The sequence below is a fragment of the Osmerus mordax genome, chromosome 3, assembly GCF_038355195.1.
Source record: "Osmerus mordax isolate fOsmMor3 chromosome 3, fOsmMor3.pri, whole genome shotgun sequence".
NCBI classification, from domain to species: domain Eukaryota; kingdom Metazoa; phylum Chordata; class Actinopteri; order Osmeriformes; family Osmeridae; genus Osmerus; species Osmerus mordax.
The window spans coordinates 19,637,842-19,780,069 of NC_090052.1; the positions used below are offsets into that span (position 1 = coordinate 19,637,842).

A 142,228-nucleotide genomic window follows, 5' to 3' on the forward strand; every position below is an offset into this window, starting at 1 on the left:
TAACAAGTTAAATCAGTCCCTGACTGTGTAACACTAAGGGGACCCACAAAAGATCAGGATTCACGCTATTGGAAAATATTTCACCCGGCAACTTTAATGCATTAAATGTGTATTTAACACTCCGAGGGATGAATGCCAACACCATTTTGGGAGATAGCTCAGGTGATGTTAGACTGGCTCACACTCTTTGCCAAGTGGTATTTACTGCAAAGGTCAGACACTGGGGAGAAATAACTGGGAAATATTTTCTATTAAGAGATCCGTTGCCTCGCCAGATTTTCTTCGTAGCTGTACTTTTCATATTCATTTCATGGAACATTTGATTTTGAAACCTCTTTCCTCCAAGGGGCTTAAAAAGTGATTATATTCAAATACCCTTCGTTAAATGCTTTTTTTGTTTGTTATGGAGGTGGTTTTATACTGCTTGTCTTTGGCCTTTCCTTTCCCACAGCAAATGGAGGTCCAGACTATGCTCTAAACCTAACCAAACTAAATCAAACTAAATTAAACCAAACTAAACTAACCCAATTTTTTCATAAAAACACAATGATAATGATAATGTGGCTTTGATCTGGGCCACATAAATATCTTAGCCTGTGTCCCGAAACAGCCCTCCCAAGACCAGAGCAGAATGCAAGGGACAGACATCGAAAGAGAACTCTATAAAGTGTGACCGTGTCATGGAGCTGTAGAATACAGGCATGTGATGAGAAACCGGCCAAAGCTATGGAAGCCTGTCACACTCAAAAGCCTTATCAAAGCATCCTACTGGCCTTAGTACAGTACAGCAGATGGATGATTTAAAGACACCCCCAAGCTTATTGGAAACAAGGGTATTTTTTGTAATGCCCCTAGTAAGGGGCACACGCCTCAAAAAAACAGTGAATTAGGACTATGTGTGGGGAATGATCACCGTGGGAATGATGAGAAAGCAGAATTTGGATGGACACAGACCAGTTTGATATAGTGTGTTTTCTCATTTAGTATTTAAATGTTTCCAACCCTCGCATAACAGAGGCACAAGTAGACAAAGCTGAGCTTTAGATTTGTGTGTAATCTCTCCCTCAGGGTCCATTCAAATACAAGCAAAACAAACAGAGCCTCAGAAGGTTACACCAACAGTTCTCCAATGTGTGCAATATACAAAACAGCATGTGCAAAAATAATAAGAATAAAAAGAATAACTGTCTGCCGTAAGACAGTAGGTATATTAAATTATTTGTAAATATTAATTTTGTATTACTTAATTACTTGAATGATGGTATACTGTAAGTCTGATACAGAAAAAAGTATGATGTTATATGATTATCATTTTGTAACTGTTTGATTGCAGGGTACATAACAATATTTTCCACATGGAAAAGGAGCCATGTTGTCCTTTGGTTGTACACATGGACAGATCTATTTCCCCTGTAGGATTTCCGGAACAATTATTACACTCTCCTTCTTGTTTGTGATAAATGCACAATCCCAACTAAATATTTATGTAATTGCAGCGTGTTGAGCTAGTCCTGCGAAAGGTCAACTGACTGCAAAAATAACCTAAGGTCCATGGGGGCCCGGAAGGTTTTAACTTGAAGTATATTCCCTCTGCCATAACCTGTCACAATTGTCCTGTTCCAACAGCATGACTGTCCCCTCTTTGTAAAATTCCTGTCCTCTACCACACAGGGCCACCTCCATGCCCCCTGTGCCCTCCATGAGGCACCACATCCTGCCGTGTGACAGCTAGGTGAGGGGGACTGTGAAAACCATATATTATCAGGAGCAGCAGGCAGGGGGTCTACACATCACATACCTGTGGCTTTAAGTATTCAACAGCTGTCCTCTATGATTAACCTGTCCATCCATCCCCTGCCAATTTGCCCTGGCTCTTACGCAATGTTCAGAATGAATTAGCTGACAGAATAACAGAATCATGTGATGGTGAAATACTTCAATATTTGATGTAGCCTGAGGGTGTGTTCTAAATGTCATTGCTCAAACAATAACTTTCTTCATAAAGCACTAGACGGATGAGATGGACTGTCTGACAAAAACTCAAATAAAAACTCAAATAAAAATAGGATAAGCCATCTATCAACCAATCACTCATTCAGGTTTTCAAAGCATTTAGTTTCTTGAAAAATGGTGTTTCACAACCTGCATTGGTTGTTGGTGTCGCTGTAGCATATAATTCCTCTTCTGTATCTCTGAAATGCGTAGGGTTAGAGTTACATACAAAGAGCAAAAAGGGCAAGAATGGCAAGGATCCAAGACTGTGATGTACTTTACATATGAATGTACCTACCATATCCTTTCTGGGATGCCAAGACTGGACTGCGGAAAAGAGAATTATGCAAGCACCAACCTTGACTTGGTGAAAGGAATTGTTACTCCCTCTGCTTTCATAAGGAATTGAATAATGGATAAGTAATTCATTTCCAGAGTCCACTCTGATTTGAAAACTAGTTAAGTAGGTCATTGGTGCATATGAAAACAATATGTAGTATGACTTATTATGAGGCACAGACCCAGGGTCAGCGTAATATATTGACTGCACACTCGTAAATGTGTAGATTTCTACAGAGGCATCCAGCCCCTAGTATTCCTTTTCATTCAAGGTTAAGGCTCCTGAATGTGTGGGATGTTGATTTCAAGCCTCAGAAACCAAGTCTGTTATCCTAGTCAATACTCAGCCGTACTTATGAACTAATTATCTTAATGTGACATGGAACCAAAATTAGGCAAAAGAGCATTTAGTATTAGGACCTATTCAGAAGAGTCCATGAATCACAGTATGTATCATTTCATCTTCTATTGATTTGGGAATTCTGAGGAAACATCTCAGCCTGCCTGCTTGAGGTCACCTGCACGTCATTCCAAATAATTCATAACGATCTCCATTAAACTAGGCTTTATAGATGTCTAGACTATTGTTTTTCTTTATCCTTGACATCAATTCAGAATGCCTGACCATCTTTTTCTGATTTTTTCTGATGTTAGTGATTTGGTGAAAGATGTTTACATAACCCAGAGGACAACTGCTGTTTTGTGCTATTTATGGTGTCATATCGTTGATAAATGAATGTCTAAGAGGTATTTTCATACCAAGGTTGGACAGCGATTTACTTCTGAGAGAGAAAGAGAGAGAGAGAGAGAGAGATAGAGACTGCATTACAAAGGCAGAGCTTATGGCTGTGGTTCTCACAATCTCTGCCTCTGGTACTGTAAGTCAGAGGAGGTTGTATGTACCATTTACCAGTGGATGCAGTGCCATTGACTTAATGCAGTTTCTAAACATTGTCTTTTCTTAGTTGTGTTTGACAGTTCCCGGGTTAATGGTGTGAAAACAGGGACCCTGCTTTCCCCAACCTGTCAGACAGTAATTGGCCAGTGGTTTCTGTTAATAGCAATATGCCACTGGGACTACACAGCACCTCTTAAATTGTGTACGATGTAATTGGAAAGGTCTGGAGAGGCAGTTTACACATTAATAACGGATCCATGCTATTATTTATTATTATACACAATGCATACATTTCTATTGATTGACTATATGCAAACACACAGTCCAGAGAGACAAAAACATGAAATCAAATGGATCTATACTCTAATCTATGTGGTGAAACACCCAGGTATCAGACTTGTTTGCCAAAGTATCATTCTCTGCATAGGTGTCCTCTTTGTGTAATGAGACATATGTGAGCTTAGTTCCATCCACAACTGTATTTCCCGTTACTATATTATAAAACGTGGTGTATTTAAGGACAGAGCTTTAATAAAGCTTTTACATTTGTAATATGGTTTAAATGGTTAAGCTCCTGTCTAAGTCGTAAAAGTGTGTCACTAATATGACATTTCCTCTTTTTTTTCCAGGATGTTCCTCTGAGCTCATGAATGACATACTAAGACAAAGACAGAGGAGGAAACAATAAAATGAGACCAATCAACGATGTTAGCCCCTGGGGAAATAAGCACAAGCCAGTCTGAAGTGATGGAGTACTGATTTGGAGAACTGTCTCCATAAGTTCACAGCAGGAAAAATTCATTGAATGAAACCTTGTGTTGATGCACATGCCCAATATCTTTTTTGGAAAGGGCTGGTACATTAGAACAGAGCCATCCTTCGTTGGACAGGAGTCCAATATATTGATTGTTGCCTGCATCGAGGAGAACATTTAAACTTCTATCTCAGTTGCAAAAACACTCAGTTCCACTTTATTGAAACCACACTGGTATTCACATTTTACAGCTTTCAGCCCTGCTCATGTCATTAAGAGACGCACCAATGACCTGCAGAGGAGGCATGGTGATGAGTGCCTTTTTTTGGTCTGTGGCCATTATGTGTTTGACCCACACAGGCAGAGTAAATGGAGACTGCTGGTTGATCGAGGGTGAGAAGGGCTTTGTGTGGCTCGCTATTTGCAGCCAAAACCAGCCACCTTACGAGGCCATCCCTCAGCATATAAACAGCACCATCGTGGACCTTCGTTTGAATGAAAACAAGATCAAAAGTATTCATTATTCTGCCCTCAGCCGCTTTGCCAATTTGACCTACCTTAACCTGACCAAGAACGAAATAAACTATATCGAGGATGGGGCCTTTGCTGCCCAGTACAACTTACAGGTTCTTCAGTTAGGCTTCAACAAGCTCCGTAACCTGACAGAGGGGATCCTCAGGGGCTTGGGGAAGCTGCAGTACCTATACCTCCAGGCCAACCTGATTGAGACTGTGACACCCAATGCCTTCTGGGAATGCCCCAACATTGAAAATATAGACCTTTCTATGAACCGCATTCAGCAGCTAGATGGGTCCACTTTTACCACCTTAACTAAACTGACCACCTGTGAGCTCTACACGAACCCATTCAACTGCTCCTGTGAATTACTCGGATTTGTGAAGTGGCTCTCAGTTTTCCCCAACAGGACCAATGAAAGGATGGTCTGTGACTCTCCGCCAGGCGTCTCGGGCTATAGCCTGTTGAGCCAGAATCCAAACAACCCAACCTACCGAAATGCCCTTCACATGCTCTCCACTGTGTGTACAGAAGACTATGTGATGACGTCATTCCCTGTGCCCCCGGAACCCATCACCCGCTTTCCAGACTCTACCTCCTGTGGAATGGAGGGCTGCTATTCAGGGACAGAGCCAGATGAGGTCCGAACCAGTCCTACATCAATCGAGGTGGAGGTGCAGCCCGAAATGAAAGTGAAGCAAGTATCACACACCGGTGCAACTGTCACTGTTAAGATTCCTCATCCCTTCAAGAAGATGTACATCCTAGTTCTATACAATAACAGCTTTTTTAGTGACATCCAAAACCTGAAAAGTCACGAGGAGGACATTGAACTAAAGAACCTAAAACCCCACACTGAATACACATACTGTGTCGCTTCCAGCCGTAATGCTCTGCGATTTAATCATACTTGTCTGAAAATAACAACGGGGCCTTGGACTGGGAAGGATAGAGGGACAAACAACGCAACAGCGACCCACTACATCATGACCATCTTGGGGTGTCTCTTTAGCATGGTCATTGTTCTAGGAGTGGTCTATTATTGCTTGCGGAAAAAGCGTCAACAAGATGAAAAGCACAAAAAAGCAGGAAGCCTCAAGAAAAATATTATTGAACTGAAATATGGACAAGAGCTAGAAGGAGGGACAATCTCTAGAATGTCACAGAAGCAGATGATGGCTGGGGAGAGCATGTCTCGCATGCCATACTTGCCGTCTGTTAGTGAGATGGAGCAGTACAAATTTCAAGAGATCAGTGACACACCTAAAATGGCCAAGGGTAACTACATGGATGTTCGAACCGGAGAACACCTTGAACGCAGGGAATGCGATATGTCCATGCCAGGGAACAGCCAAGGGTCCGTAGCAGAGATTTCCACCATTGCAAAAGAGGTTGATAAAGTAAATCAGATCATAAACAATTGTATAGATGCTCTCAAGTCAGAATCCACATCTTTTCAGGGCGTGAAATCTGGATCTGTGTCAACTGCAGAGCCCCAACTCGTTCTGATATCAGAGCAGCCTCAGAGCAAGTCTAGCTTCCTATCCCCAGTGTATAAGGACAGCTATCACCACTCTCTGCAGAGGCACCACACCTCCGACATCTCGCCAAAGCGACCCAGCACTGCCACCGGAGGTCCCATGCACAGCCCCAGGCCTTACCGCCATGAGTCCAAGTACATAGAGAAGACCACACCGACGGGTGAGACGATCCTCACTGTTACGCCAGCTGCTGCCATTCTGAGGGCTGAGGCAGAGAAGATCCGCCAGTACAGTGAGCACCGGCACTCGTATCCTGACGCCCAGATCGAGGAGTTGGAGGGGCCTGACAGCCGCAAGACCTCTATTCTGGAGCCCCTCACTCGGCCCCGCCCCAGAGACTTAGCATACTCTCAGCTTTCACCCCAATACCACAACCTGAGCTACTCCTCCAGTCCTGAATACTACTGCAAACCGTCTCACAGCATCTGGGAGCGCTTCAAACTTCACCGCAAGCGGCACAAAGATGAGGAATACATGGCAGCCGGGCACGCGTTGCGTAAAAAAGTGCAGTTTGCCAAGGACGAGGACCTGCATGATATCCTAGATTACTGGAAAGGTGTATCGGCTCAGCATAAATCTTAATTCCTTCAAGTGTTTTCTACAGGACCACAAGTTGTGTAAATGACACAGAAACCTTATGTATGAAAAGACAATTTAATGGATGGATACTTTAATTTTGCGATTAACAACTTATACTTATGTATCGCAGCATATTTTGACTGTGGGGAAGTGGGGAAAAGAAACTGGAAAAGTATCTTAGATTTGTGACATTATAAGAAATTTGTGGGAAATAAACTTTATTCTACTGTTACATGAATACAAATATTGCAAATTAAGAATATATATATATATGTTGCAATGGATTATAGGTATTTGGGTATCGCATGGCCAAGTCCTGTGACAGTGGATTTGCTGTTGTGTACTTTGAGAAAAATACTGTATCAAACATCGAAAAACATGTCTACTGAAACCTCAATATTTTTCTTGAAGAACTAATGAACAATCATACAAAAGACAACCCATTTCTTCCCTACATATATTTAATTCTACACAGGAACTATGTACAGATACAGTTTCTATATTTGCAATGATTGCTGTGAAAAAAGATTGAAGTCTTGGAAGTGATTGAATCAGGTTTAGCCCATGGATATAAGAGACAGCCAATGTGTTTGCTCTTTATTGAACGCTAAGTTTAGATAAATAATGACTTTGGTCATAGAGCTGGTAAAACCTTGCAATCGTTTTCGTCCTATATCTAGAGTGCAATTTTACTATTTATTTTGTTTTAAGAGGCCACAAAACCAACTGCACAATATTCAAGAGCTGGAATTTTCTAAATTTAGTATACATTGTGAGACAATTCACTGTAGTAATCTGCTGCTGATGCTCTGCATTAGGCAAAGACTTCAAGAGCCATCAGTTGTATTGTTAGAACCAAAGTAGAAAAAGATGGAATGTTTACATATACTTTCTGCATGGTCTAAGATCTCTGAACATAGTAAATCAGGTTCCATATGCATTTTATTTGAATTGGATTATTATCAAAGAGCTGAAAAATTGTCAGTGTTGGTATTGTTGATATTGTAATTAAACTTAACCACAGACTGCAACTTTATATTTTTCCACCTGTTGTTTAGGCAGAGTGCTGAAAGAGCAGTTCAAGCCCTCATAAGTATTTATCTTACACCCCGATGGATGAATGTAAAACATACATAGTGAAACCTGTATATGGCAGCTTTTTACTTTGAATTTCAAGGAAAGTTTTGTTTTTGCTCTTTACAACATTTCCTCCCTTATGTTCCTTTGCCTCTACTTGCTTTATCAAGGAGTATTTCCCATATTGTATGATACTGTTTTGTCTACAAGTCTAAGCCAATAAAGTAAAAAAAACAGTAGTAGTTTGTTTTCAAGGTGGGTCTCGCTAAATAATTAATTTACTTTAATGTTTGGCTGTTTGACACTTTTGTAAATTATCAAAACCACCTCCAGATGCCAGAGTCGAATATTTACAAATGTTCAATTCCATTCTTGATCTTAAATATTGGTACTGGGTTTGTATATTATCAATACAATATTTGAGTGAATATAAGAGGTAACTTGGTTGTCTGACTTAATATTTCAACCGCCTTAAACTTCTGGGATATGTGTACAACTGTAATTTTTGTTTTTCTTTGTTTTCAGTGTTGATATTGTTGACCTCATTTGTTGTCATTTTTTATAAATGCATTTCAATAGATTTCAAGAGCCGTCAGATTTATAGGTAATTTAGCAACTAAGCTATATGTTTTTATACTGCATATTGTAGCACTTCTGTGTCTCATTAAAGTTAGAAATGTTGGGAAACCTGTGAAAGACAGTGAAGAGCTGTTAAAGTACATCAGAATCAAACAAGAGCACAATAGTGTTTTTTTTATTTCTTAATACTATGTTATCTGCTTTCTGACAAAGTACTGTGAAATAAAGTTAAGGGTGCACCCATACCCTCAATATCTCCCATATGGTATTTATATGACTCAGCTGTATGGTATTGTTTTACACTTAATATACATGCAGTTACACAATGTGGGCATCCAACATACCAGTAAATCATCAAACTACAACAATTCAAAGAAGAACCTAGGTTATGATAAACTGAATCCTTGTGATGGTGTAATGTTAATGTAATGTAAAGTAAATCTTTTAATTCAAAGTACACAAATCAAGCTACAGTATGGACTGCTACTATACAATTCACTGCTGAGCAGAGCATTGTTTCAAAACCCCTTTGCTTGAAGAAGCCAAACTAAATCAGATACTTAATTTTCACCTTTTTAATTCTTCTTTCTCATTGTTTGAACAAGAAGGCAATTATTGAGAAACATTATTCCGGATCTTCGACCTGCTTAATGGTTATGATTAACCCATCCTATTAATGGCACTTCGTATCGGAAATTTGACTTGATATTCACTGATTGCTCAATCAAGGAGTAATTATACTGACTTGATAAGCATATTATGGTTGTCAAATTTCCAGTTCTGTCAAATATAAATGGCTATCTTAAATAATAATTGGTAAAAATCCCCCACCTACCATGCTCTAGTACCTAACACCTTCACAAATCCCCTGTCGATATGAATCTCTAGTCAATAATTCATAAACTCAAGATTTCTATTTGCAGGAAGGTATGGTGGTCTATGACAGCAGAAATAATAGGCTGGCTTGTGCCATTACAGATTACTCTGGTGAAGACTGATAAGTATAAAACCATTGCTGTGGGGTATTATGAAAACTAAGATAAACCAAGGCCTCTTTGAAATCATCCAAGCATCAACTTCATACTGACTTGAGTCGAGCTTGGCTCTAGGTTTCTTAAGGAATATCAAACCTGAAAGTACACAGCGAGATCACATAGGTAAACACTGGAAGTTTGACATGTAGTACAGTTTGATAGACAGCTGGAAAAAAAAAATCATAAAACTAGATTTTCAAGAAACAGGACAAGGTTCTGATTACATGTCGTACTATTAGATTATTTTCTACTGATATTGGTCCTGGTGTTTGACCATGCCTTGGTATGAGCCTGTATGTCACAAAATGTGTCTTGTTACTCTCCTCCCAGTATGAAAGTGAGACAATTTGAACTGAGAGAATGCAGTAATCTGAATAATTTACGACAAAAAAACGATATATACACTTTAGGGAGGGAGGATCTTATGCCACAGACCAAATCCATGTAGACCATAAACAATACATTTGGGGTAAAAGAAGAAGAAAGAAATAAGAAGTATTTTTGTCTTTTAAATCTTTCCCCACAAGCCAGTATCTCTGTCATCCCCTCCACAAAGTTTTGAGATGGAAGCAAACGAGTTTCCCCTGGACATGGTGTCGAGAGCATTAATCAGCTGTCGACAGAGCGTGACTTCCGCTCAGAGAGCAAAAAGTGGAAAAAGAGGAAACTCAGTTTCTCAAGTTTCTCAACTCCTAAGAAATGCAACGTCTAATTGGATATGGGTGATCAAGTACAGAGGATACTGAAACTGCTGTGAAGATAAATAAGATCTCCACAGGCTGAGATCAAAGCTCAAATGGTTGATATAATTACCAGGTCTTGCCCATATAAACCTTTTTGAAAAGGTAGAAAAGCACTGACAGCTACGGGACATGAGATTATCCTGAAGAAAAAGCACGAAAGCCAAAAAGGTTCTCATTTTAGACCTTTGCATAGGGAGAAAATATATCCTCTATTATCGTATATATATATGAATTTAACAGAATAGTCTTACAGTGCAGTGGCATAGGACAATCTGTCATTCTATTGTTCAAAAATGGAATTTCAGCTTTCAAAGACTAAAACATTTTGAAGCATAGGTGTGAAGAATAATCAGTGAGGTTGGGGGATGGATGTGGATAGCTTTAATATGCAGGCCTTCTGCATCTGGAGCTGGGTTGCTTAAGCCGCCCATCTGTGAGCTGATCCATTATGTTATTACCAAGGGGGAGTCAAGACCTGTGATGTTTGAGTTGCTCAATCTTGTTCAGCTGAAACCCTCCATTTGAGTTACAAGGAGACGGATGCTGACAGATGGGTCCGATAAGCCAAAGTATCCGGGACCTGCTCATTACAGTTTTTCTCGATTGGTTACACACATTTTCTGAATGCATACCTCATACTCTCAGAACTCTACACACAAATCAAAAAAACACACACACAATGGGCAAAACCCCTCATTTCTCCCGCAAAATTAAACTTAACATTCAAAACAATGTTATTTAATCTCAAAATGGTATTTTGTTTTCAAATGACAAACACAAACCATCATATGAATAGACATTTATAAGAACCATTTGAACACTGATGTGCTCAATGTAAAACACTATGATGAGTGGAAAACACTTCATTCATCATAGTGAGTTAGGCCTTTTTTGTTCAGTGTTACATTTACTACAGACAGTACATACATAAGTGTGTTGTAAAATATTGAGAATATTGTTTTTATACTCAGAACACAGAAATACACAGTAACAAATATATTGTAGGTATTTTTCCCAGAAAAACAATGTACACAGTGTACATCCCAACCAACACAAAGTTGCACATACGGTGGTCTACATACAAAACAACAGAATAATTTACTGTATAGTGTATACAGTTACATTACAGGTTTTCTCAATTGTTTACACACAAATACTGGTACTTGAGACACAATGACCACAACATGTAACTCACAGATCAACCCCATGAACCAACTCATGCACCAACCCCATGAACCAATTCTGCTAAACTACAAGCACAATTCCTGCTTTACACTCAAATTGCAGTTCTAAAACACACTTTTTTCAAAACACTACACACAATTCTCTGCATTTGGCACAATTCTCATGAAGAAAATCTTTTGTTTTCACAAGGAACACACTGCCATTCAAATACGCACTCTGACTCATCGCATGGACAAACACCTGTCACACAGTTTTACAATTAGCAATCAGAGCTTTAGCATAAAAGGGCAACAAGTGACATCTTCTGTTTTTGAGCAATGGATGCCAACATTGGAAACAGAGGCAGAGGAGTGAGAGTAAGAGGACGGGGAGGACAAGGATGAGAAAGGCCAAGGACCATAATCTCTGATGAGATCCGAGACACTTTGGTTGACCATGTAGTCAACCATGGTCTAACAATGAGGGAGGCTGGGCAAAGAGTACAGACAAATTTGAGTAGGTACACTGTAGCATCCATCATCCGGACTTTCCGAAATGAGAAGAAAATAACGCCATAACATTACGGCAAATACAAAGAAAAATAATAGAATAATTTAGAGTTCTGAGAGTATGAGGTATGCATTCAGAAAATGTGTGTAACCAATCGAGAAAAACTGTATTATTATTTTTCTTTGTATTTGCCGTAATGTTATGGCGTTATTTTCTAGGACCATGTTCATGATTTCAGTTTCCCGTTCAGGAGACAGAAGATGTTCCTGACCACCTTGTGTTGGTAATCTTTCAGTTCTGCCAAACAAATAGTAAAATACTGTAAATACTGTGTAGGAATACAAAGTAGGAATACATTTCCCAAATACTTGAAACATACTTTATTTTTACAGTCTTACAGAACAGTCCACAGGCAATACTGTACTACTGTACTCATTGAGTACTGTATTGATATGCAGTAGGCCTACTGCAATTTTGTAGTGAGAGTAGATTTCTTACCTATTCTCATTTCGGAAAGTCCGGATGATGGATGCTACAGTGTACCTACTCAAATTTGTCTGTACTCTTTGCCCAGCCTCCCTCATTGTTAGACCATGGTTGACTACATGGTCAACCAAAGTGTCTCGGATCTCATCAGAGATTATGGTCCTTGGCCTTCCTCATCCTCATCCTCCCCGTCCTCCTCCTCTTACTCTCACTCCTCTGCCTCTGTTTCCAATGTTGGCATCCATTGCTCAAAAACAGAAGAGGTCACCCGTTGCCATTTTATGCTAAAGCTCTGATTGCTAATTGTAAAACTGTGTGACAGGTGTTTGTCCATGTGATGAGTCAGTGTGCGTATTTGAATGGCAGTGTGTTCCTTGTGAAAACAAAAGATTTTCTTCATGAAAATTGTGCCAAATGCAGAGAATTGTGTGTAGTGTTTTGAAAAAGTGTGTTTTAGAACTGCAATTTGAGTGTAAAGCAGGAATTGTGCTTGTAGTTTAGCAGAATTGGTTCATGGGGTTGGTGCATGAGTTACATGTTGTGGTCATTGTGTCTCAAGTACCAGTATTTGTGTGTAAACAATTGAGAAAAACTGTAATACAAGACCCTGCAAGCAAAGTGAAGCCCCGGTGACAAACACAGAGAGTGAGTGAACGATCTCTCAAATGAGCACCGAGCAAAGTCAGGTCACAGGGACCGCCAGTCAACACAAGTGTGCAAAAAAAAAAAAAAGATGAAGGAAGGGGAATGGCTGAGCATACCACATGTTGAAGCAGGATTAAACCGTATTGCTCATTAGGATATAAAAGAGTGAGCAAATCAAAGAGGCTTCACGCATGAGACAGGAGAAAATGAGAAGCGTGCCCACACAGGTCAGGTGACTTTTTGTTACAGGAACTTTTGCTTCTGGCGATAATGAGCACGCCTGTCTCCTCTGCGTCTTGGCTTTCTTTTATATTCACCCCAAAACAAAGACTCTTCTGATCATACAGGAGTACAAACGAGAGGAAACGGAGTGCGGAAATCAATTGATCCATTCTTCTGGAAGATAAAAAGCTTTTAAGCTTTAATTATTTCTCCCTCATAGGCCTCTGAATTTGCTTACCACTCAATTCAGAGGTGAGAGCTCCCCTGCAAACGCTTACAATAGATGAAAAGCATTTACTTTCAACCCACTCAAAATGAAAGTATTAAATATAAGGAGATGATAAAGAGTACAGTTCGTCATTGATAAATCATCACAACTCTCCTATTCTTCTATTGATCTACATGCAGTTCAGGTTAGGTTCCCACCTGCCACCAAAAAGTGGGGATTTTTGGACAGCAATAACAGAATACAAAAATCACTTGATGCTCTGTTGAAATTGTTGTTTATATATCATACATATTGCACAGTACTGCACATGAAAAATCACATTTTATTGGCAATATCTCAAGCCAACTATTAGGTAGTTTTGAGTCCAATGGAGTGGTATTCTCAGATGTATTATTGTGATGTGCGAGTACACATCGGAAAATAACTGCAATCAGTAATCTTGTGGGTCCCTGGACAAGCATGGTCATGATTGCTGAGGAACTAGTTTGTTCTTCTATTGTAGCCTTTTGCCAGTGTCCTTTAATCTTAGAAGCAATCACTCCAAGTCTCCAGATGCTGTGGCTGATTGCAACTTTGACAGAGCAGCGATTGGAAGCAATTGTCCCTTTTTACATGTTTGAGAGGATTATTAATTTGCAGTGATTGAAAAGAGCATTTCCAATACTCAGCTTCATCAATTTATTGTGTATGTCTGTAATCATTGTGCATGTCTGTTGCTTGTACGTTCAACAAGCATATGAAAGTCAAACCTGTTTGTGTGAAAGTGAACATCTCTGAGTGCTTCAGAGGGTGTCAATGCAACTGACTCATTACTTCTTGATGATTACCGTAAGAAGTTGTATTCACAAACCCCAAATGGCCAAGCCTTCCATCTCCTCACCTACTATTGGGCTCTAGGGCACAGAGAGAGAGAGAGAGAGAGAGAGAGATAGAGAGAGAGAGAGAGAGAGAGAGAGAGAGAGAGAGAGAGAGAGAGAGAGAGAGAGAGAGAGAGAGAGAGAGAGAGAGAGAGAATCCAACCCATGTAGATATTAATGCAGTGTCACACTCCTTCACAGTGGCTGCGTTAAGGACACAGGATCATCAGTCTTAAACCCTAGTTTGCAAATTCTACAATGACCCTGAGGCACTTTTAAGAGTTTTCCCCAATAGCTAATATAATTTATTCAGTCAAAATGGTTAGTATAATTAACAAAATCTCCCATCACAGCAATGTCTGTATGTTTAAAAGAAACATGTTATGATAATAATTATGATCATGGGTTGCAGAATACTTGGGACTTTTTATGGATATTTTTCACATCAAGGTGAACGCCACAACATATCAGGACTGCAAAGGGTTCCTATGAGAAGGTGCACAATCCAGCTCTCCATCTGGCTTGCTTCATTTATAGAACACGCCAACAACGTTCACTTGTTCAATATTGAAACGATTAAAAGCTTGGCCTTTACAGTACATGGTGGGATTTTAGGAAAGTTTTTCACATCAATATTAATTTCGAAAATGGCTTTTTCTAGGCTTCTTACCCACAGGCCCTATGGGACAGCTGACATATGCTCTACAGGAAGTCAAATGTAGAGCAGTGGATAAATTGTCAAGAGGTATTAGGCTCAAAGGCACTCTCTTTTCCCCCGACAGTCCTCGTTGACAGATGTAACAACATCTTGTAAGATACAGATAGATGCGTTGCCACTAGAATACGTACTACACTGAATGTGTTAAGACATCCTATCATTGCCTCCCAACACCAATCATTGACCTTGATTATGTCAGACAATTTCCCCCAGAACGAAACACATACAACAGATTTTGAAAATATTTCCATTACCCATGGAAAACACATCAATACTGCTTATAAAAAAGTGTTAAACATATGAATGTAAGTCAAAGAAAGAGCCCACAATTTAGTTCAATTTACTTGAACTAATGGTTTGATCTGTATCACAGTGAAAGGGACGCAAGAAACCTTTTGTGCTTTCTAAACTGCCTCCTCACAGCAGAAGAAGAAAGGAAACTCCTGAAGGCAAACATGGTGACATGAAAAATGTTGGACTTTTCACTCAATGCCTTGAGAAAGAAGAGACAGGAGCAAGATTGGCTCACTTTCTGACCAGGGCCACGGTCATGTAGGATCTGGAGTGGAGAGAAATAACTTGATGAGAAAAGCCTTCTTTCTCTGTTGGGTAGTCACCTGTGGAGTGTACTGACAATCCTTTGCTTCGACAGTAATTGCCTTGAAACAAGCCAACCGCTATCAGTGGAATGCGTCCACGTGCTACGGAGGGGATACAGCTACAACAAGCCCAGAAGTCTCTATCTGGCATCTATTGCTTAGACTGCCAGATAACAGTCTGGAGAGTGTGGAGCCTGTTTTACAAGAGTTCTGGGGATAAGCCCATCGAGTGTTTCACTAGGATATCCATGTGCAATGTGCGTTCAGTGAATATCTGAGCGAAATCAATCCCAGGTGGAAATTCTTGACTGTCTCTGTTAGTTTACATGACACTTGAAGACAACACCATGAATGCTGAATGAGGGCCTAGGCTCACAACAGAATACCAAACAAACAAAATAAAGTAAAGGCCATGATGAAAACATAATTTTATTACATCTATAGTTTTAAATAAACATACTGTAAATAAAGAGGAAATATATAAGATTGATTATTTTACGGTAATAATGCAATTTTAGATAGAGCAAAGTTAAAACTGAGGGAAGAGAATCTAAAGAATATTCCAACACAGACTAATTATAGGGGCAATGTGAAATTATACACTTTCAACCTGATAATTGGATCTCAAAGGTTGAATATAAAGAATATGTAAATGAGCTGTTGGGGGTTGAAATCATGTAGGAGCTTAAACTAGATCTGGGCATTCGGTTTCCTCAAGCTTGAAAAAAGCTATTATGCATAAAGAGTCACCCATTAATCCTCTGTACAGTGTAGTTTCATACACAATTTGAACATGTTTAACAAGGTGTGCTCTCATCAAGCAAAATGCTGAAAGGGTGTTGAAATGTTTTTTTGACTGACTGTTCATTTTCTGTCAAGAGAGAGAAAGAGAGAATGGGGGAGAGAGTGAGAAAGGGACTGAGAAAGTGAAGAAAAGAGTTGTGAATGATACTATAGACAAATGACTGGCCATCCATGCTTTCGCCTGCATCCATATAATCATACTGTGTGAAGTTACATCAACATTTGACATTACTCTATTATGAATGTCCACAGGTACATATGGTTTAGAGATTATTCGTTAATGAGAAACACACTTATAGCTAGTCTGACTGTATTACAGGACCCAACACAACCACCACATTATGGCTGTAAAACATAGACTTTCATTATGTATTTGAGCTGCATCTCCATCTCTTACTCAATAAACATATTTACTGTTAATTACAACTTTGCACATAGTAGATGACCAATTGGTCCATGGTGGAGAAAGGTGCTCAGGGCTTATGGCAGTATAAATTATTAAAATGTCTAAGCATAATTTGGAGGTCTGACACAACATGAATAATAGAACAAACACACAAAAGAAGTTCAAAAATTGATTCATTGAAGGATGACATGAAAACCAACAGAGCAGAAAATTAACGAAGATGAATAACTTCTTTCATTTGCAAATCAGGGGTATTTTTTACCTCTTTAGTTCTGAAGTCAAAAGTAACACAAATGCATTGTGTTTACTGGAACTGATACTTCTGCATGAGGGACAAGTTAGGGAACAGATTCCTTTGTAAGTTGAAGGATATTATATAGGTGTTACTATGACGTTAAAAGTAATTCATATATATATACTTTATTTGAGGTGTTACTACTTTTCTGTGTGCCTTGACAGGATAACATTATAACAATTGACAATGTAGCAAATTCCCTGTCCTGTAGTTATTAACATTTTCTTTTTGTATTTTGTCAAAAGCCCTAACAATCTGTTACCTGCATTGGGGGTTTTTTGCATTGAAAAGAAAATCTTTTAACAGAAACAATCAGTATAATGAGTTCACAGCTGGTTGAAACTATTGTTTCCAATGAGTTTAAATAAAGACAAGAATAGGACTACACTGCAGAGTCTACCTGAGAGGGAGTGATTACTAGAGCTAACAGTCACATCATTTATATGGTTTAAGAAATTAATGAGGAACCTGCTGGAGTGCCTGTATTCTGTCTTTCTTCTCTCATATTACATGTTCCCCATCTTTAACCTGTCCGTGTAAGGTGTGAAGGTGTAGCTGTATGTGATGTTAAGCAATGTTTTGTTTTACTAACTCTAACCTGATTCCTAAGTACTCATTGCCTTCATGAATGTCTTTTTTGGGTGAAAACTGGAGAACGGCAATTCCTTGGTGAAGCCTTTCTAATGAAACAAACGACTGTGGTTCTAATAATATAGCCACAATGGAAGATTCAAATGAATATTTAAATATATCAAAAACAACATCTACTAACCTGCTTCTCTTGAAATAATGCAAGTTATTTCAACATTGACCTGTAGGGTCCATTAATGACTATGTGAGTTAGGGTTCGGACATCTACTGTGGCAGGGAAATATTGCTTGCTCTTGTTTATGTTTTGCGCAGCAGTAATAAAGATTTCCAGTAAACCACTGGGTAACACGACCTTGTGAAAAAAAAATTGAGTCCTGGGAGTAATGGATTTCTATTTTCCTGTCTATAACTGTCAACCCTCCCTTGACGGGCAATTAAAAAGATAAAACAAAAAGATCAAACGTCAGCAAGGCAATGCAGCATATTCATTTGGCCAGTTAATAAGTCCGATGCAAAATCAATATCACATTGTGGAACACTGTCTACCTCATGTTTTAGAAGACAAGTGATTGTGTTCCTTAATTAAATATCTAAAATGACTAATGCAATGCTAGGGTTACTTCTCAAGCTGTTTGTCTATGCATAGACAAACAAGGTGTTCGCTCATTCTACTGTTCTACTCTAGTTACACTCTACTCTACTCTCGTTATTCTGGTAGAAAAGCCTGCTGACAAAGGTATACATGTGTGTATGTGTAGGTGTACAGCTGGAGAATGTATTAATAGACATTTGACACCCTCGCCTTTGTTAGGATTGCATGTTTTTGCCTTGGGTTTTGATGATAACTGCATTCCTTGATCAGTAAAGCTTTTCTCATTAATGACTATTGTGTTAGTTATGTGCACTGATTGGTCGTGGTTGGTAACGACAATCAAGTAAAGTCCTATTTGCTTTGTAAGGGACATTTTCTGTATCAAAGAATGTCCAGCTTGCATTGGGATATGGTGCCATTGGTTAGACCGTGTTTGTGTCCTGACCTTTGAAACTGTCATGAAAACCATTTTTGTGGCAGAGACCCTCCAGCACAGAGACCTTAATTTATGCCTGATTTAAACATCTAAATGTAACAGCACAACCCTACTCTCACAGGCCACAAAATAGTCAGGCTACCCAACAAAATGAATCCTGAGTCTTCAGTTGTTTATTTTGTTGCCAATGCAAACTGATTAATGTGCGTGTGCAACTCCTATGAAACACCTCCATCATTACTAGAATTGGTCACATGCCTTAATATGAATCATCAACTTTATCAACGCCAAATCAGTTGTTATACTTTCAGAATATCAAGACTTGATTGAGATTACAAATGAGTTCCATGTGATTGTTTTCAGCATTAAACAGGAAGTGTTGAGTTCAAGGGTCAAGTCAAAGGGCTTTTCTTTGGCACATGCATAGTGTCATCATGACAGTGAAATTCTTGTGACCTGGCCCGCAACATCTACTCAGTAGAATGAAATAATATATGTATGAAGATATAATAAGAATAGAAGCTAAATACATAACAATAAAAAAAAGAATCACAGCAATTTACAGAGTGTAAGAATGGGGAATATTGGCAATATGAATTGGCTGTAAGGGGAGCAAGACAGCAATCATTATCACCCTCAGGAAGATTAATGGGTCAGCCATGTGGATGCTCTATGACTTGCAGGCAGGAAACAAAACAAAGCAATAGCACTACACAAACACACCCACACACAACTATCTTGATTGCACTAACTATACTATGAGAATAGATTATGTCTACTGTATAAAAGATCACGTTTTCTACAGGTGATGGTCTTCCAGTGCACGTACTGTGAACTGCCTTAGATGTTGGAGTATTCAGAACTCAGTACCAACATGAATAGGAAGAGATAGGAACTTGATCAAAGCTGGACCCTGACAACAGTTAACAAGGATGTAAGAAGGATCCCCATCTTACATAATGAGGACCCAAAAAACCCCACCTAATTGCTTCAGTCCATGCTGCACTACATTACCATTATATGGGACTTTAATTCAGCTCGGTAACAGTCGACTGAGGTGTAATATCCTCCACTTGTCAGCCTGTCTACGTCAATATCATAATGATGACTATTCACCACATCCCACCTGTTTCCTGGTTGAACACATCAGCAGCACCAGTCCATTTGAATGGGCAGTTTCTGAGATGTCTGATGTACTGCGTGTCTGCACTGTACATTTGTATACTTTTTGACGATCGTGACTGTTGAAAAAAAGATGACCATGATGAAGCCTTATGAGGTTGGTTGAATAGATAAACACGGGACAGAGCTGCCTTACACTGTAATCCTTCTTCGTATCAAACAATGCATTTGGAGCTGTTACTCACAGCACATTTGTACACGGGAGACAATGGATTGAATTTTCAGCTGCTGTTTAATCCGAGGGTGTTAACTAGAGTCAGTATGTTGAGACTGACAATAGACTGGATAAGTACTGCAGAGCATTAAAACAATGTACACAAATATTTGTGGCAGTGGAAAATCAACCCTGTTTAGATTGCCGGTGCCCCATAACAGTGCAACACTGCAACATGGCAGTTTGGCATTGTTAATTGTACCCAATTAATAACCTAACGCAACCAGTTTTGCTGGCAGTGCTTATTGATTCTATGTTATTAAAAATCCCAGTGCTACCATCCAGCTCTCACCGCTGAAGCCTCCAGACTGTTAAACAGAGAGCCCCTACAGTCTGCTCCTTTAATTTGGACCATTTGCTATCGATATTGATTAGTTCTCCTTGATATTCCCTTCAGCGGCATGTCTGTGAAACTCCCTGTTAGGCATTGCTCACCCATATGTCAATTAGACCGGGAGAGCTGCATTCTGTTTCAATGAAAGGAGACGGTTTAGGAAGTTGAACAGTTTGACACCACTGCACAAGCTGCTGCAGGAGCTGTTCAGAAGAACGAATTATGTAAAGGATGTGACAATAATATTAACATCTAGACTGAGAGCAAGACAACCTAATGGGGAGTGAAGATATAAATATATGAATTATAATTGCAAATTGAACTGAAGAAGACACCACGTTCAAAAGAAAATTGTGTGGCAGTACCTCTCAGTAGTTTATCACTGAATGCAAAGTCAATTTAGGATTATTCTTAAAACACAGAGTATAAAGGTTTTAAAGAACATTAATTGCCATGTTTTACTTGTATCTTTGGTTAGAAGCAGTTCAATTAATTTCTACCAAAGACACTAAATCATGCCTATTCCTATTGAAAGGGTTTTCTCATCATGTTGAGGTAGGTTTAGGCATTTACGATCATACAGTTCCTTTCACCTTCATCTTTTCTTAGGTATGGTAGTCAAGTCATAACTTGGATCTCAATTCCATATATTTTTACACTATGGAAAAAGTGTCCTCATGGTCATCCACTCAACAGTCCATTGGAAGGGCCCTAGAACATGGCACAAGTGCATCCATCCCCTTGAGTGTGGCACAGAGAGCCAGCATGAACTGGGTCCACATTACAAGCATATGGCTGCACTCTAGTGCCAAATCCAGAAGGCTGTTCTGTGCGATCATCAATAACATTCAACCACACATGTAAATAGCCACCTCCTGGGATTAAAAGAATCCCTGCACTTCTGCCAGAGCCACCACCAGCAGAACACAGCGCAAATACAAGTACCGTCAACATTTACAGTTTACACACAAGAAATGCAAATCTACATTTGAGCATCATGCTATAATGAGCTTCACACCCTCTGTCATGCCTGATGTTATTTCACATGTAAAGTCTAATCACTGGTAATGGTACAGACATCCGGTTTCATCGTGAGAATCCGTTCTGCTGAAGACTAGAGTCCCCATCAAACCTCTAGACCTTACACTGAGCGCAATCATGATTCCACACGACGATTATTAGCACAGTTTATCCCGATGAGTGATTATGACATGTCAGCGGAGATGATTGCTGCTGATGTTGAGATATTTCTCAACCACCTGCTGTCCCTGATTAGGTTCCACAGGAAGTAACATTTCAAACCAAATCACGGACCTTAACTCTCCCCAGGAATAACTGAGCTGATATAACTCTGACTAAATGATGCTGATGCTGTACTCTCAGGAACATGATCTCCTTGGTACATCTTCTCATAAGTGATCTGCTTTAGTCCTTAAAAAGGTTTAGATGTACGGAGTTTGCCAAAAGTATTGATTGAGCCTAAGTGTTAGGTCCCCAGTAATGTTTCTGCAGCATACAGGTCATACTGTTCTCATTGTTCTTTATGACTGTTATTTACCACATGAATACAGCAGCCTACCATTTTTTATTGGTGAATAACGGAACCCGACCTAAGGTGTAGAAAGGATTGTGGTGAATTATGATCTTTTTAACATCCCCTTTCATTGTCTCTGTGGATGGAAGGGCCTTCAAGCATGAACATGGCTGATGAATAACATCAAAATGTATGCATAGTGACTAATACATACAGACATGGCTATTTGTTCAGTCATGAGCTTCATGTATCAGAAATAGTTATAGTAAAAAAAGACTGTTCAAATGACAGGAAGAGGGCTAACTGAGGTCACAACTGACACAGCTAGGATAAAATGCAGACCACTGATTACTCATGCTTAAAGGCACACATATCTATTCTCTGATGTACAAAAGGAAAATTCATGGGACAGATGTTTTGAAGTCAGGGGACACCAGGGTAACAAATGTTATGGTTGAAGTGCTTCCTACCTAGGGATTTTTCTGTTCTGTTTTAATGGCTCCAAAATCAAGATGGATATGGGTGTCTGCTTCATTTTTTTTCACTGAATGTAAAGTAAATGTACTTTACGTGATACATGATAATTGGTTATCATGAAAACAGATGTTAAAAGCATTGACGTCCTGAGGAAGATGTTTTCTGAGGTGGAGATGTGACCATATAAGTCTGGGTATGTTCAATTGTATAATGCACAAGTTGGATAATGTAACACCTCACTAGTCAGTGGAGATAGTAATGATGGTGGGCATGATTGTCTGAAAGCTGACTGCTAGGCCATCGATCCAACTCAAAACATTACTCCTGGTCCGTTTAGCGAGCTACCAATCACATCCCGCCTGATTGATGTGAAGATAATTGAGCTGCCACCAGAGTTTCCATGTTCTCTTTCGCTCCGTTTCAAACTCTGGGAATTTCATTGTATTTTACTTTCACACCATTTGCAGCAAAGGACTCCTGACGTTTATTTATGTCAATATTCTGCCAGACTACTGACAGGGAGACAGGCAGACAGCAGTCTGGACATGATAGACCACTGCCATAGCCAGGCTAATTAATCTCTGGGGATGCCTAGTGCTGCTCTACACGGTCAGCGAGCAGTTCTGTGCCCCTCCTCTGACGTCAGTGACTTAACGACTCTCTGCCAGTGCAGATCGGTACAAAATGTATGATGGTAGTTACAGTTGAGTAAAAAAAACACCTCAGATGAACTCATATGTTGTATTTTGACAGAATATTTTAAAAGCTGAAAAAGGGGCAAAGCAAATATGGCCCTTATATCACAGGGCATTCTCTTCAGACCATGAAGGTTTGAAATAGAGTAATTATGCAGAATCTTAATGAGAGATTCTGAATCCAATTGTTTGTTTTGTTTCTATCATAGAAGGGTTGGACCAACATCAGGTCATTGAAATGCAACTGGCAAAAATAAGTCAATTTTTGTTCTAAGCTTTGTTGTTTTCCGAAGGCACTTAATCGCAATCTGCCTTCTTCACACAACAAGCATACACCAAGGAGCAAAGGGGGACAATTAATCATAACGCAAACACAATGGCAACATGGAGGACAGGTGCAGGATTCTGGAAGATTCAATCAAGGAAATCATATTTCTTATTTTTCCACCCATCACCTTAACCAACAATGTCAAAATATGTGTCACAAAAGTCAAAAGGAAAATAAGACCCCTGCATTTATTTACATAAATATAAAACCTCGCAGCAAAGAAAGACAGAAAATGACTCTTCACAAATTGACAGGAACATCTCTCCCCAGCTTGAATTAACATTAGAGAGGTCCTGCTAAAATGATCATGAAAATGGTTTTTTTCCTTGGTCCTGGTGTTGCCGCTCTAAAGACCACATTAGGGCATGGCAGCCGCCCCATTGAGTCTCTCCATCTGTGAATGGCCCAGCAGCAGGTTAGTGCAGCCCACACTGAGGAGAATGAAGCCAGGGTGTTAATAATTAAGGAAGCTCTGCTTCCCCATCTCTGCATTGTCCTCTCTCATGATAGCCATAAGCCGGTTGATTATCCTTTTCACTGTCGACTCTGCAAGATAATCATCTGCTGCCCGCTGATACAGTGCCCATCACATAAATGCTTGCATTCAAACTAACTGCATCATTGCTCTTGGGAAATGGAAGCTCCGTCAGAAAGCTTGGCCATGCACTGTGATAGTCACAGATTATGTTAACACACCAAAGTCTACTTTTTGAAAGTAGAAGGATATGGTTTTCGAGAGTTAGGTAGTAGTCTTTGAGCATGACATGCTCCTCCAATGTGATCATTTGTATGATGGCCTAGCTCTTTTTGGCAATCACACATTTCAAATAAGGCTTCCAAGCTACACTCTTAAAAGGCATGGCAGGACTGTTTGAGACATGTGTAGAATGGCTATTGTGTCAGAAAGGTTAATGACAAAGACGACGTAACTCATTCAGTCACTGGTGACAAGTGAAATACCTTTTATCCACGATACATTTACAAGATAGTACAGAATAAGCTAGAGAACCTGATTGCAGATCACTTTGCAGAGTGAAGTGAGCCAATTTGATTGACGTACCTTCAGCTTGTGAAATGAACTCAGATTCTGATCTAAGTGTAGCTTTGTAGACTGTCTCCTACTTCAATGCCATTTTCACTCTAGTGGAAGAGATTTAATGTAAAGTCAATTGAACTTAATAAGCAATGGACCAGAAGGATGGACTGATACACCGAAGTTTAATCTAAATTATCCTATAGTTACAGTCATTTAGCCATTAACTTTAGATTACGTTTAGTCGGAGAGTAGAAAAATTGGAAATTGTGAATACACGTGCGCAATGAATATATATATGGTTTGCTTCCAGTGCATTGGAAATTTCTTTACAATGTTGGGAAGCAATTACCTAATAGCATTAATTTCTCATGTTTTTTTCAGTCCTGGAGGGCAGATAATTGGCATGGGAAGGCAGCTAGTCTTCGTAAAGTAAATTCCCAGGCTAGTTTTACCTGAGCATGATGAAGCCTTGAGGGGGACCCTGTTATTCTTTATACACTCCTTTAAACAGAATATCTGAGGTCTCCTACCAGATGAAACAGGCCCCAGTAAAAGACTTGTGCTTAGTGGAGGCAGGGAAGATTTTGACATTTGTCTCCTGTGTTTTCACATTTCAACACGGATCAATGTCCAACGAGCATCAATTCCACATGAGTTAGAGCCAAAAGCAAACACAACCATGGGGATATTACTGTCTTCTGCCTGGATTGGTGGTCATTGGACAACACAGACCTGAACACAAGCTAACAATATGGTTTTAATATTGAACTCGTATTCCCAACAAGTGGAAGTGTAGCTCTGTATACATACTGGCAATGTATTTTATTGTGGTACTTTCCCCCTTTTTTAACAGCTATAGTGAGAGTAGGATAGATATTATTGTGTGTTCTAACCCACAATCCCATATTTATACTTTCTCAATTCACACTCAAACAAACTTTGAGAGCTCCTTTGGGACCCAGGACATCTGAGAGTTGCCTTTTATGTCTCCACATATAATGTGAAGTTATGTGAGTTCGCTCAATGCAATTAACTAAATAAATCAAATGCGAACATCTCTTTATATATTTATAAGCATTTAATAACACCATTACTCTTTCTGACATAACATTTATTGGTTGTGTATATCCTTTCTGCAGCACGTAACAAAGTTAGATTAAAATATCAGACGAAATCACTGTGGTTTGCAATTTGAAGTTAGAAGAAAACAATTATTGCAGCTCCCAAGGCCACACCATAACACATCGGGACTTTAAAATCTGTTTAATGCATTACACATAATGTACGAGAGGGTATACTAGCAACAGAGCACAGTGGGAACCTCTGTATATGATCATGTGCTCTGAGAGTGATTTTTTAGAAACCGCTTTTCATGAAAAGCAAATGGACCATAGTTGACACCAGATCGTATAAAAGCAGTTTGGACCTTGCTCTCAAACCAAATATATCCCAACTACTTGTATTCAAACTCCCCCACTGTAGAAGTCAATATCGCTTCCGGCCACAGTTTCAAGTGCTGTTGCAGGGGGAAAATGTGTCAAATGGCAGTTAAGGACAAATACAGGGTATTGACACCCAGGTTTTTCGTATCTTCCATGCTTGCTCACGACTTTGAACTGTATGGCACACAAGTGTAATTTATCACCCCCTGCCAATCTGAGTACTGTGTAAAGCTAATTCAACATAGGTTCACAGCAAATTTTGAAGATACATTTTTTGAAGGTTTTTCAGGATTCAAAGCAAATTCAGTTACGTAGTGTACTATAAAGCTTGTACTTTGTGGTTAAGACAGCAAATTCATTAGTGATGCTTGCAGCAGTTCATCAGCTCTTAGAGACAGAAAGTTCCATAAATACACAGAATAGGCAGAGTTCAAGGAGCATAAATTGGGCAATATGCCTGTTCAGCAGCTAAATATACAAATTAAATGGTGTGTACAGGCCCACTTTCCAGAAGAGCGCAAGTGGTGCAGAGTGTAGAGTCCTGCTGATTCAAAGCCCAAGCTCGATGAACACTGACACAGAATCATGTCTCCAACCTGGTCGCAGGTGTACACTCCAGGCCACCTTTAACTCAGTGGTTCTGACAAATAGTGATCAAAGGCACTTTGGCTCAGAGAGATGTATCACAGACTTCATGCAAGATTGCCTCTTAAGGATGGAATCCACACAGCAGGAATTCCCATCCTAAAAGCTCACCTAGTGTGAAAATTGTTTAAAACTGTTGTTGAAAAATAGAGATGCAAATGGTGAAGGCTCATTCATGGCCATGAATTCAGTACTCAGGTTATTATCACAGCAAAAGCTGAGACATCCAAATTGCCTTTCAAATATCTACCACAGGCTACATTCACAATATGTATGTACACTGTTCACCTCTTACCTTTCCAGTATGGTTGATTCTGAGTCAGAAAGTATGGAGCCTGAAATAAAATAGCTAGGCGATAAACATTTGTCGTGAGTAGCCTGATGTAATTAGTAGCAACTGACATCAGCAATCTGACTCTAATATGGTTATAAAATGGTTATAAAAATAACCACAGGAAGAAAACAGTTGAGGGATGTTTCCATCATAGAATTTTACTCTTGAATAAACAGTATTGACTGACTCCAGAAGCAGGAAGGGGGAATAATTTCAATCAAATACGAGAAAATTCACTGTTGGGGTTGAGTGGTCTGTGTAATTTGCCTCTTTAGATGCTTTGGTTGGGTTCTGAGCTTGATCCATAGTCTTGGCCTTTTACCCCCCAAAGACATTTATCTAATCTGGAGTTTTGCCAGAAATCAATTTTATTTTAAAGCACAGTTTACTGCAGTTCATGTACAGTGTATTGACACAAACAAGGAGCTCTACTTCAGATGTAAAGTTCCGACTTTTTTCATTGCAAAGCTTGCTGATAAAATTTGACTTGTCAATGATTGCATCCTCTGATTGACAAAATCAGACAAGTAGATAGTAAATGACTATAACTGTACTAGTGTGTTTCCTAAAAACATTTAAAATTGTTAATCATTATATCAGCAACATTTTACATTTTTTAAATGCTTTGGATAAGAGCGTCTGCTAAATGTAAATGTAAATGTACCCAACATTTCGAGTTTTCTAAATGGCATAATTTCTTTGGTTTCACAGGACAGTGCTACAGAGATATGTGGAAGTCTCTTTACAAGTATAGTCTGGGGAAGTCTGGTCTTCCAAACCTACATAATTGTGTAAAGGTGAAAATTGAGGTGTCTGTTCTCTAAGCAGGTAATTTCTCAATCGTAACACAATTAATGGAAATCATTAGGGCTAATGGAATAGCAAAGCTCTTGTCTGCTTCAGGAAAGTTTCCTCCCATTAGGGACACTTCACTTGCTTAGATACATGACTGTGCTGGGTTCCTGTTAATGCAGATTCATATGTCCACATGCAAGCAGACTTATGCTTTACTCCCCATTCCAGCATGAGCAATGGATTATTGTATTCAATCAAAAAGTTGACAAACCGGTTGCTTCGTCAAGAATAAAGACAGTTGATTTTCCAACCACCTTTCTCAGCAAGGAAAATCCAGAAATTGACCAATACCCTTTCAACATTCTTTATTCCACCCACAATGCGTTGAGATTTACGATAAACATAATTGTATGGATCTTGCTTAGTGAAGGTTGAGTCCAGTCCACTAATTAGAAATGTTGGAACGGGTAAATTCCAATATTGGGTTGCCCTGGGCGGCCATTAATGTCAAGCCCTGGATAAGCATTTGTGAAGGTCGTACTCCTCAATCAGCTCTTGCTGGTTATCATGTCAGTCCAGAAATCAGGCCTCAAGAGGCTGTCAGGAGCAATGGACTTCTTAACCCATTTTTTCATTTCTATTCATTCGAATTTGTGAACACAGATTCAATAATTCAGTCAATATGAGCAACATGGAAGGGGAAAACATATAGAATATAGCTCAGTGGTGCAACATTTAGACTGCAGGTCTATTGATTGCAATTCAAATCTTCCTCTGTGTGTTGCTTTAGATAAAAGTCTCTGCTAAGTGAACAATTATACACTACAGCCATAAATGTATAACATGAAAACACTGGCAACTGGATCCCGATTCCATTCTGAATGACGTGTACCTCAATATTCATGTTATTAAGTATGTTATTATAGTGTTATTAAGTATGTTATTATAGTGTTATTAAGTATGTTATTATAGTGTTACTAAGTTGATACTGAGACACATCCACTTTTCTAATATCCTTCAGTATATGAAACATTGTCCTGGTGAACAAAATGTAATCCATTGATGCAGAAACACAACCTTTTTTCATTTTGTTCAGTCACAGCAACATGGCTTTCCCTGTTCCCTGTGAAGATATAAAAGAAAGGGAATTCATAGGCACTTGCCATAGTTGCTATTCCAAATAGTCAATGCCTGCTCATTACTAATTCTGTTTAACATGTTTACACATAACATTGTTTTGCAGCTGCAGTGTTACATGTACTGTAACTGCCTTGAAATTGAACTACATTTGAAAGTGAGATGAGCGAGACGCGTGTATTATAGTGTACTATAAAATATGTGGCTTGTAGAAACAACAGTTTTAAATATAAGTTCTAAACATTTAAGTTTCTAAACCTGTTAAGAGGATTATTGTGGATTCACTTTGTGTATTAATTTGAGGGTGAGGGAGCAATCCAGCAATTAGGTAAAGCTTATGACTGATAAGCTCAGATCAGTGGCTAGAGCAAAGGCATGGACCTCTCCAATCAGGAATTAACCAACTTTCAACAGACCTCAACTTTCTCCTTTCAGAGTCTTTACTGTAATCTTCAGACATCATTAATGTGTATGAAGAATATAGACCATAATGTGATATCAATGAACAAATCCCCACATTTTCACTTCTCCCTTTTCTCCAATGATGAATGAAATGTACACCATTGAACACATAATTTCACGCCAACACAGTTGGTGTGAAGAAATCAGTGAATGAGTAAGTCTGCTTTTTCACAAATGCAGCATACAAACTATTTTAAGCACACATCATCTGACACATCATATTATTGTGTGAACACCAGTTGGCCATGTTCTATGCTCCTGTCTAAGAACAATGGCTTTGGTAGTTAAAAATATTTTTTTCAACACAGTTTGTTCTCAGTCGAGTAGAAGTAATAGCCAAAAGCTTTGTGCCCAGACACCATGGTATCACCACCTACAGACGTAAAATCTGGCATATCCTCTTTCCTTCCACAAGGGTAACGCATTCATGGCGCCATCCCCGAGGCCCGCTCTCAATCTAAACTTGAATCATGCGTGAATTCAGCTACAACCTAATCTTAAAGCCCAATGTGTTTTAAACAATGGGTCCCAGTGGCACAAAAAGTGCTTATCAGTGCCATTTTCCTCGTGCAGCTTTGTTGTTGTGTTTAAAAGTGTGTAAGGACACCTTCATTTCCTCCCTCTCATTATACGCAGAATAATAGCTTGTTTGCTGATAGGTATAAAGCAAGGCCGTATGGGAGCAGGATATTACACATAATCTTCAGGAGTTTTTGTAATGATCTTCACGGGGGCTATAAAACATAATGTTGTAATTTGCAGCAAAGTTCTGATTTGCTGTGGTTGTGGGAGGGCATTTATCAAGCATCTGTAATGGGTTCTAGGACTCACAGATGCAAGGCAGCCATTAAAGTGAATACATTCCTCACGATCACACTTGTGTGAGAACAAACTTGACGGACAAGCAATCCACTAAGCGTATATAATCCACTTTTACAATAATTAAAATATTAACACACTTTAGGAAGATTAAGAAGTAAATTCTGAGCTCACAGGGCAAATTCTCCAGAGTTTTACAATCGGTTTGCCCATTACTATGCATTGTGTACTATGAGCTCAGTTGTTCTGTGTTACACCGGGAGCATGAACAGTAAATGGGTATGCCAATTGATAAAACAGCATGGTGTAACCTGCATCACTCAATAAGATACAGTAGCAAACCAGTTGTCAGATGATGATAAGGTTGTTCTTGAAAAAGTTTAGCAAAAGGAGCCTGCTACTGTATGCCAGCACACTGTATAGTGTGTTAATGTAATGCCCTCTTCAATTGGGATGTTTTGATAAGGCTATCAGATAATTGCTTCTGCAGTTCCAGACACTTTCCACCAGAGAAATGTGAACGGTTTCATTTTCTTGTGTAAGAGAAAACTAATAAAAGGGGTCCTGTGTCATTGCATTGTCTTTCTGTAGTATGTCTCCATTTACAGTGTACATAGATAATAGCAGTAGTATTAAGTCACCTAATACGGGTAATATATATTATATGAATTTTTATTTTATTTTTTGCAAAGTGACATAGGGTATTTCAAATGTGTCCCTAAGGCAATACATTTTCGGACATTTCTTTTTTAGTTTGCTGTGTCAATTCATGGTTAATACCAGAGTCAGAGGTCACGGTCATGCATTTAGCGGACCTAAAATACTTTACTTTGGTGATGTTCACCCTTGGACCCCTGGTCTTGAACACAGGTTGGAATTCATACACATCACAATTAAACCCATTGTCATGCAGAGTCTGAAGCAGAACCATGCTGTCAAAGATATTTTGTTGGTATAATCAATTCTTAAACCAATCCCTTAATCTGACAGAGTGAATATTCCTAAATGCCGGCCTGGACTCTAGGCCATCATTGCACTCTGTTGGTACTCAGTACTTAGTTCATCACATTAAGACCTTCTGTCCTTGTCTCTTACATGTAGGAGCAATTGCAAATAGCAACTGTAGAATTGTTTTGATGTCCAGGCTCACTTTGGCTTGGTAGTCTTGTTATGTGCCACACAAAGCAGTGATACTGCTGTGGTAAAGAAACATGCTGTGAAGTATAACAACACCAACTAATCAATGTGGCATCAGGGAGGAAGCTGGAAGATAAAATAAGCAAACCTGCACACATAAACAGAGAACCAGTTTGGCCTATTTGTCCCTCAGAGGGTGGTTTTTCCGGTCTATCTTATCTCAGAAGACTATCTCAAATCAATGGACCACCAGAGAGATCCCAAACAACCCCGGTAACATCCAGAGCAGGCCTCGTTTCAGGTTGGATGGAAAACTTTGCGATGGGATGCAAAGTTTTAGCTGTCAGATCAGCACTTTTCAGTACTAATCAGTACAGAGACGCTTTGTTAACAGCTGTCTGGGGAGGAGCAATGCTCAGCTCTTATTTCATTGGACCTCTGATTGCAAGGTTTAATTAACTCTACAGTCCTGACAAGCGTCTCAAAAGAGAGCTTTCAATTTATGTGGGAATTTTTAATGGACAGATTTACTGGAGTTTTATTGGTTTTGGCATGATTGCCTGTTAGTGACCTTTTGATTGACATCAGGTAACATAGATGATAGATCAGAATCATTCAAAAAACAAATCCTGCCATGTATATTTCAAGACAAGCCTAATAAAAAGGTTGTATACCTTAGCACATTTAGTACATTAAGTGCATGACTCCTCTGACTGAATATTGTATGTAAAGTAAATCTGATGTGGGGTCAGGCAGTGGCCTTACATTTACCATACAGTTGCATCTCCAGATAGTTTACTTTGTACTCAATATTTAACCACCTGGCAGTTTAAACTATTCATGACTTTTTGCATTGTGGTGTAATGGAAAACTGCTTTCCATCTGGAAAGAAAAGCCCACGTTACATTTAGGCAAGCAATCTCGAAGCTGTACATGAACTTTCAATTCAACCAAGGGAACTAACCATTGCAGAAGTTTAAAAGTTTGAATGTTCTTTGTAAAGACATATCTGACAGTGTGTGTGTGTGTGTGTGTGTGTGTGTGTGTGTGTGTGTGTGTGTGTGTGTGTGTGTGTGTGTGTGTGTGTGTCTGTGTGTGTGTGAGAGAGATGCCCAGCAAGCAGACAGGACAGAGCACAGCAGAAGGCTTCCCTGGGGGCTGCCAGTCTATTCTGTCCAGGTCTGCTGCTGAGAGGATTAGGCACACTGGTGATGCCTCTGTGCACACGTCCCCTGGGACTGGGGCCTGTGAACAACCTGTCAAAAGAACTGAGCACCCAGACCCTCACTAACACATCTCTCTTTTGCATTCCAATAACCAGAACCGTTAATGAATGCACGCGTTTCTTCCATATCTTACAGTATGCTGGCTGTTGTTATATTTGTCTTCTTGTATGTGTTCTTACGTTCCCCCATCTGTTGCCCTCATTCAAATGTTACACAAGAAAAAGATAATTGTACAACGTCACTATGGCAAGACAACTTTAGCACCTTCACAAAAGCATAAACTGCTGTTCTCAACAGAAAAAAATATACAGCAACTTCAACAAAACATTGGTTGCTGTGATTCACATTTTTGACTTGCAAGTTATGAAAACACAATGCTTTGCGTGAAGAACAAAATCAAATCTTGTCTCAGACAGTCAGCATGACTTGTGAATTGCTTTCCAGTATCTGAAAGCTATCAGACAGCAGTCCCCAAACCCCTTTCAAATCTGGAGCCAGCTCCCCAATTAGGGGAGCTTTAGTGACAGGTCTTGCATTACTGGGTTCCACTGAGGCCAAAGACATCTCCTGGACTCGGTTTATCTCTTATGTCAAATGCAGCTTCCCTGACATCATTAAAAATCGTCTTTGATGTTTGATTAATAAGTGACAAAACAACGTAAGCTGCCTGGCAAAAAAAAACAAGCTCAATTAGGATTATCCAGAGGAAACAATTCATTGAGTTTGAATATTGGTGAAGCTTGTCGAACTGCGGAAACTTTCATAAGGTTTTAAAGGTTCAAAATTGCAATTAACTTAAGCGACAGCCAGGAGAACAATGCACCTACCCAGGTCAGCCTTCCCCCTAAAGCCTTTCCATTATTTTAACAAGCACAACAGCCTAGTGTATGTTAATAGATTTCTTCCCAGTCCTCTAGAGCTTGCTCTGCCTGTTTTCAATCTTGTTGATTAACAAGAGAACAATTTGAATTAGAGGCCATGTTCACTATTAGTATTCACAATATGCACTGTCGTATACTATGTCTATTCTCTCTATGCTCTCCCTCCTTCCTAAATGCTCATGAAGCACATTCTATCCCAAGCTGTTCACTCTTTTTGTGGTATGTGAGTTTCAAAACAGATTTGTCCCTCAATTGTGACTTACTTTCATACATTTTTTAAGAGATACCGTGAACACCTTTGTTGTCATTAATGTGTAATGTGCTGTGATTGTTTGCGTGGATGTATTTGAAATACACAAAATAATCTATATTTTGCCTCTGACCCTCATCCAGGAACTCATCCAGACAACAGTGTCAGACATGCATGAGAACAATCTCTTAGGGACAAATCCTTCTGTAACTGCAACAAGCACATTCAACATACTGTACACAACAACCAATCAGAAATGCAAAAACGATTTCTTCATTGAACGTGTTCTACAGTGCAGTTATATCTTTTTTTTTTACTTCAACTGTTGTTGCACCAGCTTATGAATTGGATTTGGAGCCAATCAATCAAACAGCCATCTCCTGCCTCCCAGGGCTGGTACTGAATCATGAATCTTCACAAACCAAACATTGTGTGGAGGTGTGGGGACATCCCTGAGCCTTCAGGGAGCCTGCACAACATTTCACCTGCACCTCTTTCACCTCATCTTTCAGAAAACAACCTTCAAGAAATAAGGTCTGTGTGATGAATCTTTGCAGTACACAAGCAAGCAAGTGAAAGGGATGATTAAGCTCCCCGTCGTGAGGCCGGAGATGTGAGGTGGTCTGGATCTACTCTTACTTCTACGTTTGCTTTCAGCTGCTACCTACCAGTCAAAGCTCAGGACCCCTCTGCTGGCGTGTTGCCCCTAACAGTGAAGCATTTCTAGCTGCAGGCCCGACAGACACTGCCTCTCCTTTATTGTCTCTCAGAATCCCGATAACAACAGCAGAACCGCAGAGCTCGTACATGATCTGCAGTCTCAAAAAGCAATTTGTTCTCAAAACCACGTTCAAAAATACAACCAGCAATATAAATTGTTCACTACTCCACAGTGCAGAAATGTAAAACCAGGAGCTGAATGCTAATTTGGCGTATACCGATGTGAGCTCCTCTCCAATTTGTAGTAAAGTGTAAGACATCCCAGATGAATATGTATGTCTTTATGTGTTTACAAGAGACTTAAAAGACTAGGCGGGTAGATGCGATATGCCTTTTTAGCTCGTCCTCTAAGTCAAGTATTTAAAACCTATCTGGAAAATAATCCTTTAAAATGCAAGCAAAGGTCAAGGCTCATCTCTCTCAAGAGAGAGAACAACTTAAATGAGGACATCCCAGTATCCTTGCATAAACCTCAATTTAACTGATGCTTTCATTTAGAACAAGAAATAGATTTACTTAATTGAACCTCCAGGCTCCAGTCTGTACCAATCGATACATTGTCTAAATGGGTAAACAGATCACTGATTCTTGTCGTAATTGTTGTTGGTGTTTCTGCAATAAAACGGAAACATGAAAAACAGAGGTACAGGTCAAAACCAAACAAATATTTTTCATTAAGTTAATTTTTGTCAGATCCAACCATGCCATCTAAGATCCCACACCACTACAATTGGCATAACTATTCTCTGCTTCTCTGGAAATCTATATTTATTTCTCAGCCCTGCATATTGTACTCACCACCCACAGATAATGCTTCTAGGTCAAACAGAGGCTGATTGTGTATATTTTCCTAAGAACTTGAGTGGCTCAATTCACTGTCCTGTAGACCTGCCATATCTGACATGTTATTACCTCACTATGCATGACCATGCCATGTTCTTGCACTGTGTGTTACCAAGATAATGCAGATATTCATTGTCAACATATGTAATCGTCTGTGTTGTACACTTGGAACATGATTGTATAGTGTACATTTCACTGCATTTGATACAAAAAAAGGTTTTGAGGGACTAAGGGGAAACTGAACCTGTGATAAGGTAAATAGTATATCAATAAATATTCATGACTTGGTTGAGGGTGTTACATTTCATATTATTAAGCTTGAAAAATATAAGCGATCGCTGTCTTTGCACCTGCATGGAGCCAAGGCATGCTTTTGTCTTCAGCAGCTCAGGGTGTCAAAGTATAGCAATCAAGAGCAGTCAATTACATCCCAGGGTTCTGTCTCAATCAAGACTCCTGTCATCTGATTACTATTGTGTTGATGCATTGCATTCCAAGGTAGTCTGTTCCTACAGCCAGGAAGAGTAATTTGGCAAAACATTTCCAAACAGGTCTGAGTGTATCTAAAGTAGCTACATGTAGTTTATTTCCACTTAATTTCAATTGAAAAATACAATGGGCGTCTTTACACACCTCACACGAGTTGAAGTGATAAAATGTGTTTCCGTCTCTTGACAATATGGTACCAGTGTGCCAACGGAATCACCTTTAATAAGTTTGACATTTCCAGGCCCTCAAAGAAGGAAGACTCTTTTTCACACGGTTGCTATTTAATTCAATATCTTTGATTAGAGAAGAGTGCATGTTTACAATGTACTATGCATCTTGATACTTCAGAGCAAAGTCTCATTCTGTGAGGTTAAAATTGGACAGCCAGGCCTGAAATGGAGGGGATATGGATTGAAGATTTTTTTCTTCCATCTTTCTAGACATCATATATTGTTATGGTGAAGATGAAAGGCAGAAATATGGAGTGGTGAAAACTGCTGTTGGTTATATGTTACACTCTGGACCATGAAAGCTCTCTGTTCTTCTTAAGACACCTAAAATAGGCAGACGTCAAAGCAAATGTCTCTAATGCTCTCAGGACTGTGACTGTGTCCATTCAGAGACAAAAGCTAATGCTGTATCTATTTACAGATGTTTCATTAGTCTGTTAAGGTAAGAGTGATTGTGTTGAAAGGAATCTTCATTTAGCCTGCCTTTGGTTCATCTTTCTTTGAGGCCAGATTTATTTTCCATTTGGAAGCACTCTCGCAGGAACTGCACTACATACTTGTTATCCTGCCAACAACAATGACATGCAAGGTGTGAACACTACACCAAGCCAAAGCCTATATTCTAGTGCTGACACACTGTCTTTTAACACCTAGAATGTACTAGGTTTATTTTAACACCTATACCAACTACATTTTGGAAGTGTGGAGATTCATTGTACAGTATGTTACGAAAGGCAAATTGTCTCTTTATATCTTGAACAAAGAGCAATCATTTATTCTGAACAGTACAAACCTCCATAATATTTGACAACAATGATGAAACAATGTTTTTGAATTTCATTCAGTGGCTTACGGCAATCCCTGTTTAGTCCTCTGGATATGTGCACAGACAAGGAATGACCATGGCAACATAAACAAACAGATATGAGTGTCTGGTTGTTTTGCAGTTGCATTACCATAAGCCCTTCTCATTAAAATGAAAACCACGTAGGAAGAAGCATGGGAAATATGTGGGCTGGAGTGGCAGTGGGTGGTTGTCAGGAGATATATAGATGGTGTTGCAAGTAACAACCCTTAAGCCCCATGCATACCGGTGGCAGTGGAGCACAAATATCAAAAACGCAACACAGTGGACACACCTCTACTGACAGAGGGATTACCTCACACAAGCACACCAGATAGCCTACAAAGTCATAGGCAGTGGTGTATTGACCAATGGCTCTTGCTGTCTGTCTTGTCTATCAACTGTCAGCTTCATCAGCCATTGTGACATTTAGTCATTTAGTAGACACTCTTATCCAGAGCGACCTACAGTAAGTACCGGGGCACTTCTCCCCGAGGCAAGTAGGGTGAAGTGCCTTACCCAAGGACACAACGTCATTAAGCACGGCCAGGAATCGGACCGGCAACCTTCTGACTAATAGCCCGACTCCCTAACCGCTCAGCCATCTGACCCCATCTGACATGGTATACTAAGTTTGACTGAGCAGATCCGGAAGGAACGTTCTCCACCTGGGGTTTCAACAGTCTAACACGGTCTTATAGGCATTACAGTGGTATGTAATTTTTTTGTAAAAACACAAAATGTAATTTAGATTAGGCAAAATGTGAAGGCAAAAAGCACCAGGATAAGTTGAGGCGTGAACATTTAAGTTAGGGTTAGGGTTAGGGCTAATCGATCAATTAGGAACAGTCTTTGCATTCTTGTGAATAAGTGAATTCCACAACCAAACTTCATAAGTTAACAGTATTAAAGAATAATGTTCTGTAACTTTCCGAATTTAATGCTTTACATTTAGAAACTGCAATAGATTCCCTAAGAAATGTATCATGTTTAAAGAGAAATATGTCCTTATTATGAATGCTCTTGTTCATTAGCTAAAGTCTGAGTGGAAGAGGCACCTCCTATCTACAGAACATACCACTGAGACTTACCTTCAAATCCTGACAAATTATTACGATATGTCTTGTGCTATCATGCAGTGCTGTTAATTGTGTCAATACTTTTTGAGTATGTAATCCCTTGGGTTATAAGTAGAAACATTCATAAATTTGCTGCAAAGTTTCAAGATGAATTACCTAGATCACGGCTTCTGTACTTTATGTGATGGCATCAAATAATTAGGATTAATTGGTTTGTGACTTCAGCAACTGAAGTGGTGTCTGTTCCTACTATACATTTCATGGTCTCACAGGTTATAGTTCGTTGACCTTTCAAAATGTTTCAACCATTACAACAGGACTAAAACAACAACTATGTGTCAGATTATTACTTGCAGATTATTATTATTATTATTACAGTACCATGAAACCTTGCAAGGTTTTTATTTTTATCTTGCAGCAAGACAAATGCATAGTATGTTCAAAAAGGAAGTATTGTGACATATGGTTACACAAAACTTAATATTGGCAAAGTGAGAGTTCTGGCAAATAAATATATCAATGTAGGCGCTGAAACACTATCCTTTTTAGAAAGATAGAAAAGCAGGTTTCTTTTCTAATTGACATTGACTATATCTATATTTACTTTTATAGAAATGTATGAAATGCCTTACTCCTAAACATTCACGTAAATATTTAAGGTTGTATTTGTCTAAAAGTATGCCTGATTTGCAACATGAATATGGAGTTATGTATGTGTACAATGTGTCCCCATATTTATGAATATGACCTTCTTTGGACTTGTTTTCATTGCATTTAAGAACAGGCCAGAACATTTAAAGGGTAAATCTGATATGCAGAATGAGTGCATGGTTCAGCATTAATCCTTAATTTCAGATCTGTTCTATTTTGTTTTGTTTATTTGAAGGAAGAGATGGGGGAGGGGATTTGAATGTCAAACTTAGTTTTATAGTAGTTGGCAGGCCCGAGGCCAAATCTTTCAACAAGCAGATGTTCTCCCACCACCTTTACAGAAGTTGACATTTTTGTGTTACTGTGAACACACCTACGCATGAGACAAGTCTGAAATAGTAAGGCAGCGTGGACCAGTAGCCGGTTCTACTCGTCTGATTGGACATTGGCTTGGTAAAAACCATAAAGAAGAAAAATAGCCTTTTGTTTCGGTTCCCATTCAATTTACTCACTGCACATCTGTTATTATTCTTTATAAGATGTGATGTTTCATCACCAAGGGAAATCCTTACCAGACAGAAAGCTACAGAGTGAGCATGAGGTGGATAAGCCATTATTAAAACAGCTCTCAAATAAAACTTGTCCAGTTGTATTTCAGGTAGACTGAACTTTTTTTTTCTCTCACTGTGTGACACTGTGGAAACCTGAAGGGGGTAGCCACTGATCATGAAACTAATGACTATATACTGGGGATCAAGATTGCCATCCTATCTAACCTGCTAGTCTTTGAGAGGAAGACAATATCTCACAACATTCCAGAAGAAAGACTTGAACAACCATAATAATGTGGAGGCTGAGACTGTTTTGTCACATTGTTTCAGCTATATTGCATCAGCTGCATTTCAAGCAATAACAGTGGCCAAGTAACTGAAAGCAACAAGTCTCCAACCTGGTTCTTTACAGCATTAGCACAAAAATGTGAATCATAGTAGTATAAATGTATCCCTCTTCAACCTCGTCTGGATTTTCATCAGCATTCATTTTTCTTGAATCCAAACCACATGGACCCCATAATATATAGTCTAGATTACAATGTATCAGTGCACCTGGGACAGATTCACTGCCTCACCTGAAAGTTAAGACAACCGATTTGTCTTTCAAATAAATTCACCAATGTCATTACAGGACTTTTTAATGCTAACGTCTGGTTTTGTCTTGCCTGGATGTGTTGCAAATACAATATCCTCTGTATAACAAAATATCATTTATTATGGGTTGCATCTCACAATCCAAAATGGCAACAATGTGCCCTTGGCTATGAAAATGTTTATCTTCTAAAGGACATGATACATTTGAGTTAAGGCACTATTTAATGTGGGCCTACTTTAAGACCAAAGCAGCGGAAAAGTGCTGTAGGACACTTTGTTTCGGTCATCTCATTAATTGGGTGGCAATTAAGGAAACAAACCCTTCAGGCCGTTTTTTTCACAGCAACTGTACTGCATGTATCATACTGCGCCTTAGATCTATTAGTTACCAGATTGTACGTGTCAAATTAATAAAAACGGGTTTAGTTTTATAGGCTAAATGATGAAAATCCATTCATGTCCATTCAAATAAATACAAATCTCTTTAATAGTTAGGCCTACTCAGACAAATCCTAGTTGCTGCTAAATTCCTATGTATAGCCATGCCAATAGGAATGGTGGTATCCAATTAACACCAAGACCACAAGCACAGGGAAAGAGATGGCATTGGCAGGAGTCTGTTGAGTGTCCAATTGATCACATTATTTTTCTTTTATGGCTTTCATTTGAAGCCAGTTGGACTTAAAGTGATGAATGAAGTCCAAAGCATCAGAGGAGACGAGCCTGAAACATTATGAAACTAAATGTGTGAAATTGGTTGACAATTAGAGTAAACAGTTAGCCAAATCTACCTCAGACAGTTGCATGAATAGGGCAGGTTGCTATGATACATTATGGACACACAGTAACTGAAAATCCGTCTGAAATATTGATTTTATTCAATGCAGAAGTCAATCTTACACTGCTAAATAGTATACGTTTGTACATGAAGTACGTGACAAATACATGCTTATGCTACAAATAGAGCACATTTACACCCTCCTCCACTTTCCCTCATTGTGTAGTGAACACCTAGCAAAGTGTTCGAAATTAAAATCACGTATCACAAGAAACTGTGTTCGCTCCATTTATGCTTCCATACATTGGACATACCTTTCTATGGACATATAATAATGAGAACAGAATAAAAGTCCTGTTTTTCTAATGCTCTACGAGAGTACATTGGTGTCATTACATCGCATCTCCTTCCCTGCGTATGCCTTAGTATGTAAACAGTGAGAGGAACCAAGACTTTGACAAGCAGGAACAGCCCTTTAATTACCTCTAATCCGCTTAAGACCTGCTATGCTCAGCCTGCAAAAAGTCTGGTACAGCCTGCTCATAGGCAAGCCCTACAAATATGAATTACGATGATTCAGGCTCTACAGCAAAAACATATTACTTGCAGGCCATATGTGTTTGAAACCATTTGTATTGATATGGTTTGCGTGTACTCTATGTAACTTCTAAATTCCCTGTATAAAGACTTTGGGCCCGATCACGTTGCTGTCACATGGGTAATACCCCAGGCATTTTATGTTTTTCATGCCACATCAGGTGGGTTTTGTTTGTATTCCACAGAGTAGGAGGAGCAGGTGATGGCTGTGTCAGGAGGAGGTGTCAGGAGGAAGAGCGGCACCTGAGAGCGGAGCATGAGAGCGGAGCTGTCCCTCCGGAGGAGTCTGCTCTTCTTCATGGATTTCTTACGCGACGCAATTTATGTACAAAACCACAAATTGAAAAAAGACCACCAATGAATCAATGAATATGTTTATTTCTAAAGGACTATGCCATCTATGTAAATTGCAAGGGTTTCCACTCTGTAACTGATCAGGTTGTTTACGATGCAAGGTTATGTCACTTGTGTCTAGTGTATTCCCCTGACTCAGCATATTTTATATTACAGAATTCTTAACTTTCAGTCTTCAGAGCGAAACTCTGGACATGTGGCTAATAGGAGACAAAATTACCCATTAAAGGCCTAGCTCATCACGTTTTAAGAGTACACAGTCCCCACAACTCTGAGACAATACAATCACTGCAATCAAAGCTGCCGATGCCCGATTTGTAATAGAAATGCATTTTGTTGCATTAAAATGCCTTTCAGATGTTGGAATGGATTGTGTAGGGGGCATTATAATACGGTCATCGATCATCCAGTGTTTCCTTTGTGGAATGTCGTGTTCTGCACACTATTTCCATGTGGAATGAATGCCACTTGGATGTTACGAAGGAGATATTTCAAGGATGTAGGCAGCATGATGGAGAGCTAGATGAGCCGGTGGCGAACACCAGGGCATTGCAATTAGCGACCATCTGTTTCCTACTTGGTAAGTGAATATCTATATAAGTCTCTACCAGAAAAGCACGTCAGCAAGTTATGTCAAAACATTTATGAACATGAAAAGATTGAAATTAACATTTTCTTCTTCCCCATGGATAATTCAGAAGAGATAACGGTGCCACAGGATGGAGGCTCACCAGTGGACCCGTGTTGAACCCAGTCGGCTGGATTCAGAGGAAGGCTGCATTCTCCTCCTGGTCCCGCTGGAGGAGAAAATATTGTGCATACAGTACACACCTCTATACCTCCAAACTCTGTCTGAGGTCATTGAACCTGGTTTTGCATTGCTCAGGTGTTCTTGAGACTCCAGAAAAAGATGCAGTGACAGCCACTGTTAAATTGTTCCGTTCATGGAGGATGTTGAGGCAACTCCATAAACCTTTTCTATGTTTTATGTCGGTGAACTTTCATCTTAGCCTCGTGAATTTAGCTTTTCTCAGTCATTGCATTATTCATGTATTTTCACACAAACCCTGTTGGTAATGTTGAGGACTGATTGGTAATAGGGACCAGGTAAATTACTCAATCATTCAATTATTCCACCCACATGGCGGAGCCGGTCTCATCGACTTCCGGATAAATTGTGTGAGCAAATAAAAGACCAATAAGTCTTTCAGTTATACATTGAGAGTTACACAGTACCTGGAGAGTTACAAAGTACCTCAAAGCAATATTAGATGCCACTCTGGTGCCTTCTGTGGATCCTAAATCTTGGCCCTAATGTATATGCAGTAAAATCATATAACAAAAATGTTCAGTTACTATGCTTTGGAATCGCTCTATATTACACTTACATTGATGTATAGATTAAGACTGCACACTTTTGGCCACGTGCAGCTTTTCTCAAATCATAATGAAAAAATCATTAGTCCCAGACACGATTTGTGCAGAATTGAGGAGGACTAAATAGCTGTTGTTGATGCAGTCACTGCAGTTTATCTACCATGTTATCATCCAGTCTAGCATTCAAAATATTGTTACGTGACAAAGCCATCACAAAGATGTGTTCAAAGCCACTGTATACTGATGTTTAACCATAAGGTTAAGCTTAAGGCAAAAAATGTGTATGTTGGAACATTATTTTCCTTATTACTTATCTTAATAAGTTTCTTAGTTTCTTAGGATCTCCAAGACAATTACATTAAAATAAATATATTATTGCATTCCCTTTGCATGCATATGGTGTATTTGATTTGATTCATGGATTTAAACCCCAAAATAAGGTATATTAACGGCATAATTCATGCAACTATCAACCAATTTCATGCTAGGAGCTCCTGTTAGTGGGTGACATGGAAGGAATTTGATTTCATCTACAAGCTTGATGAGTTAAAGCCTGGACCAAATCATTTGGCATCATCAAGCATCATTTGTGTTGTCTTTGATAAGGGAGATTCTAGATACAGCCCAAACTTTACTTATTAATATGTGTGTGATAATGTTGTGCACAGTATGACACTTTGTACAATGATATAGTCGATTTACTGAATGGAACAGACATTCTGTGACAAAAACCACATGCTTTGCTTTTTGAAACACTTGGTTCGCAATTCTCAGACAGTTCATGTATTTGTGTAGAATACAATGCATGTTTCCTAACAGGACACTGATTGTTGTTTTCATAGTGCACAGCTATGCTCCTCCTAAACATTATATTGACACTCATTTTCTTCACCTAAACCAAAGCTGATATTTATAGCTGGTAAAGTATGTACAGTTGACAGTCTTCAATCTTTGGCAAAATACATTTTTTTTCAGATACATTTACATTACATTTACATTTATTCATTTAGCAGACGCTTTTATCCAAAGCGACTTCCAAGAGAAAGCTTTACAAAGTGCATAGGTCACTGATCATAACAACAAGATAGCCACAAAAACATTGCGAGTAGCCAAAACATGAAGCACACATTGTGAACAACCAAAGTAAGTGCCAAAGGGAAGAACCATAAGAGCATGTAGTTAAACAAGTTACAATTAAACAACATGAACCGCTGTAAGTGCAAGTGTACCTGTGGAAAAAGCAAGCAACAATAATAAAAACAATATATCACAGCGAGTACAAAAATTTAATTCAGTTACCACTAACCACAAGAGCAACAAGTCTCTAAGCAAGAGTCATTGTGATCCTTGAGGAAACTAACATCGGGTCAAGCGAACCATTCCTAAGTACCGTTGTACTCCCGGAACAAGTGCGTCTTGAGCCTTTTCTTGAAGGTGGAGAGACAGTCAGTGTCTCTGATGGAGGTGGGGAGTTGATTGCACCACTGGGGGGCCAGACAGGAGAAGAGCTTGTGTTGGGACCGGGTGGTCTTGAGCGGTGGGACCACCAGGCGGTTGTCTGAAGAAGACCGTAGGTGACGGGTGGGGGTGTAAGGCTGCAGGAGAGACTTGATGTAGACGGGTGCAGTCCTGTTCACTGCTCGGAAGGTCAGTACCAGGGTCTTGAATCTGATACGGGCCATGATAGGTAGCCAGTGGAGAGAGATGAGGAGCGTGGTAACATGGGAGCGTCTGGGTAGATTGTAGACCAGACGGGCCGCTGCGTTCTGAATCCTCTGAAGAGGGCGGCTTGCACATGCAGGGAGACCAGCGAGCAGCGAGTTGCAATAGTCCAACTTGGAGAGGACAAGTGCTTGGACTACCAGCTGGGTGGAGTGCTCAGACAGGTATCTCCTGATCTTTCGGATGTTGTAGAGGGTGAATCTACACGACCGGGAGACTGCAGCAAAAAAGATACATATACATACTGGGTGAAGAAAATACGTCCAGATTGAGCGAAGGAAGTGAAAATGAAACACCACGTCACATGATACATTTGACAAGATTCGATGTGAGTGTCGACATAGATCCTTCACATTTACACTGTATTCTCTCAGGTCTGCAGACCACGGGTCAGTCACCATGGGTTAAATTCAGCTTACCAGAAGACTGTGATCTGAGTGTATTTTATGTCTGTAACATTTTGTAGCACTCTGGCCTCCTAATATTGCTGTGAACATATTATGTGTGAGCAAGAGTAGGTCTAAACCATTTTTCAGCAAAAGGGTAAGCCTTGCCCTGCAGTATGTGCACAACTCATCTAACCGGAAGGGAATTGTTTGTGTCTTCCTGCCTATTTTAAACCATCATCTTGATGATTCGTTATTCATCCATTTCCACTGTTATTGCTTATCCTGGGCCATAATGGAGACTGAGCTAATTTCAATTTTGTCATGGATAGTGCCACTTCATTTTCTGCAGCTGAATCACAACAAAACATCCATCAAGCTATCCTCATAATATCATCCCTGACAGGGCATTTAAAAACAAATAGATATTGAAGCACAATACTCTGTGCTTGTGCAAATATAATGCTTTGGTGGTGCACCTGACTCTTAGTACCACTCAGTATCTGGTCTTCTGCAAGTCATTTCTATCATTGCCCAAACGTATGCTTATTGGTAGTGACATTTAATTACAAGAAAGTATTTTTTTGTAATTGCTTCAGTCCAAAATAATTTAACATAATTTAACACAGTAAGATACACCAACAAAATGGTAATTGCATTATTTATACATGGCTGTGTGTGTCTGTGTGTGTGTTTTAATCACATTTACATGTGGCATGTGACAAAACTATAAACTTGACTTGAGGTGCCTTGGAAACGTTTTTTTCAATACAAAAAGGCAATACCAAAAATCCTGGTTGAGAGAAACCTTCTGCTGTATGAATGATTTTAGGGTGAATACAGAATCATAGTTTCAATGATGCACCCAATGCTTGCAGGCAAATTTCCTTTGCTTAATGTCTCAAAAAGCTAGGCCTTAGAGCAAGCACAAATCAATACGTCTGCTCAAACATCTTCGACTTGAATAAACCTGAATGACTTGGAATGATGCCAACATCCTGTTGGTGAGGAAGCGGTTCACTGCCTCAGAAACACAAATAAAGAGGGCTGCTTCAGTATGTACGCAACATAAAGAAATCGGTTTATTGACATATTCATTTTTCTAATAGTTCTTAGGAATCTCAAGATATTTTGTCAGGCATCACATCCAGTTACAATAAAACAATAACAATACAAAAAATCCACTTTTCTAATCCAAATCTCTATCAAAATAAATTCAGATACAGCCTTCATTAAAGTGTGAAAATGCATGTGACTTTGCCCTGAAGCCAGGGCTGTGGACTGCTGTGGATTTGCTATCACTGCTCCAACAGACGCTTAGCTCTTATCTTCTAGTACCTCATTTTCTCCCTCCACCAAGTAATAATAGCAATACAATTTCTTTCCCTCTCTCTTGATCCTGTAAATATCAATAATGGACATCCTAAAAGCTAAATGTATATAATTAGCTTCCCATCGTGGAATAATTACCTCCATGCTATCACTTAAATTGACCCTTGAGTCAACCTATGATCCTGCTCAAACAAACAACACCATCCACTTCTACCCAGCTTTCTCTGTTGTCTGATGGTAATCAACAAAAACAAGGTGACAACTTAAGGAACCACTGTGTGAACATCACCATAAAGAAAATTCTTCTTCATTCCAGTGTTGATTTTGAATAAGAATTAATATATAGAGATAAATGAAAAATATAAACAAAGCTACATGGAATAATAGTGGAAACTTGTCCACAACATCTGAAGTAGCCCTGTCAAAATATTAAATATATGTCTCTTATTTACGGATCATCAATAATATGGATGTTCTGTCCGCAACTTGGCCCTGTGATTAACTCACTTCATTTGGTTCTCTCTTGGGTTTGCCCTCTACTCCTGCTTCAATCTTCAGGGTCGCAGCTTGTAATATAGTTACATAATTTTTTTTTTTTCTTCTAGTTCTTTCCTAACCTAGTCACTGACCTTTTTAACCCAGCAGCACTGGAATTTATGGCTCTGCCAGTAGTATTCTGGATTGTGTCATAAAAAGCCTAATGCACTGTACAACCTTTTACAACACAATTGGTCAGAGGAGCACCGTTAAAGTATCATACCCCTGCCTGTTTCAAAGTGTATGTTCAGCTGTGGCCACTTACACATTAACAATAAAAGACAACACAGATCTCATGTGACTCCGGTTTAGGTGTCACACAATGTCTTATAACACTGCATTAACAAATCAGCTCTTAATTCACAATGATTTGCCTGAAGGAAAGAGTACAGAAATCAGTCACCAATGTTCCAATCTGTTCTTGTTTGCAATCTGGTTTATGTCCACATGAGCAAGAATCTTCTGAAAGAAAATACAATAATTACTCTGAGGTAGTTCCAATATTGAAATAGTCACCTTTAGAAAAGAACCACACACTTTATTGATACACTGTAGACTACTGTCAATTTCAAAGTAGACTGAAGATTGTAGATTTCACAAATACCAGCCCTGTCTCCTTATTCAACTGTATCCTCTTTATGCCAGACACTGGCACTAATTATCTTTTTCTTTCATGCATCAACAGGTAGAGAACCTTTGAATTACAAGCTTACTCTTGTCAAGCTTGGTCTATCAAGAAGCAACAAGATGCATAATTCATCTCCACAGAACTCCCTGTGCTTCCTCTAAAACACATCAACAACCATGACTAGTGCTCTGATATATAAATCAATCTACATAACTGAGCTGTATTCATTCATCACTGATCTTCAAACATAACACCAAATTGAGCATTTCTACGGGTATCAAAATAGGCTTCCTACTTAGTCCATACAAATGTTTCATAGCCCTGGACACATTTTAAGCCTTCTTGTGTAGGCACACAACATGTTTTTCTGTGATCAGCCTCAACCTACCATTAACAGCCATATGATTTTGAAGAACTTAAGACTGCATTGTGCTGACTTCCACTAAAGGCTGGGTTACCATGGCACCCCTGTCTAGGGACAGAAAAAATAAGCATAAGCTGCAGACAGCAAGGGGAAGAATAAAATAAAACTCTTCTCTGAACAATTTTGGTAGAGAATCTGTGTAGCCATTTTTTTTTTTTACTTCACTACTATTTCAAATGAAAGCTGCAATTCAAAGACAAAAGTTTTTTAGGGAACTCAAAATGTCGAGAACAATGCTGAAAAAAGAGGTTCTCCAAGTCCAGTTTATCCTTCGAGATGTTGAGGAAGCTGAGCACTATCTGGAAATAGTATAATATAGTATCAATGTATAATATCAAATAGCCTTCCCATTGGTACACCTAACTTTATCAAGCAGTTAGGTATAAGAGGGTCATTTTTGAAACTTTTCAACAGTCTTACCAGCATGTTCACAGTACTGTGCTGAATTCTAGTTTGCCGGGTCTCTAATTGAAATTCAACAATGGATCCACTTTGATCATTCATCCAAATAGAAGCAAGTGTAAAAAGGTCTCTGAACGTATCACACACTGGAACCCGAACCTTTGTCTCATCAGAACATCTCCCTGATGACACCTTTCACAACTTGGAAAACAAACCAACGGTTGTCTGACATCAATAGGCTACACAATAATTGTGTCCTTTGAAGTAAAACTAATGTTTTCCTAATAAAGATGTAACTCTGACACAACACAAGTTCTTGGTTCACGCTAAGCAGGGTGAACCAAGCCCAGGAAGAAGCCTGTGTGGAAGCCTACGGTTTGATTTGATTCAGCAGCTTTGTGTCTTGTATATCTGAGAGCGTTAATCTTTTTATGGCTGTCTTTTTCAACTCATCATCACAAGTATTTTTTTCTCATGTCAGGAAATTGCATGCTTTGAAGTTCATTTCATGCATTTATGCAATGTTGAAAATAGAATAACCCTTTACATTTCAGATTAACATAATAGTTCATCATAATGCTAATTGAAAAAAGAGCCATCTTCTTAAATCTGCCTAGACTGGTGAATGTTATACATGTGTCATTCTCTCTAATCGAAGATCAAAGGAAAGAATAATTTGTCATTTTAACTTTGTCTTGTTATAATAACACAAAATGTCTTCCTTTTTATGTCTGAAATCATTGAATACAATCAAGATAGTCCAATTGCTGGGCTGATTTGCTTTGAGGGGTATTAGAAACTGGATGAACCTACATTGGGCTTTCACTGTCTTCTTATTTTTGTTATCTCATTGTGCAATGACAATTTTGGTGTCAACTGCCTTCAAAGGTATTACACCTATCGTAAACTGTCCTGGTTAAATTACTTAATTGATTTCATGATTTTGTTTATCACATTCCTTAAGAAAAACGTTTCTCCTTTTCAATCACCGGCAAGCATGAACTTATTTTGAGAGATAGTGCTACATTATGCCAACCACATATTGTATATTTTTGATGGGGAAAAGTTTTTGTGTTTCTCCAGAAAACATTAAGATTATGTCAGAGATTTTTTAGCAAGCTGACTTCAAAGGCAATGTGATCGCCTTTTTGTATTGTCTTTTGGCAATTAGACAAAACAAGAAACATCCCTGAGCAAATCATGTTTATGCCACTTCCCTGTAAACACTCTCAGAATATCTTATTAAACACCAGTTGATTACTTACCCAGAGGATCAAAACTATGTTTTATTTATTTTATAGAAAATGTGTTGCGAAGAGTAATTTATGTCAGATCTTACTCTCTGCCCTCTTAAAAGCAGAATAATATACTCTTGCCTCTTTTAAATGATAACACAAAAAGGGCTTATGCAGTCACGTTTGATAGATTAAGTGCTGTGAAACTTACCAACCCACATGGGTTTTGTATGAGCTATCAAGACAAAGACTTTGTTTTCAATACACAGATTAGTAGATACTGAATAGACAATTAATCTCTTGTTTCGGTTTGTCCTTTTGATAAAACCGTAAAGATTATTTGGCAGAAGTATTATGTTCCTGCTGGTTGCATGTGAACTCTTGGAATTGGTGAGTCTTTGCACCTTGAAGGAATGAAAGCAGTCAACCGAATGATCGGCAGAGCACTGTGGGTGCCCTCCAGGTTCTTCAAACAGCCATTCAGACCTGTCTATCAACATCTTACCGAAAGACAGCCACTGCAGTTGTGATACAGGACCCCTCTCTAACCAGTACATGGGGCCTTGGGGTTTTTACTGTAAGGGTAGCAGTGTGTCAAATTCTGCCATCAGCATCTTTAGAGAGATTAATGACGATATTAACTCTAGAAGACTCTCTGGCCTCCACTTTCTGTTTCTAAGTAATCCAAAGAGGCATCCAGCCATACCTAAAAATGCTAAGTGGATGAATTGGACTTCAAAAGGTATTTGATATTCAAGGCTCATGTATAGCAATTAAGACCTGCCATGGAGGTATGTAGGTGGCTAAACGTGTGTATTCTAAAGTGAGGTGTCAATAACATGTCTTGAAAAAGAACTTGTTCCTCACCCAGCAGTTAGGTTCAAACCAGGTGAAAATAAGAACACATTTAATCGAGAAATCTGAATAGTCTAATGAAGGCTCTGCAAAGTCCCTATTAAAATATGACAGTAAGTGAAACACACATCTTCTCAATGAATCACTGATGTAAAGAAACAGTCAGCCCATGTCCATGTTTTTCTGTTGTGAGATACAAATCATTTCCCCTGTCTGACAAGTAACTGGTTGAATGAAGTAAGATGTCCCAGACATCTTAGGTCCTGTACCATCTGTCTCACACTTACAGTTCGATCCCTGCTGTAACTTCTAATTTATCTGTCTACCAGCCAGCTGCAGAGCCCCCAGACCCCAGGAACCAGTTCCACACCTGTGTCTTGACAAGATAATTAAATGAAAGGAATAATTGGTCCATATTGGAGGGTTCTAAAAAGCTTTTGTTAAAGGGCTATTCTGTCAAATTGTCATGCAATTAAAAAAGGGTCATGGAAAGAGTTCATGAAACGTGTTGCACGGATGACAACATGGGTTATAGTAATGTGAAATGCATTGATGAACTTTAAAATGCTGATAATGTTGATATTACTCAAATGAAGAAGGAAGTATAGATCGATAGGTGTGACCTCAACTTCCACGTGACTCAGCCATAGATGAGAATCACACTAAAATATTCTTGGACCTGACTGATTTTGCACATTAATACAAAAAAAAAAACATGAAATTACAGAAGAATTTGATCACCACTGAAATATTTCTTTATCATTATTTCATGATAGAAGCATGACTTGAACACTTGAAACCATAATGTCTGACCAGGCATAAAGATGCAGTGGCATGCTTCACTCTACCCTTCCACAAGACAAAGGTCTCAGTGTCACCGAGTAATTTGCCTTGCTAAACCAACCATATTCTCAACTGAATGTGGTATTGATGACAAAAAGACTAAACTCACCCAGAGATTTCACTTCATTTAACAACGAGTGTGAGGTATTATCCGTGGCTTTTGTGAATGCATCAATGTTCCATGAAACCAAAACATTTGAAACATATCAGTGAAGAAGATCATTCTGGCAGCAAAGACCATATTCAGCATGCACGCAAGGGAAAGAATGGTGAGATGGTTGGGAGAGATTTCTCCATTATTTTCATTTCGTCTTTGACAGTCCCAAAATTTAGAAAACTGCAGTTGAGGTTGATCTCATATACACCAATACATGCATTGGCCCTACGAAATATGACCACATGAGGACATTTGGACAAAACCATTATAGTAAAATTAAAAAATTATACAGTAATTTGTTTGTGGTGCACGTAAAACATGCACGTAGAGCATGTCAGGGTTCATTCATCATTCAACTCGGCATTAACAAGAAACAGCATCACATCTGGCCTCAACCAAGTCTTCCTGATTTCAACCTCTGAAAAGGTTTGTAATCTCCAAGCTGCAGGCTTGTTGCACAAGAGAAAATGATTGCAACCAGTTAATGCTGGTCAAAGGAGGTACATTTATTAAGAAGCCATGAGAGAGTACATTTCAGTTGATAATACATGGGAAAAGTTTGTTTGCAAAGCCCTAGTGCCTCCCATATATATATTTTTGAAAGTTACCTAAGATTGGTCCAGGTGACAGGTTTGTTTCAGATTAAAGAGGTAAACACAACATTTCAATGATTACATCTGACTAAACCTTTTTTACCCCTTCAACTCATGACCTTTTTATTGGGGCTTAATAGACTAATATTTACATACAAACCGCCAGCTGTCCAGACAAGAGAGGTAACCTGCAATTCATTGTCTTTTTCCAAGCCCTAGAGTACCTTTGAAGGAAATGTATGATTCATTATTGAATTTCGGTGAGTGTCATCTGGACACAGTATTTGAATAACATCAAAATGTGATTTAAATATCAAAGAGAGCGATGATCAGCAAGAAATAAGCAGGAAAAATGGGTCATCTGTTCTCATCTTTACCAAAATGGTTGCTGCTATCTAATCAAAGGATTTGCTATTCTTCTCTTATTAGGTTAATTTCAACAAAGTACAGAATGATTTAATTGAAGTGATATTACTCATCACTTTCTTAGCGACAGGTTTCCCCCAAGCAAAGCAAATAAGCAGATTCCATTAGTACACTAACATGAACTATCTCTTTCATTGGTGCCAAAAATGCATGCAAATTTAGTCTTAATTAGGTTTAAAAGATTCCATTTCATGGGATAATTGGACTTCAAAAAACTCAATTTCAGGTTTAATCTGATTTCAACAAGGAAATTAACTCATTTGTAATTTGAAGGGCATTTATTCATGTAGAGTATTTTCAGGGTAAGCCTCAACAGTTGATTAATTGAATAAAATTAAACCGTTAAAAGCATATATTCAGTAGTGATGTTAATACATTTTTGAGCATTGTAGAAAGGAAATGTTTTGTAACACCAATTATCTAAGGACAACCCAAATTGTAAGATTGTTATATTTGATTTTTTTTATATAATCACTTTTAAGATATTATCACAAGCACCATAGAAATGCAAAGGTGTCTTTTAAGTATACATGAACACCTCATCTACTGAATATGGATTAGACTCAGTGGATTGCAATTAACCGTTAATCTACCATATAGAGGACTTTACAGAATCTTGTGCAGATCACAGTATATTATGGCCTTGTCTGTGACAACCAAGAATGTTCCATAGTTCAGTAAACTGTTCTTTTCTAGTGTTTTATTAAGGCCCAGTTTAGATCCATCCATCACATCCCAACGTCTCATTGTGCAATCTCTTTTAATAAATTTGTTCCATTCATAAACGACAGGATGATTTCAAACACTGAGAGCAGTATCATCACAGAAGTATCCAAGCTAACGGAGAAAAACTGCATCGTGAAAATGCAACCAGAACACATTGCATCCCAAATTATTGAGCTCACTCATATTGTGAATAGCTGCAATCGGAATAGCAGTTTACTGGGCAAACATAATTTCAAGGAATATAGACTCTTCAGTCTCAAAAGAGAGCCTGAGACGCACAGCTTTAGTAGAATGAGGCTTTTCATTAGTCACGTTGTCCATGATTCTTTTATCCACATCATTTTACTTTTATAAGCCTATAATGAGGGAATTACATACTTTTACATGGCTGGTAGAGCAGATTATGTGCATTACAAATACCAAACTAGAGGAATGTGTTCAAAGAAATAATGTGTGCACTTCATAACATAACGTTTTGACAAGGGAGAAACTGAAAAAATGGACGACGCTTCCACAGTTTATGGACACCTTAAGAGTGCCATCTCCTGGTGGAGAATCTTGCTTTTCAAGAATTCAGAATCAAGTCGCCATAACCCTAGATTTACAACACTAGTTTAAAATAATAATAAAATCAAGCCATCAAAGTCAACTTCTCCAAATATTGTGAAGACGCGTTTTATTTACAGAAAATTCAGGAATCTATTCCTCTATACATTTTAGCAAGGAAAAACTTTTCAGCAGATTCTTTTCTGCAGGCTTTTGGTTTAATAGTCCGGATTTCACGGAAGACAGCTGACAGTTTATCATGAAGCTTCTGTGTGAGAGCCCCATCCCAGTATTTACAAATCAGAGAGCCTCCAGGATGCAAAACCTTCTTGGCCAAATCAATCAATGATGCACACATGGAGACAAGTTGCTCGTGGTCCATCTCTTTAAAACCACTGGCATTGGGTGCCATGTCACTCAGGATGACATGAGCCTGACCACCTGGGAGGAGCTCAAGTAGCTTAGCATGTGTGCTGGGGTCAGTAATGTCATGGTTGGACAGAAAGTGGGCTCCGTCCAGAGGTGACACACGGAGTAGGTCAACACCAAACACAGTGCCACGGGGTAATTCTTGATCTGAAATAAAGTGAATGAAAATCGATCAGTGGCAAACATATTTTTGAAAACATGATCTTGCCGACCAGTGCGAAAATATTTCTCACCAGCGGCATCTCCTTGTAAAATACAATAGGCTATTTCCCAATTAACGATGCCACTGTTAGCTGTCATGAAAGGGCATGTAACACAATCAATGGACAATAATTTCACTCACTAGCCCCAGCAGAATTGACCCTTTGAACTGCTATCTGGCTCCAGGCGCCTGGTGCAGCACCACAATCTATGACATTTAGTCCAGGTTTTAATATTTTAAATTTGTCATCGATCTCCAAGAGCTTGAAAGCGCTCCTACACCGGTAGTTGTGCACATGGGCTGCTTTGACAAAAGGATCCTTGAGCTGCCGAACTATCCAACGTTGTTCAGAGGTACTCTTGCCTTTCAGATTATGTGGTGTGTTTTTTAAGATATTTACAGTGGTATGTAAATACGACTTTTGAAGATGAGAGTACCACATCACGATGTTGTGATAACTTCTACCACAATAATTCGCTTCCGCTCCCTCGGAGTCCACGTCCTCCAAAAAAACAACGTTCCGCCTGTAACTGAGGTGCAAATCCCATTGTACTTAAACACTTTAAATTGTATGTATATATTTCCATCAACTTTATTGCTAAAGCTCAACCTTTGAAACAGTGGCTATTATACTGAAACGTAACTGTAGAGAATTTTATCATCCAGTTTTGTATGAGTTCAGAGTCGAGCATATTAGAAAGTAACACATTGGTGGTAGGTTTCTGCAAACTGTAAAGAATGCGGACAGGGCAAATCACATCTAATCTTAAGTACGTCTCCAATCGTTTTGTTTGTTAAGTCTACTGTTAGCTTTACGTCTTCGCATGGAAACATCACATGCTCGACCGGGAACGCGGGAGACGGGAGTAATTATGTAGTTTCATTCCAAATGAGTGTTTGGAACACTATGAAACACAAATCAATTTTCAAATGCAAGCTATGCAATTCATAATTTGCTGTGTAGTCTAGTGTACATAATCTCGTATGTTACATGGTAATGCTTACCACTTTTTAGGTGGTGAAATGTTTACCTCCAAGCTGCTGACTCTGGTGATGGTGGTACAACCTGGAAGGGTGCTGCTTGGTATGAAGAAAAGAGGTTTTGGAGAAGGGAAATGGAACGGTTTTGGAGGCAAAGTTCAGTCTGGAGAAACCATTGAAGAGGCTGCCAGGAGGTGAGTGGAGTAGATGTCACTTGGATAATAGATTATCTGAATACTGTATTTTAACTGTTCTGCTTTACTCTTGTTGACAGAGAACTGCTGGAGGAAAGTGGCCTCACTGTGGATGTGCTGGAAAAGATTGGCAATATCAAATTTGAATTCATTGGAGAAACGGAGTTGCTTGATGTCCATGTTTTCAGGACTGACACTTACAATGGAGAACCGACCGAGTCAGATGGTAAGGATTGATATAGCATTTCTTTCTTTTAGAAGTTGTGCTTGATGTATTGTTAGCTAGACCATGTTAACTATGTATTGTTTTTTCTTTGTAGAGATGAGGCCTCAATGGTTTGACTTTGACAAAATACCTTTCTCTAAAATGTGGGCTGATGATATTATGTGGTTTCCGCTGATGCTGCAAAAGAAGAAATTCTTGGGGTATTTCAAATTCCAGGGTCATGACATTATCATCGACCACAAGCTAGAGGAAGTGGAGAACATATAGAGACAGTCATTTATGTTAGGTCAAACAGATGTTCTTTCTGAAGTACACCCTATATTCTTTTGCAGTGTAGCCACTGTAGTTTGGTCATGTTATGAAGTTCGGTGCCATTTGAGCAATCTTTTTATAATAATCTAAAAATGAATCCTGTACAATGTGTAACAGTAAAACTGTAAAACAACTGTACAACAATAACTCATGTGTCAATTAAAATATGTTCAGCAGTTGTCAACAGTCTGCAATACTTTTATGAAACACTCAATTGAACAGCCTCTTAGTTCTGTCATTATTTTACTGTAACTAATGAAAGTATCAGATTGTGATGTTTACATTTACATTTATTTATTTAGCAGACGCTTTTATCTAAAGCCACTGACAAGAAAGCTTTACAAAAAGTGCATAGGTCAATGATGTTTATTGTTGAAGAAATAGTCATCTTTTCTTGATTTCATTTTGTTTTAATATAGAATCCAAAATAACTGTATATATTATGAATATTATACACATCTTAAAAAAAACCTCTTTGCTAGTTTTCTTTATATTACATACCTACAGGTAAACACTGGAGATTTAAGAGATAATCATTGCAAAACACCATAACATTGTCTACCTGATAAATAACTACACTTAATTTGATCCAAACTTAAGACTTCTTACACTAATGACGGTTTCAGATTACTACATTGTGCGTCTTTGGTGTGTTAATCAATGCTTGATAGTGTAAATACAGCCATAAATCATTAAAAAAAACAAGCTCATTAGTTACATTCCTGTAGTTAGTCTTGTGTTCGAGGTGCAAGCATGGAGTTGAGATCACAACATATGAAATAATTCAGTTCAGTTTCAACCAGGAATTTGAAGATTATTCTAATTGTTTAGGTTATACATGACAGACAACGCCATTTACAAAAGCAGGCAATCCCTAATGTGAAGACACAATTAACAGACGGTCAGCATTATGTAGTGCAGAACACTTATACTCAAGAAAGAAAATGATCTATAGACAAGAGCAAGATCTTATTGTTGCATGTGTATCAAAAATATAAAGGTTTAGATATATTTGAGAAATTCTTGTAAATTTCAGAAACCGCATGCCCTGTTATGATTCAATAGGATTTATCTTATAACAAAATTATATCATACAGCTTTATCTATAAGAAAAATAAAACACTGTCAATATGAATATCTTCAATTAGCTCAATTACTTGAATTTACAAGTAGCCTACATTTACCTTTATCTTCTTGTTTTAACACTTTAGTTTACAAAATTATGTTAAAAAAAAACTGTTCATTACAAATTACCTCATTTAACAGTGAGCTATTACAAAGTAATAAGATACAGTAACAAAATACAGGTATCATTTAAACAGACAAAACCAGCTTTCTTGTGGATTTATCAACCACAATATTGAATACTTTTACAAAAGTCAAAAGATCAAAGCACGTTCATGTGCTGTCAAGTGCCCCTAGAAGCCATCTTCTTTACATTTAGTGTGGTGACAGGCCATTTAATGGAACGCCAGTGATGATGCAAGAACAGTTTCATAAGGCACAATATGCTACAAAAACTGTTAAATAGCAGTTACTTGAGAGCTTTAACAACTGTATGTGTAGATAGCCAAAGCAAAAAGGATATCTTCATTATCAACTACTTCAAGAAATGTTTTGGAGTACTAGTATTATAACTCTACTGGGGTGTTAGAGAAAGACATTGAATTCCATTATTTGCTCCAAAAAGACATCCAAGCTTTGGCTGGAGATCATTCCACACCTCACCCATCTACACACAAAAAAAACATATAAAGAAAAAGTTATTTATACACAGACATAATGTTTAAACACATACTCAAAGGACATTATGGGCAGTACGATGTTAAGATATTGAGCGAGGGCACAGTCTCACCTCTTTGTGTCCTTGGACCTGGGAGTTCACAAAAGCCCCCAGGATATGCGACGTGATGGGCAGGTATGTGAAGATAAGCTGGGTCTCTTGATGAAGGCAGAATAGGGAGAAGTAGTTGCGAAGCTCCATGGTCTGAATGGCATTCTCTTGCTGTTCATGGTAGATCCAGATTACTTATATAAATCAACCACTCTCAAAGACATCCTATCATATTTTGGTTTATTCCAAGATATTGGTCATGGGGAATGCTCTCTCTTCACAACGTCACAGAGGATACAGTCTGACAAGTTACATGCAGTATATGACCTGGTATAGATTTATTGAGGGAGGAAAATGCCATTTGAAAGAAAATAAACTAAGAGCAAAGCTCCCTAATTGTGAGGATAATGTGTACCTGTACAATACGTGACTCAAGCTGCTCCACAGACACTTGCTCCTTGGGCTGCACTGTGGCACTCATCATCTGCCTCTTCATCACACTGTACTTCTGCAGGGCTCTCTGGTGCTCATGCAGCACTCCCTTCTCATGGCGCTCGCACAGGTCCTAAGGGAAGCAACACCGAGGCTTTCAAATCCACTGTACATAGCTGTGTATCACATAGCCTTCTGTGGTAAACAAGATTGACCACTTTTCACTTGATTTACAAACTCACTCTGTATGATTGCAGTAGATCCAAAAACAGATTGAGTTTTTCCACCACATCATCCTCTTCTCTTCTCCCCTAAAGGAAATAAAAAGGACCGTTTTACAAAACCAATCATAGATCAAGCGTGGCCCAGTTCAGGGATGTGGTCCTCACCTGTTGAGCAGCTTTGTCAGCGAGCAGAGCAAACTCCACAGACAGGCCTTTCAGAGACTGACGCAGAGTACCCCAGGTGCTTTGGGAGGAAGCCATGGAAGGGATGGGTGAACCGTCTGAGCCCAATGTGCTGCAACAAAAGCCCATGATTGAAAAAGCTAAATGAACTGAAAATGGCAATCTCAAAAGGGTGCATAAATGCACAGACTACCAAAACTGGTTATACAACAGGAGTGGTGGGTGTTTAAGAGGAGCGGATCTGTTTTCGTGCAACACAGTTTACGGTGAACCAAACAAAGCTGTGGTACAGTACCTGAGCTCTCTGCCAAACATGAGCAGGTCTGTTGCGTTCTCTTTGGAGCGCTCAGCCATTCTCTCTGCCCTGTCACGGAGCTTGACGAAGCTGTTGTGAATGTTTCTGATCAACTCTCTGCTTGCTGAAAACTGGGCCTGAATATCCGCGGGGAGATACTCCTGCAGCACAGATGTCATCGAACCACTCAGCCAGGAGATCCATTACTGGCACTAGCTACACATTGTATTCATTGTTGTTGCAGAACACTCTGTAAGCATATGTTATGTCATATTGTGTCAAACCTTTGCCTGGGTTGAAATTCTATTTGTCATGAATTCATCGCCCATTTTCTTGGAAGCGTCACGTAGTTTCGATTGAACCTCCTGTGGGAAGAGGGAGAAGTTTGACGCAACTAAGTACCATCACACTACCTAGCAGAGACTTCCATGGCCCAAGTCCTACTGTAGAACCAGGCAAAGGGAAGAAAAGCGGGCACATACCGAGCCATTGAAGGTGAGGAAGGTCTTCACCAGCTCGTCCTCAGAGAAGAAGGGGTGTCGGGCCACCAGGTTAATAAAGCGGCATAGAGCACGCCGCCTTCCCTCAATGAACTCGCGCTCAGACATGGAGTTCAGGACTGTGGACGAAAGGTCAAAAGGTAAAGCTTTAAACACACCATTAAATGGCATTATTTGGACGGCTTCACAGGAAAAGAGATGTTAGCATTTTAGACTGCTGCATTGCCAACTACAACTGGGCTATGCCAAAGAACGTAGAGTGTCATTGCAAGTAACAAACCAAGCAGATGCCCCATCTTCAATAGGAAGTGGATAATCAGTAAGTCAAAAGGTCCTACCTCCTTTGAGCATTCTTTTAGGTGGAAGTGCAGGCACCATTCTGTAGGCAAACCTCTGAAGCAGAAGCTCATGGAAGACATCGAAATCACTGTATCGTCGGTAAACTGATATCTTGAAACGCTACGTATAAGAAACAACAGACGTAAAATATATATAACTCAAATGTATACACTTTTGGTTGGAAAGCCAACTGAAATATACACAATGGGTATGTGTTGCTTTGCTTCAAGTTGATTGTGAACGCTCACTGCACAGAAACAACACAGCTTCTGTTCCCGTGAGGGTTCCTGTGTAATCAATGTAATGGTTGTATACTTTCACTCTGGGACTTTCTATGATAAGTATTGCAACCCATTACAACCCTCGGAAATGGGATTGATAAAATATGTCTATCTCATGGATTTGAGCTTACCATAAAAATAAAAAAACAAATCAACACACTTACATAATCTAATACACACATGATGGTCTCACGCATATCAGTGGGAGTTTCTTCTTACCTGGCTGGTGATCTGGTACTCCACATGTTTAAGAAATAGACCCTTCTTCTCAGGGATGAGCTCCACCTGTACACTGTCTGTGGCCAGCAGCTTGCTCAGGGTCTGGGACACCGTGAGAGGGTTCTCCTGAACTGGCTGCATCCTCAACGTCTGCAAGTCTTTCGGCTCTCCAAGCTGGGGCTTTGGCAGCTCTGTGAAGTACAACGTGATATTAAGGTAGATAACAGGGAGTCAGGTGGCTGAGCGGTTAGGGAATCGGGCTAGTAATCAGAAGGTTGCCGGTTCGATACTTGGCTGTACAAAATGACGGTGTGTTCTTGGGCAAGGCACTTCACCCTACTTGCCTCAGGGGAAATGTCCCTGTACTTACTGTAAGTTGCTCTGGATAAGAGCGTCTACTAAATGTAAATGTATAACACATAAGATGAATATAATTTTTATTTAAAGCAGTGATTGTTACGGCAATCAACAGTTATCTTACAATCAATGCTTTTCGCCTGATACTGTTTTTATTTTTATTGTTGGCAATAAATGCAAGTGCCCATATAAAATGATAACTGATTGCTGTACATGGGATCCTTTTCAGTCCAAACCTGACAAAAGGGGAAACCATCTTGAAATGTGACATCAGTTCAAATCTGTACAGTTAGCTGCCATATTGGCATCACCTGAAATAACACAAGGGCCTTAAATAATCATAGAGGTTTGGAACAGAGTCACGAGTCAGAGCTATATTCAGGGTAATGGCTACCTCCGTATCCTCAAGACTCCTCCTTTACTATTCTCTAACACAATAACAGAGGACCTTTGGGCCTAAACAGTGAAACATACCATGGGCTACCAACACACCGTAGGCTACCATTCTTCTCCCCACAAAACCATGCCAAAGAATGTGAAAAGTGTTTACGTATAATCTAGACACGCAAATGAACTTTCATCCAGAGAGAAGTGTGCTGCAGAAGTGCTGAGCCATGTCTTTTACAATAACATGTAGGCGGAGGTGGAATATTCCCGGAAGCAGCGCTCTGGGAATCGGGCCCAAAACATACAACACTCTTAGGTCTTGGGGTAAAATGTTTTAATAAAAGGCAGCAAAACTTTGTTTATGTCATTCCTCATTCAAGGCCAAATGTATTGAGTCATATTCATTGACATATTAGGCTACACTTTCTTAGTAGAATAGCATCTGAAATAAGAAACAAATCAAATCACAAGAAAGACCGTCTACTAAAAAGATGGCAGACTTGCAGTTTATAGAGGTCACAAGGTTTGCACTTCTCTCATCCTTATAGATGGTTAAACTACTCATTAAGCAACATGTTTATGACAGTGTGCAATTTTAAAACATTTTGGGTCTTACCTTGAATGCAATTCTCCAGGAGTTTCAGGCTAGGTTGCTTTCCTTGCTGAGCAAGAGCAATCAGTGCCAGAGCTTTATACAGGGACAACTTGTTTATGAATCCTTCAGTGTATTCAATACGTTCAGCAATCTAGAACCAACACAGAACATACATAACTTGATTTGTCAAAACAAGGTCTGAATTCAACCGTTTTCTACATTCAGTAAAAGGAATTCATGACAAATTCAGAACACAACCATGTGCACAGTCGTAATCCAGAGTTAGAGCAGAGTGAGTGGATGAAATTGAACCACAAATTCACAACTGAAATACATCTAAGAGTTTCAATTAATAATGTGCACCATACATGGTTTCCATAACAAGCATAGCTCTAACACCTGCTCTGTCTATCTAATCTAAGATGATAATTATGCCATAGAATTACTCTGAGGCTAAATGTGATCTGTAGTGCCAATTTCTAACACCTAACTCAATTCGTTACTAACATCCAGATAACTCCTAAAAAGGAACTTGATATTAAATGTCACTTGTTATTTCTTGTCAAATTATGCTTCTCCGTATTACAACAATTTCATGCAAGAACCTTGGCACAATGCAAGTTTGACAAGGTTCAGCTTCCTCCTTGGTTAGCTCTCTACCCACCTGGGCAAGCACAGCTTTGGGTAACTCTGTCCTGTTCAGCAACCGTTGGAACACCTCAGACTGCACTCGCTCGTCTGTTTTACAGCAAATAGCCTCATACACCTCCCTGTAGTATGGAGGGACTGATCCTGGGAGAGGATCAACACAGTCTGTTATGACAGTTACAAACCCATACAAGTGGTCTCCCTCAAAACGGCAAAAGTTTTACAAATAAAACCTTCTGTTCCTATGTAAATTAAGTGATATATCATGTGCACAGTATCAAAGCGTTACAATACTACTGAACTAAGTGAAGATGTGTTGGACGATTGTACATTAATTAGCCTACTCAAGGAACGCTATGCGAAGGGATCTTGTCCAATTATAACTTCACCTTAATATGATTGTCATGCATCACGGCAAGGGAAAAGGAGTATATTCTGAGAATATTTTGCCATGGCTGGCCCGTGAACATTTACAGATGATATACTAAGTGCATATTGGTCTCCACTGTCTTCATTTTCACTGGTGCCATGGTCAACTGGTAGGCTAAACGTTTGACAGGTGTGCATAATAGACTACAACATTAGTTAAATACACCAATTATGGTTATGTCAGGTTGAAACCACTGTTTTGCATCATTCAGCTCTAACAAAGTTATATTTGAACCAAGTTGAAGGGTTCCGTTCTCAAGACATTTGGATGAGAACGCGCTGTGCGTTTTCGATGCCCTGTCTCTAGTCTTAAGAAACCAAGATTATCTTGACAGCTTGACTATGTCAGAATACATGATGACCAAAATACATAACGCAAAAATATGTACAGGCATGTTATAAGCGTATATTTGGCATGCAAGTTACCTTCATTGATCTCGCCTGCCATAGTTCAGATTGTCATGTGAGCACGACAGCACCTCCATGTGATTTCCTGAAGAAAATGTAAAAAAAAAAAAAAAACGTGGAATTTCTTACCTCTTAAAGTAGCAGTGAGCATTTTACTTATTTGACAAACGTTATGTTTTGTGAAACAGTAGGCTACATACAAAACATTTGAGCAACTAATTATTTTTTTTGTTATTGAGGCCGAATAGTAGCTAGCCTACCATTCAACACTTAGTAACAAATTACAAAAATGTGCGCGCGTGTCTGTGTGTGTGCTTGACGAAGTAATAATGTGGTTATTACTTCTAAACATATATATGCTTTAAATGGGTTTGTTTTCACTTACTCTTCCTATATTTTGTATTCACCATAGTCTACTAACTTGGACAGGATTTATTCATTTTGTGTCTGAAATTGTGACTTCCAAAACTATACACCAGGGGGCAGTATTACACAACCGTGGCAGCAGAAGTGCTCAGGGCAGCCTCGGAGTGAGGAGGAGCCGAGTTTCTTGTGTTGTGGAGGATGTAAGAGACCGCTAGCTAGTTCATGGTGAGGTTCAGCGTCCTTGTCTCTCTACGGTCAGCTGGATTCTGATCTCTTATTCGGGTACTTTCATCAGAAATCAACACATTAACTCTAAAACTACACTGGCGAAGAAGCAGCCGTTTGCTAATTATGTGGATAAAATAAAAGAAGCTCCAGTGTGGAACAAGAAAAAGACTCGCGGATGGCTAGCTAGCCTGCTGGCTAACAGCCCAGGAGGAACTGCACAAGAACAGTACAAGGACATCATCAGTAGAACTCAGGAGAACGACACGCACAAGGCTTAAGGGCAATTTAGACATTCAAATAAAGTTACGGAAACGCAAAGGAATGGAAGATATTCGAGTAGATCTGTGAGTAGAGAAACAATACAGCGAGCAATAGCGAGTTGGTTGATGGGTTGGGAAGTCAGTTGTCATACGTCATCCGCCGAGCAATCGGAAGGCAGAAATGGATAGATATTGCTGCAAGGCACTTTGATATGTTGCCACCTACAATATGTATAATCTATAAACATCACATAAAATCAATTTCCAAAGGCAAGTGAAAATGGAAGTGGAACTTGGACTGTGCAAATAGCATAATCTTACCTGAGTTGAACATAGCAGTGCACATCTAATAGATAGTAGAGTAGATAGGTAGCTAGGTTGCTACTACTTTTGGTTCTTGTCCACTCTGTTTACAAGAACTTAAAGAATTGGACTCCCGACTATTCTACACTGGTTATTACTGTCAACGGCTTTCCAGACGCTTTCACAGACTGTTAAACATGGCAGCGGTGGTCAACTATTCCCCACCATGGTGGGTGAACCTGCTGCACAGACTGCCCCACTTTAACCTGCAATTCGAACAGACAAGCAGTGACTTTCGCCCCGAGGACTCAGCATATCAACAGGTATGTCGGACATTTGCACTGTTTCTTATAGTAGTTGAACAACTTTATATCGTGCACACTCATTTGTGAGACGGACCTACCACAGGTGAGTTTATAACTTGATGGGCTTTAGAGCAGAGTCCACCATTGTTTTGAACTTGGGTTACATCTATTTAAGTCTTGAGGATGCAAAACAGTTGGTATCGTGATAAACCTAAATCCTGCAGCATTTCTCAAACCAATGCCTGTGGGCTGCACAAAATGCATGCTGGTTCCTGCCAGTCTTTTATCATAGATGTTTTGTCCTAACAAAATGAAATGGCTGTTAGTGTACTAATAGGGCCCGAAGGAACAAGTCAACAGACTAGCTGAGAACAAAAGCAGAACCCAGAAATTAGCCATGGCCAACTTGAAGAAAAATACAGTATGTCTCTCGAGGAAATAGGTAGGCCTAATTCCTTGCTGGATTCTCTCACCAGAGGATAGCTGTGTGAATGGACACGATTTGGAACAGGTGGCCTGTAGCCACCAATATGGCTCTGACGGCTTGTGTTGACTATAAAATTGCCTGATTTGGATTAGGTTAACGTGGGAAGAAAAAAGGAAATCAACAGAATTACTCATTCATTGGCACAGGATAATCAGTCAGCATCAGACAGAAAAGAGAAAGAATATGCTGTGCTTTTTTCGGACAGACATTCTGTCTATCTTCCTCAGGCCTTCACATGACAAAGCCTGTTTTCATGGTCACAAGACCTTGGGGTCAATACCTTAACCTTTAAGTTGTGACCCCTACAGCAGTAACAAAGTATTTTCTATTGTCTTCAGCGTCAGGGAGACCTCATAAATTCCCCCTCAGCCTCACTTATTTTCACCTGTTATGTTTCATCAACTAGACTGTCTTAAGGTTCAGGCCATAGCAGCGGTAAGTTGCCACTGGAGAGACACTTGCATGAAAGCTCAGACTATTGGCTATCATCGGGCACTGCCATAGCCTGAAAGGGGTTAAGCCTGTTAGTGCGTAGTAGATGAGAGCAGGGCGCTCTGCACAGCTGAGGATGGGGGAGGGGTCCCCCCTGCCTTCTGTAGCTCGGCACAGGGTCAGAACGAAGAGGAGTTGTCAGCACATTTGGTGAAGGGTTTAGCTCAACCTTATGCTAAATCCAATGTGTCTTTGATGCTCTTATCCGTCTGAACTCTGCCCCATTTCTCTTTTTAACAGCCATCGCCCAAGTCTATTGGGATCGTTTGGGGTGTTTTGCAGGGTTTGAAGTTAAATTACTTTGACGGTGGGCAATTGAAAGGGGATGAATTTACCAGTTTGGCTCTTGCTATTTAGGTGTCAGGACGTTTCCTTCCGTTCAGACTTTTATCACCACATCAAACTACAATTTGATCAAGCTAGGCCAGGGCCCAGAATGTGTATATAATTATTCTGAATATGCTTTGGAAGAACTTGGAATCATCCAAATACCATACAACCTAATGAGATGGCTGATAACACTTCTGGTCCCCCATTAAGATACAAGGTTCAAGGACTAACGTCAGGCATCTTGAATAATTGACAAGCCCCTGGCTCCCATGTGATTCACATGAGGAGAGCTGCATTTTTGGGGGGTGTCAGCTTGGCTGCTCTGGGTGATGAGAGAAGACAAGTACCCCTCATCTCTTGTGTGGTGGTCAGAGTGAAGCAGGAGAGATTCCTGTTGCAGAGCACCATTTTCAACTGACGCCTTAATTAGGGCTACTTTAGTGTCAAGTAAAGACATGCTTTGGCGTTTAGTGGAAAGAGGAAGAGGAACTAGGTTAAGCTTATTTGTTCTGTTAAGTTTAAGAGCTGTAGCCTCACAGTGACACCAGAGGGATTGTTATTCCAGGAGAGATGAAACTGACTGATCCTTTCAGCAATGCTACTTTTTAACCCTTGTGTTATCTTCGGGTCATTCTGACCCATCAGTCATTGTGACCCACCATCGTATTGCGACAAATTTACCTCCTCCAAAAACAAAGTGAAGCATTTTCTTTTAACTGTCGGGCTGTCTCAGACCCCCCACATTGCAATGGTTAAAAGAAAATTATTTTGATTTGTTTTTGTATTGGGTAAAATTGGGTAAACACAACGGTGATTCGTTATGAACCTTTGGGTCATGTGACCCGAAGGCAGCACAAGAAACCATTTCCATTTAGGCCTCTTTTGTCTAAAAGTAGCATATGACATGCCGAGCCCTCTGTATTCAGTTGACTGGACGGAGCATATTCAAGGCATGTTCAATGGCACATGTCACAGATTATAACTGGATGGTTTGCCTTGGATGAAGCTTTAGTCAGATTCGGTAATTCAGGTCAGGTGTTCCTCCAGGGCAGAGAACTATAGAATGTTCAATGGAGAACCCTCCATTCACCAAAGGCCTACCGCTTAGTTGATCTTTTACTGAGATGCTGCTGTGTTTAGAGAACCAGAGCTCTGGCATTTTCCTGTTTAATATACCAGTCTGGAAAACAAAAGAACCTGGATCAAAATCTGTAATTACAGTCAACTCCCCGCCCCACTTCCCCCAAAGGAGCACAAACGTGAGAGGGCTCTGTTTGACCTACATATTACCCTCTGTCCTGCTGGCTGGGCCAACTATGCAATATACTTGTGCTATATTTTGTTTGTGTGGATTTTTTAGGCCTACATGGAGCAGGTTAGTTTTCTCTTACAGTTGTCATGTTGGCGTTTCATTGCCCCCTGCTAGTTTATGTACCCTTAGTATAGTTAGTCCACATATTTAAATTTTAGGTATATGTTTATTGTATGCACCTTCCTGCCAAAGCAAATTCCTTGTCTGTGCAAACTTTCATGGCGAATAAATCCCTTTCTGATTCTGATTCTGATTCTGATTCTCACGGTTTACTGGGAAGATGCCTACATTGCATCTGGGCCCATGACATCTGCCTTTCAGCCAGGGCAGATTTATTTTCCATTATTCTGGCTAAATAGAGAAGACAAAAAATGCAGTCAGTTAAAAGTGTCTGAGGTTTGGGTAAATAGATCCTTCATTTCCCTTTATCTACAGCGCTTCTTAAACTGAGGCCTTTGTTCTCCTTCAGCAGTCCACAAGCGGAACGGAAGACTGCCACCCGGCATCTAATATTAGATCCTTATTTAACATTTGCCTGAAGGGAACTGGGCTGTCTTGCATTTTGGATAACAGTTTCCTTTTTTTCGTATTGCATAGGAGTAGAGGGGCTGTTGTTCAGGAACATTCTTCCCTTGCACTGGATGCATTCTCGTTGAGCCATCAGAGATCCCAAAGTTTTTGAATCATGCATCATGTCTGCCATGTTAATGCAAATCATGGGCAGTTTTATTACTTGAGATGATAATGTGTGATGCAAATGATCGTCTACATGGCGGATGGTGACTCATGTATTAAGTGGTGCCAACTCGCTTCAAATGGCCCACCCACACGCACTACAGAAGGTGCCCTGGTCTCAGAGCGCCATAGAGAGACTCTCCACTTCAGTTGGAAAAAATGTGTTCCTCGCACAAACCCTTGCATTCTAACCTTCTACGTAAAGAACCGCCGAGCCCTCTGCTCTGGCTTATTAGGCGAACACAATGCTCTCTCCACACCCCCTATGCCCACATTAAGCAGGTAAGACAGGCTTGGCACTCATTGAAAGGAAATGTCCCCTTCGAGTTTCGGGATTGCATTTGTTTTGAAAATGCTCGCAGGGAAACAGGAGTTCACTGGGTACGCACAAATGAGAATATTTGGCATCATGCTAAGCTTACGTCCACTTCAAGAAAGCATTAACTCGCTTGGGAGGAAGTGATTTTAACTTCATCCAAGGTTGCGGCCAGTCAATGACTATGGGACTTCAGAGATAGCCTTGTAGAGATTTGCCTGGGGATGTAAGGGAGATTAATGTGGTGACCGTCTTTGAACCTGGAGATTAAGTCACCACTTATCAGTCCCAGTGGTTCCACGCTGATACTTTGACCTGAGAGAAAGCTCAGTGGTTGAAGCTCATGGTTGACAGGAGGACACTCACAAAGTGGTTCTCTCAGCTATCAAAGGCTTGTCCTTGGTGAATTTAAACAGTCATGACACAGTATGGTTAGCACTAGCATAGATGCGCACCTTTGTCTGAAGAAACAGAGGTTATTAAACAGCGTGTTGAAACGATATGTTGTTTGGTCCTGCACACCGCACAAGAGGTCAAGACATACCTATTCAATACTGCCTATAACCTCTAGCCTTTCCTGTCTTTCCCGGTTTATGTGTTTGATCCCACTCTTTATTTCTCATAGAGCATCCATCTGTTTAGGAAGTTTGAGGTCTCTTGCTGAAAGCTTCATGTCACTGTAACCTACAGTATCCTCCTTCTTCCCCCCCCCCAGTCCATCCTGCTCCTGGGAGGAGTGGCCCTTGCCTGCCTGGCCTTGGACCTGCTCTTCCTCCTCTTCTACTCCTTCTGGCTCTGCTGCAGGCGGAGGAAAAGCGAGGAGCAGCCCAACGCCGACTGCTGCTGCACGGCCTGGTGTGTCATCATCGCCACGCTGGTCTGCAGGTGAGTCCCCATGCACCCGGTCCCACCGGCAAACCAGTACCCCAGAAACACAGCTGGCAATGAGTGGACCGTCCCTTCATGGATTCTCTACGTAATGGCTATAAGCGACCCCACCACCACCCCCTCCCCATCCCACCACTCTAACCTCCCTGATTAGCTTTGCTTAATAGGCCTTCCTGGTGTGTGCCAGGGGGATCTTCACCCAGTGGGGTGCCGGGTTGGTCAGCAGGGCTCCTCAGAAATAGACGAGCACCACCCACAGTGTCACAGGTGACTGGCCGGCCGACAGACCTTGTTGTGCTCATCTGCCTGGGGGGGGGCGGGGAGGTTTATGAGCTGTTGACTCTGCTGCCGGCTGAGTTCTGAGGGGAGCGCTGTTAGAAACACAAACAGACTGACGCAGCCTGGTTCACTTCCTCTCCTTGGGGTGGCATATATTATGTGGTGATTCACAATATTACTGTTGGGTTTGAGGGGGTGGGGGAGGGGATGGGGGATACATAAAGAATCGCAGTGCCTCATTTTATTTTAACAATCTACAGTCATATTTGAGATGTTTGAAGGTCTAATATTTTGTAACTCTTTTTAATGTCTTCTTATTAGATTCTACGATAAAAAGGCTATACTTTGTTGTCGTTACGAAGCAGGGAGAGGCGAAGTGTAGCCTGTGGTGTGACAGTAACCAGTGGGCTGCACTGGAAACAGTCCGCAGCCTGAACGTAAGACGTACTGGAGTGAGATGGTAGTATTTTTAGAACTAATCTTCTCTAAACTTCATTGGAGCTGTCAGTTGGTGTTGCTGAAAGCAGCATCTTTTAATAACTCTTCCTGGTGTGGTATCTCTCAACTTCGAAATCTACTGCAAGAGGGACTAGACTGCTGTTCTACATCCTAAATGTATAGCCAAACATGAGGATACATGATGACCCTTCAGACTTATCAGTGACTTATTGAATAATGGATGATTAAATTCAGGTTAGTTAATTGCGCTGGGAGTGGGATTGATTTGTTTATGAAAGCCATAAAAGTGGAAGAGCTCTGTTATGACTGAGAGCTCATAGTACAAACGGGACATCCATTCTGTTTAGACAGTGAATTGATACCCAACGAAGTTGAACAGAAGATTGTTGCAAAGATGGTTGTGAAAATGTGAAATCATTTGTATGGTGAACATCTGTTTGTCAAATTAAGGAACATAACATGCCCATTTCAAAACATTTCCTCTCACTAAATTCAGGCATCGACACTTACTCAGTAATGATAAAAACACACCAAAAAAATGTGCTCCACGGTTGCAAAGAACACTTAAGAGAAACTGACGAACTACACATGCCCACACGACACACCACAACTGTGTGTGGCACAGACACACATTTCTCACCCAGTCTCCATGGAAACATGCCATCTCAAAGGCCAACCTGGGACACAGGAGCCTGGCACAGTCTCCTTCATCCATCCATCTCATCCCCCACCTGAGGGATGTCTTGCACTACCTGCAGCTCGTTCAAGTAACCCCGACATAGATATGACTTATTTGGTCCCCCTGAACTGTATTGATGGGCCTGAAGGAGCCTGATGGAGCTCTGGCTGTCTCCGCTGTCCCCGGTGAGTCATGATAAGAGCCTAGCACCGGCTGCCATCCAGATAACCCCCTGGAGTTCCTCTCCACCCCAGCCCTCCTGGAGGAATCCATCAACCCACGTTTACAAAGGAGAGACTGCCTCCCTCAAGGATCTCTCCTCCTCCCATGTGTGTTCGTAGGGAGTGTTGATGCTCACTGCTCTCCTCTCATCGACGATGAGAGAATCTCTCCCTAGGGAAGGCGGGCTGACCATTTCAACAAGAGGGATATCATGAATTTACAATGACGTCTTTGTGCTAGGCTCTCTGGGTTCTGTGAAATGTCCTGGGTGGGTTCTGGTGAGTGTCGGGAAGGCAGGGGTGAACTCAGTCTGCCATTTAATGACCGCTCCATAGGCTGTCATGGTAGCGGAGAGGGGTTCGTAACGGGGACCTGCGTTCTTATGAGACCTCGTCCGTCTAGTCTGCTGTCTTTAGTCATTCATCTAATCTGCCCCTGAACCAGTCATGCCATGCAGACCTGCTGTCACAAACGATAGCAGCTCATTCTCCGGCGAGGCGAGATCGTTCTCTCTGCCCCCCTTCGGCCCCGCTGTATTCTCTCTGCTGGAGTTCAGTAAACCTGAGCTTTGTTCCACATTCAGCTCCTGCCCAGCCCACCCAAACAAGTAAACACTTTTTAATCTTCTCAAGCTGTTTCCTCAGAGTGCTTCTACTTTTGAGATTACGCTTTCTTCGTCTGCGCAGCCCCTGGCAAGTATAGACAGACGGATACACTATATCTATACTATGTACTGTGTCTGCCAGCTATAGGATCTCTGCTTATTCTTGCTCTGCGACAGAGGAAGGACAAAGAGTAAATTGAAGATTCCCCCACCCCCATATTTTCATGTGTAATCCGGTCCGTCTGTGGACCATATGGTATAGAAATTAGGAGTCTGTATTTATTTGATTCTTACAGTGTCTTGAGTGCGATGTTAGGATGTTGGTATCAGTATCAGTACCATAATGTATGGCATGTGTTACATACAGCAGGAAAAGCCCAACAGCCTACGCACATTTCAACATCGTTTGTGTGCAACTTAAGGTGGTCTCTGAAATAAGAACCCCACAAAAAAAGCCTATCTGCACTGAACTGCAGTGTGTCTGTAATCCGTAGGGACTGAACTCTCATGTTAGAAGCCTTGCGTGCAGCTTCTCAAGAGGCGTGTGAGATGCAAGGACCACAAAGAACTCCCACACGACTACCAAGGGAGGAACATCTCTTACGAATGCAGGGACGACCAAGATTCTCTAAAAAGTCCCGCATTCCCATTATTCATTTATCTGAAAGTCCTTTGTGTAACCAAACAGGACATTCAGACTCATTCGATTGTGGAATCTGCCTTCCTGCTTTTGTACAATTCACTTTAACACTGGGGTTCTTTCCATTTCCTGTTTCCACTTGGCTGTGGTGGAGTCAGTCAAGAGCTATCTGGGATGATTCAGCTGGGGCCAGTTTAGAGCGAGTGGAACACAAGAACATGGAGGCTTGATGAGCACGTGGGCTGCATGGCAATCCCAATGTGTTGGTCTGTATGTGTGAGAGAGAATGGGAAGGAAGAGAAGGCGAGAAGAGATTAAAGCAGACAGTAAAGAAAGCAATTAGTAGTTTGTTTGGGACGAACCACACCAATGACTGAATTGAGCTCCTGTTTGTGGGAATTTGAGAGATGATTTAGAGAGCAGAGGGATTTTAATTAATCTTCAAACAATTGTGGTCAAAGACCTACATGCCTAACCCCCAGCAATACAGTACATTCCCCTACCAGTCATTGTTATGTCAATGGCACACTTAACCTGTATTATAGCACTGTAAAATATGATTTAAGATAAACCACACATTAAAAAAAAAGGTATCATCTAGGCTGGTTACTTTGTCTATTGTCTGCCATTTTCATTGGTATCCAAGTGAAAGCTTGTTGTTATATAATGTGTCCGTGTCTAACACGTTTCCACTGGCTACCCGTCCCAAAGGTGGAGGCTGGCTTTGTTTCCCCTGAGCACAGACACCACTCCTCTTCACCTTTGTCGCCCTTCAGAGTGTGAGCCCAAGAGATTTGAGCCACTCAAGGAAATGAGAAGTGCCATCCACTCACTGGCTGCAGGATGCACACAAGACAGGGAGCCCATCGAACTGGAAGCTTTCCCTTTTCCAGCAGGCCAGGACTTGATCCAACTCTCCGTGACGCGAGGTGATCTTCCAGTGTAAAGAGGGCTTAGGAAGTCCTCCTAAGGGTCTGAAGTCTGCCAAGAAGGAAGGCGACCGTAACAATGGCTGAGACAGTAGTTATTATGTCACTGTTCTGTATTATTGTGGCAGGGGAGGAATTTCTCTCACCCTTGCCCGTTTTCATTGTTCAGAGTTTTAGGAAGGTCAAAAGGATCATGCTACTTTGTTGTGAGTGTTTGAACCCAATACACTGGTTCATGTGTGATTAAAAGATGTTGTAAAGGGGTCATTAATAACTTATTTACCAGAAGACTCCACCTTCAGCATGAGACAAAAAAACATGTTCCCACCACCTCCTAACAACCCAGGGGGGCTTTATTGCATAGCTGCTGTTGTAATATGACAAATAAGTGAAATCCTAATGTGATTTTCACACCGTTATTCCTGGGAAGATGAACCTTAGGTTTTGCGTGTGTAGAATGTCTCCATGAGCCTAACAGTCTCAGACCTTGTTAAAGTAGGCTAGTGTCCATTAGTCCCTCTGTCCAGATTGCTGCAACCCACAAATCCAGCCGGTGTCCACGAGGACGAGGCTGTCTCAGGAACCATCAGAGCTGTGTGGGTGAACTACTGGAACACACTTTACAGCCTTCAGTTTCCGGCCTGTACTTGTAGTCACTTGCCTGCCTTGATATGATGGATTTTTTGGGCTGGGACTGATTTCATGTTTCACAGTCTTTAAAGCACTTTATCCAGTGTGACGTCTGTGATGGTTGTGACTAAGTGTGTTTGTCGCCCGGGGGGGTCACGGTTTTCTCTCACTTAGCTTTCAAAGGGTTGCCATGGTTGCCAAGTCCATAGGAGATTAATCAAAAGGTAAAATTGTTTTAGCTGTGACTATGGATATCAGTTACAATCACAGTCAGGCGTAAGCCGTTTCAGCCCTGGAATATTGTCGGCATAGAGGGAGGTTGCGTGAGCGTTATGCGTTCGTATCTTCATCTGCTGTAAGTGGAAGCCATAAACATGTCTGTGGAATGTGGACGTTCTGGAAAAACCCCTTCAGGAAGGTTGGGGTTGCTTTTTGTTGTACTCTTATGTAGATGTGAGGGAGTCAGATGGCTGAGCGGTTAGGGAATCGGGCTAGTAATCAGAAGGTTGCCGGTTCGATTCCCCACCAGGCCAAATGATGTTGTGTCCTTGGGCAAGGCACTTCACCCTACTTGCCTCAGGGGGAATGTCCCTGTACTTACTGTAAGTCGCTCTGGATAAGAGCGTCTGCTAAATGACTAAATGTAAATGTAATGTGGTTGGCAGCATGGCGGAGGAATGAGAGATGAGTCTGTTACGTGTGCAATTGAACTGCAGAGAAACTCTTTGTTGCCTCACGTACAGGAATGATGGGAACTGGCCAGGAGAAAGACATGTGACCCTGTTTTAGGGTGCCTGGAAGACGACTGGGTGATCTTTTTCTCTCACCCCATCGACTTTGTGGACGCACAGTGCTTTAGCTGTAGCCTTCATGGTCATGTGACCCGACCCGACCATCATCATGCATTACTCTGTTTTTGGTCTCCACATACTGCCTTAAATAATTTACAAGCCATAGGAGTAAAAAGCAAGACTGGTCCCAGGCAGGAATCTCTCTCTACATGGTGCCTATTCTTCATGTGATGTCAGATGTTGATAATGGACTGTCCAACAAGCAGGTCTGCACATGGAATGCCCCTTCAGTTTTGATGCTTCCAGCTGAGAGTGGCCACATGGTCAATAGGCCATTGTTTGGCCTGGCTGGCTCTGCAGTCTCTCAGTAAGCAGGGAGGCTCTGATTGTGGCGGCTATTGAAGCGTTCACAATGGACTTTGGTGGCACTACAGACAGACTGAAAAAAAGGGAGGAGGGGGGGGAGTGGCGGAGGTTCAGAGGCATGTGTGACAGTGACCCCTGGTGGTGTGGTACCTATCTTCAGGCAAACAGTTCCCTGCGGTCTCCTTTGACTTGATTTGGTGTCTCCAAAAGCCGTGTTTGTCTTCAGAGATGGCAAGGTTCTCTGTGCGAGTGTACAACTGAGGAGCAAGATGTCCGGCTGAATCCTGGAGACGGATCTGCTCCCCTGAGGGACTGTGTGGTGGAAATTGTTGGTTCAATTGATCTGGTTGTCTTCCCCCCCCCCGCGTTTCATACTGAGCATCAAAGTGAACAACCGCCGTGCCCATTCATATCAGACCCTGATAGAGGTTTGTCATCAAAGGCTAAAGCCTTCAAAGTTATAAAGGTTTGAACACAGTCCTAGTTGTCTCAGATGATAGCGCAAGTAGTTTTGCCTAACTGGTTCCCATGGTCATGCAGCGCGAGCATGTTATGTGTGGATCTCCAGGCTTGCGTGGATGAATGGATGAAGGCTGAGCTCCTGTCTCAGAGCAGGTTTTGTCATCTGTGGTGTAAGGGGGCCGTGCTCTGGGCATAGTCGGCCCATTCCTCGGGAGTTGCTAGGGCTCTCTAAAGAGTCTTTCTGCAGGGGCCTCAATGGTGCCCGTTCACAGGGATCTGCCCCGGCAGAGCAGACCCTGGGTTTACACGCCTGGCCCTCTGTGCCTCCTTTTCTCCCCTCCGCCCGACTCCCTCCTCCTCACCGCTTCCCCTCTCCTCCCTTTGTGTCCCCTCAGCGCCGGCATTGCTGTGGGTTTCTATGGGAACGGCGAGACCTGCGATGGAGTGAACCGGCTGACGTATTCTCTCCGCCACGCCAACCGCACCGTGGCAGGCATACAGAAACTGGTAAGACTCCCCCCCCCCCCCAGCCTTATAGGGCCAGAAATAACCCCAGACGGGACACAGAAGACCTCCAGCGGGATCCGTAGGAAATGGAAAATCCCCGGTAAACCCATTAGAAGTGAGTCACACGGCCCCCGGTTTTTCCTCTTGTTCTCCAGGTAACGGACAGCACGACCTCCCTGAACCAGACGGTGGACGACAGCCTGCTGCAGCTGGAGGGCCAGTACGCCTCCCACACGGACTACCTGTCCATCATCCAGAAGCTGCAGGGCCAGCTGGACGAGCTGGTCCGACAGATGGTGGAGGTCCCCTTCTGGGGCAACGCTAAGGTCTCCCTCGAGGCGCTGGCTGTGCAGATAGAGCTGTATGACTGGTACAGGTGAGAGGCCTGAGGGGCTGGGATGTGCACCCAAGCTCGAAACCAAACTCACAAACATTTTCTGTCATTTTTTTTTAAAGACTTTTGGAGATGATATGAGTTCTGATTTCTTTTCCTCCTGTGGTAGTTCTGTTTGATCCATTGATCTTCTTCGCTCGGGCTTGATCAAGCCTATTGCACAAGCTATTTTGGGGCGCCTTATTTGCATACTAATGCAGCTCAAAGGAGCCTCCCAGTCACTTGAAATGACAATCGTCTCCAACCTCATCATCCTCCGACAATAACAAAGAAATTGAAGACCCATGATTATAGTGCAGATGACAATAGCAGAATGCCTCCCATATTCACTGTACGGGGCTGTGGTATTGCAATGGGGCTGTTTTTCACCCAGTGGTCGTTGTTGCCCTCAGGTGGCAGGGCTACTTGGGTCTGCTGCTCTTCGATGTCCTCATCTGCCTGCTGGTGCTGTTTGGCCTCATTCGCAACTCCAAGGCACTGCTGATTGGGTGAGTCTGGTCACATGACCAATGCGCACGGCAACAAGGAAGATTCGAGAGGAAACGATTCTGCTCAGTGCACATTAATACACCACAGTGTTTTGTATGTTGTCCATAAAGTACCTCCCGGTTCGTCAACATTGCTTCGTCAACTGTAATGTGTATAGTCGCGTTGTGTGGGTATGCGTGGCTTTCCTGCACAGGGTACATGCAGAGACTAGTTTGAGCGGTTTCATTTGCACTGGCGTCAGTTCCGGAGCGTTCCGCTTCACAGGCCCCTCAGGCCTGGTCCTTGTGCTCTCCCAGCAGTATGGCCCTCTTATCTCACCCGTCCTCCCTCTGTCTCAGCTGTGCCTGGGGAGCCCTGGCCAGTCTGCCTGACACCATTAACCCAAACTCTCCTTGAGAGAGGAGGGGAAGGAACTTGAGCCAAAAATCACAGTTAGGCATTGAGGTTTCATTTTTTTCTTCATCCAACGTTTACCTCCCTGGTATTAAGCTATAGCTGGTGTAATGTCTACCAGTTTCAAGCAGCTACAGATTCCCTTTCAACCCTTCCTGTCTTCTGTCCCCCAGGGTGTGTTTGCTGGGCGTGCTGGCTCTTGTCATCAGCTGGGGAACCCTAGGCCTGGAGCTAGCTGTTTCTGCGGTGAGTGTCTCCATGGGAACGTGACATGAAGAGATGACTCTGTTTTCTGCACCGAGTGCAGTCCATAGAGTCAATCTCGTTTGCACGCACATCGTATATTTTATGTGATCCCCTCTGCTCCAATGCTATCTCCTCCCCTGAAGATAGGCAGAAATGACTTCCATTCGTTTTCCCTGTTCTACCGATGTTTTTGTTATTCCATGAACGTAAACAGCCGCATGATGGTTTTGTGAGCTGTTGTGCAACTTGTGTTGTTTCCTCTTCTTCCAGACGGCCAGTGACTTCTGTGTGGCTCCTGACATGTTTGTCACTGAAGTGACAGAGAAATATGGACTGATCAATAAAGGTACTGGCGACTTGTAACAGGCTATCACTGTCTACAGTATGGGATGGAATTCAGAATGTGTGCCTGTCCGTTTATTCTGAGATCGATGATACAAAGAGCTCTGGATGTTCCCCTGAACGGGTGATCTATACTCTGCCGTGTTTTGCATCAAGGCAGGTTACCTGGATGATCTATCCAATCAATGATTTTCCATTTACAATCATTAGAGAGTTGTTAAGCCATGCTGTTAGTACTCTGGTCTCTCTGCAGACTTTGGAGTGGATTTTCTCAACCATAGTCCTGGAAGCTTTCGTTTCCTGTTTGCTTTGGGTCAGAGCATCTGCAACCACTCTATCGCTCTCTTCAGCGTGACAGAAAAATACGACAGCTGCAAAAAACGTGACGCCGAAAGGACGATGGCGAAATGATGCAAGGACGAAAAGTGTTTACTAACTGCAGCCAAGCCCAGTCTTCATGCCACCCTGGGGAGAGATGGGAAACTCCTGCTCCTGTTGCGGGGCGGTCCTGGGATGACAGGGCTTTATGGACCCGCGCTGGTCCTCATCTCAATAATAGAACTCAATAAATGACCTCCGACCACATCTGTTGTCTGGCTGACAAGTGGCAACATGCTGCATTTGAAGTGTCGCAGGAGCTGGTCCGGTGTGGTACGTTGAGTAACTCCCCAATCTGGTCCACGTGATGAGAAGCGCGTGTGTGTGGATAGGACAGATCGAGCCTGGGGAGTGTGTGTGAAGCTGAATGTGTGAAGGAGATAAGGCCAGCGCAGCAGGAGGGCGAAGTCACACAACATTGTTTGCTCACACTGCACTGAGAAACCAGTCGTCGGTGAATACTTCCCCAGCTCCGCGTTGTCCCCGTGGAAACAAATGGACCTTTTGTCTCTAGATGAGGATCACGTTGGAACCGTGAAGTATAGTAAAGCCTAATCCGGGGTAGAGCAGGGTGGAGGGATGGAGCGGTGGTAGACCTTTGAACATCGTCTCTGTGCTGCGCCGTACTGTACCGCACATTCCCCTCCCCCTCTGCCCCGAGGCTGGCAGCATGCAGTCAGGGTCGTCCTGTCTGTTCCACTTTCTCCTCAGTCCTCAACGTGCCTGTGTGGATTATGGTCTGGAAGGAACACCGCTCCATAAGAATCTTGGCCGGTTTCGACGGAGACGAGTTTGCCAGTTTAGGCTGCGACAGGGTATGCTAGAAAGATTAGGATGCCACTGTCAACTTAGCACATTCTTGTGACCCCAAAGAATGACCCTGGCTTCCAGCCCTAGGGTTGTATCTTATCTTCAAATGACAGCTTCGGAAAGGGCACTGCCTTCATTTCTGTTATCTCTCTTTCATCCAATTTTATACCTGCCGCTCAAAGCTGGAGCAGAACTGCAGTGGAACAAGTCTTTTATTTTGGTATGAAATTTATGACTGGTTTTATTACTGCTCTGAATGTAGTTTATTTTTCATGATGGGCCAATATTTTACTGTACATACCACTCTGAGGCAGTGTGGTCACCTCAATCCCCTCAAAAGGCAGTTTTTTATGTTTCAGTCTCTCGCTTTAACTGCCCAGAAGCCTGCATCTTTACTACCCTGTTATACGGAAGGGCAGTATTTTTCCCAGCAATGCTTTATGGTCCAGCTATGGTTGCTCGATTACATTCAGACATTTTCAAGGTAAAAAAAACCTGAACCCACTTATCGCTGTGGCAAGATAAGTTATGAGCTTGTTATGTCAGACAGTGGTACTGTAAGCACGGTTACAAGTCATTAATGAGGGGTCTTCAGCTATTGTATACAGCAGTCTGAGAATATAATTGAATGAGCAGTTAATGGCCCTTGTCAGGGCCATAATTACGCTGTTTATGAATCTCACTGGGACCCTCCGGTGCTACAGCAATGATCTGGCCCATCCGTAACCAGGTCACACTGGAAATGGTGTGTGTGGGCGCACGCACGTTTGTGTGTGTGTGTGTGTGTGCTTGAACAGGATGAATCGGAGATGTCAGAGGGGATATAACTTAATTGTGGGCATCCTTCCCAGGCCGCTGAATCCTTTGCACCCCTCATCTCGCACGCGGACATCGCTGCAGTTCCCCTCGTCGCGTGGGCATCGCTGCACGTCAGCGCAGAGGCGCGTCACCGGGCCATGTGTTTGTGTTGGTGCTGGAACTCTCCCAGCCTGAGTTTAGGGACCAGAAGGACCGGCGCCGTGCCATTCTGATTCAAGACTGGGCCAGGACTGTTGCGTAGTCTGTTTGAGTCACGCGCTCAAAATACCCTTATTTATGACCCTGCGTGTGTACGTGGGAGGGGATTCTCATTCCTGCTTCTCCCACTGGCCTAGGTCCCGTTGGGATAGGACTGCACGGATAACTGCACACTATCGGACGGTGGACTGCCCTGACCCATTAGCACCGGTCTCTGATCCGAACCCAGCCATCCAATCCCACCTTTCGTCACGCACACCGGCCATGACATCGGCAGGTGCTCGTTAACAAGATAATCAGCCAGCATTGATGACACGGCAGTCCCCCTCAAACATTCGTTCTTCCTACACTTGGGAGGAGCCAGCCCATAGTTGACCCTAGGTCTCCGGGGCGACGTCTCAGCACGTCTGACCTGCACCGCTGTAGTCAGTATGACGTGGGGGGCTCAAGACCTGCCAATCCGCTCGTAGGCTGGGCTCAGCCTCAGGCTGTAGTGCTGTCAGCACCACACCACACGCTAAAGTCAGGGGTTTCAATATCATCCAGCGCTGTGGGTCGTCCCAATGACAAGTGCTCGTGTAAAGCACAGGGCCCCACAGGCTTTGTTTGTTTTCGTAGCCGGAATGGTAGGGAGAGAGAGGGGGGGGGAGGGATGTCACCAGATAACCGTGAGACCGCTCCCATAACCTGGTCCTCTGGTTTTCTTGTCCCTCCAGATATTCTGCAGTACTACCTGAGATGCAGTGTGGGCCAGATCAACCCCTTCCAGCAGGTACCTCATGCACACATTCAGGGGTTCACATTGGGGGGAAAATGGCACATACTTTCTTCACTTTGGGCTGCGAGATTAGCCCTAATTAGGCTTGTTTTGTACATGTTCGGTTCTTTCTGACAATATTTGATGCATCTCCCCTTGAGATTAATTGGTTAATCCCACATGACTAGATTATACCAAAAATCATAATAATTCAGTATGTGTAATGAGTTAGAGAGGAATGCAATGTTGCCAATGTGTAATATCTTTTTAGTATCTATCTTTTTTTATGCAAATATTCTCATTCATAACCTCATAATTGGTCACAGGAGTGCCTGCCAGACTAAACATGCAAATTAAATGCACCCTTTGGTCTCGAGTCATGTTGGTGATTAGCAGTCCATGTACATCTGCAGGCTGCTCTCTCAGACTACCAATAAAAACCAACACAAGACTCTGCAAAGCCCCATGTCTGACTTGTTGTTCATTGGTAATAGTTCAACCGGCCTACAAACATCTGCGTGTCTTAATGGGTTGGATACTGACTTTATGACAATACTCTTTTTAGACATTTTAAAGAGTCACAGATAATGCTGATTCCTATAGTTTAGGGGTCACGGAATAAGAATGGCCCCCTTTATCCAGCACGAGAGAGAAGAGATTCCGTGATGGGGAAAGCGAGAGACCGGCATGAACAAGTTGTACATTTCCAGTCAGATGGATCATGTGGGCCGAACGTCAGCTTTCCTCGCTTTTTAGGGAGATTTAAAAATAGGACTGCGCAACTGTTACCTAGTCCATTTTAACTCTCAATATTCTCAAATATTCATGTCATCTGAAGACCCAAAGACTCAGCACACGGCCTGCCTTTTAATGGCCTGTATATTTATTCTCTCGGCTTATGAATTTCTCAAATGGTTGGAGTGCTGCCCCAGCGCAGACCAGCTATTGTTGCTACATCGGTGAGGAGAAGAGAGTGACAGATCCATAATGCAAGCCAGCTATTGTACGTCACAGCCACAGGATACACGTGTCCTTCCAGTAGATGACGTGTTCAGAGGAGGGCTATGACCCTCTCTGGGAGGTATGACAAGTGTTCGTCATCTCTGATAGCTTGTTTTGACTGACCCCCCGTCTTTCGCCTTCCTGTGTTTGCAGAAGCTGTCGGGGAGCCACAAGGCCTTGGTGGAGATGCAAGATGATGTGTCTGAACTCCTCCGCTCTGCCACCAGAGAATACCCCCAAACCAAGGTGTGTCCTACATTTACATGTAGTCATTTAGCAGACGCTCTTATCCAGAGCGACTTACTGTACAGGGACGTTCCCCCGAGGCAAGTAGGGTGAAGTGCCTAGCCCAAGGCCACAACATCATTACGCGCAGCCGGGAATTGAACCGGCAACCTTCTGATTAATAGACCGATTCCCTAACCGCTCAGCCATCGGACTCCCTGAGACCGGCCGCTGAATAAGCGTGGCAGCGTGGGGCTCCCTTCAGGCTTAGTGACACCACAAAAACCCTCCCCATTTCCACAAGCCACAGTACCTCCTACCAACACACTCCACCTGGTCCCTACATGACACCGTACTGTTCTTTCTTTGGGCTTTCTCTATAGAGCCCTGTGTTATTGTCCAGAGCTGGCTATTCCACTGTGTGCACACAGGCACAAACGAGGGCTGACGTTGGGATTGGCTGGAAAAGAGAGAGGCACACTTCAGTAGCCCAGGCCTCTGTGAGAGGAAGAGAAAATGTGCTGAGTTCATGGAAACATTCACATTGTAGGACGACCAGACACGTCTGACCTCTGCCAGCACACACAACTCAGCCTTCACACAGTATTCATCTGAGGCACGCCACGGCCATCTTTGTTTGCTGCCATAGCAGTCCGTGGGATAAGAGTGCTTGAAAATAGTGCTACTGGAGGTGTCTCCAAGCTTCACCTGCGATTATTTGTACTTTTAGCCAAAGCACAAGCTCGGTTTATACTTTTAAGTAGGACACAAAGTACTTATTCCCATAACTCTCCCTATCGTGCATTCTCTCGCACTGAGACACAGTCATGGCCTAATTTGGGGTGTTAAATGAAGGCCTGACCCTGTTTTGAGCCCGTGTGTGCATCTGTGTTGCAGGGGAATCTGGAGCAGATCCAGGGGGTGCTGAACACCACGGAGATCGGCCTGCACCAGCTCACCGCCCTGGTGGACTGTCGCAGCCTGCACATGGTGAGCCTGGACATGCCAAGCGATGGGGGATGCGTGTGTGTGTGTGTGTGTGTGTGTGTGTGTGTGTGTGAACACGCGTGTGGCTTGTGTGGTACTGTGTGTTTGTCTGTGAGTGCCTCCTGTCTCTGGTGTGGACTGTCGGTGTTTACTCCAGAGTGCGCGACTCCTCTGCGTGTGAGAGGTGGTGACGCTGGCCTGGGGAGCCGTTTGCGTGCTCCTCGATGGAGCCTCTCGCTCACTCTGCCTGTGTGGAGAGGACCATCACGTTCCTGCACACGTGCATCTGGAGCCCGCTCAGCTGGGCAAGGCTGCTCAGCCCTCAGCACTGTCCCTGAGCCCTCCACTCTGGGCTGAGCCCTCCACTCTGGGCTGAACCCTCCACTCTGGGCTGAACCCTCCACTCTGGGCTGAGCCCTCCACTCTGGGCTGAGCCCTCCACTCTGGGCTGAGTCCTCCACTCTGGGCTGAGCCCTCCACTCTGGGCTGAGCCCTCCACTCTGGGCTGAGCCCTCCACTCTGGGCTGAGCCCTCCACTCTGGGCTGAGCCCTCCACTCTGGGCTGAGCCCTCCACTCTGGGCTGAGCCCTCCACTCTGGGCTGAACCCTCCACTCTGGGCTGAGCCCTCCACTCTGGGCTGAGCCCTCCACTCTGGGCTGAACCCTCCACCCTGTGCTGAACCCTCCAGCTCTCTTATCCACTACGGCAGTCTGAGTCATCAGCCTTTCAGCCACCCAGCAGCCCCAGCTCTCGTCCTGGACTCCTGGCCACGTCTGCCATCTGCCTCAGTGGGACCAGAGCCACCGTCATAGCCGTCAGTCTGACTCCCCCCCTCCCCCCCCCCGTGCTCAGTGACACACAGAAACTGATCTTCCGGTGACCCGATGACAGGAGGTTTTTCTAGTCTGGATCGAGATGATAATACAGAGATGCTGTGTTCTCCCGTCATCCAATGCTACAGTACAGCAGACAGCCTGCCTCGGAGCTCTGCTGCCAGGGCTGTATTCCTCTCTCAGGCTTTTGTTATGCAGAGTACCCCACTGGGTTCATGCACGTGTGCCGCCGTTCTGCTCTGAATAATTACTGTAATTTGCTTGGCTCTGATGTCACAGGAAGAATCGGCCTGCTTTCTCTCTCTCTTCCCCCCCCCCCAAGACAAGACAGGAATTGGGACAGCTGTATCATTAAATAGTCATTTCTATGCCTGCTTGTGGGGCATATGTATTGCTGCACACATACATAACATTCGAGCCTTAGGAAGCAGCTGTTTGCTTTCCCACGTTCGTACACAACCTCCTCTGGCCGTGGTTGGCTTCGGATCAATAACGATGTTCGTGTCCGCTGACATATTTAGGATTTGTCAGACATACCGGCTTTCGCGGTTTCCCATGATTGCATAAAGATGCTCTGTACAACAGGACCTTAAACCCATTTAACAGATGCATTCATCCAAAGCGACGTACGAATGGCGCGGTACGGCAGAAAATCAAGGATCAGATAGTTTGCATAGTTAGGGATTGTAAAGTCCCACCAGTATTTTGGTAGTTCGAGTCAAGGAAGCCTCTAGTGGAACTACATGGTGTGGACCTTGGCAGGTTCGTTGTGCTGGGGGCTGATGGCGTACTGATGTGTACTCTCTCTGTGTGTGTGTGTGTGTGTGTGTGTGTGTGTGTGTGTGTGTGTGTGTGTGTGTGTGTGTGTGTGTGTGTGTGTGTGTGTGTGTGTGTGTGTGTGTGTGTGTGTGTGTGTGTGTGTGTGTGTGTGTGTGTGTGTGTGTGTGTGTGTGTGTGTGTGTGTGTGTGTGTGTGTGTGTGTGTGTGTGTGTGTGTGTGTGTGTGTGTGTGTGTGTGTGTGTGTGTGTGTGTGTGTGTGTGTGTGTGTGTGTGGGGGGGTGTGGGGGGGTGTGGGGGGGTGTGTGTGTGTGTGGGGGGGTGTGTGTGTGTGGGGGTGTGTGTGTGTGTGTTGCAGGACCTGGTCCAGGCCATGACGGGCCTGTGTTACGACGGGCTGGAGGGCCTCATCTACCTGGTGCTGTTCTCCTTCGTCACCGCCCTGATGTTCAGCTCCATCATCTGCAGCGTGCCTCACACGTGGCACGGCAAGAGGTGAGCCTCGGCCTCCGTGTGTGTCCGCCCGTCCCCCGCCCAGACAGCACCGAGCCCGGAGGGGCTCCACGCCAGCCGCGCGAAAGACGTCAGCAGGAAAGCAGGAGCCGTTATCTTAAACCTCGGAGGTGACAGCGGGGTAGAAATCGTGCCGATTTCACCGGAGCTTCCCGCTCTTCGCACGGTGGAGGATGACTCAGAGGCGCCTGTGTAATAGCCTGTAGGCGCTCAGCCCCGGCGGTATTTATAAGAAGCTGTTGTTAATCCGCGGATGAGTGTGTTGAGCAGAGCCAGTTTGGGTCATATTGTAGCTGTCAGAAGGCTGGTGGGGGGGGGGGGGGGGGGGGGGATTCTCTGGGCCACAGCCAGGGGGCTCCAGCTGGCCCCCCCCCCCCCCCAAATACATCATTTCCTGTTATCCCTCTCCTTAGTCGTGACACGCTCGGTCGAGTGAGGACACTGTGGCCTGAGCTGGAGGGCTTCTGGAGGGGCGGTGTTTGGGTTCGCTCTTATCTCTCTCACCCCTGTGCTGTCAGAAAGGGTTAGGATGCCGTGGGAGAGAGCAGGACAGAGACCTCCCCGTGCAGGGGCACAGGCTCGTCTGTGTGCGTGACCAGCACTGCTCTGAGGCGGACCGGGCTCGCACTCAGCTACAGTCCCAGCTAACACAGCCGCCACCTGCTCTGTAACGCACCGAGCCAGAGGAGGTTGAAATTCCAGCGTCAGATGAATATTTTAGTGTTGGTGCGAAGATACCGCTGAGAAGTTAAGACGCGCAGGAGAGTCCCGTTTCACTTCTGTCGTGTGTCCGTCTCGTTTGTGTCGTCGGTTTTGGCGCGCTTCGCTCTGTCATCTGATGTATGCTCCGCTGCACAGGATGCAAATCGATGATGTCATCGTTTTGCACAGGGAAGTCCTCTGGATGACCACTAGGGGGAGACGGACTCCACTATTTCTGTGCATCCTCCATGTGCCACTTTTGTGTGTGACTGTCTTTGTTTTATATATATATAATTTTTCAAGCCTAGTGGTTTTGGGTGCTATAACTCACTGAGCCTAGAATGTAAAGTATTTCATTTAGACCTTATTAAGCACTAAACACTGCTGTTGCAAGAAAGTCAGTGAGCCGATGCCCCTGGTGCCAAAATCAATTATTTTCATTCTCTTGTGGAAACAGAATCAATTACCATTTGATCAGAACCCCGTTTTATTCCTTCTACCTTAGCAGACACAGAAGCTTACCCATCAAAAAGGAGATCATTCCATCCGTTTTTTCACCCACAGGGCACAGAAGACATAGAATAGAAACGTGACCGTGAATGAATAGAAAACGTGACCGTGATTTGGCTTGCCTTTTCCTCAGCAGCGGAAAGGGCTCCCCCTGGTGGAGAAGTCTCACGGTGCGTCCCACTTGTGTTTCTCCCCCCCCCCCCCCCCCCCCCCCCCCCCCGCGCAGGACCGAGGAGGACAGCGAGGAGGAGTCCATGGCCCACGGAGGCCGTCAGAACCACGACAACCTGTACCGGGTGCACATGCCCAGCCTGTACAGCTGTGGCAGCAGCTACGGCAGCGAGACCAGCATCCCCGCCGCCACACACACCGTCAGCAACGCCCCCGTCACCGAGTACATGTACGTCGACGTGCCGCCCTCGCACGCAAACATCTCACCTCCCCCGGGGGGAAGAGGTGACAGGCGGAGGCACTCTGTTAGCGCCCCCCCCCCCCCAGTCCCTGAGATGGTGTTGACAGAGCGAGGCCAGGGCTGCGGAGAGAGGAATGCGAGAGACCATGTGACCACGGAGCCGCCGGGCTCCGAGGGGGGGAGGCGGGGGGGGGGGGGGGGTTTCGGGAGGGACCCCTGAGACGAGCCGCGCTCGCCAAGAGAGGGTCGGGTTCTGCCGGTCAACTGCAGCTGTTCCCGTCCAGCTGTGGGTCTTTTGAAACCCAAGGACCTCAGCCTCATGAATGGACCTCTCGGGATTAGGGGGGGGGGGGAGGTGGTGGCAGAAACTCAGATTTGGGGGGGGGCAGCCATGAATGGTGGGATCAGTGTTGTTGCATGAGCCCTCAAGGGTTTTAGACACTCAGAAGAGAAGTGGATGTCAGGGGTTTGATGCGCTAATGCGGTGAACAGTTCTGATTGTCTCTCGGTGTGGGGTGTGTTTGGAACGAGGACCACCTCCGTCACCTCACCTCACTTTCCCTGTTTGTTTTGACAGGACCCAGAATGCCAACTTCCAGAACCCCCGCTGTGAGAACACTCCCCTGATTGGCCGGGAGTCCCCCCCTCCCTCGGTAGGTTTCAACTCAACAGAGCACAGACTCAGTACACACTCTGATCCAGCCAACTCCTCCGCTGAGGAGTCGTTTGTCAGCCTCACGTGAGGGAAAAAGGGGTCACGACTGACGCCGTGAGTCGAGCTCGGCTGTGCTAAACGCTACTACTCTGTCGTTTGGAATCCGCTCCTGTATGTTTCATGCGGTGTTATCTGTCAACAAGGCCAGGCGTAAACTTTGACTGTCTGCCATGCGTCTTTCACTGACTCTTCTTTGCCTTTTTATCGTTGAGGAAGAGCACTGTCATTGTTTTACCTCAGAGTACAGACACTGTCCATTTTCTTTTCTTTCTTTTTGTTTTGTTGAGTTTCACTTCACTATGGGTTGATAAGGAGCCGTCCTTCCTCTTGAAGACCTGCCTTCTATAACTGCTTGTTGTTCTCAAGTAAACAGTCGGCCATCTTAAACCAGACTTGTGTCTTTATTGTAGTGTTAGGTATTTTAGCCGGTTCTTAGTATTCCTCGACGCAAAGAGATTGATGTGGGGAAAAGGATGTTTGACGAAATTCTATGTCAGCGTGGCATAGAATTGGAATGGTGTTTACTTTGTTAGCGGACCGTTTGCAAGTCAAGTGTGGTTGCGTAGAAGCGCTAGGTAGCTGCAGTAGTAAGCAGGCAGGCTGTGTGTTGTGAGTGGACCTCAGTTCCTCCATGACCCAGTTCCACTGTGCGTGGATCCTGTTCCCTCCTCAGGCCCGACTTAGAGCCCCCTACCTCCCGTCGGGTCCCCTGCCCTCCCCCTCCCCCCCTGCCCTTCCCCCCCCCTGGTGTCCGTGTGTCTGCCTGGACCTAGACGCTGCTCTGTGTATCTTCTCTATACTCTCTCTTGTCGTTGTGTTCTTTCTCTGCCAAACCCACACAGTTGTATTTGACTGCCACGGACAGTCACGGCCACCACAGCTGGCAGTTAAAGCCCTCGGCGAGTTCAAGATCGTTTTGGTAACCTCGTCCGCTATGCCAACAGGTACAGAACATGCCCCACACCTCCACCTACTGGCTTGTGTAAACCCCCAAACCGACTCTGCTCCCCCCTCCCTCCCTCCCTCCCTGCCGCCCACCCACAGCAAACCAACGCTTCCTCCCAATCCCCCTTCTCTCTCCCGTGTGACACCTCCTTCCTCTCGTTTGTCCCTGAAGCCCAGGCCAGCATGCTCTCCCCACCCCCCACCCCCCCGAAGCACTGCAGATGTTTCAGCTGGAAGATGTAGTCCTGCCTTCTGCTCCATGATTACTGACTCTGTAAAGCCTTCAACCTCACCACGGTTTTGGTGGTATCCATTTGAAATGAACATGCTCTCTAAAGGAGTGTAATGTGCAAAAATAATACTCCAAAAGTTCTGGTGTAGATGGACATGGTAACAGGTGACCTCTTTAAGTGGTCAGACATTAGATGTTGGGCCAGTTTGTACAGACCATTGTTTAGTTTGTGTGTTTACCAGGGCTAGATTCCTGTCATGGGCCGATCGTTTTCCTCATCTCTTGGCTTTGAGAGTGTACTGTAGTCAGTCAGACGGTACTGTACACTAGTTGGAGCGTGTCCACAACCCCTTAGTACGAGGCCTGTCATCAGTAATATGGAATCGACAGCTTAAACATTTACCGATCTGGATTATGGTCTCTGGCAAGGAGTTAGCACATATCTGTGTCCGTGTGGACTACACATAGTCGCATAGTCTTGTTTTAGTGCTTTAGTATTAGCGTCGTAGTCGTTTTGCTCACATTTCCTCTCACAGAACATGGACTGTAAATGCATGTGGGTTTGTGTGTGTGTGCTCCTCCCTTTGCAACAACTATATGGTGCTGTACACCGATGTGACCGGACAGCCAGGCCCAGTAGGTCTATGTCTGAAGACCAGTTCAGTCTTAGACTACTGGCACTGGATTGTCCTAGCAAAATCCCAAACCAGGCCTGCATAGCACAACACTAGGCTTAACCATCATCAGTAATCATTTAATCATTACTGGTAAGTATGACATATTTTGTTTAATTGAACATTTTTAAGCCACCTTTATATACATCGAAGATTTTATTATTTTATACAATCCGACATTCGCCATCATTTGATTTTCTTCCATTGTTCATCCAAAATTATTATTATTCGTCAAGTTGCATTTAAAAGCCAACCTGAGGTGAGTCATGTTTTCTAAAGATCTTCATAGAACAAGTTGATCCTTACTGTCCACAACAGGCTGGCCAAATGACTGAGGGTGACTTGTGATGCGAGTGCCATTACCAAACTGGAACTGTATCCATCTTATGTACATTAGAAACTTGCTAGCATACGGTATGTTGCAACTCGGCATGAATGACTGCCACCCTGAATGCACACTGCACTGCAAAGTTTAAGATTCAAAAGTCCTGTTGGAACTTTTGAAACTAGCACTGCCTATTTTGACACTGTCCTAAAGAGGCCTTGGTGTTTTCTGTCCGTGGCGGCGGTGTAGCTGTGATGCGTGGAGCTTCTCCAGTCCTCACAGCTAGACTCTTGCTTTTGTCTGTGTGTTTTTCTAAGCTTTAGTTTGCACTTAAACCTACGTGCATTAGGAACGTTTTAGTATGTCGATATGGAACTGATATGACTCTGAACTTGATGCCATTGTGGGTCATTAAAGCTCCTTTCTTGTTTTGTCTCAACAGTACACTTCCAGCATGAGGGCAAAGTACCTGGCCAACAGCCGGCCTGATCCCAGCCGGCCTGATCCCAGCCGGCCTGATCCCAGCCGGCCTGATCCCAGCCGGCCTGACCCCAGCAACCCCTCCACACACTGAGACCCTGGAGAGCTTTAGCCACCCACAGACCAGCAACATGGAACCACTCAGCCCCTGGAACCCCCCCCCCCTTCAATACCCCGCCTCCGTGACATCACAGCATCCCTCCTCCAATGCACTGCCTAGATCTGCTTCTCTCTTTACCACTGGTCCCCCCCACCAGCTTCAACCAGACAACCAAATATGTCTTTGATGTGTGTGCGTGATAGCAGAGTTGAAACAGAACATTTTCATGTACTGTAAATAGCGCTGTCATCATAAACGTTTTCAGATGACTGGCCTCAGCCTTAGACCTGAGCAGCTAGTCTCTGCAGGAGGCTGTCCCCTGACGTGAGGCTGGGAGGCTGGCTGGCTACCATCACCGCCTGGCCTCCTAGCTAGGACATCCACTCTGTGGTGCTGGGATGGTGAAGAAGCCTAATGGAATCTAGGTCTTCTTCCTCAGTACACAAACACTCATTTTGAACATTGTAACGTTGCATGTGTCACTATTTTTTATAACAACATCCCTTTTTTTATTTTATTTTATTCTTCTTATGGTCTGCCGACTCTGGGGTCTTATTCAGTTTGACATGGTTTGATCTTGTCAATCCAAGGTCAATGTTTACGCCTGCAAACCACTGTTTTGGATGCAGTGAAAGTAGTGAAGGAGACAACTCACTGCGTTTATTGTACGTACCCTGGACTCAAATTCCAAATTCTTATTCAACAGCCGGTGAACATGTCATTTAAACTGCCATGGTTGAGATGAGGACTCTGGAAGTGCCCCATAGATCAACTAGACTAGCACTGATTAGTATAGGTTGGGGTCAGATGAAATACGTTGCAAAGTACTGTACTCTTCTATAACTGTGGGGAGGGTGTAAGAAAATGCCTTACACAAAGCTAGGGAAAGGCCTTGGAACCTACTGTTCCCTGTCTCTTTAAAACCAACAAACGGCCTCTGGAATAGTAAGGTATGCTCCGAGCACTGTTCCTCAGGGGATGGTTGTACCACAACAAAACTATCAGATGTGGTCTATCAGACCACTTCCAGTGTTTACGAAGCGTTCCGTGTGTTGACTGCTGCCGGTGCATGCATCGCTGCTCCTCACGTCCTCCTGGTCTCTGGAGGACCTGGGTCACAGCCGGTAGAGTACCAAGCTCGGTGACAACAACACGACTATGAGTAGGCTTCTCCACTATCCTGTAATGCATCGTGTCTGAATTGAACCACATCACTTGGATACTGTTTCCACATTGCACACCGGTCTGTCATCTACTTTGACAGATGTTTGCTTGTCGTCATGTTTTTTGTCTTTCAGTCAGTCTGACTGTGTGTGGGACCAGTAATCTTTTAGCATAGCAAAGCCTTACAGGGTTGTGACTTGTTGTGGCTGGGACCTCTTAACCCATGTACTAGTTAGATCTCTCCCCGTGGCTGTCTCTCTTCTGAGAGGCCTTTTACTATTGCAGTTGTTACGCCACCATTCCACATGATTTACTGCATGGATTTTTAACTGGAGCGATTGCAGTGAAACTGGAGCTGGTTTGCAATTCTAGTGTTTCTGCTTTTGGATGAGTTGAAGTGACATTAGAGAAGGTGGCCTCCATGGTGACTCACTGGCCCCCTGCTGAATACCACAAGCCGCTCAGGACTGGGAACTTCCCTTCCAGGATGAATTTAGACGTGGGGCTTATATGATGGACCAATTCCTCTAAATTCCAGACTTGTTTGTTTTTTTGGGGACAGACAAAGGACACGGTTTCTTTTTTTTTCTTCTTTTTTTTCTTCTTTTTTTTAACCGATGGAAGCACAAACCTTTCTATATACGAGCAAGGTATGGTTCCTGATTACTTTGACGCTAAACCACAGACGAACGGAAGAAGAAACCTGGTGTTTCTGTGGTGAGCCCACCTCTTACCCTGTTGGAGATCAGTTGCTGTTCTGTTCTCTATTTGCCAGGTGTGCCAGTTTTCGGTGTGTTTTCCCACGAAGATAAAGTTCCTCTGGGAAAATCTCCTCTTTAGAAAATGACGTGTGTCAGTGCTGTCCATAGGAGGCCAATGGAGAGGTGTTCTAGCAGGCTCGAAACAGAGGACGGTGATTCCCGACTGATTTTGACCACTTTTCTCTCCTGCGAGAGCGTCCTGCTCTCGGGGGGGGGGGGGGGGGTGTTACGTCTCCCTCCTCCTAAAGCATGACGACCCTTCATACGTGGAGTGATCTCTTGTTGTCTACTACTACTGCCGCTTCTCTTGGCTTCTCTTAGTCCTGTTTCGTGATCCGTACGAGAGGTGTGTTTTCAGACTGTGCCAATAACCAAACACAACACCATACCTTTTACTAGATCTACTTTTTCAATGTCTTCACTTAGGCCTGTTTGTACAGTTCACAGCACTGGGTTGCCTGAGCAATCAAATGAGGAAATGAGCCCAACATTTTTTTTAAATGATACTTGTTTTATGCTCTGTGTAAAAGACCATTTATTATAGTGATGCAATTTACTGTTTTTTAGTAGTCATATTTTCTCTGTTAATACTGTTATGCAAGACCAATGTAGACTAAAACAAAAGGCGTTTTTGACTTTTCCTTTTGCAATCACATTGCAATTTAATTTCGCTTACGTTTTAAATCATTTTCATTGATTTGTCTTGAAGTTTCAGTGCATCTTTTATTGCTTATAGACTTTCTAGCAAGCACAATGTTGTTTACTTTATGTGAATACAAGTACATAGTTTGGTCTTTCATTGCTTTGTTTTGATAAAAATCTAATTATAGGTTTGCTCATTGTTTTTATATATATTATTTTTGGCAATAACTAAAATATTGTACATGTTAAACCTGTGGTTTTATTGAGCTTGAACTCAGTGTTTTGAAATAAACCAATCTTAACTGTTGAAAACTTTCTTACATTTTCATTGAAGTCGTTAATTCAAAGATGACTGTTTAGGGGTATGTAGAGTGGACAGGGTTTAGGGGTATTTCAACAAGCAGGCTTCACAGTTTGCTGATTTGCTGCTGAGGAACACTAGGTAGCAGCACAGCTACACCGCTCTGCACTGCACGCTGCTCGTATCTATGCGGTCATCAGGGATGTGTAACTATATATGACTGACAGCATTCTTGAACATGAGATTTTGAAATTGTACATTTTTACATATACTTTTACCAAAAATTCCTTTTGCTTTAAGTTTGCTAGGACCTTAGGCTAGGATGTGTTCTGGAGTAGAAAGCTTGTGTTGTGTTTGACCTCACTCGGTTCACTGCAGGAGAAAGGTCAGTGTCACCATCAGGCCAGAAGTCTCATATTGTCTCGTTCCTGTGGACCGCTGGCCAGCTGCTGCCGTCAAGACTGGCCGTCTGCTCAAGGGAATTGGAAGGAAGGGTTGGAGCATGACCCTGTCTCCCTCTGCACAACATAGCTGTGGATTCATACAGTATGGTATGCCATTCCATTATAACCACATAACATCTAGACCAATGAATATACCATTTTAGATCCACCCAGTTGATCTGGTCTCCTCAGTTATAGTTAAACTACTAGTCCTGTTTCATCCAATGAGACAGACAGGTTTTTATAAATGGACCGGACATGTATTCCACAAAACAGGGTGCTAATACAATTTCACAGTCTTACTCCTGAGGAAATGAATTACTCCCCATTCTTGATCTGAAGGAATGCATCGCTAATTCTTTGAGGTGGAAGGCTGAATAGACGGGTGAGACGGTGCCAGGGCCCTCTGACCCCCAGCAGACACTTCCTGAGTCTGGCTGGGCACGCTGCCAGGCCCTGGTGCCACGGCCGGGCCTTGGAGGACGCTAACCCTGGATTCTCTCTTGAATTCTAAGCAGCTGCATGACAGGAGAACAGAAGACCCGGCGGTGGAGGTTTCTTCTCGCTTGACGCATGAAAAGTGAGGGAAGCGGCAAATCAATGTCGGCGTTCGCTGACACCGTGGCTCCTCTTATCTTTCGTTCAGTCCGTCAGCACGTGGTGAGTGATTTCTCGAAGTGAGCAGTGAACGCAGGCCTGCGGTCGTCATTGTTTTCCAGGCCTTTGGAGACTCCTGCCAGGCACATTGTGCTGAGGGCCTTTTGTGGGGGAGGGGGGGGGGTAGAAGGGGGGGGGTGGGAGAAGGGGGGGGGGAGGAGTGTCAAGGAGACAGGACATGTAGCTTGTCTCCTTTGTGGTAGGGCTCAAAGGAGAGGCAGCTGTATCCTGGGTGTGTGATTCACTCCCCGGCAGCTCCTTAACTCACACCAGTCAGGGGGAGCACACACCCATTGAGGATTGGTGAGGCTGGCCTGTTGCCCCCTCCCTCACCTATTTTCTTCTTTTTTATTTTTTACTTCATGGTTGTGTCGAAAACCAGTCATTTCAGAACAAGCATCCACATTGATGTGGGGCTGTTAACTTCTCCAGAGCCCCCCCCCCCCCCCTCCTCCCACAATTCCTGCCTGCACTATTCAGACTTTTCACAATGATAGAAAGCGTATCCCTTTTCTTTGCTCCAGTCAGGGGCTTCTTACATCCTTGGCAACCCAATGTAATGATCCACTGGTTGCTCACCACCTCCATGGTAACAGCGTGAAAGGTAGAACTCAAAGAGGTATTTCGAAACACAATACAATGTTTCAACATTGCACATGTACAGTAACAGCGACCACTTAAATGGTAACTGGTATAAATCAATGTACTAGGTTAAACTGAATTGGGCAAGGTATTTATATTTTCATGCGCATATGATGACGCGTCATTGCCAAGAGATTTGCATGGGTTTTGAACTGACTGTCAATCAAATACAACACCTGTGTTGTGGATCAACATCTATGGACTGGCAAAAGGGAGGCCAAAAAAGCCATTATTTGCATATGCTTTGCATCCCATGAACTGACTTATGTCTCACTTGCATTTCTTTTTTTTAATGGAAATCTGTTTATCTGGAGGCTGTTTTGTGCACGTTAGCACCATAGGCCATCCAGGACTGCTGTTGAAAGGTTTTCCTCTCTCATAAATCCTCACGACCGATAGGTCATGGCATATGAACCCTACAGCAACGATAGCATCCAGATACCGATCTGTACTGTAACTGGGCCTGTTATTCAGGGGCCATGCAACACCAGCAGCATCTGGTGGAAGAAGACACTGAGAGGATGAATAAGACCACATGCTAAATACACAAACTAACTCTGAAGGTGTTAGCGGAGTTTTCTTTTCACTATTACGAGTGCTTACTATGCTACAGGGCTGCGAAATCATAGAAGTTGAAGAGACATGTTCAGTTTAAATGAACTGGGCTGGTCCTCAAACTCGCGGTGGCACTTCTCTAAGACGAGAGACCTAAAAGCCAGGACAAAGCCTGAGCAAATATGGTAACACTGAAGTTCAAGTCTTTATTGTTCCGATATATGATACCTGGATTATGGTAAACTCTCTCTTCTCAACCCCTTTAGAGCACATGTTGAGGATTAGGAGTTTCAGCCAGTTGCTGTGAAAGCTCCCACTGCGGCTGCAGGATTGTCTCGCCGCTGCTAATCCCACAGACAACATGGCCTGTTAATTGGAGACTGGCTGATATGGAAAGGAGAGCCATAGTGACAGTGTGCAAGTCACCGCCATCTCTGTAATCCCCCGGCGCTCTGTGGAATGTTCGTCTCTGGCAATCGGTCCTCGTTGGGAACCGGCCATACCTCACCAGATTGTGCCGGGATTCATCATCATTGAAAGTCTCTTAATCCCCACCACCCCTCTTCCTGCTCCACGCATTCCTTCAGCAGAGCATCATCGTGTTACAGATACATAGTCAGACACAGAGCTCCATTCAGGATTTTCAGGGCCTAAGATTGGTCAGGAAGCACCTATTCTAGTTCCAGTGTGGAATGTGACACGTTTGAGCTAGCAGTGTGAAGTGAGGTGGACGAAGAAACACCTCGATGTTGGTTTTTCTTATCAGCAGGACACAGACCTGGTACATCACCAATCAGAAGAGTTTCCTTTGTCTGTGACAGCATGGAAACCCTTTCTATGGCCTGGTAGTTTCATCAGCAAATGGAAACAATGGCCTACCAGATAAAAACAACTGGAGGTTCTTGTTACAATTTGTGCCTTAAAATTGCCTTTGGAAGAAATGTGTATATATTTCATATGATTTCTATTTAGTTGATTCATGAACTCTTTTAGCATGACTCAATGTTTATGTTTTGGTGGCCCTATCATACACATTCTCAAGTAGGATCTTACCGCGTGTATAAAGACAGGAAGGACTGTCTGGGAAACTACTAAACATGCACTCTCTTGTCCCTCTGAAGTGGAGGAGAACCATTCAAAACAAATATAAAAGCTTCAACTATGTATGTGTTTAAAGTATTCATGAATTTATGTCAGCTTCATGGGAGTTTGTACTGCTGACTGTCATTAAAAGGGTGGCAAGCAAGATACTTCATTATATATTACCACAAGTCTGGTAAGAATGGTCATTCCGTAGACAGCTGGAATCAAATACTGGCAACGGTGTGAAAAAAAGGATGTTGATCATCACATTTGAAACATTTTGGTTCTAGTTGGTCATTAGACACACAGCAGCCCCCTGCAGTTTATACTACAACATGTCCTGCTGCTGTCTGGAGATAGTGACACAGGGCGGTTTACGTGGTGTGGCATCCTGTTGTTGCTAACTGATAACCATCTCACCAGTTAGATGTTTGACTGTTATCTGTCACCTGCTGCACATTTTCTCTCTTCTGTCCTGTTACTCTTTCCTCTCGTAATTCAAAGTTCATTTCGATAAGATTTGTGTGGGAGGCTGATTATCTGAGCTGGGGGACTGTCACTGAAGCTTCTTAGCAGCTGAAACAAATTAGTAGAAAAAACATTGAAACCACAAACCATAATCATAGTTTTTGACTGGTAAGATGTTGTGGGAAAAGTTACAGTCAGCAATGTGCCTGAAGTTTAGTCTGAAACACACACATCAGTCATCATAACCTTTTTCTGTCCTGTTATGTTGTGGCATGTGCAGAGACATGGCAACTTGCCTCCAAAATCTTTCTAAAAACTTGAAATGGACGGGAAACGTTACGCAGACCTGTTCAAACAATCCAAATGGAAACCTAATCCATGTCACCAATGACTGATGGTAGCGGTCTCCTTTTTTACTCAACCTGCACACCAGAGGAAGAACAGTATTCCTTTTTGGCACTGCACCCATGGGAAAACGAATACAAGGTTTTAAGTATATAAACTCTTGTACAATTATGTGGTAAGACACGGATGTACCCACATCACAACATTGATACATTAGGATCAAGACCACTTTGATCTCTTCTCATGGACAACAAAGGTTTCACATGCATAATAAACCATGAGTGTGTTGGGTAATGAGATCTAATCTGGCTTGGACTTGTCTGTGACTCACTCCAGACGAGTCTAGGATTTAACTGTCAGAGAGACAGATGTTGTGGATGACTGGGCCTAGTATCTCAGATAGGAACAAACTCAAGTGCAGTATTATGGTCTATAGCACATACAGTATAGCCTATATCATCTTCCACAGGTCCCGTGTTTGTTAGTGTGTGTAAGAGTGTGGGTGTGGAGGGGTAGGCATTTCCGTCAAACTAATGACATGTCACATAGAGATAACAACTTCAATTGAATGAGGATTGTTACACAAGCTATTTCTGTTGCATGCTGTGGTTCCTGACTATTTATTTTCTCTAACGATTTGCTATTGCAACAATGTCCTTTCCCATACCAAATGTTGTAGAATAATAAATACAGTCTGACTGAGCTGACGCTTTTAAGTGTGCGCTATTAGCATTACAATTTAGCTCCTGGACCCAGGCCAATATCTCAGCCTGCCTCATGTGGAAAACTGTGTATGCCAAAATGCACTGTTGAAAGCAGGAGGAGAGTAGTGGACACAAGTGTTTGGGCATTAGCATTTCTATTTAACCCCTTCTCTTCACACTGATGTTGAATGTGATGCATAGTGTTCTGTGGGATACCAATCTACTGTAAAATGGCCATAATGTCAGTGTTTATGTAAATAGGATTATGTTCACCTATCCCATGTCAACCATGATCTTGTGGTAAATTAACTGCAATCTAAGATTATCATACCAAATGAATGACATTACAAAAAATACAAAAAGGATGTTTCTCAGTGGTTATGCAACTTTATTCAAAGCTGAAGTTGGGGCACCACAGTGTTTCCTGTGATGATAATATCAGGAATAGAACATAATTCCTGAGAAGCAAATATTTGAATAGACTATTAAAACCATCCAGATACTGGAGGATAAATTACAGCAATTAGAACAGTTAAATCGAGTACAAAATCATGTCCAGGTCATCAAAAGCATGTATAAACCACAAGGGGACGTGCATCTTTTTTACATTCTAAACATCGTTATACCAAGACAGCATTTTAACAACAGCACAGTACAGAAATACTGCTTTACAATAGAGATATACAGTTGTACCCAATATGGGACAGAAACAGAGAGGTAACACCTCTCTGTGAAAACACTGCTCTTGCTCTGCTAAAGTGCTCAACAAAGCAACCATTTACACTGTAGCGTCTACTGCAAGGAGATGAGTCAATTGACACTTGCGGTTCTAAATAAGGCATATTCTATTGGTTCTGTTGGTTATCAGTCAAGGTGGAGGAGGTCCAAATGGTTGCAGATCATTGAACTACTTTACCAGAGCAAGGGACAGCTTATTTGAAACCCAGCTGTGCAAAAAAAAAAGAACAATTGTATCTTCATGCAAATCAGCATTTGATTGTAACATTAATTCAATATCTCCACTATATATTAATTTCCCTGATTGTATCAAATGCAAGGAATGTTTTTAAATACAATTACATCTAGAGATATTGACATTTTTGGGGGGTTATATTGTTACATCAGTTGGCATGGACACAGCTGTGAAACATATCAGTGGTCATAAAATCTGTCATATCACTCATTTAAACTATCAAAAAGGGAAAAGTGCTTAATCCCGATATACTTCAGGTTAGATAACCTGACCTGAAGGTACATTCGGTACACCAACTGCCAGCTCAAATCATAGTAGTAATAACACTGACATAACCATAACGAAAAGCACATTAATATCTTCATATTGATAATTTTGTCCGGAGTCTTTTAAGGAAAAAATCAAAAGGAATAAAAAAATAAAAATAAAAATACAACACAAATCAGAAAATATTACTCCCCAATCTCTACAATCCTGAACGTGTGTGTTTACTCATACAGTCTATAAAATCCTGCATGGCTTTCAAGACTCTAAAAAAAGAAATTGAACAAAAAGAACCAACAATCAATCATACAATTCTAATCATTTGTGTAAAGCTGGCAAAAGGCTTGATATATAAGTGTACATTCTATGAGAATTGCAAATACATTTACAAGCAACATTTACAACACAAAGCACAACTGATTGCCTGCAAAGCTCAATGCTGAAAGCTCCTTCCCTCTGAGTGGCTAGCTCCTCAGTCCCTATGACGGGACAGGAAGCTCAGGCACCAGACAGGAAGGAAGTGTCCCAAAGCGGGCCGCACAGCAGCCCAGTAAAACTAGAAAAGGCCGTGTGCCACTGCAGCAACAACACAGTGGCGCGACGGTCTAATACCAAACAATGGTCCCCATGAGCCTTTCAGATACCGAGGCATAATGGGGACGAGGATACGAAAGGAGCCGGTCACCCTAGTAGGCAACCTGGGGGGGGCACCAGGGAGTGTCAGGGTACAGCAAACAGTGCACTGACTTAAACCTGAAAGAAAACAGAGAAGAAGAAGAAAGGTCAGATTTGCTGTTGGAAAAGTTGGCATGAGTTTTTGCTATCAAGCTATACACTGTTCCATACTCTGGAGTGCCATTGTGATCCTGTAAAATTATGTAATCTCTCACCTTGATGGGTCCTCCTCGACAGGAAATGCCCCTTTCATATTAATGATGTTCCTTTTGTTCTCAAACATTCCATAACTTAATGTAATCTGAAAGTGAGAGCAGAAAAAGCAATTTAGCACCAGCGGTAAAAAAAAACTACGATGCTTCTTGAAGTAAGGTCAAGGAGACACACACACATCTACAAACACACACACACACCTGTTTGTGAAGTTCCGTTTTGGACACCTGTTGGAGGTTCTCGAGGTGCGAGTGGAACAGGCTACTGCGGGTGAGAGGAACCCCCAGCACCGACTCGATGATGTAGCCGATGGTGCAATCGTCCGGCAGACGGATCTTCTCTGCAGTGTTCATGAAGTGACCGCCACTGAGGACATGAGAGCGCATGGTCAATGTCTAACACGCCAGTTTTTTTTTTTATGATTATTGTAGCAGATTTACAAGTTTGTTATCTTACCTCGCCCAAGGGCTCATCTTCAAAGCCAGGCCCCGACTCACACAGAAACCAGCTCCTCCAGTAGCGAACCAGAAGTTGACGGGTCTCTGAAAGAAAGAAAAAAAACGAAGACCACGTTAGGATATTGTCATTGACTCGGTGGATACATCTTAAAGGACATCTGTGACAAGTTTAGAGAAGACGCGCGCAAGGGGCTTTATCTACACACCATCTTGTTTTCCCCAAGCCTTTCCGTGGCCTCAATAGGCCTGTCCAAGCTGGGCTTGCCGATGTACATATCCTGGGTGTGTGGGTACTGTGACAGCAGCTTCACCAGGGCCCGAACGTTCACATAGTTGTCATCATCCACATGACAGAACCACCTGGAAAGACAATCGTTTTGTTATAGCTTAATATCTAAAGTAGCAACATACATTCATATCACGAATGTATAAAAATGCAAAGGACTGTGTAAAGCAATGGGAAACTAACTGTCACATTTCAGTGAAACGAAAAGAAGAAGAAATGAATGTATATGTTTATTATTGCGGCGTAAAATGCAAAACACTTACTTTTTCCCAGACTCTATGAACTTGTCGTACTCCACGGCCATCTTACAAGACAGAGCCTGACGACTGTGAGCTGCAGAACAGTTGGTGTTGATGGCATGGCTCCCTGTGGCAGCGGTGAAAAGAGATGATAAGATACAAAGGACTACCTTTACTAGCTAGTGTTGGATGAAAATAATCTCTTCAACACAATTTAAAAACCATCTGCCGCTAGAACTACAAACCCCAGGAGCTCGGAGTAGAGAATTACATGGGGATTATAAGATTTAGCTCCATTTCAAATCTAGACCTTTTACAATAAACAAATCTTTCGAATATTAAACTCACCAATTTTCTTCTTTAGCTCTTCATCCTCTCCATCGGTGAAGATGTAAGTCTGTCAAAAAGGAAGGAAAACAGCATGAGTTTGCACTTTGTTGTAAAATCCATGAAGTGGATGAAGTGGTAACACTATAAACTAAAACTGTCTTTGTAATATTCTCTACTATGTCTGAGGTCCTTGTTCCCTCAACATCCAATTCAGTGTTATTAGCATCCATCAGCAGTCTTTTATGCAGTGGAAAACACAGTGGGTTAAACAAGCCCTGCTCTGAAAAAGACCTCTTGTCCCTGTTTTCACCCTCTCCATGGCAACTGTGTGGCCCTCCAAAGCATCCTAGACATAGAACAAAGAAGGAGGCAGACTAAACCCCCCCCCTCCTCCCACCCCTCCCACCAGGCACCCCGACCCTCCCCCCCCCCCCCCCCCCCTCAACCTGCCCCCCCTTGCTTAAGCACAGTTCTAGATAACTGTTAATGTTATAGGCATGTGGACCATCAACAAGAGCTTCTGAGCCCTCTTTCATTTCTTCTTCAGTATAGCATCAACAAGCGTTTCAGCTGTCAAGCTCAACTGAAACCCTGCAGGCTCTTGTTTTGTGTAACAACAAAAGGTGTCCCCAGTGGCACACTTTAAAGAGCAGGTTTGGATTAGAAGCTCCTGTCTGGCAGGTGAGGCTGAGCAGGTGCTAGGCGGGGAGCCCCAGACAGAGGTATGCTGATGAAAAGAGCCCCTGGTCCCGGCATTGGTTCTGCCGTTACACTGTTTGCTCTCCACTTCAGGTGAGCCAGCACCTGCCGTGCACCACGCCGCCTTATCTACGCCACGTGTCTGAACAGGCCAGGTCACGCTGCCTCTGCCCACTCCTCCCTCACAACCCCCAACAAGCTTGCTCGGGGAAACTTTATGACGGCAAACCAACCCTCCCAGTAATTGATTGTCCCAATGTGTCGCAAAGGCTTTTTTTTTTATCTGTATCTGAACGGCCGCCCGTGTTCATGCCGGGAGGAAAGCACAAAGACGTTTGTTTCTTCACGCTGCCCCGCTCTCCCCTCCGCTGCTCGCCAAGGCCAGTCTGATAGGTTAGCGGAACAAACTCCGAGCAGATGTGGTACAATGTACAGGGCCCTGGGTCTGTGTTTGTTTAAGAAAGAGTAGTGGTTGCACTGTGGAGGAGATCAGAGTCTGGCGCTGTTTGCTTTAAACCTCGCTGAATGGACAGCCTAATCACTACGGCAGCTGCCAGGGCCTCCAGCCCGGGCACTGACAGAAAGGAGGGCAGGAGAGTGTGGGGGGGGGGGGGGCGGGGGCAGGAGGGGATGGGGGGGGAGGGGTGTTCACACTGCTGATTGGTAAATCAAAATCTGTGTGTGGTCATTCACCCCCACTTCACCCCCTACCCCTTCACTCTCTCTCCTCCCCCCTCGTACTCCGCCTGGCCCCTCTTCTACTGAACAATGCTGTGTGTTTTCATGCTGGGTAAAGTCTCCACTGGGTAAATTCTAAATATGTTTGCCGTCATTTGCATACAGCTGCAGCGGTTAACTAAAGGAAAGTCTCTGAGGGCACATCTTTTGTTCTTTGTCTCTCCCACTTAACTGAAACATTAAAGAATGCAGTTACTCACATGGAATACTAATTCAATCTCTGTGTCATAAACAACTAGTCTGCTGTCGAGGAGAAGAGATGATATTTCAATGCCGCCTGTCTGAGGCCCAGTTTGGAAAGGTCAGCGGTGGTGTGAGCGATGTGAGGGGTGTGAGGAGGATGAGGGGGAGAGGGGGAGAGTGCTCTCCTCACCACAGGAAGGCCTGGCACAGTCCTCCCTCAGAGTGGAGCACAGCAGAGCGTGGTGCCTGGCTGGCTGTCTCCAGCTCCCCGGGAAGGAAGGGCACAGTGCTCCCCTCCCTCAGTCAACAACCGCCCACCGCCTAGCCTGCTCCCACCCAAGCACACACACACGCACGCACACACACCATCTCACTCTCTCCCTTCTCACTGAGCTCAGCTCAGTGACACTGGGGGTTAGAGTATGGGACACCAGACCACCTACTGACCAGTACTGTCCCTCTCTCTGACCAGAAGAACACAGACTCCATGAACTCTAATGTGGAGCCAAGTATTTCTCCAACTGCCAGTCTTGCAGATGCTCTCATTGTGGGTCCAGTGGATAATGAATGTAATCTCCATTAAGGACGGAATGGACACCGCACAACAAAGCTGTTATCAGCAGCTGTCTGGATACGACTCAAGTCAGTTCAAGTGCTGATGAACAGGGTTATGTGCAGTTTACCAGGATTTATCTGTATAAAGCAACTTGTAGTCTCAGACTGCCATACTGCAGGGGCATGATTTAGTCCACTCATTGTTTGGAAACCTACCCACGGGAGGAAGCTACATTGTTTCAGGGGGGAAATATGTTGACACAGCGGAAACTAGGATATAGTATATGAACAATACTTCTATAGTAACACGCTGTCGACAAGAGCACACAATAGAAAAGTACTAAATCAAACACCAAAAACTCATAAACAGTTCATTCACTTCCTGTAATTTTTCCACGTTTTTTGCAGATTCTTAGATGATAAAATAATTGTGTTTATTCTTGTGATGTACATAATAATCAGATTGATTCTATGGCGCTTCATTTACCAGAAAAGGGTACTACATTTGGTTCAACACAGTAATTACAGATTAGGTCTTCTGTCAGTGTGTAAACAGCAACTACTCTGTGAAAACAGTACTCAGTCACATCTCAGCTGGATAAGAATAAACAAGATAGTCTGTTTTAACCGGGTCCTGAAATGCACAGCAGTCACTAGTCTCATTTTACCATCATAGGATGAAGATTTTAAAAAGTGCTTTAGGTCTAATGGTTACCATCACCCGAGATACAAGCATAATCTACGATACACAGGTGTTAAATCAGTGAATCCAACCATAGAACAGAGCAAGTCCACATGTACATGGTGGGAATGTAGAGCTTCGTATGACTGGCATTAGGGCCATCCTTTGTTCCCCAAACTCCTGACCACCTGGCAGCCTTCCCCCAGGAACTCCCTCTTGTATTGTGGGCTCAGCCTATCCATTATGCCTGCCTAGCCTCCCACCAGCTGCCTGCCTAAGCCCTGCTGTTAACTCTCAGGGACGGGTTAACTTATTTCATCCACTACAGTAGGCACCACCAATGACCATGTACACTGCTGCTCCAAAGATGAACATCAGAGCCTGTCTGGAGTATGAACTTAAAGTGACGGTGTGTGTTTGTGTGTATGGAAGAGGCGCGCGGGGGGGGGGGGGGGGGGGGGGCTCATATCTTATCATGTGAGACAAACTAATGCTGACCATTGTCTTATGCTTGGAGCAGTATTCGAGTACCAACTAAACTCACCCCACCTCCTCCTTATACAGCGAAAGGATAGCCTGTTGCTCTTGACTACACACAGCCAATTCCAAACCAAGAGAACAGTGGTGTCCCAACAGTGGGTGGAATCCAGAACCTCAAAGAAATGCGGTTAAAGAAAGTGTGATTATGCCCGAGGCAAATTTAACTGACTTTGGGAAAACTATGCGTGACAACTCTGGATGCTGGATTAAAATCACTTTGACTAGCGTCTGTTTCCTCTTGACTATGTCCCTGAGTGCTTTTGTGCGCAGGGTAAAAGAGCTTGGTTCTCAAGGCTGCATTTTCACACTCAGCGTGCTACTCCCGGCACAAACTTCCCTATAGATGCACCCCTTTGTCCCAGACATCCCCTTAACGAAGCCCCCGTTTTTCCCATCCTTGGCTGGCTTGACCCAGACTCGGCTCCCACGTTCCCATGGCGAGAGGGAGACAAGGGGCTGAGAAAGCCTTTCTTCGCCCTTCAGAAAGACGCTTTGTTAGCCCTGGAAGGGGGACAGCACTGGAGCCGCTGCTGGGAGGCATCCATTGCACCCAGGCATTCACAGGGACACCCAAAAGAGGGGGATAATGGAGACAGGGGTGGGGGGGTGAGGGGGGGGCGAGCCCTAGAACTATTCCTTGGATTCGCAGGAGCATCACTCAAGGCCAAATAAAAAGTGACAGGGTCTAAGAAACATCATCGAGACAGACTGTCATTCGGGGAACTATGTGTCACATAGCAACCAGGTATCATCAGCATGTGGACTGGGCAACCTGGGCCAACAAGAACCGACTAGCAACACCTGGAGCCTTATAGACTTTCTAGACTTGTCCTTGTTGGAGTGATCATATTCATCTAATTACTTCCTTTTCATATTTATTTTGAGTTATGGCGTTACATGTATGAATGCATAATAGGAAAGTGGCCATTATTGTCCCATAATGTTACCATGACCCCTCTCTAAGTCAGTTGTGTGTCATGTAAATTGCACTTGGTCAAAAACGTCGTTTTGCTCACCTGCTGCAGGTTTCTGGAGACCCAAGTATCCAGGAGAAGGTTCAGTCGAGACTGGTGAAACTTCTTTGTAGTCTTGACAGCAATGAAGATGTCTTCTGCGCTGATGTCCTCAGCGGGAGTTGCGTCTGTCGCTGAACCAGCTGAGGATGTAGGATTCTCCGCTTCTCTCCGTCCACGAGATAACTTGGAAAAGTACGCGGAGAATCCTTTCTTTGCCTGTGAATCAGTCTTGTCGTGATCCTCTTGGACTACGTCTGACTCCGTAGCAAAACTGTCAAGACTTTGGAGTGAGCGCGTCCCAATCTCTTTCAAATCTGGCTCATCATTCACCTGAACTCTGTGGTGCTGCGCGGCAACCAGGACCAACAGCAGGCACATGAAACCTGCACTTGCTAAAGAGATAGCCGTTTTCTTCCCATAACTTTTCAACATGATTAAAAGATAATAACTACCATATATATTGGTATGAATATAATTTAAAAAAAATCACAAGTCCATATGATATTTGAAAACTGAACTAATAGTTAAATAGTGATCCCGTTGGTCTGCATTTCTGAATAGTACGGCAACAATTGATGAGAGACTTATTTATAACCTCTCCCAACTCAGGCCACGCCTCAGGGGCGGGCTTTTGCTTCACAGACTCTGTTTATGTCGAACATGGGCGGGATTTAATCGGAGGAACGCCCTTGATTGTGTGGGGTTCTGTGCGTGCGCTTAAACTGTGTGTGTGTGTGTGTGTGTGTGTGTGTGTGTGTGTGTGTGTGTGTGTGTGTGTGTGTGTGTGTGTGTGTGTGTGTGTGTGTGTGTGCGTGTCTGCGCGCGTATGTGTGTGTTTGTGTTAAAATAGTTGAGATTAAGGATAGGCCTTGAATGTCTTATCAGCAAGCAGTCAGTGCTGCCATAGATAGAAAGACTAAACATATTCCCTCTAAAACGGCCAAGCAGGTAAATATAGTCGCTGTGCACCTGGCTAAATGTTTGCAGTCAAACTAATGTGGCAGCTTGTTTGTGGAGATTTGCAGAGGTACAGTCCACATCAGGACACAATAGTTAATGGAAGTATTATCCTTTAATTGACCAGAAAAGTAAACATGTGCAAGTTGCTGAATAATTTCAGTTTGGTTGTAGACTGTATACAAGAAAAGAATAATAAAATATGAGTAAAGTTATTTTAATTCGACCAAGTGTGGACAGCTTGTTCAGCAGCAAGGCTCTCTATTGTTATACTCTATTCTTCTACATTGACCTTGAGAAGTGCTTTAAACAGTTGGCCATTCCTCAGCACTTGTTATTCAAATTCAGTTTCTTACAGCTATGGGCCTTCTGGTGACGAGTTCCTGACCCGGGCATGACGTGAGCTCCAGCAGGTCACCATGCAGCTGGCTGAGACAGCAGGTCTGAATACCAAGTCCACTCCCAAATACCCCACTGCTGGAGGGCTTACTGGTCGCAGCCCATAGCCTGTGTTTTGATACAAACTTTATCATCAAAACACACCATGTAATTTGATGTTTATTGTGCCATTGCTGGAGATGAACATCAGTATGTACAACAATAGCAAATAGCAATAGTAATTTTATCACAGCGAGTATGTAAAACCTTTGGAAATATAACTCCTGGGGCAAAAGAATACTCAGAAACTGACTTCTGGTCATAAAACACAGGCATGCAACAGAGAAGTTGTCTGTTAACTTAGTATTGTTCATATAGACAAGGCCTATTGTGCATCTTTTGAAACTACCCAGAAAAGGCAGCCAAAACCAGTATAAGAAACCAGGTCGAGGGGGTTGGCCCCTTCTCTCCTGGGATCAACAGGCTCTTTCTCCTGCCCTCTGCAAGGGGATTCGTCTCACCTCTGAAAGGTTTTTGGTTCAGACCACTCCTTGGACTGCTGGAACAATGTCGGTTGTTAAGACGGGTGAAATATACAAACTAAATGTATTTCTTCTAAAGCCTCTTTCACTCCTGTCTTCCCTCCACTGACGGCAACAAAAGGAAGAGAAAAGAACCTTCTTTCCCACTTAAAACGACCCTGCACCGCCTCCTCGTCACAGGCCGCCCTAACGATGATACCGCTGAATTCCTGTGAAATGAAATCCCCTTTCTTCTAAGGCTCCCACTTCCTCAGTGGAGGACCCACAGACCATCCAATACGCAGCAGAGCTTGATTTCACCGTGAGCTTGTCAACATCTCTGAGGATCTGAGCGGGCCTGGGGCCCTCAGAGAGCTGGCTATGATTAAAGGGATGCTATTTATAGGTCTCACTGTTTGACTGATGCACAATAACGAGGTAAAGTACTCCTGTCTGTTCCAGGACTCGTATGGGTAATCACGTCCATACAGGATGGCAAGTCTGCGGGTGTGTTTTTTTGGGGGGTTTTCCGTTTGAAAAAGATATTGTTGCTGTTCTGTCCAGAATATTGGTTCATAGTACATCATATACACACCACAGAGATATACAAACCTTTCTATAAACTGTGCTGAAATCTTAAGCACTCACAGCTGAAACTGGAATCAATGTGTTCAAATACGCATAAACATCAGTTATGGGTTGCAGACACAGGAAGCATCTGTACCTGATCAAAACTCTTGAGTCTCCTGAAACTTGGTGATGCATCTGTTCTTGGATGTGTTCCCAATAGGCAGGGAACATGGGATAATATATTGCAGTATCTGCATCTAAGATTCTCAAATGTAATCAGTTACTTGTCTCTCTCTCTCTTTTTCTCTCAATCTCTCACTCTATCTCGGTCACTCTCAATCCCCCCCCACCTCCACCTCCACCACCCACACAGTGTTGCTAATTTATGGCTTACTTCAGCTTATTTTTCTCCTAGTTGAGAGGTTTAATTCAAACATGTGGAAACCTTATCTACGGACGGAGGGTCGATATAGAAAAACATACTCTGTTTATTTGTATCCCCATTCTGCAGACATAATCCTGCAGAGAGCATCCTCTAATGTTGCACAGAGAGCAGGGAAACTGAGACCCACTTCTAAAGACCCGCCAGTCCCCTGGCTCTCACTTCTGGTGTGACCTGTAATCCTATCAGAGCTTGTGTGTCCATGCTGGGAGGATAAACAGAGCCAATAGCTTCTCCCCCTGCCCCTCTCTGATCCTCTGTTTCTCAAGCCCACACAGAGCAGCCCACACTGAGAAACAGACACTTTTGTGAGCCGACATAATACTCACAACATATCACATATAGCAATGTAAACTTCTGCAGTCAAACACTTGTGAATTAATACAGGCTTGTTGGATTACTTTGGAGTTTTTTTTCTTTTTTCTCTTCATCTTTCTCTCTTTTCCATTGCAACCCCTTGCATGGCAGACAGGATGTAACAGTTATGTTCATGCAATAAAACTGTGTTCCTATCAAACGTTTATTCAAATGCACAGTCATTTCGAAAAAATTACAGATACAAATTTTGTTGTTGTATTTATCATCAGTGGTTGCCATTTGTAGATGCTAGCTACAGTGCATGGCGTCATGTTCCAAACTGGCTTGCCTGGACATGTTGAGCCCACTATACTTTTCCATTAGGCCTGGAAAAAATACTGTCTGTCTGTTTGTGGCCCTCAACACCTAGTGTGGCTCGTTGTAATTAAGAGAGGGCTGGAGTTTCCCCAGAATTAAATGTTTCGTTGTTTTGCTATTTTCGGAGATTCCCTTGCTCTGTAAGTAACAACTGTCAAAATGTGAGAAATCTGAGGCAGAGCCAAAGTACCATGACTGGAAATATTCAAATACGTTAGGCTCCAGTTAGATGACTCATAGCAGACCTGTTGGAAGTCATTTGGAAGTGTGATGAACACAATGGAGAGAGGCTAACATTATCCAGTTATGTTTGAATTCATATTGTTTGTGTTGATGTATTCTGTTTATCCGTAAACATGAGCACTTGTGATAACTGTTGACCGTCCTGATTCCTAGTTAGTCACACGGGTGGAGAGTCAGTAATGTGAGATTTAACTGGGTGAGTGCTGCAAATAGCAGGGTCTGGAGACAAGAGCTCTCTGTTAGAATGAATGGCCATTCTTCAACCTGTCTTTTGTTCCCATACTACCTTGTTGAGAAACACAACAGGGGATTCCTTGAATAATGAAACGTGTCTTTGTGACGACTGGATTCCATTCAGTTCTTAGACATTACTGTCTTCGGTCATCAAGTCTATTCTCCTCCAGACAGCCCAATGCATGCCTTTGGGGAACTAGAGTCAGCAGTTACATTTTTGGACAAAGGGGATGTTTGGAGTTTTCGTTTCTTTGGTTTTGAGCGGCGGTTTGTTTTCCCTCATTGGGGTCGAGTCTTCTCTCTCTGATGTTTTACAGCCAGCAAGCACTGTGTGTTGTGATTTTGTGGTGCCTTGCTGCAATGGAATTTAGTTGGCATGTACGAGCCCAGTTTAACCACACTGCAATATCTTTAATGTCATAAACATAAAGCAGAAGTGGCTTAATGAAACTGTAGCCATAGGGACTTCTTGCTTTTCATCTGTTCAGAAAAAACATTCATTCGGATAATTATTCCATGTCATTTCAAAGTCCTTGCCACTTCTGAACAACAGATCTCGATTGAAAACAGGAAACTGAAGATGACATCATGGGTGGGGGTAATGTCCTGTTTAAAGTGGTCACTGTTTTCATTCACAGTGATAATTAGTGTCTCTCTCTCTTCTCCTCTCCCACAACTGTGGAGTCTGCTTCTCCATTTGCATAACAGATTCCTTTATTCTGCCCCTGCCCTACTTCCACTCTTTGAGCCTAACGCTTCCCATAACTTCTCCTTTGTCTAACTCCATGTCGTCCTGGGAACTTCCGATGATTGACATGTTCCTTTGGGAGGAGTGAGGTCTACCCGTCTCGAAGTGATGTGGTTGATAGACAAGATGGACGCGGTCAATGTAACTGCCTTCAGATGAATTGCACTTTGCATTGAATAATGGATGTTTAGGATGTGGTGTAAGCTTTTGCAATTGATGTTTTTTTTTCCATGCTCTCACTAGTGTTATAGGGTGTTCATTGTGCTTGTAATGAGGAGTCTGGAGAGTTGCAGGGACCTGATCTGCCGGTGTATTATGGTGCAAGAATGGAGTCCTGGGAACTGATACAGTGCAAATGACAGGGCACACCAATGTGTGAGAATCTCACGGGACTACTCAGAATGCTGAGTTGGGAGAGAGTCCGATGGGAAACTGCTGATGTCAGAGTCAGGGCGTGTTATGTGGGTGTCGTGTGCATTGTGTGAATCATTTCAATCTCTTGGGGAAATGGTAGCAATTACAGATATATTGGTTTAGTATTAACAGCTCATGTTATGACAATGATGTGGTTTTGCTCAGACTGCCCAGTTAGGCTACCATCTCCTCGGTCTCTTTCTCTCTCGGGTTGGGGAGTGAAACTTATCTTCCCAGTAGTTTCCATTCAACCTCAGGTAAAAAAAAAACAAGACGAAAAAAAAAGAAGTTCTCCCTAGAGCCTTATACTTCAGAGTGCCTGATACCTGATATGTTTTGAAATGACCAACTCTGTGTGACCCCCTCACTTCCCTGCCCTCAGGCACGGAGGAGCCTGAGGAGAAGGCCTGTGGTAAACATTCCCTGGTCAACAGAGGCCCCTGGCCTGGCCTAATGTGTCTGATACTTGGGGCCTCCATGACAAAGCTTCATCATAACATTACATCATCATGTCCCTCGTACACCACAGAGAACAATACCAGATGGACCTGGATTTCAGGGTCAATTACTATCACACTCGCTAAAATCAAGCCTGTAATACGTTAACATGACAAAAAGAAAAAAAAAGAAACTCCAAAGAATTCTCATGAATCTCTCAGAAAAGGGTTAACTGTCTCCAAACAATTTTGTATTGTGGATGCATTGTTCTGCTGTCGCTTTTGTTGTTGCCGATGGATGTTGTTTATATGTTGTTGTGAATTTTTTTCCTTGTTCATTCTCTATGATTTTATTGTCTTTGTCAGAGATACAAGCTGTCTCTAAATGGTAACCTCATGTCATTAGTCATCAGATCTCTGCAGAGTAGCATCCCTCTGTCGTTTCCCAAGGTTTAAAAGACAGGGAGGCTGGAGAGGGAGCAGGACGTCATGTAAAGCACCATGGGAGGCCAGTGGAATTACACCCCTACAATGTAAAGCAGATGTGATTATGAGCTTGTTCAATTACTTTACTGCCATGTGAAAACCAGGGCCAAACAGCACAAAGAGGACGAGCTAATTACCAAAGACAAGACGATAATGGCACAGACATGGGACGCAAAGTCTGCAGTTTCCTGTTGACTGGCGATGACTAAAATTAAATCTACCCTCACCGCCATACAAGGAAACCAGTTCTATTAAACTTCTGGATGCCCAGTGACTTGAATTGATCATAAACTTTTGTATGAAGGCATGGTTCTCATGCATGTATACAGTATAGACTGTATGCAGACATTATTAATTATAATCTAGATGACAATCTCCAGGAACACATGAAGATATTGTGTGGTGTAAACAAAGCTGCAGACAGGGCCTGTGTGACTGGTTGCCACATGGTCGGCTCCACACACAGCAAGCCACCTGCCAGGAAAAGACTTCTGACTATCAGCAGCAGTGAATTATAATGAGGCCTGCACAGACGCAGGCACACACACACACACACACACATGCACACACACACATATATACACACACACACACACACACACACAGCCTTCTGCTCCCCAGACAAGCCAACCTGGTCAGCTGAGGGGAATCTTCTGCTCTATTTGCTGCTGAGAGCTTCATGCTTGGCCTGGGCCCAGATCTCCAGTGAGGGAACACAAGAGCAAGCCCCGTGTCTCCATCCCACAGAGCTGCTGTCTAAACCTGGGGCTGGGTCTAACTGAGCAGATCCTCTCATTTTAAGTGGATTAGAAGAGGCCTTGTTTAACTGTCAGACTGTGCCACGTAGAGTGGGGATTTAAGCTGGAATGTCTCCCCATAGAGGCAAGTAGGAACTTATTATGAATGTGATTAATAAAGAGGGTTTGTACAGATACAAAACGACTAAACTGAGCCAATGGGGTTCCACATCCTGCCTAGCCAACCCCTGTAAGGTTCAGCCTTGTTTGACTCTTGCAGCCTCCGTGGGAAACTGTTGCATTACTGCAGGTTACAAGCCTTTCTGATTTCCCACGGGGAGCATCAGTGAAAAGCAGGTTAGGTTTAGAACCCTGCTGCAAATTATATATGGTCCATTATACGATGGGATAGAAAGTATCAAGTTTCCTGTTTATGTAGATCACATGACAGGTTGACGTTCAGTCTGGCCCTCCAAGAGAGCACTCTTTTCTCACGGTTACTGTGCAGTTTTAGTAACCACAGCGCACTATAAAAGACAACTGCTTTTATAACACTCCAGCATTGCATGCATGTCTACAGGCATTCCTCCTGGTGATCTGATTTCATACGCTGCCTTGGACTGGGTTGGCTGGGTTGGCTGGAGTGGCAGACTGAAGTCATTGCGTGGGGACAGCAGTGGAGACAGATCAGATGGAGGGATGTCGGGTCCTTTTATGAGGCGCTGTGCTCTGCTAGTCTGTGGAGAGGAGTGGCAGGTGCTCCTCCCTGCCGCGCTCTTCTATTAATCTCCTTCAGAAGGCGGCGACCTCTTACCCCTCAGAGTCCTCCATGCGGGCGCCACACTAATCACACTGTTCAAACAAGAGGCCGTCTGTGGCCCGGCCGTCTGACTGCCACAGACGGGAATGAGATCGACCTGGGCACAAACACCCCAGCCCAGGCCTGAGGTCCCAGCTTCAGTACCCAGCCCCCTGGTCCCAGCCCCTGGGTCCAAGCCCCCAGCCCCAGCCTCCCCTTCCAGTCTCCAACCTTCAGCTTGGGCCTCAATCCCGCATATACGCATGTGTTTAATATCTAACCCTGTTGTGGTTTGTAGAATGAATGCAGTCAGCTGCACACGAAAAGACAGGGAGAGAGAGTTCCACCTGTCTCTCTCTTTTGCTCTTTTCATCGAACATCTGTGCGCTTGTGACGTAATGACGTGGGGAGGGAATGATTGCTGAATCTCTTTTCCTGAGGCAAGAAAAACACATGCACACACACGCGCGCACACACACACTCACACACCATGACTTTTGTTTTGTCCCCTCAAGTTGTGACTGGGGCTGTCATGTGATCTCACTCCAGTGCTTCAGTTGGAGGCACCCTGGTATCATGAACCTCCACAGAGCCATTCAGCAGGCCAGGCTGCACTCGCTTACTGGCCCTTTCCCACAACCTCCGGGCACCTTGGAGGAAGTCATCCATGGCTAACTGGGCTCCTTAATCAAAGGCTGAATGTAGAAGTTGTCCCGGAGGTTGGCCGATGCAAGTGCGGCATTAGCAAAGCACATGCTCTCCTTTCATAGAGAAACAATGCTGCTCATTGTATGAGTTCAGAGCTGTCCATTCAGATTTAAGGGAGGTCTCTCCGGCAAATGGACAATGCAGAGGGGATATCTTTGCCCCCGCACTATAACAGTACACTTTCGGGAGCCCTCGGCATCACTTAGGAATTTTCGAAGTAATTCCCTTTTTAATGAACACTTTTTACATCAATGCATTTCTTTAGGGCTCTTGTTTTTCATGAGATATTGCCAAGATGAGATAACAAATCAAGCAGATGAATTCTGCTTGATTCCAGCCGACAAAACAAACTTAGGGGTGCCTCTCTTCCAGATGTCACAACAGCAGCTTCCCTGACTAATAGATGAGGAACAGGACCCTGAGATTTATCTGAGAAACACTGTAACTGTAGAACTGTCAGGACCTCAGAAGCTGCCAGACAATTCAGGGTGTCAAACTGTGCTAAAAAAGTAATAAAATGATGTTAAAAAAATTGCTTGTGTTAGTTGTTTGTGATTCTGATACCATGTTGCCTTTGATTTATGGCATGGCTGCAGTCAGTTTATGAATAGCTAAACGCATGTCTAAAAAAAGTCTTTTTGTCTATTGTGTTCCTAGACTGGTACTGTCCTGTGTATTAACGCTCCCATCTCTGACATTAGCTAGTAAATATCCTGCAGACCCAGCGACCCACTAATACCATGCACAGAGGCGCTTCTTTCTCCTTGGTAAGTCAGGGAAGGTCATTTCACTATAGCTAACAGTGTATTCTTTGTCATATTTTTTCCACTAATTTGTTTATGAATGTCACAGATAGAGCCGTGTCCTAAAGATTGTAAAATGGTAATAAAACATAGTTTATACAATATCATACTGTAGCCATGGGAAACTGTGTTCCATGGGATTTTTTTGTGTTTGGGGAAAAGGTCTGTTTTCAGAGCTGGTTTGTTTAACTTTTTGTTTTCTTTGGTCTCTATTCTATTGGGATGAAATACATTTCTGATTACAACTGTCATTTATGAATAATGAAGGCCGGAACTGAAATCACTATGTCATATTACTTCATTATGCACTAGATCAGTGAAAAAAACATATTATTTGTGGTGTTTCTTTTGGGTAACACTTCTAAGCAATCAGCTATTTTCGATTGTTCAAAAGTAATTCACTGCATTTTGTTTACATTTATGTTTGACATGTTGACTCTTTGAAAATTGCAATGGTTTATTGTATAGTTTGAGTTTAGATAATCATTTCCTGTTCGCCATAACTATTTTCTTTGAAGTTGTTGACGCCTTAATGCAAAAAAGGGCTTTAGAGGGAGAACATAAAACTTGGTCAGACATGGTTTCTTTTCTCTACATGATTAGGCTCAGTATCAGACTGTTTAAGAGGAGCCTTTTAAAAGGGAGGTTTAGGGGCTGTGAGCAGGGGGTGTTCTGGAGTGGTCGCTCACCATTCTTTCCATTCTCTGGGTCGCCATTTTCATTGAAATGAAGGCTATCTATCAAGGGTCCCCATAGGTCTTTTCACAGCATCATAAAGGGTTATGTAGACAGACCTGTCCGTGGCTTGCGCAGACATGGGACACCACAGATGTGTTAAAAATAGTCAACCCTGTGACAGAAAAAAAAGTTTAGAAGGGGGATGTGCATTCTTTAAGAGGGGCAGCTTTATGCTAATTGCTGAATGGAGTTAGTCAAAGCTGTTTGCTCCCCTTGTCTTCTGTGAGCACGTCCATCCACCCACATCACAAAGCACGGGGTAATCGCTCTTCCCTCCATTTTGAGACTGTGAGGGATGCTGAAGAATGAGAGGTTTGAAGGTTTGCCCTGTGTCAAGCAGTTGTGATGGCTGAAACAACATCCTGTTAAAACAGGACTCTGTAACATATGATCACAGTGTTTTGTTACACGAAGATGAAAATAAATGTTATATATTAGTCCGCTCCATCACACTGCAAGGTAAATGCGTAGGTTTATGTCTATCTACTATCTCGACCAGTAGCTTGGTATGGTGGGAGGTAGCCTGACAACAGACTCAGTGGCTGGTTCAGAGTGAGAGGTCTGGAACCACACGCCTGCTGTTGGGGCTCCATGCAGGCTGCCCCCTTTACCCCTGGGGAATACAGGAGCTAGCCTCATCCGTATGAACTACCTTTTGTCCCAATGCTAATGCAGCTCCAGCTGAAACATGCTCACTTCATAGGGTCTATCTGTCTTACATCATGGCCAAAAACATCCCTTAAAAGTAAGTAGTGTTCCAAAACAGTTAAAATGGTGAGGATTTCAGTCTGCGTCATTTGGTCTCCCTGTTGTCTGAACGTCCCTTTTTTGATGCCGAAGGAGGAGGAGCAGAGAGGTCCCTGCTTCAAACCCGGGGGTAAACAATGGAAGCTTGGCGTGGACAGCCCAAGGCAAGCCATCTGCCATTCAGAGGGCTGAGCCCCATTGTCAGCCATAGTGGAATGTGTGGCCAGATTGATGAGGGTCTGGGTGATTCCTTCAGGGTCTTCTGAGGCAGCAGGCAGTGCACTCCACAGGGAACGCCCTCCATTCTCCCCCTGCCCTCACATCCAGCCATCACATGGTTCAGCACAGGGCTTAGGGTTGCCTTTTGGTGCAAATCCGTAGAAGAAATGTGCTCCTAATGTCAACATAATGTCACATTAACCCCAGCTCATTAGTCTACTTTATAATATTTTTTTCATGGAACATTGTAGACATACCACAAGAGATTAAATTAAAATGTTCCAGTGTGTTTCTGGTGTTACTAACACCAGTGTGTTCATTTCTAAAACAAGATGAAAGAACAGGAAATTAATCCTCTTAAGTTTATTAGCTGAACCCATCATACTCATCAAAGTGAATGCGTCTTTAAAAAACTTTTTTTCTTCCCATTTCCAAAAATTGCCGTTGCAACACATACCATTTACTTGAACAGCACATTTTTTGCACTTCTTGATAGTCATTGTTCAGAGTTTGCGTGTAGACAGTGAGCCATGCTCAGACTGTGTGGAGAAAGTAGGGGTTCTCCCATGTGTGACAGCACTGGGCGGTAGGAGGCTGGGGTCCTGCAGGGCTTCGGCAATGTGTTCATGCTCGGGTGGTGACCTCTAACCCTCTCAGCAGGTGTGTGTGGCTGGCCTTTATTAGGAGAGGCGCCCTCTCTGGATCTTTGAGTGGGCCGGTCAGGGGGTGGGGGGTGGGGGCGGTGGAGGTTACATGGGACAGATGTTGCATGGGAAGCCCCCAGGGAAAGTGTGCCGCCACTAAAGGGGGGAATGCTGGACAATGGGGCGGATCTCTGACACGGCCTCGCGCAAAACACTGGTTTCCATGGCAACTTGTTGCGCTGGCAGCATTACCGATGCCGTCTGTTCATTGTGACTTGAAATATAACTTCCAGGATCTCCGACTACAAAACCCGCTTTTATTCTAATGTTGCTGCCTATCGTGGCTTCAACAGTACAGGCACAGTACATGTTTTAGCATCACAGTCCATTCCTTTCAGTGGGTGACTACCATATTCTTCTCCATAGAGAGTTAGAACTGGATGCTGAACAAAATAGCTAAGCATATGTGTTTGCGGTGTTTCCCTAATCATGCTGACCATCTGTCTTTGTGTGAGTCATTACAAATCGTGAAAGCATCCCTCATTTGCATCAATCTAAATATTGTTGAAATTGTGCCACGCCTTTTGACTAATTCAGCATGTTTGACAATGTGTACGATCATGTTGAGTGTTTTGTCCATCCCTGTCTGGTAGAGTGTCTACTGGTTGGTTTGCAAGGAGTCCAAAATCTGTAGTGCCCTGCGATATCTATCGCTTTAGTCCACCCACATTTAGTCATGTGGGTGGACCAGACACCGTGTTTAATTCTGGCTAGTGTTCAGGGACAGGGTGGCTGAGGAATGCACTATCTGGGGACAGTTCCAGCATTTAGCTGCAGAGCTTCAAAGCCGCGGGGAGCAGCCGACGCAAGACAGAGATTAAAGCACAGCTTGTTGTCCTGTCTGTTTACTGCAGCAGTGGAGTCATTTCCTTTGAGGAGACGGTTGCAGAGGAATGCCGGTGTCTTTGATCAAACCTTGGCTTGATCAGAGTGTCACACCATGCAATAAAAGGGTCATTAAACAGTCACTTCAATAGCTTGCAAGATTGGTCACTCTTTCCAGTTCAGTCATAATGTGTCAGCAAGTTCTGTTTCACATCTTTGTTGTAAGCGGGCAGTCCCAGTGCCTGAGAGTGGTCTTATATTCAGCCAGCCTAAGTGACACTTTTGAACTCGTTTCCTGGAAAGTATTCACTTTTAGTCTGAGGGCCAGGAGAGAAGACAGACATAAGAATAGGCAATCTTAAGAATAAATAGCTTTGATGCAGGAACTGAGGGGGCAACGGAAATGCTTCTAAAAGGAGGCTCCAAAATGGAGGCCAAGGGGAGAAAACATAGCCTTACTGTGCTGGGGGGGGGTTTCTGCATGACCCTGTCTAGAAAACACCATTGTTTGTTTGGCCAGGGGTCTCTGCTCTGCCTCAAAGAAACTGCAGACAATGTTCATTCTGGCCTCTTGTATGGGAGCTGTCAGTCCTATGATGCATGACATTTGTATAACATTACTGGGTTCACAGCCCAGGGTCAGAGTGACCAAGGAAGAAGAAAAAGAGAGGGCCAGGCCTCAGGACAAATCTTGAACTTCAGCTGACAGGAAGAAAGCCCAGGTCAAACAACCCTTAGATACGCATCTTGGCTCTAGTTTGGTCATCACATCTCTGAAAAGAACTCAAAATGAACAAAGATGATAAAGGAATCTTTCCACCAACTACTTCTTAAACTATACTGATGTTGGTGGATGGTATTTCAAGCATAAATTAATGTTTCTGAAAATGTTGAAAAACATATCTTCGTCTTAAAGCAAGCCATATTTCAGAATGGAGGTTAAGAAGACCTGCTACTACAGATGGTTTATGCATTGTGTGCCCTCTTGAATAGCTCTGAACTAGCCAAATCCCAAGCTTGTTTATTTTGAAAAATTCGCAAATGACACGGCACTGATTTACCATGTAATCTGCTTAACAGTCAAACTCAGAAATAGCCTGCTTTTGTTGGCTCTACTGCCATCTAGTACTCTCAATCCTATCCACATTTTATTTTTTACCACATCATTGTTGTGAACAGGTATAGCAGGCACAAACCAAAACCACCATGATGTTGTTCTTGTCAGACATGGTTTCCGCCACATATTGTTTCATACATATGTAAGGGCTCTTCGTGTCTTTACGGTTCCACGACTTGATTTTCAAAGGTCACACTGGGAATCCAGTACTGGGACTTCAGCAAAAGGATTTTCAGTGTTCCCAAATGACCAGAAACCAGGATTTAAATCTAATTGAATAGGAATGGAATAATTCATTGGGTGAGCTCATGAGCCAGTACACTTAGTAGAAATCCAGGAGCCTCAGACAAACCCCTGTGTATCCTTGTTTTTCACCATGCGCCAAAGCAAATATGGAAACCTCATCACCGAATGAGCAGAGGTTAAGGGGAGCGGCCCTTCCTCTCAGCCTCACCCCCCCCCCCCCACTGCCCCCGATTAGTGGGAAAGGGTCATCCTCTCCTGACATCCCTTTGTGTTCATATCAATGGAAAGATGCTTCTTCTCCCTGGAGAGATGGCTGATTACCAACAGGGACGCTGGTCGACGCCGATGGATGTGTGTTTGATGTGGACCTGGTCCACCTTCACGGCTCCCGCTCCGGAGACGCGGTGGACGCGGTCACATCTGCAGGAAGACTCCATGATTGTGATTGCACCTCTGTGGTCGGACCCGCTCCCTCTTCCATTTCCTGCTCTCGGCGGATCTGGACAGGCTACACGTGCATCTCTGGCGTCATGCAGCGTCCATCGTCTGTGAAAGATTGGATCTGGATAGCATTAAGCCGAGAGTGTTGACTTGACTGTGTCCTCCTCCTTTTAAGTTATCAGTTGTGTTTACGAGAGGATTTCAATCTGTTATTTCCCACCATTGTCGACTGGAAAGGCGTGTTTTCATGAAAGTGTTTGTTTACTATATTCTTTGACTCTTGGCTTTTCCAAAAAAGGCGCTGCTAAAGATATCTGACAATAAAAAGACACCCCATCCCTTGGACATGTTTACCAGCTGAGGGCTATCCTTGGCTGTTTGTAGGGATGGCAAAATGGCAACAAACAGAACACCTGTGCTTACGGTCCAAAAAAAGTAATCATTCCACCTGCATCTGCAATGTAGGCCTACATGGTACAGAAAACACTATCTGACCGTCATCCTCCTTGCTGTAATCTAGCAAAAAGATGGACATCATCAGGAGAAAATGAGGCTAAGCAAAAATTCTGCATTTTTCTGATGTCTGTCTGTTGGCGAGAAGTGGAATAACAGGATAAATGGCTAGGATGTGAGCACCCAACTTCGACCTCCCTCTCCATGGCTTCCTCTCCAAACTGCCTGGGTGGGACTCCCCCCTGGCTGCTATGGGCCACATATCTACTGTTCTCATTACAATTGTCTTCAATTATGCAAGCCAAGCATTCACCCTGGCTAATGTTTCTCTAGTTAGTAGTGTTGGGGACTTTGAGATAACATTTACTGCCTGGCTGGAGTACCAGGAAAAACTGTTTGTTTCAGTTGGGTCAGTGCCATGGGAGATATTCATCTTCTATCTAGAGCAGGAAATGAAAAATTATCTTTAAAACACATAAAATGAGTGAAAAGGGTTAGCAAATCCACTGCTACCACAACAAAACCTTGTGATATGCTTGGGATTTCTGCTAGTGCGTTGGAATCATGGCATGTTGTGATCACGTTTAAAAATTGTCCTTGAAAGATGACACGGTATAGTTTGGAAATAAAGTATTTACTCCTGTGATTATCCCATAGTACAATTTGGTTTCTGCTTATTTGAAATGGACATACTGTAGTCTATTATCTCCAGAAAGCGATTGTACTAAAATGGTTTACATCAATGGTTAGTAATTTCTCTCCCTCTTGGAGGTTGTTCTATGTAATATGTTTGTTGCAGATATGCAGATATATTAAAGGGCTTGATGGCCTCAACAAAACTGCGGTATATTTGATTTTCCCTGTGGTAGGGCCCCCCAAAAAACACATTTGGCAACACTTTCAAGGTTACGTTAACTGCCATGTAACCACACAGCAATATCTGTCTATACAACATTGTAGTTGCCACTAAGTGTTGCCACAGATTAGAATGCTTGACAGCAGCTTCCTACTCCCCCAGGAAGGGTGCGCACCAGTGCAGCGAGGGGAAGTTTACACTCTGCTGCCGAACAGATCAGTGTTTATGTTGGGGCCACCTCAGAAGGATGCAGCAGCTCTGGGGGCGGCCTCCCAGCCACCCCCAGCCATCGAATGAGTCACGTTTTCCATTTGATAAGTGCAAAGCAAACAGATGAAATGCGCTGTTATTGATGGAGCAGGGGAAGTGCATCTGTGGGACATCAGAGAGATGCCATTGATGCTTTTGATGTGTTGAAGTTCGACAAAGACAGCTTCCCATAAGCATGATTTGGAGTTTTTTCTTCCCTTTGGTGCCGTGCCTATTGGCCAGGGTTGGTTTGTTGTGAAGTGTGTGTAGAAAAGAGATGATAGCTTTGTGGTTCACAGGGGAAAGGTGAGCATGCTGGATGTTTATTTAAAGGCATGAGGCCCAAGTGCTGATAACTGGACGGATGTTTGAGTTGAAGCACGTTTCCTAGCCAAAAGAACCCACTCAGCACTTCTATTGCTGCAGTGTGAGTAAGCATGTGACATTTTCCTCTCGCTTTCAAATGGTATTTGTAAAGGGAATTCTGTGTTAAGAAATATCACGCTTGCCTCAAGTTGTCAGTTTTGAAGAGAATTACATATTATTGTGTTTGATAGCAGAAAACAAGACTGTAATTGTCAACTTCGATTCGAGTATTTACATACTGGACTGTTTCTATTATGTTTTAAGTATATTGTTCAAGTAAGAATGGCCCCAGAAACTTTACAATGACAAGAATTTAATTGATTTGCTTTGGTTTACCTCAGTCTCATGTTATCTGTTTTTAGAAAACCTTTATGCATGTATGCATGTTTGACATTTGGATCTGCTCCGAGATGTACATGCTAAGAATAAAGAAGTGTCAACCAATAACAATGCACTGGGTTATCTCCTATCTCTGTTTGCCCCAGCTCAATCTTTGAACACATAAACACTCATGGGAACTTATTTTACCAGTAAGACAGTGTCTCTAAAACAGGTTTCTGACCCCTACCTTAGAAGGCAAGGATACAGTGTTGCCACAAAGTCCAGACTAGAACAGTCAGATACAAAAAAATCCTTTCCTTTCTGTCAGTCACATGGTCCTATTGTAGCTATAATGGGATTGCAATCTGAAGGTTCTCATAGAGTACTGGGTGTGCCTTCACCATCTGAGTTGTATTGTTCTCTGTGTCCTACAACAGTTTACTGAAGAAACAAGATACTTTTGTTTTGTTTTTTAGTTGTTTTTTAGCATTTCAGTACACATGGAAACTTGTGTGGAAAGCTCATTTATGGATCCTATTTAAGTTCAGAAGCGTGGCATATCTACAACATCAGAAAAAAACCTCTTGACTGAATCAGGAATAATTCCACAAAAAGCTGAATCCTTTCTGTCTCCCTATCCAGACCACCACCAGTAGCAGCAGCAGCAGAAGCTGTCAGTGCACGACGAAACGAAATGTGATCCACCGACGGAGGAGAGATGGAGAGATTGGGTCCGTTCTGATTACTGCGAAGTTCCCAGGCTCCCGCCTCTCTCAGGGGAGAGACCTGCTGTGTAAGAGGCAGCGTGGGTCTCTTAACCGTCATTACTGTCGATGAGCCGTACAATAGGTCAGGCGGATGAGATAACATTGTCTGCGGCAGAGCAGCAGGTGAGAAGCTCAACAGGACCATTATTAGGTATCCGGGTCCCAGGGTGTAGCGTTGCCACTGGCCTCAGGGGCTCAGCCCCACCATCTGCCAGGGAGAATTCCTCCTGCTCATAGGACAACTAAGTGCTCACTGTACTGTTGCTATGCATTTGGCCAAGCTCTTCAGAAGGATGAGCAGCAAATGAGTACAATAGAATGTACATGTCTGGATAAATGAATGCAATTGAATGTACGGCTGCATGGATGAACCGGAATTCATATAAGGACGTTGCAAGAAAGACCCACATTAAAAATGACAAGACTGACGGAGCGTACTGAACATTGAAGTGGATATCGTTCATCTGCAGTCACCAGAGCTGACCCCCTCCCCCCCGTGTAAAAAGGTCTAACAATCAGATATGTGTGGCGAATTACTCCAGTTTAAAGATTTACTAGCATGGCAACATCAGTCAGTGAGAAGACACACTGGGGACTCTCTGATGACAGCCATGCTGGATGGTTCACACATGACCCTGATGAGCTGCTTCTGGGTCCCCCTTGTACCTGACCCCTGACCCCTGCGCCCGTTTGATCTGACATCGTAGTGTAAAATCAGAGGACTCGCCCATGCCAGCCATCCATCCTGGCTGACAGACAGACATGGGTGAACCTGAGAATATTGAATTAGGGCCTGCTGCTTCCACTGCAAACTCCTGAAGCAGATGAGACTGCAGACACGTGAGTCGTGTGTGACCAGGCGTCTCTTGAAGTGTTCGACACGTTCTTGGCTTTTTTGACAGGCCAAATTAGCTGTGCTTATTCACTGACTAATGTTTGCTGGATAGGACAATTTAAAGAATTTTATAATTTCCACAAAATAATCATTTGGTCTTTAGGAAATAGTAAATTTCTTCCATTTTTTTGCCCTTCTATTTTTTTTAAGCACATTTCTGTTAAAGTGTGAACATTTTAAAAGATTGGAGAGGAGATGGCGCCATCTGCTAAATCAATTGAAATCAGTTAAAGAGAACACCTTGTGCAATTTTCAGTGATGTAGTTGCTGCTACCAGATACATACCGCCATGCACAGCACCTCTGACCTGGGACTAATACACACTGTCACGCTGATTATCACTCCTATCAACTTCCTTCCTGCCACTAAACCACTAAGAACAATCTGGTCATGATTTTTCGATGAATCCTTCATGGAACCATGCATTTACCCATGTTAATTTGATTGTTTATCCGACATTTAGCCTGAATTGATATGACACTAGCTATCGATTTGATCCAGGAATATTGGATGTCCTTGTGTGAGCCAGGCTAATGCGTTGTCCAGATGTGGAAAATGACCCAATGTTGACCCACAACGGAGCCTCCATGCCCTGGAGGACGCGCCAAGCTGGAAGATTTACTCTCCGTTGAGAAACAGAAGAGCATGCTGTCATTGGCAAACTCATTAATTACACATGTTTTGTAGCACTCATGAGAATAAGACCCCTAGTGATACAGTCAGTAACGTCAACAACACATAAGTTGGGTAACGCCATACAATTTCGGAATAATATCTGGAACTTGTTCTGTATGTGACAGCTTTGAGTCAGTCCCAGGTTCAGAGCTGAGGGCCCTGGCTTCATGCTGACAGAGAGCAGGGGAGCCAGGGGATTCATCTGAGAGGGCTGCCCAGGGTCCACAGCACAACACTGCTCCCATCTGTTCGACTCATCAGTCCTGTTCTGCAATGCTGAGGCTGCTGGAAAACAGTTTGTGTTCAGCTGACATGTCCAAACAATCCTGGAAGGAGGTCCCCGTGCAGGAGTCCTCCTGCCCACTCCCCCGTTGGCTCACCATAAGGCCTGTGTTTAGATTTCAGCCATAGCCCTCAAGGAGATGACCCTCTGTACTAACATCCCTGCCATTGGATACACAAGTAAACAAACCTATGAGCATGCTGTGTGACACAATGTAAACACGTTGGTCAGGCAGTGGACTGTTAAGTGACAGACAGTAAATAATCAGGAAAAAGAAAATAAAGCAAGCGCAGCTTGGGCAGGGAGCTGCTTGCTGTGTGCCTGGGCCACTGTAGTGCTGTCAGGCTCCGGTCAAAACTACTGAAGAGGCAGCCAGATCACGTGTCTGTCATTGATGTCCCATTCACCACAAACACATCTCTTTACTGGCTCTCAGCTTCACCTCTTGGTATGGCTCCAATTGAAGACAGTGAACGACTTAGCAGATAAATGAGATGGACAGAGGTTGACTGTCTCTGTACTGTCTACTGTGTGCTCACCTAAAGAGCGTGCATACAGTCGATTGTTATTCAGGATGTCGGGAAATGGTGGCCACTAGAAGGATGTACAGGATCAATGGAGCATGCTCAGGTTTGTTTGCTTGAGTCTTGCGGCCACATTGCTTACCGGTCAAGTATGACACTGCACAGTTGATTGTTGTAGATAGGAAACATCCACATCTTGCATCATACTTTGAACAGTTAGAGCAGTGTGTTCCTTCACCCCCCCCCCCCCCCCCACTTTGCTCCTGATGTTTCATGAACAGCTGCAGCAGCCATCAGTACGTTGATCAACAAGGGACAACTCCGATATGTTACAGAACACGCACCTTCACAACCATGCAATGAAAACCGTCAATATGAGTCAATGAGTTTCAACAGGTCGACTGCCTCCCTGGAATTTTTTATTGCCTGATAGCTTTGTTCGACAGACCCACCCACAAAGTAAACTTTTATGATTCATAATAAAACCACAGACAGGTCTGACAGTAGGTAGACAGCATTTTTTTCTCCATGTTTGTCGAACAAGTACTTGAAGTCACGCTAAAATACGTCCTATTTACTAGTTACTTTCAAGAAAGTTTAAATTCACAGCGATGAGGCACAGTTCAGTTTTCCATTTGAAAGAGAACAAAGCTAAATGGACGGAGAGCACCAGAAAGCAAACAGTCGCATTCTATCAATGTTGTCATCTCTATCTTTCCTCAGTGTGGCCTTTCAGGGGTCAGATCCCTTTCCTCCCAAACAAACAGGAGTCTGGGTTGGAGGCTTGCTTGAGGTGTGGGCTGCCCCCCTCTCATTCTTCCTCTCTCTGCCTCCCTGCGGCGTCTGTGCGTGAGAGGAAGGTTGTCCACGGAACACCCTTGGGGCCTAACCTTCCCATAGTTACACATAGTCCACAGAATCTGTTACTGCAAACAAAGCACTAGAACTGTGACAAATACATCAGGACAAAATCTGCTCAAAAACACTTTCAAAAATCTAACATAACATTGTCAATCTGAATTATTATTATACATAATACGTACTTGGATAACCATTGACTTATGAGAGATAGGGTGCATACCTTTCTACAAACATACCCAATGAGAGCTAGGAAGCATGCCCATTAATTGGATTCACCTCACTGGTGTGGCGGTGTGTGGGAGCGTCATGACCTCAGACATCCACCAGGGGCCAGTGGCACACATCATCACCACCATATGGTCCACATTCACATGCACTGGGAAAAGATCCCATCGGAGCATCATTATGTAAATGCAGACGCCAGGACCAGGCCAGGCTAGCAGACAAGGACCCAGGCTGAGGGAGGGGCTCCTTCATTCCCACACAACAAAGTGTGATCCTGTCCCTCAGAAACAAGGACACATGCTAATGAATCAGCTGATCCACGCAGGCCCTTTAAAAACAAGGTTTTCTCGTGCGTGGAGCTTATGTTCGCCTAGGCTTTTTGTCTGGATCTCAGACATCGTGACGCATAGGCAGACCTGTCAATGTGCTTTTACTCGCCTTGAAACAATGAGAAAGGATTATAAACAAGCCGATGCTACAATGAGTTGGATGCTTGTATAATTATACGCTAGTGTTCCCATGTGCGTGCAATTGTGGAAGGAGTCATAACAAACATAGTTTGTCTACCACTATGTCAGGTCTTATTAGAACAAGAAACAGAGCCTGAGTGAGCTTAGTAATTGAGATGTTTCTTACAATGCAGATGCAATGGATCATGTTTGTTTCCCCCATCTCCGTTCCTCAATTGTGTTTACTCAAATGTATTTCTCTTCAGTAGCATAATGTGCCAACGCTTCACTTACACCATCTTATTTTCATTCTGAAGTTGGTACCACAGTACCACAAACAATTCCAAGTGTCAACATAGTGCCCTCATCTGGTATAAAATGGTAAATACATTTACAATTATGCAGGTTTTACTCAAAGCCAGCAGAGGGCAACATGTTGCCCCAGACTGAGGATTGTCTTCCCATTTACAGCAGCACACCAATGACCTCACATAATGCCTTCTACAGATTGAGGATGTAGACTGAATAGCTGACATCTGATTAAATTCCAGAGTAAGGTCTTAATGAGTTAGACATCACTTCAGCTGCACATTTTGATAGAATAGATTGAGGAAACTTGTGACTATTCAGCTGAGCTGTGTGACACCTGATTTATAAATGATCATCTTTCTAAAATGTATATGGCAGTCATTAGTGCTTACACAAGCAGTAGCCATTCCTTTAAAGCAGTGGTCTCAATCCTGGTCCTCGGGACCCCCGCCCTGCATGTTTTAGATGTTTCACTGCTCCAACACACCTGATTCAAATGAATGCTCGTTATCCAAGCCTGATAACGACCCTTCATTTAAATCAGGTGTGTTGGAGCAGGGAAACATCTAAAACATGCAGGGCAGGGGGTCCCGAGGACCAAGATTGAGAACCACTGCTTTAAAGTACATCATAAGACAGGCCAATAAAACTAAAAATAACTTCAGGTATTCACTTCTCACTCATACACTTGTAGACAGGCATGTCAACCTGTATTTCAGGGGTGTTCAATCCTGGTCCTCGCCATCCTGTATGTTTTTGATTTTGCCCTGCTCCAGCACACCCAGTTCAAAACAGGCCTTCTGCAAAAGCCTGATAACGACCAATCATTTGAATCAGGTGTGCTGGAGCAGGGACTTTTCCAAAACATAGGATAGTGGACCCAGAGGACCAGGATTATACTCCCCTGCTGTATTCCATTATTTTTTAACTGGTGTCCCTGCTTCTCTGAACTGAAGTGAGCCAAAGAGCATGACTGAGAATGCAAGATGGAGAACATTTGTTTATTTTTAACAGCACAGGCCAGTCAAGAATGCCTTCATGTCATCCAACATCTAAAACTTCTGGAACTGCTTCTTGGCTCCAGCAGCCTTTGTGACCTTTAGAACATTGAACCTCACGGTCTTGCTGAGAGGTCGGCATTCTCCAACGATTACATTGTCTCCAACCTGGACATCTCTGCAGAGGAAAGAAACCAATCAAAACATGAATATCTGGAAGGGCCCAGTCCAAGACAGAACTGCGGAAGCCATTTGAAGCCCCTGATCTAAAAAGGTTATGCTTCAATCATGTGATGGGTTAGAAGATAAGCTGCATCAGTGTTGCCATAAGGCAGTATCATCAGAGCCCGAGGGCTAGGAAGACCATCGTGAGAAAAACATCATTTGCAGAAAAGTACTTAAAATCAAATTGACCGTGAGTTAAGTGCATGTGGTGTTACTGAACATGAAAGGATCATACCTGAAGGCAGGGGACAGATGGACAGACATGTTCTTATGCCTCTTCTCAAAACGGTTGTATTTGCGAATGTAATGCAGGTAGTCCCGTCTGATCACAATGGTCCTCTGCATCTTCATTTTGGTCACCACACCTGTTGCACAAGAACACAATGAGTTTTTGTAAAGTTTCAATTAAGATTCCCCTATAATGATCTAAAGACTAGATTCCTGGGCCACATCAGCAATGCCATGAGGCATTATCGTCAGAGCCCGAGGGCTTGGAAGACCATCGTGAGAAAAACATCATTTGTAGCCTAGCTTGGAGGGGTTCAAATTCTCCACGTATCCATAACCAAATCAAACTACAAATCACTTGCAGAAAGCCAAGTGACAATAGGGGTAGACTTCAGAACTGACCAGAGAGGATACGTCCACGGATGGAGACATCTCCGGTGAAGGGGCATTTCTTGTCAATGTAAGTGCCGTCAATAGCCTGGTCACAAAAACAGTTGTTAGGTTCAAGCAGTATTACGTCCTACGGTCCTAGACGAGTGCAGATGCAGAAGTGTCCCATAATTTGCATCAGTTTTGCCAAAAGGCAGCATCGTCAGTGCCTTACAGGCTAGGAAGACCATCGTGAGAAAAACATCATTTGCAGACTGCAAGGAATACCCGCCTGGAAATAGTCATGACTACTTGTGAGCTATAGGACCAAATCTTTATCATTGAGGCACAATTTACCTCTCTTGGGGTTTTGAAGCCAAGCCCAACACTCTTGTGGTAGCGTGGGATTTTCTCCTTAGCCTCCTTGCCACCTTCAGCTACAAGAACACGCTTCTTGTTCTGGAAGATGGTGGGCTGCTTCTGATAAGCCCTCTCGGTCTGAAAACCAGGGGGAGAGAAAGAAGTTTAGTAAAACTATCTACTTGATGGTTGCCAAATCTATGCTGCATCAATACTGCCAAATGGATATTTCGTCAAAGCCATTGTGATAGAACACACAACTTGCAGAACAATTGAATGAAATCAAAAACATCAATCTAGCTGGCTTAGTTCAAGTAGAACGGTACCTTCTGGGTAGCGTTAACTCGGATGGAGCAGTACTATGAACTAGTGAAGCCTGGATTTTAGCACTTTAAAAATCGACAATAAATTGTCTATCACTGAAAATATATAAATATTACTTTTTGATCAACTTAAGCCAAGTATAGGCACAAACATTAAGGCCTGGCCTAGTATTTAGTTAGCTAGCTAATTCTAAGGCTAGCATGCTACAACCATAGCCGTAGCTTCCGACAATGCGTTCCACATTGCACAAGTGCGTGAAATATGATTTTAAGTCCGATTTTACGACTAAACTAGATAAAAAATATTTCACCAGCATGCTAATTGCCAAAGGTATGTTGTGTAATGCATTAAGATATCCAAGAACGTATATTTAAACGATAAAAAGTGCATATTTTAATCACCACGCCATTTAGAAGAACATACTTGTGCGTCCGCCATCTTTGCCAGCCGAGTCGTAAAGAGGCCAATACATGCGCGCGGCTGACGGAAGACAGAACGGACCGGAGATGACGATTAAATAGGCAAAGGCCAACTAGGTGTGCGCTAAAGTTTCTTCCGGTGTTCAACAGTCAGTGGCAACGACAATCACATTTTGGAAACAACGGAGTCATCCAGTGGGATATAACCGCCAGGGACTTGATCAATTATATATGAAAAATACTTTCTATGTCCTGGTGTTTAAGTGAAACCGGATAGACACATTTAGATTGTCTCCACAACACGTGTGAGACACAGTGCCCTTATGTAGTGTAAAATGGTAAATACATCTAAAATTATGCAGGTTTTACTAAAAGCCATCAGAGGGCCATGTTCCCCCAGAGGATTGTCTTCCCATTTACAGCAGCACACCAATGACCTCACAGAAGGCCTTCTACAGATTGAGGATGTAGACTGAACACCTGACATCTGATTACATTCCAGAGTAAGGTCTCAACAGACATAACTGACAGTTCAGCTGCACATTTTGATAGAACTTAGAGGAAACTTGTGACAAGTCAGATGAGCTGTATGACACCTGATTTAGAAATTATCCTTTCTAAAATGTATATGGCAGGGTCATTAGTGCTTACAAAAGCAGTAGCCATTCCTTTAAAGTACATCATAAGACAGGCTAATAAAACTAAAAAACTTCAAGTATTCACTTCTCACTCATTTGTAGACAGGCATGTCAACCTGTATTTCAGGGGTGTTCAATCCTGGTCCTCGCCATCCAGTATGTTTTTGATTTTTCCCTGCTCCAGCACACCCAATTCAAAACAGGCCTTCGTCAAAAGCCTGATAACGACCAATCATTTGAATCAGGTGTGCTGGAGCAGGGACTTTTCTAAAACATAGGATAGTGGACCAGGATTGAACTCCCCTGCCGTATTCCATTATTTATTAACTGGTGTCCCTGCTTCTGTAATTAAATTGAAGTGACCCAAACAGCATGACTGAGAACATTCGTTTATTTTTAACAGCACAGGCCAGTCAAGAATGTCTTCATGTCATCCAACATCTAAAACTTCTGGAACTGCTTCTTGGCTCCAGCAGCCTTTGTGACCTTTAGAACATTGAACCTCACGGTCTTGCTGAGGGGTCGGCATTCTCCAACGATTACATTGTCTCCAACCTGGACATCTCTGCAGAGGAAAGAAGAAACCAATCAGAACATGGATATCTGGAAGGGCCCAGTCCAAGAGAGAACTGCAGAAGCCATTTGAAGCCCCTCATCCAAAAAGGTTGTGCTTCAATCATGTGATGGGTTAGAAGATAAGCTGCATCAGTGTTGCCATAAGGCAGTATCATCAGAGCCCAAGGGCTAGGAAGACCATCGTGAGAAAAACATCATTTGCAGAAAAGTACTTAAAATCAAATTGACCGTGAGTTAAGTGCATGTGGTGTTACTGAACATGAAAGGATCATACCTGAAGGCAGGGGACAGATGGACAGACATGTTCTTATGCCTCTTCTCAAAACGGTTGTATTTGCGAATGTAATGCAGGTAGTCCCGTCTGATCACAATGGTCCTCTGCATCTTCATTTTGGTCACCACACCTGTTGCACAAGAACACAATGAGTTTTTGTAAAGTTTCAATTAAGATTCCCCTATAATGATCTAAAGACTAGATTCCTGGGCCACATCAGCAATGCCATGAGGCATTATCGTCAGAGCCCGAAGGCTTGGAAGACCATCGTGAGAAAAACATCATTTGTAGCCTAGCTTGGAGGGATTCAAATTCTCCACGTATCCATAACCAAATCAAACTACAAATCACTTGCAGAAAGCCAAGTGACAATAGGGGTAGACTTCAGAACTGACCAGAGAGGATACGTCCACGGATGGAGACATCTCCGGTAAAGGGCCATTTCTTGTCAATGCAAGTGCCGTCAATAGCCTGGTTACAAAAACAGTTGTTAGGTTCAAGCAGTATTACGTCCTACGGTCCTAGACGAGTGCAGATGCAGAAGTGTCCCATAATTTGCATCAGTTTTGCCAAAAGGCAGCATCGTCAGTGCCTTACAGGCTAGGAAGACCATCGTGAGAAAAACATCATTTGCAGACTGCAAGAAATACCCGCCGGGAAATAGTCATGCCTACTTGAGAGATAGGACCAAATCTTTATCATTGAGGCACAAATTACCTCTTGGGGTTTTGAAGCTAAGCCCAACACTTGTGGTAGCGTGGGAGCTTCTCCTTACTTAGCCTCCTTCAGCTATAAGAAAACGCTTCTTGTTCTGGAAGATGGTGGGCTGCTTCTGATGAGCCCTCTCGGTCTGAAAACCAGGGGGAGAGAAAGAAGTTTAGTAAAACTATCTAGTTTATGGTTGTCAAATCTATGCTGCATCAATATTGCCAAAGGGATATCGTAACCACCACGCCATTTAGAAGAACGTACTTGTGCGTCCGCCATCTTCGCCAGCCGAGTCGTAAAGAGGCCAACGCATGTGCGCGGCTGACGGAAGACAGAAAGGACCGGAGATGACGATTAAATAGGCAAAGGCCAACGAGGTGTGCGCTAAAGTTTCTTCCTGTGTTCAACAGTCAATGGGAACGTCAATCACATTTTGGAAACAAATCGGAGTCACACAGCGGGATTTAAACCGCCAGGGACTTGATCATTTATATGTAAAAAATACTTTCTATATCCTGGTGTTTAAGTGAAACCGGATAGACACACATGTAGATTATTGCCACCAAACATTTGTGTGAGGTCTCTCCAAAAGTAAGGTGCTATGTGGTTGCTTATTTTGCGCAGCATGTTGATAAACTAGTGGAAGACGTTTAAAGATCATTTCATTTAGAAAGCTAAGTATTTCAGATTTAAACTTAAATTCTAAAAACCTAACAACTTCACAGGAATTCAACTAGCTACAAACAGCCACGCCCCTCGTTTGTAGGAAAACACACTTGTCACGTGACCAAAGACGGAAGCAATCTAGAACAAGAAGTTATACAAGAAGATGGCATCGTCGGGAGGAGGCGATTCTGGTAATACTTTTATCAAAACAAATAGATGTGCTATATGACATTGCTGATAATAACATTGCTAGATCATCCAGGTTATATTTGTGATATGAACTTGGGAATCGGGGATACCTGTTAGTGTTTTAGTTTTGGGTGCCTGACACATGTAGCCTATTTTGCTTGACAGCTAACGCTAGCTAGCTAGACGGGACGGGTTCAACACATCAGCTCGAGCTAGCTTGAAATCACGAACGCATTGTGTCTGTGTGTCCCAAAGTAGTCACTTTACCACTAAGTTTATGATGTAAAATCAACTGTTCACTGTAGTTAAAAGTAATATTTCATAGACCTATGTTTTGGAAAAGGATCTATCTTAGGAAATTGGCATTTCCTAAGATTACCAAGGAAACAAAGTGGAGCCCCCGTTTCAATGACAATATTGATTTTCTTAGCGTCCTCACCGATAAGCATGTTCGTCGAATGTGTCACTTTCTGAAATCTGGAAAGTTCGATTCTACACAGTACCTGTTGGCCCATCGAGTATTGTTTACGACCGAAATATTATGTCTAATTGAAAATGTGTTGCTCTTCCGACTCCTAGGAAATGGCAATGATCAAATACTAGCTGTTGGAGCCGCTTTACTGAAAGAGTGAGTATTGTTTACTATATTATTGTTTCCTCTATCATCACGAACCCAACAAACCTCTTATTCTTTTCATGCAGTTTCATTTATGAACGAGTTCACCGACATGGTGACAGCAACACCATGGTGACTCGATCTCAGTTAGGTGGAAGTGAGCTTAATGACCCCAACCATAAGAAGCTGGCCCAGTGCCTTCAGCAGATTGGAGATGAGCTGGATGGAAACGTACAGCTCCAAAGGTATTACAAATATATAATTCTCTGCACCTTTGGTAAATCTGTAAAGTATAAAGAAGGAGGCAAAAATGATTGTTGTGTTGTCATTTCAGCATGATAAACAATTCTTCACTCATGCCTACCAAGGATGTGTTTATGAGAGTGGCCTATGAGATTTTTTCTGATGGCAAATTCAACTGGGGTCGAGTAGTAGCCCTCTTTTACTTTGCCTGTCGGTTGGTTATCAAGGTAAGTGGAACATGCTTATGGCTCCCTACTTTCAACCCTCCATGGGTTAAAGGACAAGTGGAATGTGCTGTAATTTAAAGAGTATATATAAAATACGTTGTTTTGTGCAATATAATTGATGTGATGGCACAAGGAGCTGATCCAGATCAACACCGCCAACCTTCATTCTGTCACTGCATCTTTCAGGCTCTGGTGATTCATGTTCCTGACATTATTAGAACCATTATTACTTGGACCATAGACTACCTACGTGATCATGTGATCAACTGGATTAGAGAGCAGGGTGGCTGGGTAAGAAAAAGAAAAAACTCAATTAAATTAAATGTCCTATGGAAGGAAGGTTTTAAGAACTGTCTTGATGTGCTTGGTTTTTAGGAGGGAATCCGGTCTTACTTTGGTACTCCTACCTGGCAGACCGTGGGGGTGTTTTTAGCTGGAGTTCTCACCACTGTTCTGGTCATACGGAAGATGTAAATGGAAGGAGAGGTGAAAGAAGATAACAGGAAAATAAGTTGGGATTGGAGGGAGAAAAGCTATGTTGGTAAATGACGAGGGCTTCAGGAACTGAAGTTAATGTTAAAAACACGAGAGAGAATAAGAGTGAGTTTAAAGCACTCAGTGTTTGGACCTGATAAACAACCCCTTGTTTCCACCCACCATATATGGATAAGGATTGGGCGTGAGTCATGTCTCGGTCCTCTACACAACTGAAAGTGTGAGTGTCATGTGACTGCCTTGAAGGGAGATAAGGATGGAGAGACTCTGCCAGGGCACATTTTTATTTATTTATTTTTCCCTACAGTCACTGCATTAATTTATGAATTCCTGGATTGGTGAATCTCAAAACGAAATGAACAGACCATATAAATATTGTTCACGTGAGCTTTAAGTTGAAACTCAACTTATTTCTTGCAGCGCTTCGTCCTTGCACTTTTTTCCTTCGAGTCTCCCTTTCCCTATCTGATTCTCTCCAGCTTATCACGGTGTTACTATGCTTGAGTATGCTTTTTCTTCATATGTCTGTGGGTGTTCTTGTGCAAGTGTGATGTTATGATCAGCTTACTCTGAAGCAGTGCGTTTGTATGCGTATGTTTTCAGTCCTTCCTGTATGACACACACAAACAGCACTGTGCTTCACTTACAGATGTTTACCTCTCTCAGCATAGTCTTCAAAGTACTGTATTTTTAAGTGGGCAATTTAAACTCGATACCACAATCATACCTTCATTTATATACTCTTTTTGATACATGTATCCTTTTGGTTTTGTTTAATTTGTCAGTGCCTTGGTCTTTATTTAATAAATCACTTTGATATGGCTCTCAAATTTTTTACTTTTCTATCTCTTGTGAAGCTGATCAGTTTGTTTAGATATACACCCCCCCCCCCCCCCCCCCCCTCAAAAACAAATGTTAAGCAGTGACATTGTTTTGTACGATGCAATTCTAAATAAAGTTTTTTAAGGATTTTAGTCTTGTGTACTGTCATAAGTGGCAAATAATAAAGATGTAATTATTCTGTATTAATGGTGTTGTGAATTTAATAACACACAAGTGTAAAACAAACTTTATTTTAGCATGATATTTTATCTAATACAGATGGACAATTACATTTAAAAAACATAATTGTGGTTGCATTTGTACATGAATTGCAGTCAGGTGATAATAGAGAAGCCATAATCAAATAATCACGTTCAAGACCAGACATTGAAAATGGCAACTTTTGCATATACCTCCACATTTTTCAATACTATATCACGCACGTTGATACATACAATGGCATAAACTGTTGTTGACGGGAGACCTGACGAATCGATGGCAGTAATGACAGGTTGCGCATACAGGCTCAGTCTTGTGTCTCCAGGACCCCATCTCTGATTCTCCATGTCCAGAAAGTGCTATGATCAGGAGCAGGGATACAGCGCAGACCGATACCAGCACTCTGCACCACCTCGTTACAGACTACTGGCTGGCCCTCCTGTGTCTCCATAGTGAACACCCGCTCAGAGATCTAGGGATGAGTGATATGCATTACTGAGGACGATAACAGGGGTTGTTAGACAGCATAAAAAAAACGGTCAACTTTCAACTGATGTGTAAAACCACTGAGCCCTCACCTGTTCGCTTATCCCCGTGGCAATGTGTCCAACTGTCACCCCTAGTTTCTCTCTGATCTGGATATTCTGCCCGTTAAAATCTCGGATGCACACACCCACTCCTGAACCAGTCAGAGGAATTATATTAGATCAAACATTTCATAGAAATGAACATTACATAAAATTTCATACAATTCTTAGGAGGAGATAAATGAGGCTTCTCTTACCTTCTAAACGACGGGGTGACGGCAGGTTAGAATGGCCCCGCCAATCCATACTAAAACCGGTCTCTGATTGGCTGTTGTATGAAAACACTCCGGAGCTGAGGTCTTCTCCTGGGCTGATGGACCAACGGCCAGAGTCCTGTGATCAGAGTGCCGGACAGACAGAGCAGGAAGACAAGAAGGTTGTAAATGCATATAATAATAATAATAATAAAATTTTTAGAAAACATTTGCCCAAATGTTGACGTACAGAGAGGGATTTAAACCTGCAACATCCCCCAATCTAGTGATGTTGCGAAGGGACCCTTTAAAGCACATTACTCCCTTGGCTGTGAAATGTACATTTGGATTGGTTACCTTTTTGTCACCTTGTTCCCAGTTGGAGTGACTCTCACTGTTCAGGCATGAGAGCAGCTGCTCCAGACTCTCGGGTGAGTACAGCTGAGACAGACTGATCAGGTAGAAATCTGAGCGGACACAGACAGACAGACAGACAGACACAACAGAAATCCAACCATGAGAAAAGTAAGCAAGTAGAAACAGCAACGACAGAGACATTTACATTTAGTCATTTTTAGCAGACGCTCTTATCCAGAGCGACTTACAGTAAGTACAGGGACATTCCCCCGAGGCAAGTAGGGTGAAGTGCCTTGCCCAAGGACACAACGTCATTACACACGGCCGGGAATCGAACCAGCGACCTTCTGATTACTAGCCCGATTATCCGATGCTCCTACTATTTATATAGGACTCATAACACTCTTTCTCGTTCTCTCTCACTCACATACTACAGTATTGGCACTCACCCTTTTCCAATTTGCGCAACTCAACCTCTGACAGAGTGGAAGACACATTTGCTGTCTTGTGTTTGGGGTGGACATGTGGTGGGGTAAGGAGGGGGAGAGTCGACTCTGGCCTTTTTTTCCCTTGGTCAGAGGCCTCCTCCTCCTCCTTATTTTCCCTCCATCCTGGACCCTTGGAAAGCTCGCAGGGGTCACAACACTCCTCAGAATTGGCAGGGCTGGAGCTGGGTTGAGGGGAGTACAAGGGGTGGTCGACGTTCCGTAGAGGTTCCTTGTAAGGTCCTCTGATGGGGCTAGTGAGTCCCCCCACTTCAGCGTCACAAACACATACAAAATATTGTTACTACATCACAGAACGTTTTGTGGTTAACATTGTTATTGCACAGCATTACAGCAGTTGATAGATTAATTAATTTAATGTAGTTATTTTAGCTAGATGATTGTGTTATTTCACATAGGTCTAGCTCTTTTAGCAAGTCAGCATTTTCTGTCAATTCAGCATACACTTGGAATGCTCTGCCATCACACATACGCACAAAAGACACGTACAAAGCATTCAAACATGTTGCCAATCAAGTTTGCAAGCATTGATGTACTGTCTGCCTATATCTGCGTTTGTCTTGTTAAGTGTGGACGTATGTTATGTTCCTCAGTGTTACGTATGTGCTTGTACTGCAGGTACACTTTTCTTTTGCTTATATGTGAACTGGTTGTGTCTATACGTTACTGTCTGTTTTTTTAAACTCATTTTAGCCTCAGTATGTTATTTGACATTTTGTAATTTTAGGCTGCCTTTAAACGTCTGGCCGGGGACAGCAGATGAAAATTAGCGTCTCTGGCTCACTCTGGCCCACTTACAGTTTTGCTGTTGATTGTTGTGCATTGTCCCTGAAATAAACGAGAATAAAAAACAAAACAAACAGATGATTGAACAGGCACAGTGTAGCGGTGGTCACCTTCTCTAAGGGCTCTGACTGCCTTTTTCTTGAGATCCGACGCTGAAGCTCTCACGATTGGATCTTTCTGCAGGCCCGCCTTTAGGATCTCAGCAGTGAGCGGACTGCAGTCAGGGGGGATCTCTCTGAGAGGCGGTGGCCTATTGGCTATCTGTGACCACAGAAACACAAAGGATCAGCGTCGTTGACTAAACAGTCGTTCTGGAATGTGTGACAGTTGGGAGACTCGCACTTGGGTGGATGATTCCTACCTGGAGGTACAGAAGACAGGAGTAGTTTCGAATCCAGGGCTGGCACCCGTTGAGCATGTGCAGTAGCATACAGCAGCTGCTCCACACGTCTGCCTTGGCTCCGCGGGGTTCCCCTTTCACCACCTCAGGGGCCATGTGAGTCTCCGTGCCCTTCATATCTGCTCTCACACACACACGGAAAGCGTGAACATTGAGGCGTCCGCCAAGGTCGCATACAGGTCACGCACTCTGGCCGAGGGACTGGGCCTCTGAGGTCTTGTTATTGTTTACCTCGAGAGGAACTGAGGCTCTGCCCGTTGTGGTCCAGTCTCTCGGACTGTCCAAAGTCACACAAAAAGATGTCTTTCCCATCCTCGGACAGTAACACATTTTCCGCTGAAAGACACACACGTACAGAGAAGGAAATTGACTTCATGTAGATGTGCTGTGCTGGATTATCTGACGGTTGTTCTGTAATCCTTAGATAAGAAATACGCATTTAGCAGCAGTGTAGCTATGCAGACTATGGTCTGATGGCCATTGGAGTAGAATGTGAGTCATGTCGGCTATTAGGAAACAGCTGTTGGCCAAGACAATCATATCTAGAATGCATTTAGGGGCTGTTTACAGACAAGCAGCAGGTGATCAGAGTTGGCAAAGCCACCTTGTTTCCTATGCAGAACTGCATATCAGACACCAGGGGGAGTCTAGGTTCTGTCAAGCCCTCTCCATCCCATTCTGCCCCTCCCCCACTTCTCCTTTCTGCCTTTTTTCTTCTTTTTTTTTTTACTCTCTGTGTGATAAGTATTCTCTGTGGTACTCCCTTCCCCTCGCGCTCACACTCTCTCTTTCTCGCTCGGTATTTTGTCTCTCAGTTCCCCTCCTCCGATCGGCCTTGCACGCTTTTTCTCCCGTGCGCACATGCGCCGTCGCTAAAGTGAAGCGGTGAGTCACGCTGTGGGAAATTCCCGGCTTGGCAAGTTCTCTGTGTGATAGTCTGGTTTCACAACACAGGTGCGAGAGATCAAGACTCAATCTCTGACATTTGTGTTCCACACAACAACTACAAAAACAAACGGAAAAAAAGACGAAAAAAAGAAAAGAAAAAGAAATCTCAGTATGATTTCTATGACGACTCCTGTCTTCTCACCTTTTCCTGAACTTCTGAATGGTAGATGTTGAGAATGATTTGAACGCTCAAACACAATCAAACACCCAGCCCATCTTTCACAGTGGTATAGTTTCTGCGTTCAGACCCCCTTTGTTTATGTGTGCGTGTGCAGTTGTTTACGTTGACTGTAGAAGTATTGAAGGACAGATGTGTCGCCTACCTTTTATGTCCAGGTGTGCGACTCGTCTCTTCTGCAGGTACTCTAGTGTAGCTGTGACTTGAGAGTAGTAGTGCAGGGCTATGTCCTCTGGAAGTCGACCCCTGGTTGTGAGAAGCTGCCCCACAGAGCCTGGAGGGAACAGAGGGGGGTCAGAAAGTCACCAAAACCATCACAATCACACGAAGCGCAGTCGACTTTAGAGAGCCCTGGCTGGAGGCAGAACACACAAAGGCAGGAAGGGCTTACCAGATTTGTACTCCATTAACAGGTGAACGTAAGGCCCCTCCCTCACCACTCCGAAGAGCTCCACCACGCGAGGAGACTTGAGGGCACTCCACGTGCTTACCTCCCCACTGTTGAAATTCTTCAGAGGAATCTGGGAGCAAAGAAAGGGAATAAACGAAAGGACACATATTTGATGATGCACAACCACACGGACAACATGGTGAAGTACAGACACTCTTGTCTCTTACCGCACCTTTTTGGAAGCAAATCGGTAGTTTGTTTTTCTGTCTCGGACACTGTACACCTCTCCGTAGGCTCCCCTCCTGATGAACTCGGAGGTGAACTCCTTCCCCTCTCTGTACTCATAGTCCACAGGCCGAATGTTCTAATGAGAAACCGGAGAGCAAGCAGGCGTGATTCAGAGGACACCAACTACCAATGGAACAAGCATCTAATTCAACATCATCGTGATCATATATATTTAGTAACAGAGACCCCCCCCCACCCCCAGTTGAGAGTCAGGCCTACCTCATTGAAAACGATGCCCTCGTTTATGTCAGGCTCCGACGCAGAGAGCTCGTTCTCCTCGGCCTTCCTCACGTCCGTCTCCACGTCTTTGGAAAAGGGAGCTGCGAAACACAGGTCCCCCTGACTCACACTACCCCGGAGGCCCGCCAGGGCCAGAGTGAAGTCTCCCAAACTCTCAGAGTCACCGTCCAGCCCAAAGGCAGGGAGGTCGGAGAGAGGGTTACAATTTCGGGGCTCCCAGATGTGGCCTGGGTTGTAGGAATAAGATGACAGCCCCCTCTCTTGCTCCTCTGAACCTTGGAGATGGCTGTTGATGGTTCTTTCTCTCTGGGAGTCTGACACCTTACCCTAAGGTGGAACCAGCCATGAAAGGGACGATTACAGATAGTGGGTCTTCCAGGTAAAAAAAATGTTTTGAAAGAGGTACCTGCAGGCACACTGTGCTGCCAGTTTATCGTGGGTTCTGGGCTTCACACATGAGGAAACATCGTCAGAACTCCCTGGATTATGTGTGTGCAAGGATGACTGTAGGTGCAACCTCAAACGTAATCTGAGCTTCAGACAATTTATTGCCTGTCATTTATCAGAGTTTGAGACCAGAGTAAGAGCCATGTCGGACTTACCTGTAAGACCAGACGAATAGTGCCACTCTCCTGCTCCGGAACTCCAGAAGGAACTCTGCGCCTCGGTCTCGGCTTTCTGCTCTTCGCCTTCTCCTCTTTCTTCTTCTCCTTTCGTTTCTGTCTTTTCCGTTGCTTCTTCCTGGGGATGTGCTGGGACCGGCAGGTGTCCAGTGGGTGCAGTGAGGTGGGGTCCACCACATGGTTGTGTTCCGAGAAGTGACTGTGGAAGACAAAACAACCCGTGTGATTTAATTCTGAACTAACTGGCATGAATATATCAAATGTCACAAAAGATGACAGCTATAGCATATGTTAAGACAATACCGTTTAAACAGAACCACAAACTGCGTGAAATCTGGCAAAAGTGGCCCAAATGTGCAGGAGCTATACTGAGGGACTGTGTTATTGAGAGAGGTCATACCCGCTGATGAGGCAGGTGGGGGGATTGTAGGAGCGTGATGAACAGGAAGGGCTGAACTCTTGGGATTCTTGGGTTTCACCTGCAGAGTATAGACAGCAGGTGTTAGCTCACTGGACCACTCTTTCTCTACATGATAAGGACTGTGGAGTGTTTTTCCTCATTTATACTCACATTCAGCCTGGGCGATGAAGGGGGAGTTCTCCCAACAATTCGGTGGTCCTTCCCCTACTTGTGCTGTCCCTTGTGTTAAGACTTTTGCAATAATGGGGTGGACATTTTCCATGATGTCTCCTTTGCTCTCCTTCCTCCTCTTGTCCTCTACCCTCTGGACATGGGTTTGGTAGGCCAGGTCCGCTTTATTCCGGTCAGCTCCAAGTGAACAAGAGAATGGAGTGGTCGAGTTTCTGAGAAGCCTGCCACTGACTGCCATTTCACCTGCTGTGGAAGAAACACAATGTTGGAAACTACAATCAAATTGGTAGTTAAAAGCAGCCTTGGATATTGGATCCATTGGTCAAACTCTTGCATCAGTATAACAACCCTTTAAATATACACTAATCTAAGTTGTTGTTACACCGCCATCGGTAAATGTCAACAGACCGCAACCTGCGGTTGCATCGGTGTCAACTCTAATCAAACCGTACAGTTTACAAGCTTCATCTATAATCCTGAAGAGATCTCATGTGAACTGGACTTTCCACCTTTTAGCAACGGAACAAAGCAAGGCTTATTGTCGTGGTGGTTATGTCGTTATCTCTTCCTTGTTCTTTCATCCACTGTTCTATCAGGCTCTCAACAAAGACGGTTTAGTCTGTGATGCACAGAAACTTGATCAGCGGCACACCTTGCTCACTATAACTTCAAATTGGCGGAAGGACGCATAAGGCAGGAAACTCAATAGCAGGCTTGTTTTGAC

The 142,228-nt window shown here is 43.0% G+C and overlaps 10 protein-coding genes and 6 non-coding genes across 18 annotated transcripts in view; 4 read left to right on the forward strand and 12 right to left on the reverse strand.

The window, feature by feature from the left end:
* Positions 1–4,249: 4,249 nt before the first annotated feature.
* On the forward strand, positions 4,250–6,622 carry elfn1a (extracellular leucine-rich repeat and fibronectin type III domain containing 1a). Its single transcript, XM_067233483.1, has one exon. It carries the CDS (start codon positions 4,250–4,252, stop codon positions 6,620–6,622), a length of 2,373 nt encoding a protein of 790 aa, XP_067089584.1.
* A 46,938-nt stretch (positions 6,623–53,560) lies between these two features.
* mrm2 (mitochondrial rRNA methyltransferase 2) lies at positions 53,561–54,538 on the reverse strand. The gene is made up of 2 exons (XM_067233286.1): positions 54,229–54,538; positions 53,561–54,032 (listed from the first exon to the last, which is right to left on the reverse strand). The coding sequence occupies exons 1-2, from the start codon at positions 54,527–54,529 to the stop codon at positions 53,602–53,604; spliced, it is 732 nt and encodes a 243-aa protein (XP_067089387.1). The 5' UTR covers positions 54,530–54,538; the 3' UTR covers positions 53,561–53,601.
* Positions 54,539–54,841: 303 nt separating this feature from the next.
* On the forward strand, positions 54,842–55,984 carry nudt1 (nudix (nucleoside diphosphate linked moiety X)-type motif 1). Of its 2 annotated transcripts, XM_067233370.1 has the most exons (4): positions 54,842–54,953; positions 55,103–55,262; positions 55,343–55,488; positions 55,583–55,984. In XM_067233370.1, exons 2-4 carry the CDS (start codon positions 55,111–55,113, stop codon positions 55,753–55,755), a joined length of 471 nt encoding a protein of 156 aa, XP_067089471.1. In that variant the 5' UTR covers positions 54,842–54,953; positions 55,103–55,110; the 3' UTR covers positions 55,756–55,984. The 2 variants fall into 2 exon arrangements, with proteins under 2 accessions (XP_067089471.1, XP_067089470.1); XM_067233369.1 differs by lacking the exon at positions 54,842–54,953 and having other exon boundaries at positions 54,972–55,262.
* A 188-nt stretch (positions 55,985–56,172) lies between these two features.
* On the reverse strand, positions 56,173–62,971 carry snx8a (sorting nexin 8a). Its single transcript, XM_067232832.1, has 13 exons — positions 62,950–62,971; positions 62,111–62,238; positions 61,468–61,597; positions 60,108–60,298; positions 59,607–59,727; positions 59,251–59,387; positions 59,053–59,133; positions 58,769–58,929; positions 58,456–58,585; positions 58,309–58,377; positions 58,050–58,199; positions 57,656–57,805; positions 56,173–57,532 (listed from the first exon to the last, which is right to left on the reverse strand). The coding sequence occupies exons 1-13, from the start codon at positions 62,969–62,971 to the stop codon at positions 57,440–57,442; spliced, it is 1,563 nt and encodes a 520-aa protein (XP_067088933.1). The 3' UTR covers positions 56,173–57,439.
* A 581-nt stretch (positions 62,972–63,552) lies between these two features.
* Positions 63,553–92,636, forward strand: ttyh3a (tweety family member 3a). Its single transcript, XM_067232833.1, has 14 exons — positions 63,553–64,411; positions 68,781–68,950; positions 75,410–75,521; positions 75,677–75,897; positions 76,308–76,403; positions 76,971–77,043; positions 77,314–77,389; positions 80,307–80,362; positions 81,503–81,595; positions 82,472–82,564; positions 84,531–84,667; positions 86,124–86,297; positions 86,887–86,962; positions 89,643–92,636. Exons 1-14 carry the CDS (start codon positions 64,286–64,288, stop codon positions 89,772–89,774), a joined length of 1,635 nt encoding a protein of 544 aa, XP_067088934.1. The 5' UTR covers positions 63,553–64,285; the 3' UTR covers positions 89,775–92,636.
* Positions 92,637–97,921: 5,285 nt separating this feature from the next.
* lfng (LFNG O-fucosylpeptide 3-beta-N-acetylglucosaminyltransferase) lies at positions 97,922–105,917 on the reverse strand. The gene is made up of 8 exons (XM_067232663.1): positions 105,397–105,917; positions 101,002–101,050; positions 100,678–100,780; positions 100,335–100,488; positions 100,127–100,212; positions 99,871–100,036; positions 99,673–99,758; positions 97,922–99,535 (listed from the first exon to the last, which is right to left on the reverse strand). The coding sequence occupies exons 1-8, from the start codon at positions 105,826–105,828 to the stop codon at positions 99,469–99,471; spliced, it is 1,143 nt and encodes a 380-aa protein (XP_067088764.1). The 5' UTR covers positions 105,829–105,917; the 3' UTR covers positions 97,922–99,468.
* Positions 105,918–127,800: 21,883 nt separating this feature from the next.
* LOC136941134 (small ribosomal subunit protein uS17) lies at positions 127,801–129,814 on the reverse strand. Its single transcript, XM_067233549.1, has 5 exons — positions 129,746–129,814; positions 128,996–129,136; positions 128,672–128,747; positions 128,277–128,406; positions 127,801–127,994 (listed from the first exon to the last, which is right to left on the reverse strand). The coding sequence occupies exons 1-5, from the start codon at positions 129,758–129,760 to the stop codon at positions 127,871–127,873; spliced, it is 486 nt and encodes a 161-aa protein (XP_067089650.1). The 5' UTR covers positions 129,761–129,814; the 3' UTR covers positions 127,801–127,870.
* On the reverse strand, positions 128,123–128,205 carry LOC136941399 (small nucleolar RNA SNORD35). Its single transcript, XR_010876520.1, has one exon. It is a non-coding gene; the product is annotated as a small nucleolar RNA SNORD35 (small nucleolar RNA).
* On the reverse strand, positions 128,484–128,566 carry LOC136941398 (small nucleolar RNA SNORD35). Its single transcript, XR_010876519.1, has one exon. It is a non-coding gene; the product is annotated as a small nucleolar RNA SNORD35 (small nucleolar RNA).
* LOC136941392 (small nucleolar RNA SNORD35) lies at positions 128,828–128,911 on the reverse strand. Its single transcript, XR_010876514.1, has one exon. It is a non-coding gene; the product is annotated as a small nucleolar RNA SNORD35 (small nucleolar RNA).
* A 938-nt stretch (positions 129,815–130,752) lies between the features above and the next one.
* On the reverse strand, positions 130,753–132,216 carry LOC136941138 (small ribosomal subunit protein uS17-like). The gene is given in 7 exon segments (XM_067233553.1): positions 130,753–130,944; positions 131,230–131,359; positions 131,625–131,702; positions 131,947–131,975; positions 131,977–132,007; positions 132,010–132,079; positions 132,202–132,216. Coding segments are annotated over 7 exon segments (477 nt in total). The 3' UTR covers positions 130,753–130,820.
* LOC136941395 (small nucleolar RNA SNORD35) lies at positions 131,076–131,158 on the reverse strand. Its single transcript, XR_010876516.1, has one exon. It is a non-coding gene; the product is annotated as a small nucleolar RNA SNORD35 (small nucleolar RNA).
* Positions 131,437–131,519, reverse strand: LOC136941396 (small nucleolar RNA SNORD35). Its single transcript, XR_010876517.1, has one exon. It is a non-coding gene; the product is annotated as a small nucleolar RNA SNORD35 (small nucleolar RNA).
* LOC136941393 (small nucleolar RNA SNORD35) lies at positions 131,781–131,864 on the reverse strand. Its single transcript, XR_010876515.1, has one exon. It is a non-coding gene; the product is annotated as a small nucleolar RNA SNORD35 (small nucleolar RNA).
* A 531-nt stretch (positions 132,217–132,747) lies between the features above and the next one.
* On the forward strand, positions 132,748–135,347 carry LOC136941137 (apoptosis regulator BAX-like). The gene is made up of 6 exons (XM_067233552.1): positions 132,748–132,794; positions 133,372–133,420; positions 133,495–133,653; positions 133,743–133,878; positions 134,065–134,169; positions 134,254–135,347. Exons 1-6 carry the CDS (start codon positions 132,767–132,769, stop codon positions 134,350–134,352), a joined length of 576 nt encoding a protein of 191 aa, XP_067089653.1. The 5' UTR covers positions 132,748–132,766; the 3' UTR covers positions 134,353–135,347.
* Positions 135,348–135,430: 83 nt separating this feature from the next.
* The window catches only part of map3k14a (mitogen-activated protein kinase kinase kinase 14a), an 8,913-nt gene continuing 2,115 nt past the window's right edge, over positions 135,431–142,228 (reverse strand). For both annotated transcript variants that reach the window (XM_067233550.1, XM_067233551.1), the window contains exons 2-16: positions 141,484–141,750; positions 141,313–141,391; positions 140,892–141,111; positions 140,269–140,616; positions 139,994–140,125; positions 139,762–139,891; positions 139,516–139,644; positions 138,476–138,580; positions 138,206–138,363; positions 137,955–138,105; positions 137,002–137,307; positions 136,553–136,662; positions 136,199–136,334; positions 135,993–136,093; positions 135,431–135,886 (exon numbers count right to left, since the gene is read on the reverse strand). In XM_067233550.1, the coding sequence (XP_067089651.1) occupies positions 135,722–135,886; positions 135,993–136,093; positions 136,199–136,334; positions 136,553–136,662; positions 137,002–137,307; positions 137,955–138,105; positions 138,206–138,363; positions 138,476–138,580; positions 139,516–139,644; positions 139,762–139,891; positions 139,994–140,125; positions 140,269–140,616; positions 140,892–141,111; positions 141,313–141,391; positions 141,484–141,742 (2,529 nt within the window). In that variant the 5' untranslated portion in view covers positions 141,743–141,750 and the 3' untranslated portion in view covers positions 135,431–135,721. The remainder of the gene's footprint in view (positions 135,887–135,992; positions 136,094–136,198; positions 136,335–136,552; positions 136,663–137,001; positions 137,308–137,954; positions 138,106–138,205; positions 138,364–138,475; positions 138,581–139,515; positions 139,645–139,761; positions 139,892–139,993; positions 140,126–140,268; positions 140,617–140,891; positions 141,112–141,312; positions 141,392–141,483; positions 141,751–142,228) is intronic.

Bases quoted from the DNA above. Each gene is read 5' to 3' on its own strand.
- LOC136941134 (XM_067233549.1), bottom strand. The intron at 128,748-128,995 runs GTAAATTGTGCC...TTTTGTGACCAG, and splicing joins GCTTCAAAACCCCAAGAGAG to GCTATTGACGGCACTTACAT. The intron at 128,407-128,671 runs GTCAGTTCTGAA...CTTGTGCAACAG, and splicing joins CCGTGGACGTATCCTCTCTG to GTGTGGTGACCAAAATGAAG.
- nudt1 (XM_067233369.1), top strand. From the start codon at position 55,072: ATGTTACATGGTAATGCTTACCACTTTTTAGGTGGTGAAATGTTTACC. The intron at 55,263-55,342 runs GTGAGTGGAGTA...TCTTGTTGACAG, and splicing joins ATTGAAGAGGCTGCCAGGAG to AGAACTGCTGGAGGAAAGTG. The intron at 55,489-55,582 runs GTAAGGATTGAT...TTTTCTTTGTAG, and splicing joins AGAACCGACCGAGTCAGATG to AGATGAGGCCTCAATGGTTT.
- LOC136941137 (XM_067233552.1), top strand. From the start codon at position 132,767: ATGGCATCGTCGGGAGGAGGCGATTCTG. The intron at 132,795-133,371 runs GTAATACTTTTA...TCCGACTCCTAG, and splicing joins GTCGGGAGGAGGCGATTCTG to GAAATGGCAATGATCAAATA. The intron at 134,170-134,253 runs GTAAGAAAAAGA...CTTGGTTTTTAG, and splicing joins TTAGAGAGCAGGGTGGCTGG to GAGGGAATCCGGTCTTACTT.
- mrm2 (XM_067233286.1), bottom strand. From the start codon at position 54,529: ATGTGGTACTCTCATCTTCAAAAGTCGTATTTACATACCACTGTAAAT. The intron at 54,033-54,228 runs GTGAGTGAAATT...ACTTTATTTCAG, and splicing joins GGTCAATTCTGCTGGGGCTA to ATCAAGAATTACCCCGTGGC.
- snx8a (XM_067232832.1), bottom strand. From the start codon at position 62,971: ATGGCAGGCGAGATCAATGAAG. The intron at 59,388-59,606 runs GTAGGACCTTTT...TTTCGTCCACAG, and splicing joins TAAAAGAATGCTCAAAGGAG to TCCTGAACTCCATGTCTGAG. The intron at 58,586-58,768 runs GTACTGTACCAC...CTTTTGTTGCAG, and splicing joins ATGTTTGGCAGAGAGCTCAG to CACATTGGGCTCAGACGGTT.
- ttyh3a (XM_067232833.1), top strand. From the start codon at position 64,286: ATGGCAGCGGTGGTCAACTATTCCCCACCATGGTGGGTGAACCTGCTG. The intron at 75,522-75,676 runs GTAAGACTCCCC...CTTGTTCTCCAG, and splicing joins TGGCAGGCATACAGAAACTG to GTAACGGACAGCACGACCTC. The intron at 76,404-76,970 runs GTGAGTCTGGTC...TCTGTCCCCCAG, and splicing joins TCCAAGGCACTGCTGATTGG to GGTGTGTTTGCTGGGCGTGC.
- lfng (XM_067232663.1), bottom strand. From the start codon at position 105,828: ATGTTGAAAAGTTATGGGAAGAAAACGGCTATCTCTTTAGCAAGTGCA. The intron at 100,489-100,677 runs GTAAGTGTTTTG...TTGTCTTTCCAG, and splicing joins TTCATAGAGTCTGGGAAAAA to GTGGTTCTGTCATGTGGATG. The intron at 99,536-99,672 runs GTGAGAGATTAC...GTTTTCTTTCAG, and splicing joins GTCGAGGAGGACCCATCAAG to GTTTAAGTCAGTGCACTGTT.
- elfn1a (XM_067233483.1), top strand. From the start codon at position 4,250: ATGTCATTAAGAGACGCACCAATGACCTGCAGAGGAGGCATGGTGATG.